This window comes from Cornus florida, unplaced genomic scaffold, assembly GCF_030987335.1.
Source record: "Cornus florida cultivar Cherokee Brave unplaced genomic scaffold, ASM3098733v1 CherokeeBrave_3.0.0_Hap2_Chr01, whole genome shotgun sequence".
NCBI lineage: Eukaryota > Viridiplantae > Streptophyta > Magnoliopsida > Cornales > Cornaceae > Cornus > Cornus florida.
This window is the reverse complement of record NW_026775571.1, coordinates 67,572,055-67,716,233: the sequence shown is the minus strand read 5'-3', so window position 1 is coordinate 67,716,233 and position 144,179 is coordinate 67,572,055. Positions and strand designations below refer to the sequence as shown.

Genomic DNA, 144,179 nt, shown 5'->3' with positions numbered 1-144,179 from the left:
GAACTAAGAGTTGTGAACCTCAATCCTTACACCTTCCTTCCAATTTGTCTAGCTTCAAACGCATATGGACTATTTTTATCCTCTAATTAGTCAACAGTTTCCGAGCAACAACTATTTGTTGCGAACTGTGACCTAAAAAAAAAATTTCCACATTATTTATGCCAATGAAGAAACTTTGCTTCATCCTCAATATGTAACTCCGGTAACGCTTTCTAACAACACGCCCTCATGAACCAAATTCTTGATTAAGGATAAACCGATGAGTAGTTAATCCATCTACTATCCTCAGTAAGTGGTGCTCTAACTAGTACTTAAACCAGTACAAAATCCTCCTACTGACTTGGAAACACCTGTTTAAAATTTCCGAGAAAATATTTAACCAAGTCAGTTAAGCCATCGTGACTTTATAGTTTATCAAATGAATCTATATCATTTGACTCGAACTGCTGGTCTACTTACCTTATCCTGAAAGCGTACTATAACCTCGCATGACTAGGTTCATCAGATTGGCTAAAAGTTGGTATACTTACCAAATCCCATGACCACATGCCCAAAATCCTAGCGTAATTAACGCTATTCCTCCAAAACGGTAGTTGACTGACCACTCACTTGTGTTCCTAACTAAAACGTTTTTTCGATCCTGACCAATTAACGAAAAGGAAACACATAATGCATACACAATAAAAACACAATAAAAATTTACATAAAACATCATTCCTCCTAGCAAAGAAAATTTCTTTTGGAAATCAACTGTACCTGATTGGTTCGCAATCTCCTTTTCCAGTTCCAGAGGTAATCATCCAACCTCGAAACCTAAGCTCAAACCATAGCTAAAAACAACATTCATTTGCCGCAGCAAATTCCAAAGGCTTAACCGTCATCCTCCTTATACATGGAATGCAACCCGTCAATGTATCTATATAAAGCAACTTAGATCGTCAAAACCAAATCCCCCTACTCCCCGGAACGTGCTATATAATCTTTGCTGCATTCCGATAAGAACTCCAACCGATCCTAAATTCCTGAAGAGTTCTCTTTCTCTACCTCGTTTAAAGGTAATACGAAAGGTTAACTATATCTAGGTCGATCCACACCAACACTACTAACATCGTTCACTGTACTATCAGCGAACGAGATCACCTTTGCGCGATCCTTGATTGTCAAGATTCAATACCCTCTTCACTGGGTATCTTGAATACTCCTCCCCCAGAATCCTCTTCGGACTCTTATTCCTCGGTTGTTTCCCTTAGGAGAACAACTAAAATCGTGTTGGTCCCTTTATACAGTGACCTAAAACACACTCCTAAATTCTTCCTTAGCTTATACTTCTAAAAGTAGTGCCAACCAGAACTAAACTTTCGATCCCAAGTTCTGCTTCTGATAGAGAACTCGATAACGTACTCCTTTACTCCATCGGGTCTGATTCGCTGTCGCCGCAGACCCCATCCTTCTTTTAGTGTCAACCATTCCATAATTATGGAATATAATTGACATCAGCTGCTCCTTCTAACGAACCGCAAAAGAGTACAACGAATCATATCATGGCTCTAAGTTTTTAAGGGACGCAACGCGGAAGACTTCTAACGAAAGACACTCCTAAGGACACTAGAACCTGGAGTGCTCTGATACCAACTGTAATACCCCTTGATTCTAGAGCCACGGATGATCAAGTCCGAGCACAGATCCGAGGGATACCAACTGTCAATATGTAAACAAGCAGGAATACAAAACGAAATAAAGAAAATAAATAATAAGCAGAGTAGAAATCTAAATATGAAAAAAACCTCCAAATAAAAGTTTAATAAAATTTAAACCTTTAATTCCGTACAACTCGGGAATCCAACTAGTGGACCCTTAATAGTACCAAATGATAAAACTTTACAGAATTAAAAACCAAAACTATAGTAAGAAAGAAAATCCTATATAGTCGGAAGAGTGAGAATCTGTATCTGCATCAACATGATCAAGCTCTAAGCCTGGTACTGACGAACACCAGAAAAATAAGAGTGGGTCAGGCCCACATACAAGTTCCAATCTACTACAATCCGTACATAAACCCGATACGCAAATATATTCTAAATAGCTCAACAATAACTAAAGTAGTCCATATAGATATAAGTACACACTATAGGACGTTCACTAGTCCAGTAGGTCTGTCTCATCCTGAGTAGAAATACCATACAAATCACATATAATGGGGTCATGCGTACCTAGGCCTACCAGGGAACAACACCTATGTCCAGTTATCTATCCTAGGCGATATACGCACCCTAACCGTGATCAGGAGACTCAAGCTCGTACGACGGTACCATAAATATATATATAAATTCCTTCCTAAGATTGAAAAATAAAGCAACCATCCATTATGTCACTCAACTGTTTTAGTTGACAGGACATGCATCCATGTAGGAGTTAACTGTTTTAGTTAATCCATTCCGTATGTATGATTGGGTTGGAATTAGCGTTTTGATCTAATACGTCCCTCCGTATATCACCGTCCCATACTGGTACATACATGCATATGATCCACAGATGATGCACATTCAAATGAACATCAAATATATCCAGAAACAAACATAATTGCAATCAAATATAGACAAGATCCTATTATGTATCCAGTATATGATTATAATCATAAATCCTCCTTTTAAATTGTTAAAGTACTGATAAACAATTTAAGCCATCCATTTCCATATAATTGACAGAACATAAATTATGACAGTTCAGCAATTATCATCCATAACATAATTTAATGAATAACAGAATTATAAACTGCACATTATACTAGAATTCCCAACCAATACATCCATACTAGTTTATTTACATTATTAAAATGAAGACTAGCATATAAATCCTCCTCAATCCTTGTCGGCATGTATATATTTAATTCTCATAGCGACTATTTAATCTCCAACTATAAGTCCGAAGCATGATCTAATGATACTCAGATATAAAAACTGAACACATTTTATTTCAATGCCAAAACCACCTCCATGCTAGTCCTTTTAATTTTCTAAAGCGAGACTAGCAATTACAACTTCCACTGCTCCTGACAGCATATAATTTAGTATCTAAATTTCATGATGTCTATAACTATAGTAGAAACCAACATTCCTGGGACCCATATATTATATATTTCATTTATATAACCTCACAAAAACAACTTTTATTTTAGTCCGTTTAACTTACTAGTACCACGCTAGAAATTAAACCTTTCCACCCTCCTTGACTGCATGCTTAATAAATAATTAAAAGTCATGACATCCACTCCCATAGCCTCAACCAATAATTCTAGGTCTTTTAATAAATTAAATACATCATTTTAAAACCTCTCCATTAAATTTGCTTAAACATCACGACAAACAATTTAATTTCTTCCAAGCCGTAAACCGCATGTGAATTTAATTTTAAATCCCATGTTGATCAAGTTCCTAACATGAATTAATCATTCCTGGGTATAATCCTATTTAATTACATCATTCAAATCCATCCAACCAAGTTTAAACACACTGGAGCCTTGAAATCACAAAAAATCACGTACTGGGCACTTTATAAAATTGGAGCCGCCTCCAATTTTAGGTTAAGCCGGCTCCACCCATATTGGAGCCACCTCAACATCTTGTGGAGCCAGCTCCACTTCAATGGAGCCGCCTCCACTTCCCCAGCCTCCGTTTTTCACTCTCTGCTTCCTCTGTTCTTCGTCTTCGCTTCCGGCGGAAATTCCAACTGTCTGTTCTAAGTTTCTTAAGGATTTTAAAGGTTCAATTTAAGCCCAAATACTCCTAGAAACTTCTCCAATTCCATTATGAATTACTTGACACAGGCTTAAACTATGAACGCAACAGTTTATGTTTTCTCCATTTGTCTTCTTCGTGTCCGGCGAAGTTCAACTCTCCATTCTAAAATTTTTCTTACATTCCTAGGGTTTAATTCAAGTTCATTCAATCCCAAAAACTCCTCAAATTCTCTTGTGAAAATATTGACAAAAATTTAAACCAAAAACACAACAGTTCATAATTTCAAAAGCGAACAGGGTTTAAAATTGTACAGAGACTCTATCACGCATAAACATCCATTTTAATAATTAAATTAGATTCCTAGAGACTATAGAGAATGCACAGAACACAAGTTTACAGGAAGGAGATAGAATGAAACTTGCCTTTAGATTCTGGTTTGAAATCTTCACCGTCGTCTATGGAGTTTCCAACGAACGGACGACTACCGGCAACCATCCTACTACTCCAGTTCTATTCCACCATCAACTTCTTCCTTCCTCTGTGGCACACCTTCAGTCTATAGCTAAAAGCTCTCTGTATTTTCCCCTCAAACCTCTCTGTTTCTCTCTTCTCTAGTTTTCCTCTGTTTTTCCTCTCAAGATACTATGTCGTGAATAGGGTTTGTAACCTAGCAGACCCTACTGTCTTATATTTATATAGGTTCCTTCTAAACCCTAATCCTAATCCAAGTCCATTAATACGTTGGCTGCCCCATTATACATAATTATAAATACAACACACATAAATACTCTATGCTACCAAAAATACATGTCAATTAAGTCACTAATAATCAAATAATTAAATCATAAATACACCAATTTAAATTAAACCACATAACCCATTACAATTAAATAATTAAAGTAAAACAAATAAATAATTCACAATTAATCAATTACGCAAATAATAAAATAAATAACAATTTCAAATGCACACAAATCAAATAATCAATTAAAATGCATATAAAATAAATAAATAAAATTTAGTTATATCCTTTTGAGAATTAGGGGTATTACATGTAGTCTATATAGAGTTTCATCATAACACTCCAATAAAGTGCCGAGACACAGAACCAGTGGCCTGTGTAGAAGGTATATAAAGCTGCAAGAAAATCTGAGCGCCTCTGAATTTTATGCCCCGCCATAAATACATTTCGGTATAAAACCAAATCAAAGAACCATATGTCATCGGGCAAGTAAGTCCTAGTGGCAAATATCTCGCTAGCACTAGCAGGGCCATTCAGAGTTGCGGCCATGTCTGCGTCAGATGGCCTCCAGAGAATGGGATAATCAACGCCGAGAGGGTAGATGTGTGGGCACTAAGAGGCTGTGGCCAGTGTCTCGACTGTAATGCGGATGGGATGGCCTTCAATGGTGGTCCGCAACTCTGCCAGTTTACTCAGGGCAGGCCGGAGGTTCTGGTAGAACAACCGGATGAGCCTCAGGTAAATCGGATTGGCCACCGGGGCCGGGATAGGAAAAATGTTGCACCGGTAAATCTCATCGTAGGCCGCCTTGGTCGGAATCGACTGAGAGAAAAAAGTATTGGTGGTTTGCCGCACACCAAACCTAAAGGTTTATGCAATGTGGCCAAGTTTTACATTTAGAAATTTCCACCACTACCTTTCACTAAAAATATAGCTAGGGTGAGTAGGGATCGTCCCAAGGGATTGAGGGTCGCACTAGGTTAAGGAATCTAAATTAGGGTTAGTAGGTCGAGTGATCAAAATAGTGGTTGGTTGGTTGAATTAAACTAGATGCAAATTAAATTAAAGTAAACAATAATGCAATAGAGAGAATAAAAGAGTGAGAGAGAGAGAGAGATCTTGGGGTTTAGAGATCACCACTAAGCATAGCTTTTCCACACCTTTAATGAATGATGAATGAGGGGAAGAGCATGTATTGCAACAAGGTGTGTGTGTGTGGTTGTTTTAACAAGCATAGATGACAAATTAAGCATATATTGTCTAAACAACAAGGTGGATAGCACAACATATCAAATTAAGCCATTAATCCTTTCTTTAAGCTCACAATCCAAACACATCACAAGATTAGAGATATATGTTACTTACTTTTCATAAGTATGGAACATCAACAACAAGCATGGATTGTCCTCCCATTTAACAACTACACTACAACTAAGCTAATGACATGAAATTAAACTAATTAAACTAAGGGAGAGGTACAATCCATCAAGAAATGAATATGAACCATCAAATAAACTACAAGAACATGACATTAAGCATTATGTCTTGACAATCTCTAGATCTATAGCATCAACACACATAGACATGCATCAATAACACAAGAAATAGAGATAAACACATGAACATCTATTCTAGCATACATAGACATATGGATAGAATGGAATAATCAATTGGAAGGATTAAACCACATAAATCATTGAAGAAACAAGATATATATATATATATAAAAGTGTCAAGACATGAATCACAATACAAATCCCCTTAAAAATACATAAATCAAGAAGTAGAAAACATGCTTAGGGCTAACTTTAGTCCCAAGAGGATGCCTAGCCACTTATGGATGATGTCCTCCAACCCTCAAAGGCAAGCTCCATAGAAGAAATCTGCTCATTGGTTGATGAAGAGTCTCTAATAGTGTCTCTAGCCTTCTCCTCCTCTTTTGCTTCCTCACTAAGAATTCTCAAAAAATCCCCTCTAGATGAATCTACAAGGTATGATATGATATGATGTAAAAAGTAATCCTTATCCTTATATAGGTAGGTCAAATGACACCCAAAATGAGCTGGGGTCGTACAACAAATATTCCTCAATGATCAGATAAAGGACAACTTTTTGTGAGCTGGAAATTTAACTTTTTCGCACTGGAGGAAGTTCGATCGATTGAACCTTGGACTTGGATGATTGAACATGGCTGAGATCTATCGAACTTAGGCTGGATCAATCCACGATGGCGGCGCCTTTTTGGATAAAAACAAATCTGAGATATTTTGAAGATATTTTTGGGAAAAGGACAAAAGTGGTTGGTAGGGTGGTACAGCTGGATAAGATCAATCATTTAGATAAGGACAAGAATGTTTGATCGATCAGAGAAGGAAGTTGGATCGATCAAACTATTGAGATCTTTGTACAGGGACAAACATGGCTCAGATCCATCTTGAAGTGCTGAAATCGATGAAAGTTGGATCGATCGAAGTTGCTGAAATTCCATATTTTGCTTCCTTTTATTCTACTTTGTTCATTTCTTTGAATCATCCCAGAATTGCTTCAATTATGCTCTTATTTGGCTGAGTTAGCTTATTTTGGGGATAAGTACCTGAAAATGGAAATAACACGAAATCAATACAAAACGGAAAAATAAGATAGATAAAAGTCCTAGAATACCTAAGCTTAAGGGGTTTAAATACGCACTTTTCAGCGCTCATCACACCCCCAAACTTAAATATTGCTAGTCCCTAGCAATGAACTAAAAAGTAAAAGAATGAAATGAACAACTATACAACTATGAACTAGAAAGCAATAAATGGATAACGCCATTTTCGTAGGGAACACGATTGCACTTAGCATATACAATAAGCCTTTTAAACCCATAGGTTACCCTTAGTGGACGAGTAAAGTCTCGTGAGGGTTTCCAAAAATGATACCCATAAACATTAAGCTCATTCTTTCAAAAGAGGTACCAATATTGCAAACAAGCATTGGGAGAAAACTACCTCAAGTATGCAATGTTTCAAACATTTCAAAGCAATCTCCCAAAATTTCAACATCAAGCAAGCAAGTATGGTACTCCACACATCAAGAAAATGATTATACAAATCAAAACAACACTAGAATCCTTTTTGAGTGGACCAACATCAAATGTGTTGCTATCTTAGCCAACTAAAGAATTAATCACATCCTTACCCTCAAACTAGAACACAAATCTAGTACCGATCATCAAGACAAAAAGTGAACCTTTCATTAAAGTTTTATTGTTCTAGGTGCGCTTGTTCTTTTCACTCGATTTTTATTTATTTATTATTATTTTAATTTGTTAGGATCAAATATGAAAGCATGGTGCAATATGTTGATCTATTAAGCTTTCTAGCGATCTATGAGGTCGAGCATTAGGTCAATGACTCCCAAACCAGACGGCTTTAGGGCATTAGGCGTTCAAACACCCCTACAGACTTACAAGCTCAAATCAACTAGGCTACAAATAAAAAACAATCTCCATCTAATCATTTCCCACTTCTCACCTTTTAGGTGAAGTCCTCACTTCTTCTTTTTTTTTTTTTTTTTTTTTTTTTTTTTTTTTTTTTTCAATTATTAACCTAGAGTTTGGGCCCTCCACCTTTCGGCGCGAGAAGTTCAGTGCTTGATGAGGCTAGAATCCTGACTACTTAGTGAAAAGAGGTTGTTATCCACCTTTATCAAGAATGAAAGCTTTCAATGCACTACTAGTCCAATTGGAATATAACCAATTCAATAATCAACAAAGCATATGCCCCACAAATGAATGCTAGTGTGCGCCTGTGCTGGTGTAGAATTCTAGAGTGAATCTCAAAACAATCACAAAATCAAGATGATGTGGACCACAAGTGCAAGCAAGATATCAATTTTTCAAAAAATTTACTCCTGAATGGCATCCACAAGGCATACAAGGAGTATTGAACTCTCAAGTTATGTAATTTTTAATTCTAAGCAATATAGTCCTCAAAAGATCAAAATCATCGCTAGCATGGACCAATAATAGAAAATCTCTCAAATACATAAGACATGCTCAAAATTTTGCATTTAAAAACAAACACTGCAAAGCACCATTACCCTCAAACTTAAATGGCACAGTGTCCTCAATGTGCAAAGAGAACAAAAGGAAAGAGTGTACTAGTGCAATTAAGGCAAAGAATGGCTAGGACTGAAGTATCCAAAGTGGGTGGCATAGCCCCCCCAAACTTAGGATTAACTGTGGTCCTGAAATTTGGCACTCGGATAAACTCATCAGATAACAAAAGGGATAATACAGTGCACAGTGATCATGCAAGTGTAAATGGGATAGCAACTGAAAATTAGAGAGAGGTAAAAGGGTGGTCCTGAAAATTGTGTAGCAATCTCTCTCACTGAAGTCACTGAGATGCGCCTGATGGAGTCAAACAGATAAATATAAGAATATAAGACTATAAGAATATAAGAATATGACATCCATAAAGAAAGCATATATATAAAGCATGATAAAGTGCATAGTACATCATAAAATCAAAGTCGACAGATCGGCTGCAAAAGTAGTATACAGTGACAAAAATGTAGCAAGTATCACAAATATCAAGTATAATAAGGAAGAGGGACTGGGAGTCTCAGGTGGATGATGCAGGACGGGTAGGGCGTGCTCCGCGGATGTCTCAGGATAGATCACGAAATGTGGCCATGACATCTGTGCAGAGGGAAGCAAGGTTAGCTCTGAGAGCGATAGTCTCTGCGCAGATAGATACCACTGTGTCTTCCAGAGTCTGAAGACGTTCTCCAAAGCTGGGTATGTGAGCTGGAGCCTCAAGTGCTGGATCGGGAGAATGATGAGCTTGAGCCTGCTCCGCATCATGGATGGGTGACCCAACTGGAGAGTGCTGCTCTGCATCCTCGGCAGGCTACTCCAAATTGATATCCATATGTATGGCAGCCGGATCGACTACTGCCGGGTCTGCTGCTGCTGCTGCCTCCTCAGCCTCTAGCTCCTCTGCCGTGTCTACTGCGTCATCTTATAATCTCTTGATAATAGCATTGTAGCTCTTATCCTAGTCCTTCTTCTAGAAAGTACAAGATCCTCTCTCAGGGTGCTCCCGTGGATGGAAATGATAGCGCTGGTCTAGTAAGATCTGGGTGATGAGGTGGCCAAATGGGAGAGACTTAGCCTTTTTGGGCCGTTCTTTACTAATGTGATCATTATAGAGCTTCTTCATCACGTTCTAGATGAGCGCAGGGATAGACAGCCAATGCCTTGTATAAAAAGCGTACAGAGCTGTCAAGTAGTTGCCTCTCTATTGAATCTTATGGCCGGCCATGAAGACGTTGCGGAACAAGACTAAGTCAAAGAACCACAAGTCATCTGCTAAATAGGTGCGGGTGGTGAAGGTCTCGCCATCGGCATAATGTCCTGTAAGGAAAATGGCCATATCTGTATATAAAGGCCAGTATAGCCTGGCATATGTCTCCTGTAGCTCTGGAGGGCAGTCATGTGGACAATGGCATGATCTGGATAATGTGTCCACAGTGATAGAAATCAAATGGCCATTAATGGAGGTCCTCAGCTCTGCCGTGTTACGCGGGGCAGGCCGGAGGTTCTGGAAAAACATCCGTACTAGCCTCAGGTAGACTGGGTATGTGACAAGAGCAAGAATGGCTGCAAGGCCCCTCCGTAGTATATCATCATATGCGGATCGGGTAAGTACCGATTGGGAAAAGAAGTCTGTGTCGAAGACTGACTCGTATGCCACTGGAAGGCGTGAGTATCTACGTAATGGCTGGTCTAACTCCTGGTCTGGCTGAGCTGGCTGTGGTGGTGGAGATGGTATGTGTTCAGCCTCAGCGTCACCGTGTGAAGGAAATGCTACGTCTGAAGACTGTAGGCGGCTGTCAACTGGAGACTGAGGTGGAGTGGGCTCCTGAGCATGAGATGGACCCGCCTCGTCATCCAAAGTCTACCTGCCTCGGCGGTGATAGTGTTCGCGGGCTACAGTCTTAACCCTAGCCATGGTTTGCAAAATAAAAGGAAAAACTTACAAGGGAAGTCAGTGCCAGAATAAAGAATTTAAAGCACAAAATAGAATCATGTATGTCAAGTAAGAAAGACAAAATAGATAAATGACATGAATGTATGGAAGTGATAGGATGTGAATATGCTAAGCAGTATAAGTGTAAAATGCATCCAATGTGGAAAATCATAGGCATTGGGCATGAATGAGATAGCATGGACACAAGATAAGATGGATGGAATGTGTATATGAAATCTGTGAAGTTCGATCGATCACAAAAAATGTGAGATCGATCTGAGAAATTAAGAAACTGAGTTCGATCGATCTCACTAGATCGATCTGAGAAATAGGTTTGATCGATCGAACTGTGTGAAGAACATGAGCAGTCACAGATCTATGACGTGGATGGCACAAGGCCTTCACGAACAAGGTCGTGGGCCCATCAACACACAAGCATTAATCCTAATCACTTAATGAGGCCCATACTCCCAAAAATAAATCAAAAATTAAAAATCTAACAAAATCTATATACACATATATACACATATATACATATATATACAAAGTGAGTCAAAGCTTCATCAATGGAGATTTTCATCATCAAAATAACATGGATCTAACATTTAAAGCATGTATGAAGCAAATCAGAGCTTGAAATACAAGATGAGATTCAGATTTTACCTAAATCAAAGGAGTGGATGAGATGAAGATGAAATGAAGATCTGAGAGAAGAGAGAGAGAATCAACATTTGGATCTTGCCGGAGATATTCGCCGGAGATGAGGAAGAGTGGGTGCAACGGCGATGAGAGAGATAGGGTTTGAGAGGGTTAGATCGATCTTAGGAATCGATCTACAAACCCTCGGTTCAATTTTTTAAAAACTTCCCTGAACCAGTTCGATCGATCGAACTGAGACCTCAGATCGATCAAACTAAAATAATCTCTCTTTAAAATTTTTTTGAAATTTTTGAATTTTTTTTTTTAGAAAATAAAATAATAAATAAATGAAACGACAATAAAAATTAATAAAATATTTTTTGGAATTTTTGAAATTAAGAAATTAAAAGAAAGTTAAAACAAAGTCAAAGATATTGAGATGAAGAACATAGATCGATTTGAACAAAATGTTCGATCGATCTGACAGAGGGCTGAAATATGCAGGTTTTTGGGTTCAGAAATTTTTCTAAGTGTTGGAACTCAAGAGAACTTGAAGTTTGGATCGATCTAAATACTTATGATTGATTTGAGAACAAATTCGATCGATGGGACAGAGAGGTGATTTGGATGCAGGTGGATGCAGGTCAAAAATTTTCCAAGTGTTGGATGCAGGTCGAAGTTCGATCGATCGAATATTCTTTGGAGATCAATCGAACTTATGAAAAATGCTCAATTTCAACATAAAAGTGTATGCAGTCCTAATTACAGTTCCTAGCAATGCATATGAACCAAAAACAAGTATCTAGACTTCGCAAGAATTGAAATTAAAGATAGAAATGAGGGAAGAATAGGGTTTTGACACCCTACGAAATGTCTTACTAGTCTTTAATGTCTCTAGCAAGACGTTGGCTCTTTTAGCCCGGATCAAATATCTTGTAGTGCATCCCCTCCTCAATGGGGTGATAAGTGTTTTGAACTCCACCCAACAAATGGTTCTTTAAGGAACTTGTTGGATTAAGCTCAAAAGACATTTTCGGTCCTTGGTCAAGACAATCTTTGGGCTTCCATGCCCTTTCAAAACAAGATTTTGAAACAACTTTCTTTGGTTTCAAGGTTGAAGATGGACTTTTAAAACTTTGGTCTCACACAAAAACTCAATTCCTTCATTTTTAAGGTCGTGACATTTTTCTACAACATTAATTTCTTCATATTTGTCAAATGAATTAAAAATATTCAACTTTACTTTCATGTGGCCAAATGAGATCTTCGTTATCCCCGTCCTACAATTGATGTTGGCATTCGCGGTTGCCAAGAAAGGACAACCAAGGATAATGGGAATTTGGCTCTTAGGATTTGGGACCGGTTCCGTGTCAATGACAACGAAATCAATGGGAAAGAAGAATTTATCAATTTTAATCAATACGTCCTTGATGATACCCCTAGGCTTTTTGATTGATCGGTCGGCAAGTTGCAAAACTACCGACGTCGGTTTCAAGTCTCCTAAGGTTAATTTGACATATACCGAGTATGGAAGAAGATTAACACTTGCTCCTAGGTTAAGAAGAGCCCAATTAATGATATGATCACCAATGATACATGAAGTAGTAGGTGAACCGGGGTCCTTAAACTTGGGGAGAGTGTTATGCTGCAAAATTGAACTTACTTGTTCGGTTAAGACCACTTTTCTAGGTGCTTAGTTTTTGTTCTTCCTCTTTTAGGTGCACAAGTCTTTCAAGAATTTGGCATAAGCTGGAATTTGCTTGATTACATCCAAAAGTGGAAGATTGACTTTCACTTGCCTAATCACGTCCATGATTTCATTGACTTTGGCCTTTTGCTTGTCATTTGAAATGGATCATTTTAAGGCATCCGAAAATGGAGCTTTTGGCTCAAAAGCCTTTTCGGAAATTTTCTTTGAAGTCTCTTCAACACAAGAAGTTTTCAAATCATTTTGTAAATCTTTCTTTTCAAAATCACTTTTCAAATCACTTTTCAACACATTCTCATTTATATGGTCATGCACATGCAATGAAGGAGGAATATGATATGAAACGGGATGGGTGTCAACTTATGGTTGCACCAGTTCACTCTTTTCATTAGACACACCCACTTGGTTGTCCACAATCCTTCCATTTCTTAAGGTAGTCACCGCATTAACATGCTCTATTGTGTGACCTTCCGATGAGGAATGAGTTTCCACAACACATTGTTGCTTTTATGGGGGCATTCAAAGGCATTTTTTTCCTTCTCTCTTGCATTTAAAGTGCTAGCTATTTGCCCTACTTGGGTTTCTAGCTTTGCAATGGATTGAGAGTGAGAATGAAGTAATTGTGTGTTTGCTTCTAAAGTGCCCAAAGCGGTCAAAACTTTCTCTTTAAAAGCGGACTTCTAACATTTCCTTGGGAATATGACGGTTGATTAGGAAAATGAGAATTTGAAAATTGGTTTCCTTGTGATTGATATGATGATCTAAAACCTTGGGAACCTTGGCTTTGCATTGGAGGTGGAATGTATTTTCCTTGAAAACCGCTTTGGGAAGGGTTTGAGCCCTCCTCTTGGTTTTTCTAAAAGAAATTCGGGTGATTCTTCCAACTAAGATTGTAATGATTTCCATAAGGATTGTTCCCTTGATTAGTGAAAACAGCATTTGCTTGTTCATGATGCTCACTTTGCACATGTCCATGGGGACAATTGGAAGTAGAATGTAAAACACTTGAACAAGTCATACATGTCTCATTAGATGCATGATGAGAATGGTTAAGGAAGGAAGATACTTGATTCGCCGAGTTTTGGTTAATCAAAAATTGATCAAACCTTTGAGATAATGATTTCATTTTGGCGGCAATTTCATTGGAGTGGTCGACTTGATGTAAGCCAACACTCTTCCTACCACTAGAATTTCTACCATTCTTCGAAGATCAAGTATGATGCAAAGAATTTTCACTCATGCTCTCATAAAGACGCCATACGTCATCCTCATACCTATCAATGTAAAAGCCACCCATGGAAACATCAACCATGCCTTTGTAATTATCCAATAAGCTCTCAAAGAAATATTGAACTAATTGCCATTTGGGCATGTCATGATGTGGACACTTCCTAAGCAATTCATTAAAGTGTTCCCATGCCTCATGAAATGTTTCTCCATCCTTATGTGAAAATTCTCGAATTGAGGTTCTCATGGCATTGGTCTTAGAAACCAGATAGTACTTCTTCAAGAACTCTTATTGTATTTCCGCCCAAGAAGTTATTGAAAAAGGCCTAAGATTGTTAAACCAATATTTTGCCTTGTCTTTAAGGGTGAATGAAAAAAGTTTAAGCCTTATGACCTCTTCTGGCATGTCCGTGTATTTTACGGTGGAATATACTTCAAGAAACTCATCCAAATGCTTGTAAGGTTCTTCACTTGGCAGTCCATGATAATTAGGAAGCATTTGAATGGTTTATGGCTTGATTTCATAGTGGTGTGCTCTAAATGGTGGCAATTGAATGCATGTGGGTGCATTATATTCATTAGGCACATAGTGATCTCTTAAAGTAAGGGGAGGATTAACAATTGGAGGTGCAACATGGGCACCTTGATTGCCTTGAATGATGGGAGATGGTGGAGCATAGATTGGCTGGAACTTGGCCTTGTTGTTGTGGTAGATGAACAAATGGCCTTGGCATGCCTAATAGAACTTGCATGTTATCATGATGCACATTGGGGTGGAGGATACCTTGTTGGTCTATATGACCAAGGTCCTCCACATGGTCCTCATTGTGTCTTTCCATTGATGAAATGGATTGACTAGAACTTCCTCTTCCCCTAGGGTTTCGAATAATGGATTCAAGATAAAAATTTAGCAAGACAAGAGTGGGTCTCAATGATCTACGACCATGCATGCATAATGCAACACAACAAGCAATAATGACAAGTACTTCACTTTCACAACAAATCAACAATCAACAAACTTCCTCCACATACAATGTTCTCATACTCCCATGCTTAAACAATATGCAAGAAAAGTAAATTGCTTCCACGGGAGCTCACGATTTATCTAAGAATTGAAATATAAGCCTCCACGCGGGCCGACGATTTAACTAAGGGATGAGTACAGAAAAGCTCACAAAGGTCCTTTAGCACTTCAACTCCAAATTTATAGCTTAGCTTAGCAATTTTATTTTTTTATTTTTTTAATTTTTTTTTATTTATGATTTTAGCATTTTTCCTTTGCTTGCTTAGCTCCTTTGCTTGGAAATTCCTTTGCTTGCTTCCTAGCTCAATACTCCTAGTCAATCAAGAACAAACATAATAAGTAACAAAAATTGAAAACAAAGTAAAGACACGATCAAAAGAGTACTAATTCCTAATTGATTCCATAAATACGACATTGCTAATCAATCAATCCCCGGCAACGGTGCCAAAAACTTGGTGGTTCGGAGGTCGCACTCCGAACCCAAAGGTTTATGCAATGTGTCCAAGTTTTACATATAGAAATTGCTACTATTACCTTTCACTAAAAATATAGATAGGGTGAGTAGGGATCGTCCCAATGGATTGAGGGTTGCACTAGGTTGAGGAATCCAAATTAGGGTAGTAGGTCGAGTGATCAAAATAGTGGTTGGTTGGTTGGTTGAATTAAACTAGATGCAAATTAAATTAAAGTAAGCAATAATGCAATAGAGAGAATAAAAGAGGGAGCGATCTTGGAGTTTAGAGATCACCACTAAGCATAGCTTTTCTACACCTTTAATGAATGATTAATGAGGGGAAGAGCATGTATTGCAACAAGGTATGTGTGTGTGTGGTTGTTTCAACAAGCATGGATAACAAATTAAGCATATATTGTCTAAATAACAAGGTGGATAGCACAACATATCAAATTAAGCCATTAATCCTTTCCTTAAGCTCACAATCCAAACACATCACAAGGTTAGAGATATATGTTACTTGCTTTTCATAAGTATGGAACATCAACAACAAGCATGGATTGTCATCCTATTTAACAACTACACTATAACTAAGCTAATGACATGAAATTAAACTAATTAAATTAGGGGAGAGGTACAATCCATCAAGAAATTTGTATGAACCATCAAATAAACCACAAGAACATGATATTAAGCACTATGTCTTGACAATCTCTAGATCTATAGCATGAACACACATAGACATACATCAATAACACAAAAAATAGAGACAAACATATAAACATCTATTCTAGCATACATAGACATATGGATATAATGGAATAATCAATTGGAAGCATTAAACCACATAAATCATTGAAGAAACAAGATAGATATATATATAAAAGTGTTAAGACATGAATTACAATACAAATCCCCTAAAAAAATATATAAATCAAGAAGTAGAAAGCATGCTTAGGGCTAACTCTAGCCCCAAGAGGATGTCTAGCCACTCATGGATGATGTCCTCCAACCCTCAAGGGCAAGCTCCATGGAAGAAATCTGCTCCTTGGTTGATGAAGAGTCTCTAATAGTGTTTCTAGTCTCCTCCTCCTCTTTTGCTTCCTCATTAAGAATTCTCCAAAAAAATCCCCTCTAGATGAATCTACAAGGTATGATATAATATGATGTAAAAAGTAATCCTTATCCTTATATAGGTAGGTCAAATGACACCCAAAATGAGCTGGGGTCGTACAATAAATATTCCTCAATGATTGGATAAAGGACAACTTTTTGTGAGCTGGAAATTTAACTTTTTCGCACTGGAGGAAGTTCGATCGATTGAACCTTGGACTTGGATGATCGAACATGGCTGAGATCTATCGAACTTAGGCTGGATCAATCCATGATGGCGGCGCCTTTTTTGATAAAAACAAATCTGAGATATTTTTGGGAAAAGGACAAAAGCGGTTGGTAGGGTGGTACAACTGGATAAGATCAATCATTTAGATAAGGACAAAAATTTTTGATCGATCAGAGAAGGAAGTTGGATCGATCGAACTGTTGAGATCTTTGTACAGGGACAAACATGGCTCAGATCCATCTTAAAATGCTGAGATCGATAAAAGTTGGATCGATCGAAATTTTCTTGAGATCGATCGAAGTTACAAAAATTCCACCTTTTGCTTCATTTTGTTCTACTTTGCTCATTTCTTTGAATCATCCCAGAATTATTTCAATTATGCTCTTATTTAGCTGAGTTAGCTTATTTTGGGGATAAGTACTTGAAAATGGAAATAACACGAAATCAATACAAAACGGTAAAATAAGATAGATAAAGGTTTTAGAATACCTAAGCTTAAGGGGTTTAACTACGCACTTTTCAGCGCTCATCAAGGATTATTAAATACAAAATCATATGCCACTGTAAGGTACGAAAATTTGCGGTTTACTCTGTCGCAAACCATGTCGGGCTGTGCCGGTGGTGGAATAGGTGATGGGGGGTAGTGCCTGCTCAGCTTCCTCAGCCGATGAAGAAGATGAGAATGCAGATGCAAAAGAGGAGGAGCGTTCGGACTAAGCAGGAGCTGGCTCTTTTACCCGCTGCCACACTCTACGCTCATATGTCCGGTGGGCAGTGGTCTTGACTCGAGCCATGGTTTGCAAAAAAGAAAGAAACACTTGCAAATGTAGTCAATAGTAGGAAATAGTGTATGAGATACATAATTGAAAGCACACAGATAGAAACATGCTTGTCAAGTTAAGATAGACAACTCAAAATAAATTACATAAATCTAAACAGCCAAGTATAGACAGTGACTATTCCAATAAAGTGAAACATGCTAGATATGACAAAGCAGAATGCAACCAATGTGGAAAACACAAACATTAGGCATAAATGAGATAGCATGGAACACAAAAGAGGGTATAGGAGCTCCATATGCAAAGTAGTGAAGTTCGATCGATCATGAAAAAGATGATATCGATCCAAGTTGGATCGATCATGACATGGTTGAGATCGATCGTGGTTTGATCGATCAAAGCATAAGGGTGATCGATTGAACTTGTGGGAAAACATGAACAGTAATGGATCTGTGATGTGAGACAACACGGGGGCATCCGAATATGCTCGTGGCCCCTATACACCTCAATAAAGCAAGATTGGTCACTTAAATCGGCACGTGACCCTCAAAACCAAATTCAAAAACAAAATATATACAAAAATATAGATACAAATATTTACATATATATACATGTTTCGAAGCTTCAAAAATGGCAACAAATCAACATGGAAGCTCTAGATGTAAACATGGCAACATCCAAAACACTAGATTAAACTTGAAAATTGGAAATGAAATTTAAAAACTTACCACAAAGAGAGTGAAAGAAGTGGACTGAGAGAGATGAGATGAGAGGAGATCGAAGATGGAGTTTTGGGGGTTTTGAGATGTCGCCAGAAGGTCACCAGAAGTGGGGAAGATGAAGAAGACACCAGGAGAAAAGAAAGGGACTTTGGATCGATGTTGAAATTGATCTAAGTGACCCTTGAGTCATTTTTAAAAAACTGTTCCTGACCTATTCGATCGAACACTTGGGTGGTTAGATCGATCATGAAGGTGCTCAGATCAATCGAACCCACAAAATGACAAAATATTTTAGAAAATTTTGAATTTTTGAAAATTAAAAATCTTTTTGGATTTTTGAAATATTTGAGAAATTGATCGGTTGATCAACTATACATCAACCTTCGCAATAGCACGAATCATTGTAAAATAGGGCTATTAGTCGGGTAAGTCGAACCATTGGGACTGCGCTAATCTATGGCAACCTAAGTGTCTAGAGTCATTTTAGAGTGATAAGGGGTGTTCATAGAGGGTTTGTTTTGTTTGTCACTAAACTACAAATTCAGAATGCATAAAACAATAAATTGAAGGAGATTAAAAGAGAAGATTTAGAGAAGGAAGTCTAGGGAAGTAAGTCCACTCCAAACCTCTACACAAGCTAATTATATGATTAATTTGGGGAGTTAATGTAGAAATGACCTTGATATATAATAATACATGACTACTATAATATCTTCAAGAAATTCAATTAATTCAAGAGTAAGAACAACCTATCAAAGCTTCACATGGTTGAGTTACCTAAACTAAGATGCAACCCTAGACATGCTCACTAAGCTAGAGATTGTCAAACAATTAATCAATTGGTGGAAGCACATGATATCAAGTCACAAGATTAACTCATCAAAAGAAATTCTTAAGCTGTGGATTAACAAGCTACTCAAAACCATGCCATTAAAACCGTTCCATAATCTTAGTTCCATTGTCACTATGAAACTATAAGCCATACAACTATGAGATTAAATAATCTAAGACAAGAGTATGTAAATCAACATAGTCATTTAAACATTCAAAATCTTCATTACAATTTGTAACATGCTCTAGACCATGGAACTAGCCAATTATACATTTCATTCCCCAAAATAAATTAAAAACTAGACATGCTTACAAGGTAGAGCTTCATCACCTCCCTAGATGGAGGTTTAGTTACCCATTGATGCACTAGAGGAAGGAGGAAGCAAAGCCTTGACCTCCATTTTTGAGCTCCCCTCTTCTAGCTCCAAGAACACACCTTTCTTGCTCTCTTCTCTCTCCTCTATCTTGCCAAAATTCAAGGATATGAAATGTGTGGCCTTTGGTTGCCTTTTGTCCTCCAACAAAACCCTCTCTCTCCTCCAAAGACATTCCCAACCACTCCATAAAGAAGGAGGGTGGAAATGTGGAAACCAATGCACAAGTGGGCTGAAGAGGGGTGCATTTCCGAGCTGCAATCTGGCTGATTTTCGAGCACTCGAAGAGGGGCCTCGAGCACTCTAAATTAGTGTAATGTGCAACATGCTTTTCTTGCTCAGCACTGACCTACTTTGGTAAAAATACTATAACTTTGTGCCCTGAACTCCGAATGATAATATGTTTGAAGATTTGGAGAGCTAATTCAGTGTGTCAAAAACTTCATGTTTTGATGAAGACCCAATTCTCAAGTCTGGTTGGTCGAAAATGGGGAGAAAGGCAGTACTTCAGTGCTGCCAGGCAGTTCTGAGCACCTCTGTTAAGAAGATCATAACTCTCTGTTCCGAACTCCGAATGATGAACCGCTTGAAGATTTGGAAAGCTGATTCAGAGGTCTAAATCTTTCATGTTATGATGGAAGTCCAGTTGTTGAGTTTGTTAGGTCGAAAATGGCGACAAAAGTCAGGTTCTACCGCTGCCAGAAATTCAGAATTTGCACCCTTTTTGTTCATAATTCCACAAGACATCATTTTTGCTTCCTTTTTGCACTTTAACCTGAAAATGCACAAAAACATGCAAATGGAGTTAATCTACATAAAATAATCAATTAATGGACTTTGTTAATGTAATTTAGGGCGCCTGAATATACAGTATTCAGCGCTTATCACACCCCCAAACTTACATTTTGCTAGTCCCTTAGCAAAACCAAAATGCAAAGCTCAATGGAATGAAAACACGGGAATGCTATTACAAAAATATTCACCATGGCAAAAATAAACATAAACATAGCTCAAATACAACTTGAAACAGATAAAGAGCTGGAGACGGGATCATTGGGAAGACTACCTTGCATATATGAAGCATTGATACAAAAATTGGGAAAAACCATTTCAACATGCATGCATCAACATCATAGTCCATATAAATAATTCAATTGTCATCTCTTAAATGGAAATAACTCAAACTCCAGTGAAAGTGAATTGGATTCTCAACATGCGACTTTTACTTTCTTTTCCAATTCCAAAGCACAAGTTTTCAAATCATTGAATTCCCCTTTTAATGAGGTCCCTAAGGCATGATTTTATTTACAAGACAACTTTTGTTGCTTGTTGACAATTTATTGCAACTCATAAGCGAAACATAGAATGGTTGTGCAATGCTGAAGTCCCTTAAGCTTTCTAACCAACCTATGTAGCAAGCGTTAGGCCAACAGCTCCCAAACCAGATGGCTTTAGGGTGTTAAGTGTAGAGACACTCCTAGGGCTTAATAGCTCAAGTTGGAAAGGCTACGAACTCTAACGAACCATGTTTATTACAATTTTTTTTGAATAACCGTGTAATGTTTAAGTCCTTTAAGCTTTCTAACTAGCCCTTGTAGCAAGCGTTAGGCCAAAAACTCCCAAACCAGACGGCTTTAGGGTGCTAAGTGTAGAGACACTCCTAGGGCTTAATAGCTCGAGTTGGAAAGGCTACGAACGTCAACTGGTCATTATTTCAATTTTTTTTTTTTAATACCCTTGCCAAAGGTATCCATCTATCAGGTTCATCAAATCAGATTAACTAGGCCAAGGTCAAGGTCAATCAAGTTGCATGCCTCACAGTTAAGTTTCTAATGTGCATCTGTGCATTGTGAAGCTTATAAGAGTGTAAATCCAGCAAGAATCTAATTGAGGCATTTATACAGACTACATTGTATTTGCATGATTACTTCAAATTCAAATTTCTTTATTTTCAAAAATTTCTCAATTGCTTCTATACACAAGGTATTAAACATATGCTTTGTCTCCGACAAGTTCCAAGTTACACTATCATTGCTTTACAAAAATATGATACCAAAACTATGCCAAGAATGCTTTGATGCACCCCCAAACTTAAACTACACAGTGTCCTCAATGTAGGACATGGATGTAAGTTAGAGACAAAAATGACAAAGAGTATAAAAAGGAACAACAATACCCAGGGGGAGGAAACGGCATGGTGATACAAAAACCCCCAAACTTAAATTGGACTGCGCAACCTGGAGAGCATCATGAAGAACAAAAAGAAACAATCACAAACAGCATTAATAGCACAAGCATAAACACAGAAAAAGAATGTACCAAAAGTTAACAGAACGGAAAGAATTTGCATTGCAAAAAGAGTTTACATGATTACAAAAAGAGCTGTACAGGGATCATGTCTACTAGAGCAACCTATACATAGCAAATTCTTACAGTTCAAAAGGAAAACAAAAGATACAAGAGAAATAGTTACATATGAAACAAAAAGATAAGGTCCAACACTCGCAACAAGCTACGGTCCAGAGGGTAAACGGGCGAGGATGGAATGGAGGAGAGATTGAGTCTTACGCCGTTCAGCGGAAGCCAAACGATGTTCCTTAGCTGCGACACGACGGTCTTCAGTAGCAAGACGACGATCTTCTTCAGCACGTGAAGAAGTCTCACATAGAGTCCAAGTGTATGCGGACAAAGAATTCTCAAAACGATCCAGTCGCTCATGAATACCGGCAATGCTAGCCCGGATGAAAGCCTGGTCCTGGTGAGAGTCGACCGGAGGCTCTACCCTTGCAGCGACTGCTGTAGTGGAAGCATCCTCAGAAGGAGGAGGATGTGGAGCTTGGATGAACAGGGGGGCAGCAGGCGGAGGGGAACTAGAATGGCTAAAAACATTGATCCACCGGCGCTTGGTAAAAATTTTAATCTTTTCGCCTTTTGGTTCTTGGGGAGGAACAACGAAACCCTTGTGCTGAAGGAGCCGAGTAATGAAAAACGGCAAAGGCAATTTTTGATTTTCAACTCGCGGAACCCATGCATTATGAGCGTCATGCCAAAACTTCATAAATGTGGTCCAAATGAGCTCTGGGATGGAGAACCATTGGCCTTGGTCCATGGCATATAAGGCTTGCAAAAGGAGGCCCCGACGCTCGGTGCTATACACCAAAGGGCAGACATTGTGCTTGAAGACAGTGTCAATGAACCAGAGGCATTCCGGAAGATTGGTTTTGCGGATAAAAGACCGGGGCCTGGTAGGATCGTCAATAGTGCAAATGGCAGCGGCAATCTGCTCCACAGTTAATGTATCCGGCTCCTCATATAAAGGGAGATTTTCACGATTGACAATGTCATCGGGGCACTCAATGGGGCAACCAGAAACCTGAATGATGTCAGTCATAGTGAAAGCATAGGTGGTGCCATCAATGGATGTAGTGAGAGAAATGGGTGGCTCTTCAAGGCATTGGAGATTCTGGTAGAAGAGGCGCACTACACGGGGGTAGGCAACCCTGGCAAGGGGCGCGCAAATGTACTGCAGACGCCGGTTAGTCAATTCGGCAACAGCCCACGAAGTAGTGGGTAGAATGTCAAAGGCATCCGTGAGCGGAAATGAGAGTTCGTAGTTGAGTTGTTTGCGATCCCAAGGATCACGTGGTCGCTCACGATTGACAGCATGGGCACCCGAAGAGGGTCTAGAAGGGCGAGAAGGACCGGCACGAGACATTTAGAGAGGTGGACTTGGTTGAGGAATTTCAACGAACACCTGGCGTGCACCACAAAAAGGAGAGGGTGAAAATGAGTGGGATGGATGAAGCAAACCCAAAAATTTTGACAAGCAAACCAAGCTCTAGCATAGAGCTAGTATCAACAAATCATCAACACAACAAAACACCAACATTGCAAGCCCATCCTCCTTGTAAAATCATCATGAATGAATAAAGGCAGGAAAAACAAATGTAGAAGAGACTGACCTGAATTGCACTCTATCCTAGAGTAAGAAGAATGGTAGGAAGAGGGAGGTGAGATGATGGGGTGGTGGTTGTTGATGAGGGTAGGTGGGTGAGTATGGTGACTTGCGTGGGGTGAGAGAAAGGTGGTGGTTGTGGGTGGAGGTGATCAGAGGTTTCAGAGAGGTGGTTGATGCCGAGAGGATTGATGAGAGAGGAAAGGTGGTGGAAAGGCTTGATGGAGGTGGTGATGGTTGAGAGAGAGAGAGAGGTGAGGTTTGGGTGAGTTATTTTGGGTGAAGGGAGAGAGAGAGTTATGAGCTGAGAGGGGGAGTGAAGGTTGGTGATTGTTGGGGGTGGAGTGAGTTATAGGATGGCTGGGGGTTAAAAGGTGTGAGGGATTGGTTAGGTTCGAGTGCTCGAAGAGGCCCTTCGAGCACTCGAAATAAGGACAGAGGGCTCGGGCGAAGGGCATGAAGAGGTCGAGCACTCGAAGCTTGGGCTTCGAGTGCTCGAAATTTGAGCAGTGGGTGAGGTTGAAAGAAGTTGGTTTGGAGATTGGGTGTGTTGGGTTGGTTGAAGGTTGGTGGAGAGGATTGGGTGAAGGAAGGTGTTGTGAGGTTTGTGGGGTGTGGGTTGGGAGCCGAGAGAAGGTTGCATGGGGAGGTTCGTTGGTGTTGTATGTTGGTTGCATGTAAGGGGTTCGGTTGGGTTTGGTTGTTATGAGCCGAGAGAGAGAGTGAGGATGATGGGTTGTGTATAGAAGAGAAATGAGGGAGGTGGAATGAAGAGGAGGTTGGTTGGAGTGTGGGTTGAGGAGAGAGAAGTGGTTTGTATGGTGGTGAGGTGAGGGGTTGGGAGTGGTTCTAGCATGGGTTTGGATATGTGGTGGCATGCAGGGTGGTGAGGTTGATGGTTGAGTGTGGATGAGGTTTGTTTGGTTTGAGTTGCCGAGAGTGAGGGTGGTGGATGGTGGGTTGGTGAGGATGATGTGGTGTGTGAGGAGTGGGTTTGAGAGGTAGTTAGAGGTTGGGATGGGTTTGCATGCAAGATGGGCATGCAGGAGGGGCTGCATGGGAAGGGAAGTTGATGGTTTGGTTGGTGCCGAAGCGGGGTAAAGGTTGAGATGTTGTGCAAAGTTGTGGAGATTGTGAGTTGGTGTGGTGGTTGCATGGTGCTTTAGAGAGAGAAAGAGATGGTGGGTTTGGATGTTGGGATTGGCAGGCAATCCAAATGGGTGCTAGAGCTGCTCGAAAATTGGGCAGTGAGATTGAGAGAGGTTAGTATGGGATGGAGCAAAATTCGAGCACTCCAAAGAGGAAGCTGGAGTGCTCGAGCTTGGGGCAGAGAGAATGGCCAAGCTGTGGAGGGATGTCGAGCACTCGAAATGCCAATTCGAGTGCTCGAAATTGGATCAGTAACCTCGGGAAAATGAAGAGGCTTATGAGATGAAATGCTGAGCACTCGGAATGGGTGCTAGAGCCCTCGAACTGGAGGCAGTGAGCATGCTAGGCTGATGAAATCACTAGGAAGGATTTTTGAACAATTGCAACATTATGCCAATGGAAAATTTTCCAAGCTTGATACATTGCAACATGATGCAAAATGGATGAATTTCTTAAAAATGAAATTTTCAAGCTTGGCATGCATGGGAAGAAATGGAGACTTTGTATTGGAAAATCATTGAAAACTTTGCATGCTAGTCCAATCCAATGCATGGATAGATTTTTAGGAAAATTTTGAAAACTTTGCATGCCATTCCATGCATCAAAAATTTTTCATGTCATTCCCATGCATTGAAAAATCATTGCAAGCAGCAGCTTCAATTCAAGCCATGCATGGAAAATTTTAAAACTTTGCACATTATTCCAATCTAATGCATGGATGGATTTTTGAAGCTTTTTATGCATGGAAAGAAATTGATATTTTGCATGGGACAATGCATAGGGAATTTTGAAAAATTTTCAAACATTGCAAATGCATGGAAAAATTTTAAACAGTGCAAGAATTTCAATGCATGGATGATTTTGCGAAAATTTTCAAGAATGTATTACAAATGAGACATTATGCACATGAGTAGCATTCCCAAGATCCGGTGAAATTGTTAGGAAGCGATGGAAATTTCCAGGAATGAAAATTAGAGTTGAGAAGGTCTAAGAAGCCAATCTAAAAATGTGGAACACAACTTAAGATAGTTCCAGAGAAAGTTAAATTTTGGCATTTCTTAACCATTTCCCAGAAAATTTCATGGCTCAGACAATTGAACATTAGGGAGGCATTGAAGTAGAAGGAATTGCTCCCCATGGGTGCTAAATTTAATGTCGATAGCTAGACAAAGCTAGAGTAGGCACTAATCCTCATAAATTGAATCCGTTAAGAGGACTTCCTCAACTTTTCGGGTTAGGATTGTGCCGTCAATGCAAGGCTTAAGCCGTTGGCCATTTACCTTGAAGAGTGATCCACTTGCAGGATCATGAAGTTCGATTGCTCCATGAGGAAAGACGGTAGTGACAATGTATGGACCATCCTATCTTGACCGGAGTTTACCGGGAAAGAGTTTCAAGCGGGAATTGAAAAGCCAAACCTTTTGTCCAGGGGCAAAAGACTTCTTGACGATGTGTTTGTCACGAAAAGCTTTAGTCTTTGCCTTGAAGATTTTTGCACTTTCGTACGCGTCATTACGCAATTCCTCAAGTTCATTTAATTGCAACGCACGATTAGAGCCGGCTTGTTTGAGATCAAAATTGAACCTTTTTATGGCCCAATAAGCACGGTGATCTAATTCTACCGGGAGATGACATGCTTTGCCAAAGACAAGTCGATATGGTGACACGCCAATGGGTGTCTTATAAGCTGTTCGGTAAGCCCAAAACGCATCATTTAGCCTTAATGACCAATCTTTGCGGTCCGGTCTAACCGTTTTTTCCAAAATGTACTTAATCTCCCGGTTAGAAATCTCTACTTGACCACTCGTTTGAGGGTGGTAAGGTGTAGCAACCTTATGAATGACTGAATACTTAGCAAGGACGGATTTGAGATAACGATTTCGGAAATGAGATCCGCCATCACTAATGATTGCTCGGGGCGTACCAAAACGACTAAAGATGTGAGACTGAATGAAATGGATCACGACTTTATGATCATCGGTTTTGGTAGCCTCGGCTTCGACCCATTTAGACACATAATCCACCGCTACAAGGATGTACTCATAGCCATAAGAAGATGGAAATGGTCCCATGAAGTCAATCCCCCACACATCAAAAATTTCAACAATTAAAATGTTGGTGAGGGGCATCATGTCTCTTCGGGACATGGATCCAAGTTTTTGACATCGTTCACACGATTTGCAAAAATTGTATGCATCCCGAAACAAGGTAGGCCAAAAGAATCCACTTTGAAGGACTTTGTTAGCGGTCTTTTTGGCACTGAAATGGCCTCCACAAGCAAGAGTATGGCAAAAATTTAGAATGCTTGTGGCCTCGGTTTCAGGAATACATTGCCGGATGATTTGGTCTGGGCAATACTTGAATAGTTCCGGATCTTCCCAAAAGAAATGCTTGACTTGGGAGAAAAATCGGTCCCTCTCTTGTTTGGACCAATGGGCTGGAATTTTGCCAACCGCAAGATAATTGACAATATCCGCAAACCATGGAAGAGTAGAATGTGAAACTTGAAGAAGTTGCTCATCCGGAAAGGAATCACGGATGGCTGCGAATTCTGAAGATTTCTCAATAAGTAAGCGAGAGAGATGGTCGGCGACAACATTGTCGGTCCCTTTTTTTGTCCCGGATGTCAATGTCAAACTCTTGAAGTAAGAGGATCCATCGAATTAAACGGGGTTTTGTCTCTTTTTTCGCTAACAAATGCCTAAGAGCGGCATGATCTGAAAAGACGATGACCTTGGAGCTAAGAAGATAAGAGCAAAATTTATCCAAGGCGTACACCACAGCTAGCAATTCTTTTTCAGTGGTGGTGTAGTTCAATTGGGCATCGCAGAGAGTTTTGCTAGCATAATAAATGACATGCGGAAGTTTATCCACACGTTGGCCCAAAACCGCCCCTAATGCATAGTCGGATGCATCACATATGATCTCAAAGGGAAAAGACCAATTAGGGGGTTTCATGATTGGGGCGGATGAGAGGAGAGTGTGAAGTTTGATGAAAGCTTCCATGCAAGCGTCATCAAAATTGAACGGAACATCCTTGGCCAAGAGATTACACAAGGGCCGTGAGATTTTGCTAAAATCTTTGATGAAGCGACGATAGAATCCGGCATGGCCAAGAAAAGAACGGATTTGACGGACGGAATTCGGAGGAGGAAGATTAGAGATTAACTCAACTTTTGCCTTGTCTACCTCGATTCCCCGCTTAGAAATGACATGTCCTAAAATAATGCCTTCTTGGACCATGAAGTGGCTTTTCTCCTAACTTAGAATGAGATTCGTCTCTTTGCATCTTTGGAGCACAAGAGATAAATTTTTGAGACACAAGTCAAAGGAGGAGCCAAATACTGAAAAATCGTCAATGAAAACTTCCAAGAACTTTTCAACCATATCGGAGAATATGGACATCATGCACCTTTGGAACGTTGCCGATGCATTGCATAGACCAAAAGGCATGCGTCGATAGGCAAAAGTACCAAAGGGACATGTGAATGTTGTTTTCTCTTGATCTTGGGGGGCGATTGCCACTTGGTTATAGCCGGAATAACCATCAAGAAAACAATAGAAGCATTGGCCGGCTAACCTTTCTAGGATTTGATCAATAAATGGGAGTGGGAAATGATCCTTCCTAGTTGATGAATTGAGTTTCAGATAGTCAATGCACACACGCCACCCGGTGGTGGTTCGTTGTGGCACGAGCTCACCCGCTGAATTTTCAACAACGGTGAGACCGGATTTCTTGGGGACAACTTGTGTGGGGCTCACCCACTTGCTATCAGAGATAGGATAGATGATTCCCGCATCTAGCAATTTGATCACCTCTTTCATGACCACTTCCTTCATATTTGGATTTAACCGGCGCTGGACCTCTCTAGTAGGCTTTGCGTCATCCTCCATATGAATGCGGTGCATACAAATGGATGGGTCAATTTCTTTCAAATCTGCCACTGTCCAACCAATAGCTTCTTTATGCTCTTGGAGCACCACTAAAAGGTTGGTCTCTTAGTCTTTTTGAAGGTCCGAGGCAATGATGACCAGAAGGGTTTGCTTTGGACCAAGGAACAAATACTTGAGATGGGCCGGGAGCGGCTTAAGCTCAAGTTGTGGCGGAGATAGCAATGATGGGACCGGAGGAGTGGTGGAAAGTTGGGGAAGTGGTTCTTTTGGAATTTTCCAAGGAGGTACATCCATGACAGCATTAATATCAAGCAAGGAATTGACTTCTTGAATGGCCTGATCAACATCAAAGTTTGAGAAGTCAAAATGGGACATGCAAGTTTCAAGAGGATCTTTGCTTAGAATGAAGGGGAGAGATTCTTCGACCACTTCATCAATGACATCCACAAGAAAACAATCATCCTCATTGGAGGGATGTTGAGTTGCATGAAAGATGTGGAGTTTGACTTGCATGTTTCCAAAAGTAATGTCCATCACCCCGGTTCGGCAATTAATTGATGCATTAACCGTGGCTAAAAATGGCCTACCAAGGATCACGGGAATGTGCTTTTTTGGGTCATGGACCGGTTCCGTATCAAGAACCACAAAATCTACCGGGAAGTAGAATTTGTCCACTTTGATGATAACGTCCTCGAGAATACCTCGTGGATGATTGACCGATCTATCGGCAAGTTGCAAAACCACGGAAGTTGGCTTAAGATCTCCCAAACCAAGTTGTAGGTAGACTGAGTATGGAATTAAATTCACACTAGCTCCTAAGTCAAGGAGGGCCCTCTCGATTTTGCTGTCACCAATGACGCAAGAGATTGTGGGGGCGCCCGGATCCTTATACTTCGGAGGGGTGCTGTGCTGAATGATAGCACTAACATTTTCAGTCAACCTCATCTTTTTGGGCAAATGATTTTTAGAAGTGCGCTTTTGAGTGCACAAATCTTTGAGAAATTTTGCATAGGGAGGGATTTGCTTGATAGCATCCAAGAGGGGCAAGTTAATCTTCACTTGCTTGAAAACTTCCCACATGTCTTGAATTTTACAATTCTTGTTTCCAAAATGTGTCGACTCTTGAAGACGTTGAGGAAACAGAGCTTTTGGCTCATAAGTAGTTTCCACATTTGGGGTGACATGTGTGGGATTTCCGTGAATGGTATTTGGACAAGAGTTTGGATTAGAAGAGCTTGAATTTGGATTAGAAGAGCTTGGATTCGGATTTTTCAATGGAGAAACTTCTTCACTTTTGTCTCCATTGACCTTGTTGTCAACCACTCTACCACTCCGAAGGGTGGTGATAGCTTGAACTTGTTCATGAGTCGGCCCACTCGGAGGAGGGTTTCGTCAATCACATGCATTCCTCTAGGATTTTCAAAAGGTTGAGAGGGAAGCCTGCCCTTGTCCTTTTGAAGCAATTGATTCACCGAGTTAGCTATTTGGCCCACTTGATTTTCGAGATTAGCTATGGATTGAGTATGAGAGTGAACCATTTGGAGAGTAGGCTGCAAGGATGTCAAGAGTTGCTTGTTGGCATCCATTATTTGCCTATTTAATGATTCCATCATTTGTTTGTTTGCAGCTACTATCTCGTCAGTTGGGCACACAGGAGGTTGATTGGAGACATTTGGATTGAAAGGAGGACGATAGCTTGAAGAGGCTTGGAAAGGTCTACCCTGATATTGAGAAGAGGGTTGATTTTGCCGCCCTTGGTTTTGGAATTGGGAATTTTGTGGGGCTTGTTGCCGCCACGAGAAATTCGGATGATCTCGCCAACCCGGATTGTAGGTGTTGGAATATGGATTGTTCCCGGGCCACGAGAACATGGCATTAGCTTACTCTTGGTTGGGATTGGGAAATTGCTCCGGTGTGGGGCAATCTTCCGAGAGATGGAATGGACTAGTACATGAAGCACAAACTGAACTTGCCGAATTTTGAGACAATGAAGGAGGAAGATGTGGTGCCATCAATTGGTAGAATTTATGAGCGATGGCATCCACTTGAGATGATTCCTCCCTTATTGACTTTGGTTGACAAGGGTTGGTGTTGTTTGGAGTGGTTGCGGTCGGAGCCCTACGAGAATTGTGTTGAAGTGAATTTTCACTCAAATTCTCAAGTAAGGTCCAAGCCTCATCCGCATTCTTGGACATGAACATCCCACCACAAGAAGAATCAACCATAAATCTATGGGTTTCGATCAAGCCAGCATAGAAAGCTTGCACTAATTTCCATTTTGGGATCAAATGATGAGGACATTTTCGAAGAAGATCTTGTAGCCTTTCCCAAGTCTCGTGGAGTTGTTCTCCATCAACTTGAGAAAAGCTTAGAATGGAATGCCTCATTTGGTTGGTTTTACTCACCGGATAATACTTCTTAAGAAATTCTTGTTGCAATTGAGCCCAAGAAGTAATAGAGTTGGGAGCGAGAGAGTTCAACCAATATTTTGCCCTATCCTTTAGGGAGAATGGGAAAAGATGGAGATGAAGTGCATTGTCCGGAAAACCTCTCAACCGGATGGTCGATCAGATTTCAAGGAACTCATCAAGATGATTATATGGATCTTCATTATCAAAGCCATGAAAAGATGGAAGCATTTGAATGGTACTAGACTTGATCTCATATTGAGCTGCATCGATGTTTGCCATCACTATACAAGATGGAGAAGCATAGGTGGTAGGAATGAAATGATCTCTAAAAGTCATTGGTTCTACATTAGGAATTTCAGCCCTTTCAATTCCCCGGATTTCCTACGTTATGCCCCATTGTATTGAATTCAGTTTCAAGATCCCTTGTAAGAGTGGGTTCCCTAAGGTTCCGTCTAAGAGTTCTTTCAAGTGAATTTATATCAATAGGCGAGTCAAGTGTGGGTAGAGAGAGTGACCTACGGCCAAACATCAACAATTCACAACAACATCATCACAACAAATCTTTATCATCAACTCCACATACGATGTTCCCTTTCTCCTCAATTATCAAGACCGAAAATAAATGGCCACGACAAGGACCGATGCTTGTACACGAAATTAAACAATATAATAGCCTCTACAAGGGCTTCACAACTAAATTAGCTACTTCTAAAATTAACATATGTACTGTATCCACAATTCGAAACTAGAAGTCACGAGACTTACCTGGGGTCTTCTAGACTTATATTTGCTAGCAATTCCACGGCGAGCTTCGAGTCCCTAGAATCTTACAACACGAAGATGATCAAAACACACAAGGAATATTCACAAGACATAATATTAACAATCAAACTAAAATTAACTCTAAACTTTGGTCGCTAAACCGTTTGCAGTCCCCAGCAACGGCGCCAAAAATTGATCGGTTGATCAACTATACATCAACCTTCACAATAGCACGAATCATTGTAAAATAGGGCTATTGGTCGGGTAAGTCGAACCACTGGGACTGCGCTAATCTATGGCAACCTAAGTGTCTAGAGTCATTTTAGAGTGATAAGGGGTGTTCATAGAGGGTTTGTTTTGTTTGTCACTAAACTACAAATTCAGAATGCATAAAACAATAAATTGAAGGAGATTAAAAGAGAAGATTTAGAGAAGGAAGTCTAAGGAAGTGAGTCCACTCCAAACCTCTACACAAGCTAATTATATGATTAATTTGGGGAGTTAATGTAGAAATGACCTTGATATATAATAATACATGACTACTATAATATCTTCAAGAAATTCAATTAATTCAAGAGTAAGAACAACCTATCAAAGCTTCACATGGTTGAGTTACCTAAACTAAGATGCAACCCTAGACATGCTCACTAAGCTAGAGATTGTCAAACAATTAATCAATTGGTGGAAGCACATGATATCAAGTCACAAGATTAACTCATCAAAAGAAATTCTTAAGCTATGGATTAACAAGCTACTCAAAACCATGCCATTAAAACTGTTCCATAATCTTAGTTCCATTATCACTATGAAACTATAAGCCATACAACTATGAGATTAAATAATCTAAGACAAGAGTATGTAAATCAACATAGTTATTCAAACATTCAAAATCTTCATTACAATTTGTAACATGCTCTAGACCATGGAACTAGCCAAATATACATTTCATTCCCCAAAATAAATCAAAAACTAGACATGCTTACAAGGTAGAGCTTCATCACCTCCCTAGATGGAGGTTTAGTTACCTATTGATGCACTAGAGGAAGGAGGAAGCAAAGCCTTTACCTCCACTTTTGAGCTCCCCTCTTCTAGCTCCAAGAACACACCTTTCTTGCTCTCTTCTCTCTCCTCTATCTTGCCAAAATTCAAGGATATGAAATGTGTGGCCTTTGGTTGCCTTTTGTCCTCCAACAAAACCATCTCTCCTCCAAAGACATTCCCAACCACTCCATAGAGAAGGAGGGTGGAAATGTGGAAACCAATGCACAAATGGGCTGAAGAGGGGTGCATTTCCGAGCTGCAATCTGGCTGATTTTCGAGCACTCGAAGAGGGGTCTCAAGCACTCTAAATTAGTGTAATGTGCAACATGCTTTTCTTGCTCAGCACTGACCTACTTTGGTAAAACTACTATAACTTTGTGCCCCAAACTCTGAATGATGATCTGTTTGAAGATTTGGAGAGCTGATTCAGTGCTTCAAAAACTTCATGTTTTGATGAAGACCAAATTCTCAAGTCTGGTTGGTCAAAAATGGGGAGAAAGACAGTACTTCAGTGCTGCCAGGCAGTTCTGCGCACCTCTGTTAAGAAGATCATAACTCTCTGTTCCGAACTCCGAATGATAAACCGCTTGAAGATTTGGAAAGCTGATTCAGAGCTCTAAATCTTTCATGTTATGATGGAAGTCCAGTTCTTGAGTTTGCTAGGTCAAAAATGGCGACAAAAGTCAGGTTCTACCGCTGCCAGAAATTCAGAATTGGCACCCTTTTTGTTAATAATTCCACAAGGCATCATTTTTGCTTCCTTTTTGCACTTTAACCTGAAAATGCACAAAAACATGCAAATGGAGTTAATCTACATAAAATAATCAATTAATGGACTTTGTTAATGTAATTTAGGGCGCCTGAATATACAGTATTCAGCGCTTATCAGAAATTGAAAAATATTTTTGAAACTTTTGAAATATTTTAGAAACTGAAAAATATTTTTATAAATTATTTATTTTTTTAGTAAAATCTGAAATTTAAAAAGTCAAATTCAAATGGGGCACAGAGATCGATCGAACGTTGATCAATTGGATTTCGATTGATCGAACAGGTAAAAACCTATAAAGATCTTCAAACGATACACAGAGAGATGATTTATGCAGAGTTTTAAAAATTTTCTAAGTATGGAAAACAGATTGATCTAAAGGAAAGCTAGATCGATCTGGGAATACTCAGATCGGTTAGGGAGAAAGTTCGCACGATACATAGAGACCTGAAATATGTAGAGATTTTTGCACGATGGGACAGGAAGATGGGAATATGCAGGGATGGTTGTTCGATCGATCGGACTTCTTCTCAGATCGATCGAATAGACATTAAATGTCTAATTCGAAAATGAAAACACATGCATTCCGTATCAAAGACTCAAATAATGTGTATAATCCCAGAATATATCTAGACGATGCAAGAAAAAAAAGGTAAAATAGAAATGAGGGAGGAATAGGGTTAAAAACTCTACGAATCACTAGTGTTTAACATCTCTAGCAAGACGTTGGGCTCTTTTAGCCAGGATCAAAAATTTTGTTCTGCATCCCCTCATTGACGGGGTGAATGGCATTTTGAATCCCACCCAAAAAATTGTTCCCTAAAGAACTCATTGGATTTGATTGAAAGGAGATTAGTGGTCCTTGATGAAAGCAATTTTTGGGCCTCCATACCTTTTCAACACTTGGTTTGAAAGCATTTTTCTTTGTAGTCTTTTTGGAAAACAAACCATGGGGATGTTTAACATCAATCAAAGATTCAAAATTTTCACATTCATTTTCAATGCATTTTTCAACAACACAAACCTCTTTATGTTTGTCCAAAGAATTAGGGGTTGGATTGAAAATGTTCAACTTCACTTTCATATGCCCAAATAAAATTTTCATTATCCCTGTCCTACAGTTTATGTTGTCATTAGCGGTTGCCAAGAAGGGACGGCCAAGGATAACCTGAATTTGGCTCTTGGGATTTGTAACCGGTTCCGTATCTATGACTACGAAATCAACCAGGAAGAAGAATTTATCAATTTTAATCAACACATCCTCAATAATACCTGGGGGCTTTTTGATGGATCGGTCGGCTAGTTGCAAAACCACCGACATCGATTTTAAATCTCCTAAGCCCAATTGAACATACACCGAGTATGGAAGAAGGTTCACACTTGCTCCTAAATCAAGAAGAGCACGGTTAATGACATGATCACCAATGATGCAAAAAGTAGTAGGTGAGCCAGGGTCTTTGAATTTTAGGAGAGTGTAATGTTACAATATTAAGCTTACTTGCTCAGTCAAGATAACTTTCTTTAGTGCTTAGCTTTTGTTCTTTCTCTTTTGGGTACAAAGATCTTTTAAGAATTTGGCATATGTTGGAATTTATCTAATTACATCAAAGAGAGGGAGATTAATCTTCACTTGCCTAAACATTTCAATGATTTCATTCACTTTGCCTTGTTCCTTTTCAAGAGAATTGGATCCTTTTAAGGCATATGGGAATGGAGCCTTTGGCTCAAAAACCTTTTCAAAATCCTTTTTCAAAACATTTTCAACATGAAATTTTTTCAAATCATTTCTCAAATCTTTCTCAATAAAAGGATCATGCACATGCAATAAAGGAGGAATAAGATGTGAGATGGGACGAGTGTCAACTTTCGGTTGCACCAATTCACTCTCTTCATTTGATTCACTAACTTGGTTGTTAACAATTTTTCCACTCCTAAAGGTTCTCACCGTATTGACATGCTCAATTATGTGACCTTCCGATGAGGAATTGATCTCCACAACAAATTATTGCTTGGGAGGTGGATTCAAAGGCATCTTCCCCTTTTCCTAAGCATTTAAGGTACTAGCTATTTGTCCAACTTGGGTTTCTAGCTTTGCAATGGATTAAGAATGGGAATGAAGTAATTGGGTGTTTGCCTCCAACGTACCCAAAGCAATGAACATTTTTTTCTCAAAAATGGGACTCCTAGAATTTCCTTGAGAATAAAATAATTGATTAGGAAAATGAGAGTTAGAAAATTGATTTCTATGTGATGATTGAAAAGATGATCTATAACCTTGGGAACCTGGGCTTTGCATTAGGGGCGGAACATACTTGCCTTAAAAACCACCTTGGGGAGGGTTTGAGCCTTCCCCTTGGCTTTTCCAAGAGAAGTTTGGATGATTCTTCCACCCGGGATTGTAGTGTATGCCATAGGGATTATTCCTTGGTTGAAAAATGCGGCATTAACTTGTTCACGGTTCTCACTTTGCACATGTCCATGGGGACAATTGGAAGTTAAATGTAAGACACTAGAACAAGTCATGCAAGATTCATTAGAATTGTGATGAGAATGATTAGGGGGAGAAGACACTTAATTCACCGAACTTTGGTTGATAAAAAATTAATCAAACCTTTGAGATAAAGACTTGACTTCGGCGGCTATGTCATTGGAATTGTCAACTTGATATAAGCTGACATTCTTCCTTCCACCTAGATTTCTACCATTTTTGGAAGACAAGGATCGATGCATTGAATTCTCACTCATGCTCTCTTAAAGACGCCATACATCATCCTCATGCCTATCAAGATATGAACCACCCATGGAAGCATCTACCATTCCTTTAAAATTATCCAATAAACTTTCAAAGAAAAACTGCACTAATTGCCATTTAGGAATATCGTGATGTGGACACTTCCTATACAAGTCATTAAGGCGCTCCTATGCCTCATGAAACAATTCCCCATCTCCTTGAGAAAATTCTCGAATTGAGATTTTCTTTGCATTGGTCTTTGAAACCGGATAGTACTTTTTCAAGAACTCTTGTTGCATTTTCGCCCAAGAAGTTATCGAAAAAGGCTTAAGATTATTGACCTAATATTTTGCCTTATCTTTAAGAGTGAAAGGAAAAAGTTTCAATCTCAAAACTTCTTCCGGCATGTCTATGTATTTCACGGTGGAACACACTTCAAGAAACTCATCCAAATGCTTGTAAGGTTTTTCACTTGGAAGTCCATGATAGTTAAGAAGCATTTGAATAGTTTGCAGTTTAATTTCATAGTAATGTGCTCTAAATGGGGGCAATTGAATACATGTGAGTGCATTATATTCATTTGGCACATAATGATCATGCAAAGCAAGAGGAGGATTCATAACCGGTGGTGCTACATTAGCACCATGATTAACTTGAGCAACGGGAGGTTGTGGAGCAAAAATTGGCCGAGGCATTCCCAATGGAACATAACCTTGTTGTTGTGGTGGAATGAATGGTCTTGGCATACCTAATGGTACTTGAATGTTGTCATGATGTACACTAGGGTGGAGGATACCTTATTGGTCTATGTGACCAAGGTCCTCCACATGGTCCTCATTGATGTCTTCCATTGATGAAATGGAATCACTAGACTTGCCCCTTCCCTTAGGATTGCGAGCAACTGATTCAAGATGAAAATTAAGTGGGACAAGAGTAGGATTTAACGACCTACGACCATGCATGCACAAACAAAACAAAAACAAGTAATTAGCAAACATTTTGCCTTCGCAACAATTCAATCAACAAACCTCCACATACAATGATCCCATACTCCCATGCTTTGTACAATTTGCAAGAAAAATAAATTGCCTCCACGCGGGCTCACGATTTAACTAAGGAGAGAGTTAGAAAAGCTCACAAAGGGTCCTTAAACAACTTCAATTTGTTCTGCAATTTTTTTTTTCTTTTTGTTTTGCTTTGCTTCGCTTTGCAATTTTTTTAAAAATTTTTGAGCTTTTTATGCTCTTCCTTAGCTTTGCTTGGGTTCTTTTGCTTCTCAAATTCCCTTTGCTTCACCCTCTTGACGCAATTCACCTAGCCAATCAAGAACAAACATAATAAGTAACCAAAATAAAAACAAGATCAAAAGAGTACTAATTCCTAATTAATTTCTAAATATGACGGTGCTAATCCTCGGCAACGGCGCCAAAACTTGGCGTGTCGTCGACCCAGTGCACCAAATTGTATGCAAAAGTGGAGTGTAGTGTGGCCAAATTTAAATTTATAGAATGCCACTACCACTTCTAACTATAAATATAGCTAGGGTGAGTAGGGATCGTCCCAAGGGAAAGGAGGTATATTTGTGTTGGAAATTAATGTCGGATTCGTAGGTCGAATGATCAAAGATGGTTGGTGATTGGTCAATTAAACTATAATGCAATAAAAATTAATACAAGTAAATAGCAATCTAAAAAATAGGGAAAAGATATAAGAAAGAGGTCTTGGGACTTAGAGTTCACCACTAAACATTACCTTCCTAGACACTCAATGTGTAATGAATGAGGGGGGTTACATGTTGCAATACTAGTGTGTGTTATTGATTGAATCAACAAGCATGGATGACTAAATAGGTATACATTGTCTAGCCAAACTAGTGAATAGCACAACATATCAAGTTAAGCCATTATTCCTTCCTTTAAGTCTACAATCAATACACATCATCAAATTAGAGAAATATACTACTTGTATTCATAAGCATGAAATGTCAAACAATAACCATGGATTGTCATCCTATTTAAGAAAGTAAGGCAACTACATTACAACTAAGCTAGTGACATGAAAATTAAACTAATTAAGCTAAAGAAGAGGCACAATCCATCAAAAAATAAGTATGAACCATCAAACAAACCACAAGAGTTTTCTATTAAAGCACCATGCCTTAACCATCACTATATTCTTAGCATCAACACACATAGACGTGCATCAATATCACAAAACCTAGAGATAAACACATAAACATCTATTCTAGCATAGATAGACATATGAATAGAATGAAATGATCAATTAGAAGTATTAAACCACACAAATCATTGTAGAAACAAGATTCATATATAAATCAAATGTCAAGACAAGAATTACAACACAAATCCCCTCAAAATACAAAGCATCAAAGTCTAGGAGGTATGCTTAGGGCTATCTCTAGCCCCAAGAGAATGGTTTAGCCACTTATTGATGTAGTCATCCAACCCTCAAAGGCCATCTCCATGGTAGGAATGATCTTCTTCTCCTTAATGGAATCCCTAGATGAGTGGATGAACTCCCAAATGGTGTGTGTCTCTCTAATCTCTAGACTCCTCTAACCTCTCTTGTGCATATGGTTCCTTTCTATAAGATTGTATACGTTTAAAATGACCCAAAATCCTTATATAGGTAGCTCAAATGTCATATCCATTAGTCAGACCTCGTGCACTAGGACCTCCAAATGATTGCACCACGAGCACACCTTTTAATTGGCTGGAACTTTGTTTTTCTTGAACTTGAGGAGGTTCGATCGATCACAAGGGTGTCCAAATCGATCGAATTATGGTGGCGCCTTTTTGGAATAATGATAAATCTAAGATATTTTTGGGATATTTTGGGAAAAGGACAAAAGTGGTAGGTGGGGATAAGATCAAAGAATTCCGATCGATCGAAGTAATGTTGGATCGATCGAAGATGGAAATTTCCTGAGTATAAGGACAAGAGGCTCGATCCATCTTGGTATGGCTGGACCGATCACTGTAAGATTGATCTGGCCTTGGTCTGATCGATCAAAGATTGTTGTTTTCCACCTCTTTGCTTCCACTTTACTCCTTTCTTCCACTAAGCTTGAGATTGTATCTTTTATGCTCTAATTCAGCTGAATTGACTTATTTTGGGGTTAAGTTCCTTAAAAGGGATATAACTTGAAATTAGACTAAAACGAAAAAATAAGATAGGAAAAGATCCTAGAATGATCAAACTTAAGGGGTTTAAATGCGCACTTTTCAGTGCTTATCAAAGGACAAAGAAGAGGATCTCACCAGGGAAGAGACCCTCCCCAGATCTCTCGAAGGGAAATATCGTTGGGGATATTATTCCTCAGCGAAGAGCATCTAAATCGGGAGAAAGATGGGAGAATTTCTTAGTTTTAAGTTTTCTTTAAGGAAAATAGCAAAGGAATGGAACTAACCTTAGAAAAGAGATTTACAGAATGTGCCACAGCAAAGTGGAAAATAAAAATCATGGAGGAGGAGCTCACCGGAGAAGACAAGGAAACCTTGCCGGAGATGACTGGTTGTTGACGGAAGTGGTTGAAGGAGACGATGCTTGAGGAAGAAGATGATAAAAGGTAGGGTAAAGACAAGTTCTTAGAGTTTGGGGTTTTAAGGAGGAGGTGGCTCAATATCCAACGAATCGTGGCAATGATACTGCTTCAAGTCTCAATACGTGGGTCTCTAAGCCAACCGTTCGCTTCTCCACGCCACCACCTCGAGTCATCTTATCAAGATTAGGTCCTTTTGATAATTCCATCCTAATTAATTAGGGAAGGATTATAGGGGCAGATAAGGATACCAAAAACTGGCTTGACCAAGCGTGACCCAGATCACTAGAAATGGGTCGGAAAGAACACGTGGTTCAGCCAAATCATCATTGATCAGGCCCAAGATCGGAGGATGAATATGAAAGCCCAATCTCAGAGTAAAAGAAATGGGCCCATATCCTAGATGAGCCAAAAAGATCAGCCCAGCATAAAGAGTTAGTTAGGAAGCTTCTAAAATGATTGTAACGTCTATAAATAGAGGGAAAAGAGAGGGGAAAACGGTTTGTTGAGAGTTGAGAGATATTTTGAAGTGTACTAACAAACTTTTCAAGAGAGTTTTTTATTGCATCTTCAAACATATATATATAATCTTTTAAAAAATATATTAAAAGGAGTTTTAAAATTTCTAGGTTTCCAATTACCACATTGAACTTCGGTAAATTTAATTTCATAATGGCATGTGTAAGTTTGTTTTTTTATTTTTATTTTTTATTGGCAAGAAACATAAACCACTTACACACTCGCTTTGCCTCTTTGAGATTCAAATTCTCACCATTTTAAAAAATAGAGAAAATACCACAAAGCCATAACACCATTTGGTAATAACATATATAAAGTAAAACAAATAGATTCACAATTAAATGTATTTGAGCTTTTATATTTGGTTTATAAATGATGATATGATGAAAAATGCATAAATTCGTTACCAAATTGTTCAACAACATTTGTATGAGACTGTTAGTATTTAGGTTGATCCATACTTATCCAACAACAACAATAAAAAAATAAAAATAAAAAGGAAAAGAAAAAATAAAAATAAAAATCTTACAAAATCATATCTAGAAATTTTGATGATTGGACAATAAATGCAAAAATTCTGGTCGAGTAAGATATACTTCTCCAGTAATTATGGGATGCGGAAGTTGTGATTAAAGTGAAAACAAATTAATTAACAGTCACATATTGTGAACCTCTCGAATCCGAGATATGGGTTGATCAGGCCCAAGCCCAAACCCGAGGGAATATCAAACAATTAATATATAAACGAACACAGAATATAAAAGATTTAAGAAATAAAATAAAAAGTTGGAAAGAAATTTTGATTATAAAAATCCTCAAATGATAAAGATTAAATAATCCAACTCCAAATCCTCCAAGAGTACAACTCGGGAATCCATCTAGTGGACCCCTAAATAAAATCTTAGATGATAAGTAAACAACTGAAGATAAAAATCTAAAACAAGGAATGAAATCCTACGTCGTCGGTAGGATGAATGACCGTCACTACCCAGCCCGATCACACCCTAAGACTGGAACCGTCCGGTACCTGAAAAATATAATAGTGGGTCAGGCCATGAATAAGTTCCAATCTAACTACAATCCATACAGTGACCCGATACGCAGATACATCCTAGATATCTCACAATATCTATTTAGTCCATAAATACATATATATCCATATTAAGGGACATTCACTGAACTACAAATGGGGTCTCTACCTGAATAGAAGGCAACATGCAAAAACGCACCCAAAGGTGGGCATAAATACCTAGGCCTAATAGGGTACACCTCAACCTACCATAGCCAGCTACGTATCCACTGCATATCCGCACCCTAACCAACGACTCTGAGATTCAAGCTCATATCATGGTACCATAATCATATATTTAAAGTCCGTCCAAAACCAGAGTATGTCATTCAATTCTTTATTGATTTGACATAAGCTTTATAATCCAGTTTGTCACTCAACTTATGTAATTGATTTGACTTAACCACAAATAACAACTAATCCATATAGTCATTCAACTTACTCAATTGATCTAACTTAAACATAATCAAAATTCAATATTTTACAATCCATTCCTTTAGTCCAATAGGTTAGGTCTTAGCATTTTGAGCTAAGCCATCCCTAGTATGTTACCATCCCATACCCGTGCATACAATCCACAACATCCAGACAATTGACAGAGTTTAATAAAATAATTTAGCAATTGTAATCCAACACACAAATCCAAATAATTGACAAAATATAAGTAAATAATTCCTTAATTAAAATCCAAGTTAATTTCCATGTAAATTATAAAACCTAAGTATTAGTTCAGCAATTTAAGTCCAAAACCATGTAAACCATAAACATAAATAGCAGTTTAGCAACAAAAGTCCAAAACCATAATCCAGATAATTGCAGAATGATATATAATATCTCAGCAATTAAATCCAATCCCTAATTTAGTTATTTGCAGAAAAGGGACAAATTTTTCCACAATTAAAATCCAGAGTATGGATAGGTGAAATCTAATAAATAATTGACCCTACTGTGCATCTAAAACAAGATTTAAAATCATGTTATAATCCGTTAAATCACTGAATTAAAACTAAGCAATTAACTTCCGTCCAACTATTAACAGCATGCGAAGTGGTTTTATTTCATACTGTTCATTCAATTGATATAACAGATAACTTATGTAATTTGAGGTCTTATTAACATCTAAAGTTAAATATTTAAACCCTCTGTAAAGTCCCAGAACTGATCGTAAAGAACCAAACACTCACACAGTACCCGTTAAAACTCCAAAACGCACAAAAATGAGAGAGCCTGCTCTCAGAACTTGGGAGTAGGCTCCCTAAAGCATGGAGCCGGCTCCATGCCTCTTGGAGTTGGCTCAGAAGGGATGGGAACCGGCTCTAGACTCCCCAAAGCTGGCTCTGAAGTTGAGGGAGCCGGCTTCCTCTTCCATGGAGCCGACTCTCTCCCTCTCTGAGAGCCCCTGTTCGTTTTCCGACCATCTGCTTCGACTCCGGCCACTTCCAACCATTCTGTTTATTTTTAAAAATGATCCTAAGAGTCCTAAGTGTGTCCAGTATCATCCCAGACCAATATTTAAACCAGTTTCCATTATTAAGAACCCTAGAACACTTACCGATTTAACATGCTTAAGAAAACAAACACTGTACCCAAACTTGCAAGAAATGTAATAGAATTAATTTAATGCATACAGATGATCAATTTAACATATAAAAAACATGAAAGATTCAGTTAATGATTAATTAAAATCCTAGAGACTATCTAGGTATGCACAGAACACAGGCCAACAGGAGAGAGAAAGAAAAGAACTTGCCTGTGTGGTTTTGGAATCAAAATCCTGTCACCATCTTCATAAGTTTTCTGACAATGTCCATTTACTGTCCCTCCTATTGCTCTGGTTTAAATCCACAATCACAACCTCTCCTTCCTTCTTGGTAGCTCTAACTAATGCCTCTGTTCGCTCAACCTTCTCTTACGTGAACATAACTTATGTTTATGCTTTCAAAACCCTAAGTCATCGTAAGGATATATTTATAGGCTTAGAAATAAAAATAACCCTAATTCTAATTATCATCCCAGAAGAAAAAGAAAAACAATAAAATGTGTAAGTTAAGTCGGCTGATACGTGACCCCTAACTGACTAAAACCCTAATTAATTAACAATACTAACTTAATCCAATTAATTCCATTTATTCCATTTAAATTAACTATTAAACCATTAACACAATTAAGACAAATAACTTAATAAAATAAAGAAAATAAAACAATTAAACAAACAACAATTCAGCCAAATAAAATAAATAAAATAATTAACAAACAACAATTCAATGAAATAAAATAAATAAAATAACTAATCAATTAATTACAATAATCAGACAAATAAACAACCAAAAATGCAGTAAAAACAATTACAAAAATGCCGAGACTGTCCTTTTAAAATTAGGGGTATTACATTCTTCCCCCCTAACAAAAGGAATTCCGTCCTCGGAATTCGCTCTTACCTTCTTCCAATATTTCAGGAAACTGCGAGCGAATGACATCCTCCCGTTCCCGAGTAGACTCAGCCTTATTGTGGTGACTCCACTGAACACAAACTAAAGGAATAACCTTATTACGAAGAATTTGATCCCTACGGTCGACAATACGACATGGTGGCTCCAAATAGGTTGAATCCGGCTGCAACTCAATCTCCCTAACATCGATATGCTGATACCGATCCTTATCTTGTAGAAATTTCTGTAACATAGAAACATGGAACACATTGTATACGCGATCCAAATTATCCGGAAGTGCTAACCGATAAGCTACAGCTCCAACTCGATCCGTAATCATGAATGAACCGACAAACCGCGGTGACAACTTCCCTTTCTTCCCAAAGCGCATCACTCCTTTCATATGAGACACTTTGAGCAGAACCTGATCCCCAACCTGAAACTCCAAAGCACGAGTGCGACAATCAGTATAACTCTTTTGCCGACTCTGAGCAGTGCGCATGTGATCCCTAATAAGAGCAATCTTCTCAGAAGTATCCTTGATGAACTCTGGACCCAAAAATCTGCTCTCGCTAACCTCCATCCAATAAACAGACGATCGACACGGTCAGCCGTATAATGCCTCAGATGGTGCCATCCCAATAGTCTTTTAGAAACTATTGTTATATGTAAACTCCACCAATGGCCTATAATCCTCCCAGTGGCCCTTGAAGTCAAGAACACATGACCGAAGCATATCCTGTATGATCTGATTAACTCTCTTAGTCTATCCATCAATTTGAGGATGATAAGCAGTGCTAAAATGCAACTCTGTACCCAAAGCCTGCTGGAAACTCTTCCAAAATCCTGATACAAAGCTCGAATCCCTGTTCGATATAATAGACAACGGAATGCCATGTAACTTCACAATCTCTACAATGTAAAGTCTCGCCAACTGCTCTAAAGTGAAGTCAGTGCGAATAGGCAAGAAATAAGCTGATTTAGTCAATCTATCAACGATGGCCCAAATAGAATTGTGATCCTTAAAGGAATTAGGCAATCGCTCCATAAAATCCATAGAAATGCTCTCCCATTTCCACTCCGGTATCGGTAATGGCTGTAGAGCTCCTGACGGAAGCTGATGATCAATCTTGACCATCTGACAAATAATACATCGAAAGATAAAAAGAGTAATGTCCCTTTTCATACCTGCCTACCAAAACTGCCGCTCCATATCCTGGTACATCTTATCTCCTTTTGGATGAACGGAAAACTCAGAATGATAAGTCTCCGTCATCACATCCTTCCTCAAATCGTCAGTAGAAGGTACCACAAAACATCCCTTATACCTCAAACCTCCATCAGCCCCAACATAGTAAAATGGGACCTCCCTAAAAGGCCTAAATGAAATTGTGATCCTTAAAGGAATTAGGCAATCCATCCACAAAATCCATAGAAATGCTCTCCCATTTTCACTCTGGTATCGGTAATGGCTGTAGAGCTCCTGGCGGTCGCTGATGATCAATCTTGACCATCTGACAAGTACTACATCAAAAGACAAAAAGAGCAATGTCCCTTTTCATACCTGCCCACCAAAACTGCCGCTTCATATCCTGATACATCTTGTTTCCTCTTGGATAAACGAAAAACTCAGAATGATAAGTCTCCGTCATCACATCCTTCCTTAAATCGTCAGCAGAAGGTACCACTAACCGTCCCTTGTACCTTAAACCTCCATTAGCCCTAACATAGTAAAATGGGACCTCCCCAGAAATTATCTCTGCAATTTTTTCAATGCACTGTTGATCCGTGACTTGTGCTTGCAAAATCTTATGAATAATAGAAGGTGTAACTACCATGTAAGCCAAGAAAGCATCCGATAACTCATCCACCACCTTCAAAGCATTCCACTCAGTGGTGAATAGAGCAGAAAGACTAGCAACAGGTTGACGACTGAGTGCATCCATCACCACATCCGTTTTCCCTGGATGGTACTGTATAGAGAATTGATAGTCTTTCACAAACTCTAACTATCGACGTTGTCTCATATTCAGCACCCGCTGAATGAACAAATACTGCAGACTCTTGTGATCACTAAATAATCTGAAGAATTCTCCCAACAAATAATGCCTCTAAATGCGTAAGGCAAAAACCACGGCTGCCAACTCCAAATCATGTGCTGGATAATTAAGCTCATGAGTCTTAAGCTTCCGAGGTCCATATGAAATCGGTCGCTCCTCTTGCATCAAAACACATCCCAGACCTTGCAAAGAAGCATCTGTATAGACAAGATACTCTATCCTGCTCTGTGGAGTAGACAGAACCGGTGCAAAAGTCAACTTGCGCTTTAGCTCGTTAAAAGCTTTCTAACAGTGTTCATCCCACAAGAACCGTACACCCTTTTTAGTTAAGAGAGTGAGTGGTCCCGCTGTCTTGGAGAACCCCTAGATGAATGTACGATAATATCCGGCCAATCTGAGAAAACTCTGAATCTTGGTAGGTGAGGTAGGCTATCCCCACTCAACCACTATTGAAACTTTGGCTGGATCTACCGCTATCCCCCTTTTTGACACCATGTGACCTAGAAACTTCACTTATAACTGCCAAAATTTAAACTTCTCGAACTTGGCATACAACTGGTGCTCACGAAGCATCTACAAGACTATGCGAAGATATCTAGCATGATCGTCCTCTAACTTTGAATAAATCAAAATGTCATCTATGAAAATAATGACAAATTGATCTAAATAAGCCCTGAAAATTCTGTTCATTAAATCCATGAAAACCCCAGGTGCATTAGTCTATCCGAAAGGCATGAAACGAAACTCATTAGAACCATATCTAGTGAGAAACACCATCCTTGGAGCATCCTACTCCCTAACCCAAAGTTGATGATATCCAGAATGCAGATTAATCTTAGCGAAATATGTAGCTCCCTTCAATTGATCAAAAAGATCATCAATCCTGGGCAAAGGGTACTTGTTACAAATAGTAACCTTGTTCAACTCCCTGTAATCTATACATAGGCGAAGCGAACCATCCTTCTTCTTCACAAATAACATTGGTGCTCCCTAAGGTGAAGTACTCCTATGAATAAAGCCCTGGCTGAGTAATTGCTAAATCTGATCCCTCAACTCTAACATCTGCACTGGTGCCATCCTGTATAGTGCCCTAGCAATAGGCGTAGTGCCTGAAGCTAAGTCCATCACAAAATCGATCTCTCGACTAGAAAGCAACCTTAGAATCTCCTGAAATACATTCAGAAAATCCTATACAATTGGTATGCTATCCAAAGATACAATAATCCCTTCCTCTATTTCCTTCTCCATATGGAATAAATTAAATGCTAGTGACTCCGTTAGAATGTGGCATAGCAACGACGTACATATTCTGACCGGTTATGGTAAAAACAACAGACCTATCATAACAATTAACTTAGGTATGGTAATGAGATAACCAATCCATCCCAAGTATCACATCATAAGTGTGTATGTCCAGGACCAAAACATTGGCTAAAAATCTGAGTCTACCAATATCTAGTGTCACAGGCCCATCACTCTCATGTAAAATGGCAGTATTTCCTAACGGTGCAAAAATACCCTGAGGTCTATTGCATACCCACGTCACCATCCCAGATAAAGTAACAAAAGATCTAGATACAAATGAGTGTGTAGCACCCGTATCAAACAAAACATGCCCCAATGAACCATGAATAAGAAACATACCCTCAATAGCCTGAGGTGCTTGAATATCTTGTGGCATAGGGTTGAAAACCCTGCCATAATGTAACTACTACGGTGCCTGTCCCTGAGGCTGCGGCGGTACCGATAATGCAGGATATGTTGTCCCTTAATCCGTGGAACCTGTGGAGCGGGTAAAGGTATCGGTGCCCTCTGTCCCTACTGCACATGTTGTCCCCGTCCCTGTCCTGCTTTAGGACACTGCCTTACTCTCCATAAGTGTAGCAACTACCCTAGAAAGTACCAAATGGCCTCCTCTATCGGTTAGCCTGTGGCTGACCCTATCCTGCCTATGGTTCCTCATTCTGCTGCCTCTAAATAGGTGCTCCATCCCGGTGAGCATCTAAACCACCCTTGTGCTTTTTCCAAGACTGTTATCCCTGGAATTTGCCTTCGTTATTCTGTCGATATCCATTGCCATTTCCTTTCTTAGCTAACTAATTAGAAGAGTCTTTGTTACCCCGTTTCTCACTCTTAGCCTGTCTGAAGTCCACGATCAGCTGATACTGCTGTAGAGCGGTGTCTACCACTTGAGCATATGTAGTATAGGCTGGATAACTGGTAATAGATCGCTTAATAGACCACATGAGTCCCTTAACGAAACTATTACACTTCTTTTCCTCTGTATCAACCTCCTTCGGAGCAAAAAGAGATAAGCGTGTGAACTGCTGCTCATACTCTGCCACTGTCATGTTCCCCTGCTGCAAATTAAGAAACTCAGTCTTCATAGATGTCCAAACTATATACGAAAAATACTTCTCATTAAAGCGAGCACTGAACTGATCATAGGTCAATAAAATCCTCTCCTTCATGGGGGTAACTGACTCCCACCACTGTAGTGCATCCTCGACCAGCTTGAAGGTAGCAAGCATCTACTTTTGAACCTCCGTGCACCGAACCAATCGAAGATATCGCTCGATATCCTTCTTCCACTGATGAGTTACTTTCGCATCGGTGGAGCCTAAAATTCAGGTGTCTTCCCCTTTGTGAAAACACTCCTGGCCTTTTCCCAAGGGTCAGTCAGAACAACCGGTGCTAGTATAGGTGCCTATTAAACCTGTAGTTAATTCCGAAATGCAGTTGTTACTCCTGCTTCTATAGCCTAAGCAATAAGGTCATTGATATGAGGAGGATACTCTGAATCTCCTCCCCGATCCCGAGCCTGCTGAATTTCTTCCCATTCCTTCTGAAACTGACCATCATCATCCTAAAACCTAGGTTTGCTGCTCTTCTTCTATTTGCTGATGCCGCAGGCATTCTTGCTGCCTACGCGCCACCCTCCTCTGTCGACTATTCATGTTCTGTCCACTTCTAGCGTTAACCATGCTGTTAACATAAAAAGACAGACATCAGTACGAGTTTAAACGGACCGTAAAGGAATACAATAAAGCCTAAACTTAAGCTCTAATCAAGAGAAAAAGCTACGCGAAAGTCTTAATACGAAACATCCTAGAGATACTTGAACCTGGAGTGCTCTGATACCAACTGTGATACCCCTCAAATCCGAGACATGGGTTGATCAGGCCCAAGCCCAAACCCATGGGAATATCAAACAATTAATATATAAACGAACACATAACATAAAAGATTTAAGAAATAAAATAAAAAGTTATAAAGAAATTCTGATTATAAAAATCCTCAAATGATAAAGATTAAATAATCCAACTCTAAATCCTCCAAGAGTACAACTCGGGAATCCATCTAGTGGACCCCGAAATAAAATCTCAGATGATAAGCAAACAACTAAAGATAAAAATCTAAAACAAGGAATGAAATCCTACGTTGTCGGTAGGATGAATGACCATCACTGCTCAGCCCGATCACACCCTAAGATTGGAAACGTTCGGTACCTGAAAAATATAATAGTGGGTCAGGCCCACGAATAAGTTCTAATCTAACTGCAATCCATGCAGTGACCCGATAAGCAGATACATCCTAGATATCTCACAATATCTATCTAGTCCATAAATACATATATATCCACACTAACGGACATTAATTGAACTACAAAAAGGGTCTCAACCTGAATAGAAGGCAACATGCAAAAATGCACCCAAAGGTGGGCATGAATACCGAGACCTAACAGGGTACACCTCAATCTACCATAGCCAGCTACGCATCCACTGCATATACGCACCCTAACCAACGACTCTGAGATTCAAGCTCATATCGTGGTACCATAATCATATAATTAAAGTCCGTTCAAAACTAGAGTATGTCACTCAATTCTTTGTTGATTTGACATAAGCTTTATAGTCCAATTTGTGTAATATCCCTAGTTTTCAAAAGGATAAATTGGGAATTTAAGTTTGATTTTATGTGCATTTTTATTTAATTATGTGGCTTGATTAATTGTGTATTTGTTTTATGGGTAAATGCTTAATTGATTATTTTATTATTTGTGTGTATTTAAATGCTTAATTAATTGATTTATTATTTATGTATATTTAATTTAATTGTTAATTAGAGATTGTTTTATTTTAATTGATTAATTGACATTGTTTTGATTTAATTGTTGGTTAGTTTAATTATTTGATTTATTGGTGTTAGTTCACGTGTGTTATATTAGGTTTGTATGATTTAAATAGGTTAGGGTTTTATGTTGTGTATTAGGATTAGCCGACTTATGGTGTTAGGTTAGAATTAGGATTAGGGTTTTATAGAGCCCATATATATATAAGTGGTATGTCTGCAAGGGGTTTGAAAACAAAAACCCTTTTTCCCGTAACTAGAAGAAGAGAGAAATAGAGAGGTTGAGGGGAAAAACACAAAAGGAACTGAGAAAGGCTTTTATCTATGGACTGAAGGTTGTGTCAAGGAGGAATGGAGGGATGGCTTGTGAGATAGAACTGGAGAAGTAGGAAGGATGTCGGTAGTCTTCAGTTCGTCGGAGAAATTAGAGACGATGTTGAAAGGTTTCGAACCGAAACCTAAAGGCAAGTTTCATTCTATCTCTTTCCTGTAAACTTGTGTTCTGTGCCTTCTATATAGTCTCCAGGAAGTTAATTAAATTTAAAATGGGATTAATCATATGTATGTTTTGAATTAGTTCTGTGATGGTTTCTGTAAGTTCTCTTCTTCCTCCTTCCCTTTAGCTTGTGTTCTGTGCACCTAGGTAGTCTCTAGGAGATTAATTGGCCATTAACTAAATCATGCATGATTTTTATATTTGACTTTGACCATCTGTTATTTGTGAAAACGTATTTGCAATAGCTCTCTCATGTATGTTTTTCTCGTCTCTGTTTTGGCATAAAACGTCTCACTGTTTTAATTTTGTTTTGAAACTCACTGAAACAAACCAAGGTCTGAACTAATACTAGATGTAATTTAAGACCTTTAAGTTTAATTTAGAGGAAGAATAGTAAGGTCGGATGTAACGGCCATGGTTTTTCAAGCCAGTGCGTCCTGTGATGAACCGAAGATTGACCCGATAACGGATCAGAATTGCGGAAGCGAAAATAGAAAATAAGACTCTAAGAAGTCAAAGTGACCTTCCATGAGGTCGTGGAACTCAATAAGAACTGATGCGGAAGCAAAAGCTCAAAAATATGACAAATAAGCCTTCAGGGGAAAATAGTCATTCCTGAAAATTGTGGACTCGGGTGCCACCGAACACACCGCTGGAAGGACAACAAAAAAATAATCAAGATGGACTCAAGAATCGCATGATTCAGAGTCCGGGCGAAGGAAAAACGGCATGACGAAGAAAAAAGAGCACTTATGGCTAAAAGGGTAAACTGGTAATTATACAGAAAGATTCAGGTACAACCGAACACACTGTTGGAAAGACAGTGAAAAATTAATCAAGTTCAAAAAAAAGTTCACTCAAATTGGAGTCCAGACGAGGGAGAAACGAGTGTTTGAAGTTTTGACGTCGCGGCGGCCCGACGAAGGCAATGACATGCCCCTTGTGTTCCCGGCGCCCATGCCGGCGAGCGCGCCGGCGCCCAATTGCATGCCCATGATGACAACAAGGGTCCAAAGTAGGTTTTCCAGAACTGAGGCTTGAAACGGAGGTCAAGCCGAGTTTTTTTGGAAAAACACAAAGAAGAAACCCCCCCTAAAATCGAGTTTTCTACGTGACTCTCAAAAGAATTCAAAAAAAACTCATTGTAAAATGCCCAAAATGCCCCTCCATGAAATCTAGTCATGAAGGCCAAAAAGCTGCTAAAATGCAAACTGGAAGCTGAACCTTCACGAGGGATTTTTGGTACCAAGACGACATTTTCTGGAAAAACACAAAGAAGAAACCCCCCCCCCCCCCTAAAATTACATTTTCTATTCAACCATGTCAAAAGAAAGAATAAAAACTGATGTGAAAGGTCTAGAATGCCCCTAGATCATATTATACAACAAAATTTCAAAATGAGTCCATAGGAGGCTCATTTCACCAAAGAAGAAGTTTTGCCTGGAAACGACTATGCACGCAAACGGAACTTACCTATATGGACGCGCTACAATGGTCCACAGCTTAAAAATACCACCGATACAAAATCCGACCCCCCAACGGGTAAAAAGGCAAAAATGAACAAGAAAAGGGAAATTTGAAAACCAAAATTATCAAATGATTTCAAATTACCGTTTGGCCCTTGGCCACACTTCAAACATGATTTATAAGACCCTATGAAAAGAATAAGAATGGAATTCCCACACCCGATGCAAAAGTTATGAAGCAATGACGTAGCGTTTTTCAATATTTTCATAATATTTCATAAAGTTAAAGTTGCATAGAATACAAGATACATTTCATTGGCCTCCGGCCTCATCTCATACATGTAAAATACATTACATAAAGTGTACTTATGTACACATTACATAATTGGAATCAAATATACATATTTTGACATATAAGGCTACAAGTGGCATTTTAAGCCAACTTTTACAAGAATTGAAACCTTCAAGGCTACAAATCATCCAAGCAGTATGAGAATCTCGAATCTTGATTCTTGTACTTAAAAAATGTCCCCACTACGTGGGTGAGTAACATAAAGCTACTCGTAGGAGATGAGCATGCATCGATCTAGCATTTTACAATAAGATCACCTTATGGTGAAACATGTTAAAAGGGCTCATGCCACCTAACGTCTATATCAAAATGAGACTTAGGGAGTATCCTAAGCTACTCATGCAATTGAAATGAACTACGGCATACAAGTATACATGCCAAAGTACACTAAACCGTATTAAAACATGATACACGACATTCAAGTACACAAACTCACAAGTATACTAAATCATGTTAAACGGGATAAGCAATATCTAGCATGCATACACAAGTATAAGATATATGTATAGAGTACTCATAAATCAAGTATACAAACACAAGTATACTAAGCTAAACACATACGCACAAGACAAGTATACATGGCACAAGTATACAAAAATGAAATCCGCACACACAAGACAAGCATACTAAGCGTAAATACATTAGATAGAGTTTAGATATACCAACAAGGATACAAGTTCAAGTATATAGTTTCAAGTATACTAAATGAGATCAAAATACATAGGCAAGCACCAATTCTCAAGTTACAAGTAATCCATGATTAACAACTTGAAATTGAATGCGAAATCAAAGTAGAAAGACTAGGACATGTGGTCACTAGACCAAGCAAGTGTTTCCGGGTAATTACGACCCACAAGGCACTACCTAGTGCGCACATGCATAAGTTATTCCGGGCAATTACGACCCACAAGGTACTACCTAGTGCGCACTTATGACTTAGAAGACTCTTGTCTCCATACTAGAGCCAAACCCTAGCCATCACGTGAAATATGTCCTTACAAGCTTTACAAAATCAATAAGTCCAAAACTTATACAAAAATAATAAGTTAGACCAAACTTATACCAAATCCACTAATGCATAAAACCATCTTCCATGCACAAATAAGGTTAAATCCACACAAACCATGTCCTATAATTCAAGTCTAGATAGCATATGACATATCAAGCCTCCAATATGCAATTTATACACCAAAACAAGAATATTTTACAATAATTGAACCACATTATCACACTAAGCCACAAGTACTAAATAAGTTCCAATTTAGTAACTAGCTTCCAAGTTAAATAATTGTAATATTCTAACAAGCTATACACCTACACAAGATATATCTAAACAAGCTATGCAAGTCAATGATATTCTATATCATGCTAAGTCCAATTACCATTTCAAGAGGTCTCAAGTACTAATTCTACATCAAATTAGTAACATGCTCACAAGGTCATTAAATAGACTACATTTCAAGGGATTATCAACCTATTACCTCCAATATCAATTTAAGTGACCAACACACTTAAAATAAAATTAATTAAGCTCATTAATTAATTTTTCTTTAGATTTTCAAACATATCCAAATGTCCTCAATTTAATATATGTTAATGAACTCACCAAGGCCTGCTTTAATATCACATTACAAGTTGGTTTCATACCTGATACAACTATGTGAATTAATCTTTCACAAAAGATAAATATTAAATAAGTTTTGCAATTCTTACTCAAATGCTCCAAATTTAATATATGCTACACAACTCACCAAGGCCTAATTTACTAGTATGCCACAATTTAATTCTAAACTATATATCATCATTAGAATTAAATCCTAAACAAGGAAAATAAATAAATTAAATTCTAAAAACTTGAACAAGGCATGCTCACAAGTTGTATATGCTTATAAAACAATCAATACAACAATAATATAAACCTAAGACATCCCCTACCTCAATTTGAGATGAAAATCTCAAAAGCCCACCGAAAAATAAGTGCTCCGAATCCGACGAAACTTCTAGGTTTTGTCGGGGACAACACGATCTACATGAATCCACAAGAAGCCCCATCAAAATCACAACTTGAATTCAAACCCGAACTCAAAAATTGGCCAAAAGCGGGTTCTAATAAGGGAGAAAGATGCGCGTGATCAAGACAAACACAAAACACGAAGGTACTTCGACTTTTTAACAAAGGGAAAAAGGTTCAAATGAAAGAAGAAGGGTGGCAGCCCCTTTGGGCTGCCATAGTAGGTTCTGGTCGTGTATGGAGAGGGGAGAAGATGACTTTTTAATTTTAAGTCCCCCTATTTATAGAAAATCTAAAAAAGTTCCCCGAACGGGTCCCGCCGGGTCCGGAAAAGTGAAATTTGAGCAGACGCGCTCAAACGGAAAAACTCCATGGGAAAAAGATTCAAAATGAGAAAATATGAACAATGGAAGAAAAGGCATCAAAACTGAGTTCCAAGCAGAGAGATATGAGCCAAACAAGTTCGGCGGCAACTAGGGCCAGAAACTCTAAAACTGAAGAAAAACGATCAGAAGGAAATTCCAAGAATTTACGAGTCGACAAAAAGTGAAAATGAATCCCGTACGAGGATCTAGGCTCTAGACAAAGTATTTTACAATAACTTTCATTAATTGCAAAATGGCCCCTCCAAAAAGGGTTAATTGCACTAATGCCCCAGAATGAAAATATTTTCCAAAATATTTTCTTAAAAACCCCTAAAATAAAATATCTTCAAAAGATATTTACAAAAAACACCCCAAGAAAAGAAAAAGATTCTAAAAAACTTTGCATCCATGCCCCTATGGACACCGGGAGCAACCAGAGTACTTTCTTGCAAAAGTAAAGATATGTATTTTGTGGAAACCACTTAGAATGAAGATACGTGAAGTCAAAAACTAACTCCGAACACAAAGAGCGAGGTTACGCCAACAAAGTGACAAACGGGGAAAAGACAAAATAGGGAAAAGGACGAAATAGGGAAAAGGACGAAAAGTGAATAGTGTCGAAAAATGAAAAATGTGAAAATGACTTAGTCCTCAAAGAAAATTGTCAATCCAAAGGAAAGAGTCTCAGAAACCATTTCTGAGCACTCGAGATGACACTAAACGACGAGAAACTGAATTCAGAAAAGAAATTTCAACGAAAAAAATTCATCCGTAAAATTCTGAGGAAAAATGAAAGGAAGGAAATGACCGGGTCATTAGATCGGATGTTGCCGGAGATGAAGTAGAGATGCGTAGTAGGGAAAAGAGAAGGCTCTGGATTTAGAAAGAGAAGGCTCTTTAGAAATAAGAAGGCTCTGGATTTAGAAAAAGAAGGATCCATGCCAAAAGAGAGGGCTCTTTGTTTTAAAAGAGAAGGCTCTAGGCTAAAAGAGCCTGCTCCTAAGAATTAGAGCAGGCTCTCTTCAATATTTCACATTCTGATATTTTTTTTTTACGAACTGTTTGTTACTATTGGAGCATGGAAACTATTCTGATTATTCTGGGACTGTATAGAGTGATTAGGAAGATGGTTTTAGGTATCATTAAGACCTTAAATTAATTAAAATTCAGTTCTAAGTACTTGGAACAAATAGTATCAAATTAGCGTAATTGTGTTAGACTTTACCGGATGGAAGAGATTAATTGCTTAAACTAAACTTTAGCAATTTAATGGGAAACAACATGATTATAAAACTTGTTCTAAATGCATTATAGGGTCATGATGTATTGAATTTGATCTATGCATGCTTTGGAGGCTAATTGTTGAAATCTTAATATTTTTTTGCAATTACATGGATTATTGTTTGTGTTTCAATTGCTAGAGTATTAAATATCTTCCTGCAATTATTTGAATTATGGTTTAGACTTAAATTGCTAAACTAACACTTAGGTTCAGTCAACCATAGGGATGTTGTCCTGGATTTAATTGAAGAAATAATTATATATATTTTCTGTCAATTACGTGGAAGTTGGTCTGGATTTTAAATTGATAAATGATCAAGCATTGTTTCGTCAATTCCACGGATGTTATTGTGGATTGTTAGCTGATGAATTATTTAAATTATGTATTTATCAACTATATGGATTATGTGAACTTAATTTGATGTACTGTTTAAAATGTTGCATCATTCACGGATCATTTGCATGGAATGCACTGGTATGGGACGGTGGCATATGAAAGGACAAATTAGATCAAAGCGCTAATTCTTACCTATTCATATATACGGAATGGATCAACTAAAACAGTTAAATCCTACATAGATGCATATCCTGTCAACTAAAATAGTTGAACGACATAACGGATGTTTGGTTTATTTTCTGTATTAGAAAGGATTTTATATATATATTTATGGTACCATGATACGAGCTTGAGTCTCCTGATCATGGTTAGGGTGCGTATATCGCCTGGATGGATAACTGGACCTAATGACATTCCCTGGCAGGTTTAGATGTGCATGACTATGCTATGGCGTTTTGCATGTTACCTTCTACTCAGGTGTGATGACTATAGGTTAGTGAGTATCCTGTAGTGTGTATCTATATCTATATGGACTATTTTAGATATTGCCGAGCTATCTAGGATGTATCTGCGTATCAGGTTTATGTACAGATTGTAGTAGGATGGAACTTGCATGTGTGCCTGACCCACTCTTATTTTTCAGGTGTTCGTCAGTACTAGGCTTAGAACTTGATCATGTTGATGCAGATACAGACACTCACTCTTCCGACTACATAGGATTTTATTTCTTAATTTAATTTTGGATTTTAATTCTGTAAATTTATTGATCGTTTGGGATAAGGGGTCCACTAGATGGATTCCCCGAGTTGTACAGATTTGAAGGCTTTAAATTATATTAATTTATTATTTAAAGTTTGAGGATTTTCATTTCAGATTTCTTTCAACGCATTATTATTTTATCCTTAATTCAGTTTTTATTCCTGCTTGTTTACATATTAATTGTTTGGTATCCCTCAGATCTGTGCTCGGACTTGATCACCCGTGGCTCTAGAATCGAGGGATATCACAGTTGGTATCAGAAAACTCCAGGTTCTAGTGTCCTTAGGAGTGTCTTTCATTGTAGGGCTTCCGCATTACGTCTCTTAAAACTTAAAACCATGTTAGGATTCGTTGTACTCTTTTACGATTCGTTAGGAGGAGTAGCTGATGTCTATTATATTTCATAATTATGGAGTGGTTGACACTAGGAGCATGATGGGGTCCAAGGCAACTGCGATACAGACCCAAAGGATTAAAGGAGTACGTTATCGAGTTCTTTATCAAAAGCAGAACTTAGGATCAAAGGTTTAGTTCCGGTTGGCGTTACATTTAGAAGTATAAGCCAAGGAAAGATTTAGGAGTGTATTTTAGGTCACCGCATAACGAGACCGACACGATTTCAGTTGTTCTCATAAAGGAGACAACCAAGGAATAGGAGTCTAAAGAGGATTCTAGTGCAGAAGATCTCAACATACCCAAGAAAGAAGGTATTGAATCTTGACAATTAAGGATCGTGCGAGGGTGATCTCGTTCACTAATAGTATAGTGAGCGATACTAGTAGAGTTGGTGGGGATCGACTAACATAAAGTTAAATTCGTATATACCTTAAAAGAGGTAGATAAAGGGAACTCTTTAGGAGTTTAGGATTGGATGGAGTTGTCGTCGGAACGCAGTAATGATTTTGAAATCACGTACCGGGGAGTATGGTAATTAGGTTGTGACGGTCTAAGTGGCTTTATAAAGCTACATTAAACAGTTTGCATTCCGTGTATAAGGAGGATGAAGGTTAAGCCTTTGGAATTTGCTGAGGTAAATAGATTTTTATTTTGAGCTATGCTTAAAGCATATGTTTCGAAGTTGTTTGACTACCTCCGAAACTGTAAAAAGGATATTGTGAACCAATCAGGTAAAAGGTTAATTTTCAATAAGCGACTTTAGTTTCTGGGAGGAACAATGTTTTACATAGGATTATATTGTGTTTTTATTATATGTACCTTATGTGTTTCATTTTCGTTAATTATTCAGGATCGGGAATACGGTTTAGTTGGGGATATAAGCGTGTGATAAACCAACTACCGTTTTGGAGGAATAGCGTTAATTACGTTAGGATTTTGGGCATGTGGTCGTAGGATTTGGTAAGTATACCTACCTTTAGCCAATCTAAGGAACCTAGACATACGTGGTTATAGTATGTGTTCAGGATGGGATAGTTAAAACCGCAGTATGAGTCAAATAATCTAGATTCGTTTGATATACTTTAGAGCCATGATGGTGTACCGGAGGAACTGGCTTGGCTGAATATCTTCTCGGAGATTTTAAATCAGGTGTTCCCAAGTCAGCAGGAGGATTTTGTATTGGTTTAAGTGCTTATTAGAATGACACCGACTGAGGATAGTAGATGGACTAACTAGTCATCAGTCAATTCTTAATCAAGAATTTTATTTCGTAAGGGGGTGTCATTAGGAGGAGTTGCTGGAGTTGCATATCGAGGAGGAAGCAAGTCTCTTTATTTGCACAACAAATATGGAATTTTTTTTTTTTTTAGGTCACAATTCGTAACAAATAGTTGTTGCTGGGAATTGTTGACTATTTGGAGGATGGAAAGATTCCATATTCTTTTGAAGTTTAACATAAAGTCTAATGGACACTTACTTGAGTTAGAGAAATAGGATGTCAAGGACTTGAAGGTGAGACTGAACATCTAAGGATGGGAGTTTGTACTACCAGACTAACGATACTTTTGTTAGATAAATTGGAAGGAGGATGTGAGGATGGAGGTTCACAACTCTTAGTTCTTTATTGATCCTGGAGGAAACATAATACTCCACAAGGGATGCAGATGTTTGGAAGGCAGGCAGGAAGAGGGTCATAGTGATTTTGTCTCAAAGTTTGATAGTTGGTAGATAATCTAGATGGACCATCAGAGATCATTCGATCCTTGCAGCCACTTCTCATGCTAGAGCGGGACTGACAGAGTAGTTTCCACAGATCTAGATGATAGATTTCTGATTTTACACAAGGGTCAGGATTCTAATTGGGATATCGTTTGACTGATAAAATTAAATCAGCTTTACTTTGTCTATTTTGGGAACTAGTAAGATATCAGTTCCTATGAATAACACGGATTACGAGATGGCTTAGATGGATAGATATGGTGATTCACACTTTACATTAAGTTTCGTCCAGTAGAAGTAATAGGGAGGAGGATGATCTTATCAGCTGATAAGGTAATTGAGTTTAGCATGTGGAAATAATAACACTTGCTATTACCAGGGAAATGAAGGCGGTCAACTTAGAATATTTGAGCTGACCCCACAGGAGGTAACACTTTACTCAGATGAGTTTAAGGTACTGAAGGAGGATTGGTAGATGTCTTATTGATTGCAAGACGGTCGGAGTGACTGAGATGTACAATTTATAAATTTTATAGTGTAGTCAAATGGTGAGGAGTTATAGCATGACTTACCAGGTTCGTTTTGGTGAGTCGGTATGGATAGAGACATGTACATTACTATCTCCAAGTGTATCACCTGTTAGTAAGGTGGAAAATTGATACTTAGATATCACTAGAGGTTGTAGCCACTTCCTATATTAAAATGGGAGTAGGATTAATCAGGAGGGGATGGTTGGTAGAACTTACTGACATTGGTTGGAATTTTAATTCCGTATGGTTTAAGAGTAGTGGATAGAGCAAGTTCGCTTGGGACGTCACTTCAGCGGTGTTTACTTGGCGTTTCATGCCAGTGCTACATTGCACTGATAACAGAGTTACAGCATGTGCTTATTTCGTAAAGTCAATTAACAGTGCTGTGTCAAAGGAATTTTCTGAGGGTGTTGGAGCAACAACTAGGCTTCGCATCTCAAGATGGGAAATTTGATCGAGATATTATATTTGATCATGGAGGATATGCTTAGAACAAACATCCTAGGTTGGCAGGGGTAATTGAAAGCATTACTTAGTTTTTCAGTTATAATTAGTGCTACGATTGGCAAGGAGGTTAGTACGACAATGTTTAGAATGTTGGATAGTATGTTGTACAGATCTCTTACTGGTTGGTCAGGTATGGAAGCGAGGTTATATAATAAGACATTGCCTTTATTTAAAGATCCATCAGAGACAAATACTCTCTTTTGGGTAATGATTGCGTGCGGTTTGGAGGCGGCAGTCTGTTTTTGGTAATAGTTAGCATTACCAATTAGCTAGCGCTGGATGCATTAGAATTTTATACATCTGTTCTATGGACCTTGGAGGAATAGGGATCGTTACCCTTCGCTCAATATTGGGTAAAATTAGAGTGTTGATAGATACAACCTAGGCGTTGTACAGTTATGCTATTTCTTATACATAAACACTTAGTATATTGTTGGATATGTTGGAATTTGGTGGAGCTCATATACAGAGGCTGTGCCACACGAAAACGGAAATGAATTTTGCAAAATCATTAATTCAAAGTTTCGTGAATTCTGAGGACGGAATTCCTTTTGTTAGGGGGGAATAATGTAATACCCCTAGTTTTCAATGGGATAAAATGGGAATTTAAGTTTGATTTTATGTGCATTTTTATTTAATTATGTGACTTGATTAATTGTGTATTTGTTTTATGTGTAAATGCTTAATTGATTATTTTATTATTTGTGTGTATTTAAATGCTTAATTAATTGATTTATTATTTGTGTGTATTTAATTTAATTGTTAATTAGAGATTATTTTATTTTAATTGATTAATTGAAATTGTTTTAATTTAATTGTTGGTTAGTTTAATTATTTGATTTATTGGTGTTAGTTGATGTGTGTTACATTAGGTTTGTTTGATTTAAATAGGTTAGGGTTTTATGTTGTGTATTAGGATTAGCCGACTTATGGTGTTAGGTTAGAATTAGGATTAGGGTTTTATAGAGCCTATATATATATAAGTGGTATGTCTGCAAGGGGTTTGAAAACAAAAATCCTTTTTCCCGTAACTAGAAGAGGAGAGAAACAGAGACGTTGAGGGGAAAAACACAAAGGGAACTGAGAAAGGCTTTCAGCTATGGACTAAAGGTTGTGTAAAGGAGGAATCAAGGGATGGCTTGTGAGATAGAACTGGAGAAGTAGGAAGGATGCCGGTAGTCGTCAATTTGTCGGAAAAATTAGAGACGATATTGAAAGGTTTCGAACCGAAACCTAAAGACAAGTTTCATTCTATCTCTTTCCTGTAAACTTGTGTTCTGTACATTCTATATAGTCTCCAGGAAGTTAATTAAATTTAAAACGGGATTAATCATATGTATGTTTTGAATTAGTTCTGTGATAGTTTCTATAAGTTCTTTTCTTCCTCCTTCCCTTTGGCTTGTGTTCTGTGCATCTAGGTAGTCTCTAGGAGACTAATTGGCCATTAACTAAACAATGCATGATTTTTATATTTGACTTTGATCATCTGTTATTTGTGAAAACGTATTTGCAATAGCTCTCTCATGTATGTTTTTCTCGTCTCTGTTTTGGCATAAAATGTCTCACTATTTTAATTTTGTTTTGAAACTCACTGAAATAAACCAAGGTCTGAATTAATACTAGATGTAATTTAAGACCTTTAAGTTCAATTTAGAGGAAGAATAGTAAGGTTGGATGTTGCCGGAGATGAAGTAGAGACGCGTAGTAGGGAAAAGAGAAGGCTCTGGATTTAGAAAGAGAAGGCTCTTTGGAAAGGAGAAGGCTCTGGATTTAGAAAGAGAAGGATCCATGCCAAAAGAGAGCGCTCTTTGTTTTAAAAGAGAAGGCTCCAGGCTAAAAGAGCCTGCTCCTAAGAATTAGAGAAGGCTCTTTTCAATATTTCATATTCTGATTTTTTTTTTTTTTTTTACGAACTGTTTGTTACTATTGGAGCATGGAAACTATTCTGATTGTTCTGGGACTGTATAAAGTGATTAGGAAGATGGTTTTGGGTATCATTAAGACCTTAAATTAATTAAAATTCAGTTCTAATTACTTGGAACAAATAGTATCAAATTAGCGTAATTGTGTTAGACTTTACCGGATGGAAGAGATTAATTGCTTAAACTAAACTTTAGCAATTTAATGGGAAACAGCATGATTATAAAACTTGTTCTAAATGCATTATAGGGTCATTGATGTATTGAATTTGATCTATGCATGCTTTGGAGGCTAATTGTTGAAATCTTAATATTTTTTTGCAATTACATAGATTATTGTTTGGGTTTCAATTACTGGAGTAATAAATATCTTCCTGCAATTATTTGAATTATGGTTTGGACTTAACTTGCTGAACTAACACTTAGGTTCAGTCAACCATAGGGATGTTGGCCTAGATTTAATTGAAGAATTAATTATATATATTTTCTGTCAATTACGTGGAAGTTGGTCTGGATTTTAAATTGACGAACGATCAAGCATTGTTTCGTCAATTCCATGGATGTTATTGTGGATTGTTAGTTGATGAATTGGTTAAATTATGTATTTATCAACTATATGGATTATGTGGACTTAATTTGATGTACTGCTTAAAATGTTGCATCATTCGCAGATCATTTGTATGGTATGCACTGGTATGGGACGGTGGCATATGGAGGGACGAATTAGATCAAAACCTTAATTCTTACCCATTCATACATACGGAATGGATTAACTAAAACAGCTAAATCCTACATGGATGCATGTCCTGTGAACTAAAACAGTTGAACGACATAACGGATTGATGGTTTATTTTCTGTATTAGAAAGGATTTTATATATATGTTTGTGGTACCGTGATACGAGCTTGAGTCTCCTGATCACAGTTAAGGTCCGTATATCCCCTGGATGGATAACTGGACCTAATGACGTTCCCTGGTAGGTTTAGGTGTGCATGGCTACACTACGGCGTTTTGCGTGTTACCTTCTACTCAGGTGTGATGACTATAGGTTAGTGAGTATCCTATAGTGTGTATCTATATCTATATGGACTATTTTAGATATTGCCAAGCTATCTAGGATGTATCTGCGTATCGGGTTTATGTACGGATTGTAGTAGGATGGAACTTGCATGTGGGCCTGACTCACTCTTATTTTTCAAGTGTTCGTCAGTACCAAGCTTAGAACTTGATCGTGTTGATGCAGATACAGACATTCACTCTTCCGACTAGATAGGATTTTATTTCTTAATTTAGTTTTGGATTTTAATTCTGTAAATTTATTTATCGTTTGGGACGAGGGGTCCACTAGATGGATTCCCGAGTTGTACGGATTTGAAGGTTTTAATTTATATTAATTTATTATTTAAAGTTTGAAGATTTTTATTTTAGATTTCTTTAAGCGCATTATTATTTTATCCTTAATTCAGTTTTTATTCCTACTTGTTTACATATTAATTGTTTGGTATCTCTCGGATCTATGCTCGGACTTGATCACCCGTGGCTACAGAATTGAGGGGTATCACAGTTTGTCACTCAACTTATGTAGTTGATCTGACTTAACCACAAATAACAACTAATCCAAATAGTCATTTAACTTACTCAGTTGATCTGACTTAAACATAATTAGGATTCAATATTTTACAATCCTTTCCTTTAGTCCAATAGGTTAGGTCTTAGCATTTTGAGCTAAACCATCCTAGTATGCTACCGTCCTATACCCGTGCATACAATCCACAACATCCAAACAATTGAAAGAGTTTAATAAAATAATTCAACAATTGTAATCTAACACACAAATCCAGATAATTGACAAAATATAAGTAAATAATTCCTCAATTAAAATCCAGGTTAACTTCCATGTAAATTACAGAACCTAAGTATTAGTTCAGCAATTTAAGTCCAAAACCATGTAAACCATAAGCATAAATAGTAGTTCAGCAACAAAAGTCCAAAACCATAATCCAGATAATTGCAGAATGATGTATAATATCTCAACAATTAAATCCAATTCCTAATTTAGTTATTTACAGAAAAAGGACAAATATTTCCACAATTAAAATCCAGAGTATGCATAGGTCAAATCTGATAAATAATTGACCCTACTACGCATCTAAAACAAGATTTAAAATCATGTTATAACTCGTTAAATCGCTAAATTAAAACTAAGCAATTAACTTCCCTCCAACCGTTAACAGCATGCGAAGTGGTTTTATTTCATACTGTTCATTCAATTGATATAACAGATAACTTATGTAATTTGAGGTCTTATTAACATGTGAAGTTAAATATTTAAACCCTCTGTAAAGTCCCAGAACTGATCGTAAAGAACCAAACACTTAAACAGTACCCGTTAAAACTCCAGAACGCACAAAAATGAGAGAGCCTGCTCTCAAAACTTGGGAGCAGGCTCCCTAAAGCATGGAGCCGGCTCCATGCCTCTTGGAGTTGGCTCAAAAGGGATGGGAGCTGACTCTGGACTCCCCAGAGCAGGCTCTGAAGTTGAGGGAGCCGGCTCCCTCTTCCATGGAGCCGACTTTCTCCATCTCTGAGAGCCCCTGTTCGTTTTTCGACCATCTGCTTCGACTCCGGCCTCTTCCAACCATTTTGTTTGTTTTTAAACCAATCTTAAGAGTCCTAAGTGTGTCCAGTATCATCCCAGATTATTATTTAAACCAGTTTGCATTATTAAGAACCCTAGAACACTTACCGATTTAACATGTTTAATAAAACAAACACTGTACCTAAACTTGCAAGAACTGTAACAGAATTAATTCAACGCATACGGATGATCAATTTAACATATAATAAACATGCAAGATTCAGTTAATGTTCAATTAAAACCCTAGAGACTATCTAGGTATGCACAGAACACAGGCCAACGGGAGAGAGAAAGAAAAGAACTTGCCTGTGTGGTTTTGGAATCAAAACCCTATCACCGTCTTCCTAAGTTTTCCGATGACGTCCGTTTACTGTCACTCCTATTGCTCTGGTTTAAATCCACAACCACAACCTCTCCTTGCTCCTGGGTAGCCCTAACTAATGCCTCTGTTCGCTCAACCCTCTCTTACATGAACAGAACTTATGTTTATGCTTTCAAAACCCTAAGCCACTATAAGGATATATTTATAGGCTTAGAAATAAAAATAACCCAAATTCTAATTATGATCTGAGAAGAAAAAGAAAAACAATAAAATGTGTAAGCTAAGTCGGCTGATACGTGACCCCTAAGTGACTAAAACCCTAATTAATTAACAATACTAACTTAATCCAATTAATTCCATTTATTCCATTTAAATTAACTATTAAACCATTAACATAATTAAAACAAATAACTTAATTAAATAAAGAAAATAAAACAATTAAACAAACAACAATTCAGCCAAATAAAATAAATAAAACAATTAACAAACAACAATTCAATGAAATAAAATAAATAAAACAATTAATAAATTAATTACAATAATCAGACAAATGAACAACCAAAAATGCAGTAAAAACAATTATAAAAATGCCGAAACTATCCTTTTAAAATTAGGGGCATTACACCTATATTATTGAATGTCTTAATACAATAATAAAGATGCTCAAATAATTATGCATGTAAGACAATTTTATTTTTTAGTCTAACAAATCTTTACCAAACAGGCTATACCAAGTTACCAACCTGTAATATTACAAAGAGAATATGTTATTTTAATGAATGGAATAAGAGTCCAACATGTCCTTCTTACTTGATCCGGCTTTTTCGTTACCTCACACGTGGGAACAGGCTGGAGTTATCATGTTTTCTCATCCTAAAATACATTATATGTTTTATAAATCTAAGAGAAAATATAGAGTAATATTGAGGAGTTACAACACACTTAATATAAGAATATAATGTAAGAGAATATATAGAAAAGGAAGATAGAACTCTCGTTTGGTTCTATTGGCGTGTGTCCCATTTACAAAACACTACACTTCTTTATATAGAGCCTTCACCACCTAATGCACTGCACTTCACTCATTATATTATCTTATACAAGGCAAGCAATACATAACCCACTTCAATACATAATCTACTGATATACACAATCCTCTGAACATACCATCTTCTGCAGTAACACTCATGAATGGGGTAAATGATGAAGTGGACCCCACTATATTACAACATTCCCCCTTGGGATCCACTGCATTATACTAAAAATATGCCTTATTAAAACTTTGTTAGGAAAAACCCAGTGGGATGAAAACCCAACGAAGGAAAAAGAGTATAATATCCTTATGTCATTGAAAATGGTATTGCACAGATTAAAACTGCCTTATTAAAACCTTGCTAGGAAAATCCAGTGGGAAAAACCATAGCGAAGGAAAAAGAGTACAGTATGCCAATACATTTTCAATTCATTTGCTCCCCCTCATTCAGCATTAAATATCATTAAGTCGACGCATTCCAATATTACCACCAACTTCTTGAATGTTGTAGTTGGAAGCGCTTTAGTGAATAAATCTGTTGGATTATCACTCGAGCGTATTTGTTGAATATCAATATCACGGCTTTTCTGAAGATCGTGTGTGGAAAAGAATTTGGGTGAAATGTGCTTGGTTTTGTCACTTTTTATGTATCCTCCTCTTACCTGTGCAATACATGCTGTATTATCTTCATATAATATTGTTGAACTGTCTTTGATTGAGGAGAGTCCACATGATTCTCGAATATTTTGTATCACAGATCTCAACCAAACACACTTTTGACCTGCTTCATGAATTGCGAGTATCTCAAAGTGATTTGAGGAAGTTGCAGTCATGGTCTGTTTCATAGATCACCATGATATAGCAATATCACCACAAGTAAACAAGTACCCTGTTTGTGATCGAGTTATATGTGGGGTTAGAAAGATAACCTACATCTGCATATCCAATCAACTGGGCTTTGATTTTCTTAAATAAAACAACCCCATATCAGTCGTTCCTCGAAGGTAACGCATAATGTGTTTGACCCCATTCTAATGTCTTTGAGTTGGTGCAGAACTATACCGTGCTAGTAAGTTAACTGCAATTGCTATATCAGGTCTGGCACAATTCGCAAGGTACATAAGAACACCGATTGCACTAAGATATGGTACTTTAGGACCAATAACGTCTTCACCTTCTTCTTGAGGACGAAAATGATCTTTTTTAACATCAAGTGATCGGACAATCATTGGAGAACTCAAGGGGTGAGCTTTATCCATGTAAAAGCACTTCAGGACTTTTTCAATGTATGTTGACTGATGGATAAGAATTACATTTAGTAAATGCTCGATCTGCAGGTCAAGACAAAATTTTGTTTTACCAAGATCTTTCATTTCGAACTCTTTCTTTAAATAATAAGCAGTCGTGGTAAGCTCTTGAAGAGTTCCCATAAGATTTAGATCGTCAACATATACAACTATAATGGCAAATCCAGATTTTGATTTCTTGATGAAAATGCATGGACAAACTTAATTATTCACATATCCTTCTTTTAGTAAATACTTACTGAGATGATTGTACCACATGTGTCCGATTGCTTCAATCCGTATAAGGATTGTTATAGCTTGATCGAATACATGGTATGTGGTTTCAAGCTATTTGCTTCAGGCATTTTAAATCCTTCAGGGATTTTCATATATATGTCACTATATAGTGATCCATATAAATAAGTTGTAACCATGTCCATCAGACGCATATCTAGTTCTTTTGAGACTGTCAAACTGATCAAGAAGCGAAATATGATTGCATCCATCACAGGAGAGTATGTTTCCTCATAATCAATACCAGGTCTCTGCGAGAAACCTTGGGCTACAAGTCGAGCTTTGTATCTTATAATTTTATCTTTCTCATTATGTTTCCTTACAAATACCTATTTATACCCTACAGGTATGACATCTTCAGGTGTTTGGACTATAGGTCCAAATACTTCACGTTTTGCTAATGAGTTTAAATCTGCCTGTATTGCTTCTTTCCATTTTGGCCAATCATTTCTACGTCAACACTCTTCGATGTTTTGAGGTTCGGGATCCTCATTATCATTTGCAATATCAAGAGCAACTGCAAAGGAGAATATATCATTAATTATAACTGTATTTCTATCCCACAATTCTCCAAAGTTTATTGAGGTCTCATTATTTTCAGCTATCAGTGCCTCTTTCGGGGCATGTGCCACTTCTGAGGCATATATCTCTTTTGGGGCTACTTGCTTATAAAATTTAGATTGATCAATCATTTTCGTTGTTCCTTTTGCAAGTGTGGCCTCTTCAGAAGTACCAATTTTTTTATTTGATTTCTCTTGTATTTTCTTCTTTCAGGGAACAGTATCTTTTACACCAATAGGCTTACCACGCTTCTAGCGTGTTTTAGATACATTAGCTACAGTACTGATGGGTTGTCCTTCAGGGACATCAATTCAGGCAGGAATATTTGCAGCCAGTATATGAGACTTTACCATTTTCTTTGTGTCAATGAATGCATCGGGTAATTGATTTGCAATACGTGGTAAATGAATGATCCTTTGAACTTCTAGTTCACATTGATTTGTACAAGGATCAAAATAAGATAAAGTTGAGACATTCTAATTAATAACTCATTACTCTTCTGGCTTTTTCTTTTCTCCCCTTAATGGAGGGAAGACAGCCTCATCGAAATGACAGTCAACAAACTGTGCCTTAAAAACATCATATGTCATAGGTTCAAGATATCTAAAAATGGATGGAGAATCAGGACCTAGATAAATACCAAGTCGTCATTGAGGACCCATTTTGGTACGTTGTGGAGGTGCAATGGAAACGTATATAGCACAAACAAAAACTCGTAAGTGAGAGATACTTGGTTGTTGACCAATTACAAATTGTAGTGGTGAAAAACTATGATATGTAGTTGGTCTAATGTGAACTAGTGATGCTGCATGAAATATCGCATGTCCCCAAGTAGAAACAGGTAGTTTAGTTCTCATAAGTAATAGTTTAGCTATTAACTGAAGATGTTTGATAAAAGATTCTGCAATACCATTTTGGGTATGAGTATGTGCAATAGGATGTTCAATATAAATGCCAATTGACTTGCAAAAGTCGTCAAATGATTGAGATGTGAATTCCCCGGCATTATCAAGACGGATAGTCTTGATTGAATAATCCGGGAATTGTGCTCGTAATCGAATTATTTGAGCAAGAAGTCGAGCAAATACGACATTACGAGTAGAAAGTAAACTTACATGTGACTACCATGTTAATGCATCAATTAAGACCATAAAATACCGAAATGGTCCACACGCTAGATGAATTGGTCCACATATATCCCCTTGAATTCGTTGTAAAAATGTTGGGCATTCAACAACAACCTTGGAAGGTGATGGTCTGACTATTAACTTACCTTGTGAGTAAGCAGTATATGGATGATCATTTGCTAAAAGAATCTTCTGGTTTTTTAGTGGATGACCATGTGAATTTTTAATGATTCGGCGCATCATTGTTGACCTAGGATAACGAAAGAGATCATGTCAAAGTATAAAAATATTTGGGTCAGAGCACTTCTAGTGCATCACTGCATGTGACTCAATTGCTCTTATATTTGTATAATATAATCTAGAAGACAAAGCAAGGAGTTTTTCTGATACATGCTTCTGGCATGTAATACAGAGATATTCAACACTTCCTTCATTTATAGTCTTAATATGATAATTGTTGAGATGTATATCTTTAAAACTTAATAAATTTCTTTTAGATTTGGTAGAGTATAGAGTATCATCACTATTCAATTTTGTTCCGCATGGTAACACAATGATAGCTCTTCCGGAGCCTTCAATTAGGTCTGCTGGACCTGATATTGTATTGACACTAGCTTCAACTAATGTTATACGTGAAAAATATTTTCTATCTCAGAGTATAAGTGTGTGTTATTGCACTGTCTTCCAGATATATATCTTCACCATTTATCTTGGGTATAGTCAATGCCTTAGCCAAATCAGTGCTTCTTCATATACACAAATATATATTTTATTACTTCGAACATGAAATACAAACTAGATAAAAACATATAAAACAATCAAAATAAAAACATACTGGTACAACCAAGATAGGGACATACTGATACAATGAAAATTTAAACATACTGATACAGACAAAATAAAATACACGAGGGATAACATGCTAGAGAAGGACACGTTAATTGGTATGGACATTTCCATCACCAATCAAATGATCAATTCTACCACTAGGATTAGCAAAAAAGTCAGAAACATCAAGGTGAGTAATATCAACTGGCATATCATCATCAACAAAATTCATTTCGATTTCCTTTCCTTTTCCCTTATCATTCATTAAGCCCTCGTGCAGAGGCAAAGTGAAGAAAGAAAAAAAACTCTCTGCAAATGATACAAACCATACTTCTGGTATGGTCACCTATTTTGGAGGTCATATATATGGTAAAGTAAATATAGTATATATATATTTTCATGTTTCAACAAAATTTATATACTCTGTAGAAATTAAAATCTCTTTATCTTCTTACCCTTTGAACGTAAAAAAGAAAAATGAAATTTTCCTCACTTAGCTAGAGCCCTCGTGCTTGTTAACATTTTATAAATCTAAGAGAAAATATAAAGTACTATTGAGGAGTTGCAACACACTTGATATAAGAATAAAATGTAAGAGAATATATAGAGAAGGAAGATAGAACTCTCATTTGGTTCAGTTGGCGTGTGTCCCATTTACAAAACACTAAACTTCTTTATATAGAGCCTTCACCACCTAATGCACTGCACTTCACTCATTACATTATCTTATACAAGTCAAGCAATACATAACCCACTTCAATACATAATCTAATGATATACACAATCCTTTGAACATAACATCTTCTGTAGTAACACTCATGAATGGGGTAAATGATGAAGTGGACCCCACTATATTACAACAATATGTCATTATTTATTAACAACATTGTTCAATTATTCACAAGCTTGAATTATCATTTTTTTTTTCCCTAAATAAATTATCCTCATACTAAACCACTAAAAGCACACCAATCCATGCTCTTATATTCCACATGCACGTGACACTTAATATTATTTTTTTAATCTCTTGTTGGATCTCAAAAGTGAGCAATTTTTTTTGGTTAGTCCATTTACATGTGAACTAATGTAAGATAACCCTCGTAATACCTTTCAAAAAATAATTATTAAATAAAAATAATAATAAATAAACCTTGTAATTGTAAAAAATGGAGATGAGATTCATTGTTTCCTGTCCCGTTGTGCATTATGTCTTTCAATGTCCTAGTGAAAAATGTGATTCTGACTGTCACCGTTACGAGTGCAACTTGGGTTGGAAAACCCAAACCCAACTCAACTTTAGTCCAATTTTTTGCGCTTTTTGATAATCATTTTTATAATTAGGATTGAATTTGGGTTGAAAAATCTCAACCCGAATTGAATTAAGGTTGGGCTTGAATTGAAGTGTTAGCAACCCGAACTCGAATCATAATAGTATTTTCGTATATATTTTTACTTTAAAATACATTATATATAAAATTTAAACTATATATAAATACATTTTTTCTTTTCAACTTCCTTGGTTAAATCTTAACTTATTGTATATTAACATTTAGGAGACTTAATTTTCTAAGAATTTGTTCGTAATTTATTAAAAATCTACAAAAAAAATCTTTGAACTTTTTCTTGTTTAGGAGTAATTTAATCTAAAACTAATTCAAGATCATATTAAATTTTCGGTGTGAAGATTAGCCATATGAATAATCCGAATTAACCCAAAGTTTTAATACGAAATCTAAGCCCGAGTTGTAAGCCCGAATTTAAAAGTAGAATGATGGGTTGGGCTTGAGTTAAGTAGTTAGGGTTACGGATAGGGTTTGGGTTTAGCATTTCATATGGTGAGTTAGGCTCAAGTTATATTTCAAACCCGCCCAACCCACCTGAGTTGTAGCCCTAGTCACAATACACTAGACGTCAAATTTTTATTGCTGGATTTGTCTTTTAAGTGATATTAAAACTTTTATAAAATAAATAATAACAATAAAATAAAACAAACAAACATGACAATGCAATATTATGTTATTCCAACTAATTAGTATTATGTGATATCCTAGGTCAAATAAAATCTAGTGTCTCTTTTTTTTTTTTTTATTCTTTAGAATAATAATGCAATAAACTTTCATAATTAGTGTTAATATTGTGAGATATATATTTTGCAATTGCCTAATTTTGGTATCAAAACAAATCCAATCGAGTTGTATTTTCAAGTTTCAAAATCAAGATCGAGATCAGCTACGGAATTAAAAAGTTATTCTATTTGATAAACTGAGATTTATGAAAAAAGTATGAACAACACTTTAGGAAGTTCAGTTAAGCTATCAAAGGTTAGGACACTTTACACACATGGTACGTTTTTTAGATTTTCCAAAACAAGATTTTTCAAAGTGTTTTGGTCTTCCCATTCGAATCTATCATTTGGGAACCAGTACCAACTTCTCCTACCTGTTCAAGAACCATAGTTTCGAATCCTTGTTAACTCTGGACACTCTGAACCGGTTCCAGAAGTGGCTACCGGTTCAGCTTTTGGAACCGGTTCAGAAGGATTCTGCAGATTAGGTATCAATTTCTTGTTTTGTCTAAACTTTCTATTTGGTATGGATTTCTTTTCAAAAGATCTATACACGAAATTTACTTATTTCCTATTTCATATCTAGGCCTTTGAAAGTATATATAAACCTTATTTTAAATCTAGCTTGATACGGCTTTTGCATTAAAACTTCTACATAAATACAAAAGTGATTTTAGGGTGGTGTTCAATTCCTGGTCGTGTTCAAATTCTTCTGAATATTGCATCTACAACAAACAGAAGGGCAAATTTATTCCTTCTACATCAAATTCAGATATTGAAGAAAAAGGGTGAAGCAATCACACTTTGGAAGGATCAAAGCATTCGAGGAGCGTTGTTTGATCTAGCAGCAATCCTTTTACAAAGATCAAGAGTAAGCCTAGAGTCAAAAGCTATTGGACGGGACGTCACAAAGCCAGAGGATTGTCAGCAATTGGTTTTTGATAGAACGATAGGGTGTGAGTCTGGGTCAAAGTCCATTGTACTTTTTTTTAAACATAGTGGATCGTTTGCTCTGGACTGCAGAGTCCATGAGGTTTTCCCATAACAATTGTTCTATTCTAACAATTAGGGTTTTCTCGCTAAAAATTCTGGTGTCATATCTCAAACTCTATTTACTTTACTTGCTTTTATTTTATATGTGATTGTTTAATTATTTGCTAAATTAAGTAAAGGTAATTAAAATAGAAAGACACTTAATCTTTTCTATAAGAAAAACTTAAACTTTCCATAATATCTTCCGCTACAGAAACTCACAAACACAACACTAATCAAATAAATGTTGCATCATTCAATGACTTAATTGATAATGTGCACAACTTCCCAAAATGTGTTCGTGTTTGACTCACCCTCCTCCTAATTTATTAGGAAAAGTAAAAAAAAAAAAAAAAAAAAAAATTAAACCTTATATTGAAGGATTATAAAACTTTAAAAGTCCAATACCCATATTAAACTCCTTACAGTTACATTTATGCAGTTGCTTAAAGTTCCCAAAAAAAAAGTAAATAAATAAAATAAAATAAAAATATTAGTGCAATTTAAGATTTGAGAAACTTAGTTGGGTGAGTCCTATAGCTCTTAAAATTTTGAGTATTTCATAATATTTCTATTGTGTTTAGGTCTAATTTTAGATTTTATTAACTTGTATATTGACAACTTTTTACTTTAAAATTTGGATGTTTCGAGTGAGTTCACGTCAACAACTTGAGCATTTAAATGGCAGGTTATAATAACAGTAAATTACACTAGCCTTGTAAATGTAGTCTTAGGTTTGGGCAAGTTAGACTTTTTAACGTTTATTATTTTAACTTTTTCTAAACTTGTTCACCGGCGGTCAAAAAGTATCTTTGAGTATGGAAAATGTTTTATATTATAATAATATTTTGTATTGCATATTATTCAAGAGAAGAGCAAAATTATCATTTTATAAAATGTGAAGGTCAAAATATATGATAAATATTGAACGATATACCCATGTGTAATTTGCCCTCACTCATTCATGGTGCTCATCACAATTCATGGTCAAACAATGAATAACAATGTTCTTGTTCTCTTGCTTTTTAATTTTATTCTTTGTTAAAATATTGAATGTCATTGTAGTCTAGTATATAAGGCGTTTAAGGTTTAGAGCGCGGTATGAGAGTACATTGAACTCACAGTTAGAGTTTAGAGAGTGAGAAAGAGAATGTTTGGGGGTTGAAACTTGAAACTTGTAATCTCTTATTTTTAAGTATGGTAAAATATTTTATTAGATTTTCACCATTTACGTACGTTTTACGTCAAACTATGTAAATATTTCTTGTTCTTTTCTAATGTTTGTTTACTTTTTGTGTCGATTTTCTTGATTTGTTCTTACTTCACAATTTTTGTTATAATTAATGGGGATAATTACGCTGACCTCCCTTGAGGTTTCATCATTACACTGACCTCCCTCAAAGTTTGTATACTGATAACACGGACCTTCCCTGCCGTTAAACAACTAACGGTTCGTGCTACTGTCAGTAGAAAAAAAATACAATTTCACCCTTCTAATACCTAAAATAACATGTTTAACCTCAATAATCACTTTAAATTTACAAAACTATCATTTACTTATAAACTCAAAATGACAATGGTGCCCTCATATCAATAAACCAGAACAGCCAATGGATATAAACTGCAGCCACAAAAATTTGGTCCGTTGGTGGCTCACTAGAACAAACTAAAAAATGTTATGAAGATGTCTTAAAAAAAAAAAAAAAAAAAAAAAAAAAAAAAAACCCACATGAGCTAAGTGATCCAAAACCACTATGCTCGGATTGAGAAAATGGCCCCACAAGTGTGCATTAATAAATTACAAAGTTTCATGATCCGAAGGTTTTCATTGAATTAGTCTACTAAGTGTCAAATAGATCAGAACCATCTACTAATTTCTCCGGAGCTAGAGCCTCGAAATTTTTTCCAAATTTGTGTCTCCAATAAAAAACGTGCATGTTATACTTTAATCATCTATGACAAATATATGTGACTTTAATCATTTTAATTAGTTTCACTGACAAGAGTAATTTCAAGAAATTAATTTAAAATTTATTTAATTGTGACTTTTAAACTATTTCAATCTGACACCATTTTATGATTGCAGCAAAATATGAAAATAAAAATATATACATGTATATATTTGCATATTTTCTTGATGAATATAATATATATATATATATACACAAACACACACACACACACACACACATATGCACACAGGCCTATATTTATATACAGCTCATGATAGAGTGAGTGCATGTTTGATCGATCAATGCTGATTGATTAAGTAAGCAACAAATTTTAACTTAAACAACTTTCAACAACCTTTGTATTAATAAACAAAGCATCAATTATTTGCACTGTGTTTCGGAGGAGGATCTTATTTTTTTAGTCTAGCAAATCTTACCAATACCAACCAGTAATATTAGAAAGAGAATACCTTCAGGGAAAAAATATATATATTAGAAAGAGAATTCCCTCTTATATGAGAGTTAAAAAGGATGGATACTTCTATTAAGTTGTTGTTGCGATATTGAATATTCGACACTTTTAAGATACGTAAATACGGCTAGAAGTATCCGATTAATATTTTAACCAACGAGCGTGAATCATGGTTATTCAATAACTATGCTGAGAATATTTTCAACCACGAGCTTGAATCATGTACAAAATGGTACAAAATGATTCTTATTTTAAACTTCGAGCTTGAATGTTTTAGTGATGAATGCTTGGTTTATATAATACTCCATAACCAATGCTTGGCGCTTCATGCAAATGTCGATGACTATACTACAAAATCTCAATACTGATTCTTAATGTTTATTAACATAATTGTTAGGTGTAGCATCTTCATGCAAATGATATTTTCACAAAATCTGAACAGGTTCTTATATTTTTATAAACTTATATATTGGAGTTTATAAATATATTAGTGTCCACTTAAAACTTATAGAATTTTCAATTTGAACATTTCAGCTTTTGTGTAAAGTTCAAATCTTGTTAAATAAAAATATAAATTCATTGTTATATTAGTTCTTATTGCAAATTTGCAATATATCATTGTTTCATTTATATTTATATATACACACATATAATATTCATTATATGAATTCAAGAGAGAAATAAAAAAATTACACTATTTTGTTCTCATATTTTATAAAAATACATGAACTTTCCTTGTTTAGTTGTATCGAAAAATTAAGAAAACTAAAATATTGTGAGACCAAGAAATGACAAGAATGACAACCACGATAAAATTTTATATTAATACTTTTACTTTTCACTTGTTAGATAATTGACAAATTCAAAAAAATATATATTTTGTTGAGTTAATAAGTTATATTTTTTCTCTTAGTCTTTCATCAAGGTAAGAGTGCCATATAATTCTCAAAGTGGAATTAAAGTAATTAATGTTTTTTTAAAAAATTGAATTCTTTAAAAATTGAAACAATTGTTGAATAAATTTTAATTATTGAACAATGTTTTTCTTTACAACTTCTTTTTTTTACCTGTAACTTATCACTTCCTCTTCTTTATTTTTATTTTTCTTTTTATTTTTCATATTAGTTTTACACTACTAATAAGAATAATATTATTATAAAAAATTATATAAAGTTGATATATATATAAATGTTTCAAATTTTATTTACATAGTAGTACAGACCCCCCAAATCCAAATTTCTAGCCCAGCCCCCGACTACTCTTCATCTATTTGTAGTTAATTTTGACATAGGTTGCTAAGGTATTTCTTAAAATTCTTAAGAATAATTTTGTATATGCATTAATTCTTAATTTTTGTTTGACTTAAAGACCGAATCTGTTGGTTGATAATTGTAGGGGTTCTTCAGTAGAAGGATGATAAATTTTAGTGCTTAAAATTCAACTCTCACAATTTTAAGTACTTATTTTTCAGTTTTATCAAACATAAGTCATTGGTTCAAGTGTTTTATTTAAATAAATCGCATTAAATTATATAATATGGAATTATTTACAAATTAAAATATATGATATTATATATTTTGAATATTAATTTGAACATACATAATTAATTTATATAAAAAAAAAAATCACAAAATTATATAATACTATATTATTTTATATAGAAATAATAATGGCACTGTATATTTTAAATATTAATAAGTATATATAATAGATATACTTTTATCATAAATTATCTATAATAAATTAATTGTTATTGACAGAGAATATTCAATCTGTTAGGAACTCCAAACGACATGGGAGTCCAAGAGGTTGAATAGACTATAAGTGACAAGAATAAATTCACCCTTCCACAATAAATTCATAAGAGAGTCCTTTCACCTTCCTTCCATCTTCCTGATCTAGCACTGCAAGCAGCCGTGCCCAATATATTAATATTAGTTAAATGGTTATTTTGTATATTAATAAAGTTATTTAAGTCATTCTACTTCACTTAAGGGTAATTTTGATATTGAAAAATTATCATGAGACGAGCAGGTAATCAAAATAATTGAACCAAATTATAAAGTAAGCTGAGCCTAATTTTGACAAAACCTCATAAAAGGTTCGAGTAATATATCCTTCGAAAAATCAAAGGGATTTTAGCCAAAAGGTATAACTTCCCAATTCTAAAAGGACAAAAGGGGTGTGGACAAAAAAATGTACGAGAGTATTTACCCGATGTATGAGAGTATATATATATATAATCTTTTAAAAAATATATTAAAAGGGATTTTAAAATCTCTAGGCTTCCAATTACTACATCTAACTTTGGTAAATTTAATTTCACAATGGCAGATGTAAGTTTTGTTTCTTCGTTGACAAGAAACACAGGCTATTTACATACTCACTTTGTCTCGACTCAGATTTTCTTCATCCACCTTAAAAAGTAGAGGACTTTAAAAAATAGAGGAGATAATAACACATATAAGATGGAACAATTAGGTAGACAATTAGACAATTTGATGAAAAATGCATAAATTCATTACCAAATTATTCAGCAACATTTGTGTGAGACTGTTGGTATTTAGGTGATCGACACTTTATCCAACAACAATAACAATAAAAAAAATAAAAATTGAAAACAGAAGTGGTTGAGTAAAATTCATTAGAGGTGGCTGAGTAAAATTTACTTATCGAATTATGGGATGCTGAAATCGTGATTCATGTTAAAACAGATTAATTATGCATGTAAGACAAATTAATTAATAGTACAACCATGCATATTATTGAAAGTCTTAATAGAATAACAGAGATGCTCAAATAATTATGCATGTAAGATTGGGAGCAGGATTTTATTTTTTAGTCTAACAAATCTTACCAACCTGTAATATTAAAACGAGATCTATTCCGTCCATCAAATAGTGTTATTTTAATGAATATGATAGAGTCCTACATGTTCCACTTGTATTTTTGCTATGCATCAAAATGGCATGTTAACAAAATTTTTTAAAAATTAATACATGGGTCTCAACACCATGCAATAATTTCTCAAGATTAGAACATCTTACGTTTAAATTATCACATTTGCTCACACTAAAAGACAAACCGATTCATGCACTCATATTCCACACTTAATATTATTTTCTTAATCTCTGGCCCTCTGGGTGGATCTCAAAAGTGACACAGCAAATTTTTTGGTAAGTCCACTCACATGTGAACTAATGTAAGAAGATAAACCTCGTAAGACCCATTTAAAATAATTATTAAATAAAAATAATAATAAATAAACCTTGTAATTGTAAAAAATGAAGAGTGAAGAGGTGAACTTAAAAATATTATTAAGATTAAGTAAATTATATTAATTTGTAATGTTACAAATTAATAGCTAATTAACTTATATAGATATAAAGCAGGGGTGCTTTTGTCCAATATATTAAAATCAATAGACTTCTACCCAAATGGTATAACCTTTGAATCCTCAAAGAGGAGGCCGGGAAGGGATGAGTCTAACTTGGGTGTGAACAAAAATTGTGTATTAGTACATTAATATAAATATAAATATATATAAAATATTTATATACACTTGCACAAAAGCCTATATATACAGCTCATAGAGTGAATTGCATGTTTGATCGATCAATGCTGATTGATTAAGAAAGCAACAACTTTTAACGTATCAACAAAGAAAGACTAATGGTAAGAATCATTTTGTACATGAATAACACTTAATATGAGAAATTCATAATGATAATTTAGAAGAGAAGAAGAAGAAGAAATAGACAGATAAAAGGATCTGATGGTGAAGACAGGAGTGTGACAAAGAGTAAATAAGTTCTTTTAGAGTAATTTCAGCAAATATATTTACAATTATTCTCAATAAATTTTTGCCTTTGAATTTATGCATGATAACTCGGTATTTGAAGAAATAGAAATCAGGTTCTTGTGTACTGGTTGAAAGTTGACTACTGTTCACTTCCTCCTCCTCTAAAAGAGACATAAAGTTATCTGTTTGATTGCTCCATTTAGCGCTTAATTATCTAAACATATTAAACATTTATATTAAACGTTTATCCAATTAAATAAGTTTGATAACATAATTTGAACATCATTGAAAACGGTAAGTTGCAACTACTTTATTACTTACCACTGAATGCTGAATGTTAAAAATTTTAAAAAATGTTTATTTTTTAATTACCACTTAAAAACAGTAGCTTTTAAATTTCAACTCTCAAAATTTTCACGACTTATTTTTCAATTTTATCAAACATAAGTCATTGGTTCAAGTGTTTTATTTAAATAAATTGTATTAAATTATATAATATGGAATTATTTACAAATTAGAATATATGATATTGTATATTTTGAATTTTATGTTGAACATACATAATTAATTTATATAAAAACAAAACAAAAATTTTATAATACTGTATTATTTTATATAGAAATAATAATGGCACATTATATTTTAAGTATTAATATAATTTATAGTATATATAATAGATATACTTATCATAAATTTCCTATAATAAATTAATTATTATTGATAGGGAATATTCAACTGGTTAGGAACTCCAAACATCATGGGAGTCTAAGAGGTTGGATAAACTACAAGTGACAAGAATAAATTCATCCTTCGACAACGTGATGAAAAAGTTAAGGGAACTAGTTCCTGAGGTGAACACTACTATTAACTCCCCTATAAAAGCAGAGGTCAGACAACTCAAAAAGTATGACACAAATTCCTAATAGAGTCATTTCACCTTCCATCCTCCTGATCTAGCACGGACTTAATCGTCGGAGGCTCTTACGCCAGTACCACACTGATGTCCTCCCGATCACCTTTCTTTTTCTGTTTCAGGTACGTTTCGGGTTGTGGTTCGCCACATCTTGAATCAACTATACTTTAATAATTTTAGTTTCATTGACAAGGGTAATTTGAAGAAAATAATTAAAAACTTATTTAATTCTAACTTTTAAACTATTTCAATTTTACATCATTTTATGATTGCAGAAAAATATGACAATAAAAATCTATGCATATATGCCCATATTTTCTTGATGTGGTTTTGTGTTTTGTTTAGCTGATTTGAATTTAGAGGCTATAGATGAGAAGGTGGTGATGGAGAGAGAGTGAAGAGGTGAACTTAAAAATATTTTTAAGATTAAGTAAATTATATTAATGTTACAAATTAATTGTTAATTAACTTATTATAAAGATACGAAGCAAGGGTGCTTTTGTCTAATATATTAAAATTAGTCAAATGGTTACTTTGTATATTAATAAGGTTATTTAAGTAATTTTATTTCACTTAAGGGTAATTTTAATATTGAAAAATTATCCCATAATGAAAGTAATTGTGTAATTTAGACAATACCCTTCAAAAAATCAAAGGGCTTTAGCAGAATGATATAACTTCCCAATTCTAAAAATGAAAAAGGAGCGTGGACAAAAAGTGTGTGTGAGTATTCATCCCATATATATATATATATATGTATATATATATAACCTTTTAAAAAATATATTAAAAGGAATTTTAAAATTTCTAGACTTCCAATTAGTACATCTAACTTTAGTAAATTTAATTTCACAATGGCAGAAGTAAGTTTTGTTTTTTCATTGACAAGAAATAAGTTTTGTTTTTTTCATTGACAAAGAAACACATACCACTCACACACTCACTTTGCCTTTTTGGAACTCAAACTCTCACTATCCACTTTAAAGGGTAGAGAAAATACCACTAAATCACAATAATGACATATATAAGATGAAAGAAATAGGTAGACAATTAGATGATTTAATGAAAAATGCATAAATTCATTACCAAATTATTCCAACATTTGTGTGAGACTTAGGTGATCGACACTTATCCAACAACAGCAACAATAAAAAAATAAAAAATTAAAAATAAAAAATAAAAATTGAAAATTGAAAACAGAAGTGGTTGATATAATCTTACAGAATCATATCTAGAAATTTTGATGATTCGAGGATAAATGCATAAATTCATTAGAGGTGGTTGAGTAAAATTTACTTATCCAATTTTGGGATGCTGAAGTCGTGATTCAAGTGAAAACAAATTAATTATGCATGTAAGACAAATTAGTTATGCATGTGAGACAAATTATTGAATGTCTTAATACAATAATAAAGATGCCCAAATAATTATGCATGTAAGACACTGTGATTGGGAGCAGGATTTTATTTTTTAGTCTAACAAATCTTAGCAACATGCTATACCAAAATAGCACGTGCTATTTTAATGAATAGGATAGTCCCCCTCTTACGTGACGAAGATTTATTTCGTACATGGAATTGTGTTATTTTAATGAATAGGATAGAGTCCAACATGTTGGTCTTGGATTTTTGCTATGAATCAAAATAGCACATGCGCAAAATTTTCAAAAAATTATTACATGCTCTCAAGCCCATGCAGTAATTTTTCAAAATTACAACATCTTACCTGTCAACAGGCACGAATTTACTAGCGACATTGTTCAATAATTCAAATTTTCACATTTTTTCATACTAAAACACTAAAAGTCACACACCACACTCAGATTCCACACGACACTTGATAGTATGCTTTTTTTTTTATCTCTGGGTGGATTTCAAAAATGACAACAAATTTTTTAGTCACTCCATTCATATGTGAATTAATGTAAGAAGATTAAACTCGTAACACCTTTCCGAAAATAATTATTAAATAATAATAATAATAAATAAACCTTGTAAAAAATGGAGATTAGATTCATTGTTTTCTGGACGTCAAATTTTTATTGCTGAAATTTTGTCTTTTAAGTGATACTAAACCTTTAAAAAATAAATAATAACAATAAAATAAAAAAATAAACAAACAAACAAGACAATGCAGTATTATTTCATTCCAACTAATTAGTATTATGTGATATCCTAGGTCATATAAAATCTTTTTTTTTTTTTTTAGAACAATAATGCAAAATAAACTTCCATAGTTAGTACACAACACTGATCAAATAAACGTGGCATTATTCGATGACTTAATTGATAGAGAGCACAACATTTCGAGATGTGTTCGTGTTTAAGTCCCTCTCCTCCTAATATGTTAGGAAAAATAAAAATAATAAATAAATAATAAATAAATTAAACCTCATATTGAATGATTATAAAACTTTAAATGTCCAATACCCATATTGAACTCTTTCAAAGTTATATTGAACTATTTACAATTACATTTATGCAGTTGCTTAAAATTCCCAAAAAAAATAAAAATAAAATAAAATAAAATTAGTGCAATTTAAGATTCGATAACTTAGTTAGGTGAGACCTATAGCTCTTAAATTTTGAATAGTTCAGAATATATCTATTGTGCTCCTTATACATTTTTACTTTTTAGGTCCAATTTTAGATTTTATTAACTTGTATAGTTACAAATTTCTTTTTGAAAATCAGATTTCATTCCTTCTACATCAAATTCAGATTTGAAGAAGAAAAGTGTTTAGATCACACTTTGAAGAGGTCAAGGCATTTGCAAAATGTTATTGACGTACCAGCAATCCTTATACAAGGTTCAAGGCATAAGTCTGTAATCAAAAGTTATTGGACTGAAGGTCGCAAAGCCAGAAGCATTCAACAAATTGCGTCTTGATAGAGTGAAGGGGTGTGACTGTGAGTCAAAGTTTTACTTTGCTTCATACATAGTGGATTGTTTTATGCTTGGGATAGTGCAAAAATCTCGAGGTTTTCCAATTGGTTTCCTCGCTAAAATCCAATATCACTCTAATGTTACTTGCTTATTATTTTGCTGTGTGATTGTTAATTAACCGATAAGTTTATTTCAAAATTTGGGTAAAAAAGGACTTGATTAAATCCCTCTAAAACATTTTTCAAACTCAGCTTTCCACATCTTATTTCTGCTGCACTACTCACATTAACTTATTATCCTCAATTACAATAGGTGAACCAACGTAATTTTGCTCATGATCAATCTCAATAAGATAATTCGTCACTTCTACAAAATTATTTTGATATTCCTTTATGTCATTATTTTTATATAATATTCCTTTGTATAATAGTTGGCATACCAATTCCCTTTTATGCGTGTTACAACTGGATCTCCTCATTGTCTAGTGGAAAAAACCTTGCTTTCAAAAGTCGTTTCATCTTTAATCAAGATCGTACTGGTGCCTTCCTCTGTCGTGCACGAGTAACCCACAACTATTCCCACTAATAAGAAGTTATTTCCTTCAGTTTGAATGCGGCCAGGTTCACCTTTTTTTCCCTCTTCAATCCTATGTAATCAAAGAACCTCTCAAAATCTTCCATCCACTCCATAAATTCTTCAATACGAAAGAGACCATCAAAATTAGGAAGATTAATCTTTATACAAAAATTTCTAAAATGATAATCCCCATGATCATGATATCTGTGTGCGTCTCTGTGACTCCTAAGTCAGGACGTACAGCGGATTGAGTCTTGGTAAAGCGAAGAGGTTTGAGGGATGTTCAGTGGATTGAGTCTTGGGAAAGCAAAGGGGTTTGAGTCTGAGTCAAAGTTTAGTGTATTTTGCTTCATACATAGTGGATTTTTTATGCTTGGGATAGATTTTGAGGTTTTCCAATTAGTTTTCTCGCTAAAATCCGGTGTCACTCTAAACTTTAGTTGCTTTTATTTTGCGTGTGATTGTTTAATTAATCGGTAATTCTAGTAGAGTAGATTGGATAAAGAAACACATGATTATTCCTCTCTCAAAATAGTTTTAGAAATTCAAACTTTCCACAACCTTTTCCGCTGCACAACTCACAGAAAAGTTAACAGGAAACTTTATTTCATGAAATGGATAAGGTCACCAAACCTAAAAATGAAGGTGGTTTTGGATTGAGAAGAGTCGCTGATATTGATAAAGCCTCTGAATGTTGTTTATTTTGGGACTTGTTGCAAGGGAAAAATAGTTTATGAATTAGTTGGTGTAAAGCTATGTATGTTCGTTCAGCCTTGGAATATTTGGTCTTTTGACTCTATGGCCCCACACTCTATATTTGGAAAGCAATTACTGGATATCAAAGAAATTATGGCTACAAATTTACAATTTCAGAGGGAATTTCTATAAAGTTGTTCCTTGATCCTTGGTGGAAGGGTTACTCTAGTTAATGCTTTTGTTTATAGGATATGAAGACCGATCCTATGGATGCTAATATGAGTATTAGTATTCATAATGGTACTTGGAAGAAACCTGAGTTCTTAGCTAAGGAAGAAGATAGCTCTTGTAACAAATTTCAAGTATTCATATTGGTTAGTGTCATTATACTATCACTTGGAAGAAAGGGACCCCTAATTTTAAATCCTTTTGGCAAGCATGCGAGATTAATTTCCTGAAGAAGGACTGGGCTTTCTATAGTTTTGAATAGAGGTAGACTCGTGGCTGGTTTTTACCACATGCATGGTGTTCCAGAATAAGATTCCTTCCTTTTCAAATTTTCAATGAAGAGGTCTGTATTAATTTGCCATATATTTGCCATAATTGTATGCTGAGAGATTACTTTGTTGATCACTTGTTCTTTGGTTTTGCTTTTGATGTAGGACATAATTCTAAACAATTCGAGAAGTCCGTTTTTGACAAACCAATAGTGGTTTTTGGGTTGAATGACACATTGAGAAAAACCACTAGCAATAGCTTGTGGGCAATGTTAGTTTTCCACTGAATACTTTTGTCTAGGGCTCCGAAATCGTGTTTTATTAAATTATATGAGATGTGTTGATTATTTCCGGATTTTTATTCGAGGCGTAAACAAAATCTGATTTCTCTCGAATTTTAGATTTAGTAATTTTTATTTATTAGATTTTGTATTTCATTTTTTCAGAATTTTTAAAGAAACTTTATTTTTAGACTTATTTTTAGTGTTATTTTCCTTTTGCTATTAGGTTTCTTTATATTTTAGTTTTCTTCTAGAGTTAAGTTTTATAATATTATAAATATTTGTACTGCAAAGTGCATAATCAACTTTTAATTTATTCAATTATCAATACAAATATCAAATTTCTTTGAAATTATCATTCGTTTTGTGGATTCAAAACACTCTACTTTATGGATTCAAAGTAACTCGCTCTTTGTGAACAAATTTATTGCTTCCACTTATGTCAATTGGTATTAGAGCCTTGCCTTTTCCTTGTTTGATGGAAGATGATAATTTTTGTGGCAACCTCGATGGTGACGAAGATCAGCAGAGAGTGGCTCCTTTTAGGGCCGAATTCAAGGCTATCAACGTAAAACCCAGCGAACGTTACAAGATATTCAAGCAATGATTGTTAGGTTTGAGTTGGAGCAAAATCGCGAGAGTAAGAAGGTGCGTAATGTTAACGAAGATCGCATTCTTCCTGTTTAGAGTCGCAACCCCATCCCGCCACATAGGCAGCTAGCTTACGAGGAAGAATTCAGTGATGATGATGATGAAATTACGCTAAAGATGTGTTTGGGGGTCATAAAGACACACAAATATATATATTCTAATCATGGGGATTATGATCCTAGAAATTTTTCTCATAGTTTTGATAGTCTCTTTCATGTTGTTGATTTTCTATAAGATTTTGAGATCTTTGATTACATGGAAATTAAAAAGGAAAATAAGATGGCGCTGGTTTCATACAAATTGGAAGGAATAGTTTTTAATTAGTTGGAACAATTATGAGTTTCTTGTGCCCGACAAAGAAAAACACTGGTACAATCTTAGTTGAAGATGAAACGTTTTTTGCAAACTAAGTTTCTTCCACCTTACTATTGTGAGATATTATTTTATTTTTGGCAATTATCGTAAACAAAACAAGTCTAAGTCGAGTTGTAATTCAAGTTACTTGGTTTGCAAGTTATCAAGATCGACAGTGACTACAGAACTGGGAAGTTATTCAAACTTACCATGATTGAAAATCTTTTGAAGAAAAATGTAAAAACAACACATTAGGAAGGATTCTAAACAGGTTATGACACATTCTACACTTTCCATATTTTTCAAAACTACTCGTAGAATATTTTTATAATGAAAATAACCAGATCAAGTTTTGGCCAACTTGAACCGGTTTAGCCCCTCTGAACCGGTTCAAGATGTCCTGATCAGAATACAACTTTTAGTTTTCTTATCCTGATTTGTTTCCCAGTTGGTCTAGAATTGTACCAAATCCTATGCATGAATTTTTCCTTATTTTCAAAGGGATTAGGTCATTTTATACTCTATATAAACCTTGTCATATACATTGGTTTATTGACGGCTTTTGCATTATCAACTTGTTATTCTTTAAAAAGGCTCAGAAAAGATTTTTTGTCTCAGAAATTCTTATAGAATTTTCTGTTTGTCTTTCTGGAACATATACACATAAACATTTAGTGAGTTTAGAGTTGTGTTGTTCAAATCCTGATCGTGGTCATATAGTTGCATCTATATCGATCAGACAAAAGCAGATCTATTTTTACATCGAATTCAGACGATTGAAGAGTAGAAGTAAAAGTGATCACACTTTGAAAGGTTAGAGCATTCGAGGAGTACTTGTTGTCTGATCTACCTGCTACTCTTCTACAAAGATCAAGCATAAGCCTGAGGTTAAGTTGTTGTTGGATGTGGAGTCACAAAGCCAAAGGATTATCAGCAGTTGGTGTTTGGTAGAACAATAGGGTGTGAGTTAGTGTCAAAGTTCAGTGGATCGGTTTACTTTGGACTGCACAGTCCACGAGTTTTTCCCACGTAAACAGTTGACGTATTTTATCTACCAAGGTTTCCTCGCTAAAATCTTGGTGTCATCTCTAACTTTACTTTGCTTTATTTTAGATTACATGACATTAATTTATTAATTACTAAAAAAAAGTAAGTTAGAAAAACACAAGATCTGTTTTTAAAATAATCAAAACTTTCTTAAGTATTTTCCGCTGCATACAACTCACAACTATGAGATTAATCATGAGAAGAATTTTGTTGCTTGACCTCTTGTTAAAGTCGATGCAAATAAAGAATTTGACGCGGCAGAAGAAGAAAATGGTTTTGATGAATTCTGGTTACAGATTGGTGAAGGATAATTATTTTGGCAAATTGCAAGTGAATAAATTTCTATTCAGGAAGAAGCCACTGATGAAGATCTTTTTGTGTTGTGCTTTAGAGATTCTCATGCTAGTGAACAATATGATTTTTTGATACGTGAGATTTCATGTTATTTGTAGCCAAACTCGACGACGAGTTTTTTTGAAGTAGAGGGAACTGATGTAGGACATAATTCCGAACAGTTCGATAAGTCCATTTTAGACAAACCAATAGTTTTTTTTTTTTTTTTGGGTAATGTTAACTGTTTGGGAGCTATTCCAATGGATGAAACAGTTATATGGATCTTCTAGGATTATGAAATCTTTGTTTGTTGTTGCTTTATGGCATCTTTGGAAGGACGAGTTTTTTTGAAGTAAAGGGAACTGATGTAGGACATAATTCCGAACAGTTTGATAAGTCCGTTTTAGACAAACCGATAACTTTTTTTTTTTTTTTTTTTTTTTTTTTTTGGTAATGTTAACTGTTTGGGAGCTATTCTAAAGGATGAAACAGTTATATGGATCTTCTAGGATTCTGAAATCTTTGTTTGTTGCTGTTTTATGGCATCTTTGGAGGGAGAGAAATGCTAGACTTCATCGTAATTATGCATTTCCACCAAATGCAGTTGCTAGACATACACTTACGGAATAGCTAGATGTTCAAAATGCATTTCTTCAGGACCTAATTTCAATTTAGGCTGAATTTGTTTTCTTATTCTAGATTAGAGCTTTATTCTTTCTATTAGTAGCTCTAGTTTTGTTTTTCTTGATTGAGGGTATGCCCTCTGTGCACCTGTAATTACACTCTTATTTTTTGTATATATTTACCACCATTTAAGAAAAAAAAAAAAAAAATTCTCTTTTTTGTTGTGAAAACGACGCATTGAGAAAAATCCAATAGTGGAGTGCTCTAGAAATATTTCATGGTTTGTAATGCTTAAGTTTTGTAGCTAATAGTATATCATCTTCTTTCTTGCCATAAAACAAAAAAAAAAAAAAACAAACCAAAAAACAAAACAAAACAAAACAAAACAGAGACCATATTTTTTTTCACGGCCAACAAGATTCTTTTTGTTTTGCAAGTACAACCACCAATTTATTAAAAAGAACACCAAAAATAACATAGAACATCTTATCACTCCATAGACATAGTTTAACAAAATACAAAACCAACCCAAACTTTGAACCTTAGCACACAAAATAACATGAAAAAGACTTGAAATCACACCCATAAACACTATTTTGTGTTTCCTTAACCACTTTCCCCAAGCTTTAAGGACTACACAGTGTGTTCATTATTATAATTGCATCAAATGTGAATACAATTAAATTATTAATGATTAAAAGACTTGTAAAAGGTGGCTTATGATAATTTCATATATTTTATCTTCACTTGTCGAGATATGCTTCAATTGAAGTAAGATACTTGTTAGACCTTCCATAGAATCCGATGGTCTTGCCACAAGTGTATGGGAATCGAAATTTCTCTCCATCCTCGACGCCAAACGGTCCAATCATTCTTTTGTTCTTTTAAATCCAAGTGACCGGATAACAATCATATTATCGACTTGTCCATAGTACCCCCAAAATGAAAGCAAATATTCATCTAATGAATTAAATGGCAAATTGTAACTAATCGTGGATCACTAGCACTGCCTTTTTTTCTTTTTCTTTTTTATAGATGTTATATTGTCTAGCTAGCTAACATTCAGAAAACACGAGAGGCATGACAAATATAAAATCAAACAAATTTATGCATGATTCAAAACTTTGAAAATAAAATCGCATATGTAATATAATATCAGGTTTTGTTGTCTGCGGTCACTACCATGTTTTTCTCCTAATAATTGTTATTCCTAACTATCATAGAGAATTTGGACGGAATCAATTACCGCTCCAGAGTGTATAATTAATTCTCTTACCATGCTATACGTTCCATCATCCCATTGTTGTCCACTAGTAGTTCCAAATGGACCAACATTAGGACTTGTAATTGGTAAGGGCTTAATGTATACTCCAATTGAATCCAAATAAGTACCCACCCTTCCAAATAATCCAACAATCTTGCCACCAAAAATATTGCCATCACCTAATGGAGTTATAAAATGAGTTCCGTCTTCCTTACCATATGGTCCATATGGCGTTACATTGCTATGCAATGTAAGTGATTTCACAACAACATATGATCCAAGGGATCCATAGTATCCTGATATTGAAATGAGATACTCGGTAGGATAGTTTAATTTTACCTGTAAGATTTCAATAAACAAGGATAAACTTAGGTATTATGACAAACAATTGCAAACCACAAACACAAACACAAAGAAAAAACGATAGAGCTCACAGTGAAGATCGACAAAAAGATTTCACTATGCAAAAAAAAAAAAAAAAAAAAAAAAAAAAAAAAAAACTGAAGTTTACAAGTTCCAAACCCACAATCTTTTGTCTCTCTCAAACTCTTTATTTTATCTTTTAGTGTTTTCTCATACCACACTACAAATCTTGGTTAAAATAGTCTTAAAATCCGGGTCCACAATTTGCACAACAAAAATGGGTCAAAAGTTTTTTGTGACAGTCCAATAATCGGATCAAAATCTGGTCACAACATGACCCGGGTTGAAACAAGATTCGAGTTACAAATTTACAAGTTTGTATATTAAGATATGTACATATAGTTGTATGCTTCATAATGTAGATTATGGAATTCTAAGATACGTACATATCATTTATATGGACGGTTGGATCCAAGATTTCAGTTTAGGGGGTGCAGTGTACTTGATTAAAAAAAAAAAAAAAAAAAAAAAAAAAAAACTAACATGACAAATATAGATATCGTTCAAACCAAAATAAATAAATAAATAACAATAACAAAATAAAAATTATTGCAAAATAATATATTAATACAGAAGTAGTATAAGAAAAATAGATACTCAACAAATATAAGAATCAAAGTATTGATTTGTAATATTTTCATTCACTATAATTACAATGGTCCTCCATAGGTCTTCATATTTTGAAAGCGGTGCATGACAGCCACATTATCTATGCCACATTTGGCATCTGTCCTATTTTTTGCATTAATTTAATTAGCCTCAATCCATTTCAACTAACAGTGCGTTAGTAAATACTTAAATAGTATGTCATATTCGCAAAAAGTATAGTGAAAAAATTCAAATGTATAAAATGCACACATTGAGTTCATAAAATTGCAGGTAACAAATTTAAATAAGAAGAAGAGAATTAAAAGCAGAAGAAAAATAAAATAAGAGAACTTTGAAAAATGAAGAGTAAAACGAAAAGAAAGTTAAAAAATTAAAAGATATTTTTAGCAATTGAAAATTTAGAGGAGACATTAGGTATAATTTTTCATATATATATAATGTTGCATATTCTGTAATGATTTTTTTTTTTTTTTTTTTTTGGAGATGTAATATTTCCTGGCTACCTCTCACAAAACATGAGATTAATTCATGACAAATATAGAATAAAATAACTTTGTGCATGAGTCACAAATCAAATTCCATATATATATATATATATATATATTACCGTGTTTAGTGTTCCGCTGGTACCACCATGCTTTGCTTTTGGTACTGCCATTCCTTCATTATCATAGACAACTTCGATAGAATTAATTTTATTGTCGGCTTACCTGGTACTTTAAAACCATATGGCCCAAAAGTAGCTATCTTCTCATTTGCCATGGATCGAGTCCTTAAAGCTCTGAATAAGTTTAGTACATCAAGTTTGCATGAGAAAGTTATTAGATCAAAAAGCGATATAAATATATACATCTAAGTGTGTGTTATATGTGTTCAAGTATGCAATTCAAGAAAAAGTAGAAAGGCATAATAATTGTTTGATGAGGAATATGGATCTTTATTTAATGAACCAATTACGAATCGGAGTGAAGAACTTATGGATGTGCATGGCTAGAACTGTAAGAAATTTTCTTATATTTGTGGCCTACATGATTTGGACACGTGATTTATTTCTATTATTTGGTGGTTAAATAAAATAGATATAAGATTAATATTATATTATTTGGTCAACTTATAAATTACCTTTTTAGTAATTAATTATTGGAGAAGTATTTTTTTTTATTTATTCCTTACTTCGATGAAAAGTGAAATTAAGGTTACTAAAAAGGAAAACTGGTTCTCTCTTTGCCTTTATAAAGTGCATATTCCCCGTTAATTATGTACGCTAATGAAAACAACACGTATAATATTTATGTTTGCAAAAGGTCAAGAGAAAGAAATCAGTTTATACGCTTTGACTATTGCAGTTTGTCATGTTGTTCATTCCGCAGATAGGATCTCGACGTTCGCCATGATCTCTTCGAGTTTTATAGATCGAGATATTTATATCTAACTATTTATTTATGCATTATAGGTATGTGAGAATAATAAAGTTCTAAGATTTGGGATTCATGTTTATTTGTGATTAATGGTTTACACAAATAATTATAGTTTGAAGATTGGTATGAGAGCTTACGGTTTAAGAACTCATTGTTTTCCTTTAACGTTGCATAAATAATATGTTTAAATAAAAAATAAAATTAAATGATTGCATAATCTATTCATTTGGAATCCGTGCTGTATGTGTTTTTGATTAATTTGTGGTTCTTATGTTTTGATCAGTTTGGTCATTTATTTGGTTTACATACATTGAATTTCGAGCCTGAATGAATTACCAGAAAGTTAATTAAGGCTTACGCCTTATACTTGTATACATATTTATAATAAGATAAACAAGATGAATCTATTAATGTGTTTGCCTTCTGTTTCCATGCATGATTGGAATAAAAAAATGGGATTGAAAAGTAAATATCATTTGTTTGCTATTGCTTTAAAGAAACTCCGTGCATGTCCACCAATTACAAATTATAAAGACTCATTACTATTATTATTTGAAATTTAATAAATACGTAAAGTTTGTGTATTTATTTATTTTATTAAAGAAATTTAAATTATTGTTATAAGTATTTGTCCAATGATTTGAAGATTCTGATTTTGATTTAAAATAAATTAAAATTAAAGTTATTAAAAACATAAAATATATGTATTGATTTATTTATTTTAGGAATCTGAAATTGTAGAATAATTTGTGACTTTAGAAATTTAATTTAATTTTTGTTAGATATAATAAATAATTATTTTGTACCCATACATACATACATTATATTTTTATTATATATATATAATAATATTTTTATTATATATATAAAATAAAAAGATATTTTTATTGAATTTTTGGACTTTTAAGTTTTTGGGATCGAACCTACTAAATTTGGATTGATTAGTATGAGTTTGTGTGTATAATTTTAAATGAGTAACTTAATAATGAATTAATCACTGTCTAATTTAATATTCATATTATGTGAAGATTGGTAGCTACCAAAGTGGCCTCATCATAATGATTGATGAATATTAATTTTTGTAGTAGACATAATTAGTAATGAATTACTTACTAGCGAATTTAATATTCATATTATGTAAAGGTTGGTAACTATCAAAGTGGCCCAACCATAATGGTTAATGAATATTAATTTTAGTGGTACACATAATTGTAATATTTCATAAATTATGACACTTATGATTTTTTGTGATATTTATGAATATTGAGTTTATTTAATTATGAGAATTAATTCTCCAAAGGGAATTGATTTTTAAGTGATTAAATGAAAATTAAGGGATTGCATATATTTTTTAATTAGGTAGATATAGGATATTGGTGGTGTCTAGACCAAAGCGGGCAAAAAGAGGTGTTTTGGACTAAGATTAGTGTGGCCAAGTTTTACATTTATAATTTGCCACTACTATCTTTTACTAAAAATATAGTTAGGGCGAGTAGAGATCATCCCAAGGGATTGGTGGGTCGTAATAGGTTGTGGAATCAAGATTAGGGTCAGTAGGTCGAGTGATCAAAAGATTGGTTGGTGATTGAATTATATTAAGATGCAATTTAAACTAAAATAAACAATTTAATGTAATGGAGAGAAAATAAGATAGAGAGATCTTGGGATTTAGAGATCACCACTAAGTATAGCTTTTCTACACCCTTAATGAATGATTAATGAGGGGGAAAACATGTATTGCAATAATAGTGTGTGTATGTGATTGTTTCAACAAGCATGGATGACCAATTAAATATATATTGTCTAAGCAACATGGTGGATAGCACAATATATCAAATTAAGCCATTAATCATTTCTTTAAACTCACAATCCAAACACATCACAAGGTTAGAGACATATGCTACTTGTTTTCATAAGTATGAAATATCAAACAACAAGCATGGATTGTCCTACCATTTAACATCTAAACTACAACTACACTACAATTAAGCTAATAACATGAATTTAAACTAATTAAACTAAGGGAGAGGCACAATCCATCAAGAAATGAGAATGAACCATCAAATAAACCACAAGATCATTCTATTAACCACTATGTCTTGACAATCTCTAGATTCATAGCATCAATACATATAGATATGCGTCAATAACACAAAATCTAGAGACAAACACATGAACATCTATTCTAGCATACATAGACATATGGATAGAATGAAATGATTAATTGGAAGCATTAAACCACATAAATCATTGAATAAACAAGATCTATGTATATAAATATGTCAAAACATGTATTACAATACAAATCCTCTCAAAAATACATAAATCAAGATGTAGAAAGCATGCTTAGGGCTAACTCTAGCCCCAAGAGGATGTCTAGCCACTCATAGATGGTGTCCTCCAACCCTCAAGGGCTAACTTCATGGTAAAGATTGTTCCTCTTCTTGGTTAATGGAAGAACTCTAAGCTTGTGTCTCTAGCCTCCTCTCTTCTTTTCTTCCTTACTAAGAATATGATATGGAAATTGTGTCTCTAGTATATATATGTCTCATCTCTCAAGAATGGCTCATATTTCTTATATAGGTAGGTTAAATGTCACCCCCAATGAGCTGGGCTCATACACCAATATTCCTTCCAATAATTGGATATGAGACAACTTTTAATGAGCTGGAAATTGAATTTTCTCAGGCTTGGGGAAGTTCGATCGATCGAACTTGTGGTGATTTCGATCGAACATGGCTGAAATCTATCGAACTTAAGCTGGATCGATCCTCTATGGTGGCACCTTTTTGGATAAAGACAAATCTGAGATATTTTGGGGAACGAGACAAAAGTGGTAGGTAGGGTGGTACAACTAGATAAGATGGAATCTTTTCAATCGATCGGAAGAAAGTTGGATCGATTGAACTTTGTGGGATCTTTGGATAAGGACAAAAAAGCTTGGATCCATCTTGAAATGTCTAGATCGATGAACTTTCTATGGATCGAATATTAACTGAGATCGATCGAACTTGATGAATTTCCACCACTTGCTTCCTTTTGCTCCCACTTTGCTCCTTTCCTTGATTCATCTCAAGATTGCTTCAATTATGCTCTTATTTAGCTGAGTTAGCTTATTTTAGGGATAAGTACCTGAAAATGGAAATAATACAAAATCAATCTAAAGCGAGAAAAGAAGATAGATAAAGGTCCTAGAATACCTAAGCTTAAGGGGTTTAAATGCGCACTTTTCGGCGCTCATCACACCCCCAAACTTAAATATTGCTAGTTCCTAATAATGAACTACAAAGTAAAGGAATGAAATGAACAACTATACAACTATGAACTAGAAAACAATAAATGGATAACGCCACTTTCGTAGGGAACACGATTACGTTTAGCATATGCAACAAGCCTTTTAAACCCCTAGGTTACCCCTCGTGGACGAGTGAAGTCTCGTGAGGGTTTCCAGAAATAATACCCATAAACATTAAGCCCATTCTCACAAAAGAGGTACCAATATTGCAAATAAACATTGAGAGAAAACTATCTTAAGTATTTAATTTTTCAACCCTTTCCAAGTAATCTCCCAAAATTTCAATATCAAGTAAGCAAGTATGGTCCTCCACACATCAAGAAAATGATCATGAAGATCAAAACAACTCTAGAATCCTTTTTGAGTGGACCGGCATCAAATATGTTGTTGTCTTAGCCAACTAAAGAAATTATCACATCCTTACCCTCAAAGTAGCACACAAATCTAATACCGATCATCAAGACAAAAAGTGGACCTTTTATTAAAGCTTTATTCATCTAGGTGCGCTTATTCTTTTCACTCGAATATTTATTTATTTATTTTTTTAAATCCTAAGGATCAAAGATGGAAGCACAGTGTAATGTGTTGATCTATTAAGCTTTCTAGCGATCCATGAGGTCGAGCATTAGGTCAATGACTCCCAAATCGAACGGCTTTAGGGCACTAGGTGTTCAAGCACCCCTAAGGACTTACAAGCTCAAATCAACTAGGGTACAAATCAAGACAACCTCCATCTAATCATTTTCCACTTCTCACCTTTTGGGAGAAGTCCTCACTTTTTTATTACTTTTGCAACTTTTTCTCTTCTTTTCTTTTTATTTTATTTATTTATTTATTTTTTTTTTGTCAAGTTATTAACCTAGAGTTTGGGCCCTCCACCTTTTAGCGCGAGAAGTTCAGTGCTTGATGAGGCTAGAATCCCGGCTACTTAGTGAAAAGGGGTTGTTATCCACCTTTATCAAGAATGAAAACTTTCAATGCACTACTAGCCCAATTGGGACATAACCAATTCAATAATTGTAATATCCCTAATTTTAAAAGGATAGTCTCGGTATTTATTTATTTGTTTTCATTGTATTTTTAATTATTTAATTGATTATTTGACTAATTGCTTATGTGTTTAATTGAATTAGGTATTACTTGATTATTTGATTATGTGTCTATGTATTATTTGTATTTGTCTATGTGTTAATTGTTTAACTAGATTATGTGCTTAAATGATATTTTGATTAATTGTAAATTAAATATTTTCTTTTCTTTTATTATTTTATTTTATTTTTCTTTTATGATTATAATTAGTAGTAATGGGCCAACCAATTGGGTCCCACGGGCTACTTGGATAGGAGGTTGGATGTGTATGGATTATTACCCATGGATAGTTGTGCATGTATATATATAGATATATATTATATACATATATAAAAGAGAAAGTAATTTATTAATTACTTTTATGGTAATTTGGGTAGTAATATTTAATCTGATGTATATGTTTTATATTTAAATAATAAAAATATACATATATTTGATACGTGTTATGTAAGTTACTTTATAATATTATGGTAACTTAAGTATTATTGGATAATCCATTAATAAATAATGGAATGTGTCTAATTTATTTATTTAATAAATATATACATAAATTACATGCGTAACATATTTTACTTACCTTTTTAATATATATAAAAGGGAAAGTAATTTATTAATTACTTTTATGGTAACTTGGGTAGTAATATTTAATCTGATGTATATGTTTTATATTTAAATAATAAAAATATACATAGATTTAATACGTGTTATGGTTTGAGTTACTTTATAATATTATGGTAACTTAAGTATTATTAGATAATCCATTAATAAATAATGGGATGTGTATAATTTATTTATTTAATAAAGATATACATAAATTACATACGTAAAATATTTTACTTACCTTTTTAATATATATAAAAGGGAAAGTAATTTATTAATTACTTTTATGGTAACTTGGGTAGTAATATTCAATCTGATATATATGTTTTATTAAAAATATACATAACTTTGATACGTGTTATGTTTTAAGTTACTTTATAATATTATGGTAACTTAAGTATTATTGGATAATCCATTAATAAATAAAGGGATGTATATAATTTATTTATTTAATAAAGATATACATAAATTATATACTTAACATATTTTACTTACCTTTTTAATATTTTTACTTTTATTTTTTTAAGTTGACTTGGATTGGGAAAAGGGTTAGGGTTATTTTATTTAGCCTATAATTATATAGCTATAGGTTGTAAAAGGGGGTTAGAAATATTCACGTGATATATTCTAGAGAGAGAGAGTGAGAGAGGGAAGGAGGAAAAGAAAGGAAGAAGGAGAAAAACCCTGTAGAGAGAAGATCAAGGAAGAAGAAGTTTAACTTCCAATCCGAAAATTTAAGGCAAGTTCTTTTTTTATCTCTTTCCCTTTGATTCGTTTTTCTGTACATGCCTAGGAAATTTCAGGATTTATTAAATACATAAAATTAAATAATTATGCATGTTTAATTGGATTAGAACATAGATTTTATGAAATTGGTTCACATCTGTTCTTGTGTTATGAATTGATAAATGCATGATTTTGATTTGATTTCCGGTGTGAATTTTTATATGTTTAAATTATGTATTTTTCATATCTATGGAATGATGGAATGCAGAAACATGCCTAGGATTCCTGAATATTAAATAGGAACTGGTTTGGGTTTAAATAAATTAAAATAGACTCAATCATAATGACGCTTGCTATTTGAATATTTTAAACAAACGGATAGATTTAATCTTTTTAAATATTTTAGCAATTTAGATTAAATGTGTAGGATGAATTGGATACGGAAATGCTTATTTGACGGTATAATAAAATATTATCATGTATAAGATTCAGTTTGTGTAGGACATATGATATAGGAAGTTTAAATAAATAATAAGTCATTCCTATTTTGTGATAACTAGATATCATATTATCATAGTTATTTATGAATTATTTGATGTATTTCCTTAATCGTTACATCAATTGTTGGATTGTGTGGTTTAATGTACCGGTATGGGACGGTGGTATTCTAGGGACGGATTAACTTATCAGTTAAGTCCTACCTATTTTATATAAAGGAATGGATTAACTAAAATGTTAAACCCTACTTATATTCAAGTCAGGTCAGTTGAACAATTTGAATGACTTATGGAGGATTAATTTATTATATAAGGGAATGGATTAACTAAAATGTTAAGTCCTACTTATATTTAAGTCAGGTCAGCTGAACAAGTTGAATGACTTATGGAGAATTAATTTATACTAGATAGGATGGTTACTAAATTATATATATATAAGTATGGTGCCATGATATGAGCTTGAGTCTCAAGATCAGTGGTTAGGGCGCGTATATCGCCAGGGATGTGTAGCTAGATATAGTGTAGTTGTGTACCCTGGTAGGTCTAGGTACTCATGCCTACTATATGTGCGTTTTGTATGTTGCCTACTATTCAGGTTGAAACTACCCTATAGTCTAGTGAGGTTCCTTTAGTGTGTATATATATATATACGAATTACTAGTTACTGTTGGATTGACTAGGATGTATACGTGTTTCGGATCTCTGCTTGGACTGTTGTTGAGTAGAACTTGTTTGTGGGCCTGACCCACCATTATTTTTCAGGTATTCGTCAGGAGTAGAGGTTGTTCGTGCTTAGCGGGGATCAGTCTACTTCATTCTTCCGATGCTACATAAGAGTTCCCTTATGATTCAGTTTCCTGATTTAGATAGTTATTGCTATCATTTTTAGTTTGAATTTTCTAGGGGTCCACATAGTATGGATTCCCGAATTGTATGTTGGAGGATTAGTTGTATCGGAAGAGTTTATTAATTAATAAAAATATATTCTGAGGTTTATTATGAGATTATCATTTTAGTTTCTTGTCAGCATTTTATTTTTTCTTTTTTATTCTTTTGTACTCTGTATTCGTTTATTACCGATTTGTTTTTGATATCCTTGGGTATTCAGGCTTGGGCCTGGCCAACCCGCATTCAGAAATCTGGGGGTATCACAGTTAGTATCAGAGCACTCCAGGTTCAAGTGTCCTTAGGAGTATCTTTCGTTATGTGACTTACCTGTTGCGTCTCTTAAAACTTTAAGCCCGTATTAGGATTCGTTGTACTCTATTTACGGTTTGTTAGGAGGAGCTGATGTCAATTATATTTTTTAGTCATAGAATAGTTTGCACTAGAAAAAGAATGGGTTCAAGGCGAAAGCGATAAAGACCCAAAAGAGTAAAGGAGTACGTTATCGATTTCGTTGCCAGAAGGCAGAGTTAGGGATTGATGGTTTAGGTTCACTTGGTGTTACTTTAAAAGTATAAGCCAAGGAAGGATTTAGGTGTACGTGATAGGTCACCGCATATCGGGGCCAACAGGACTTCAGTTGATCTTAAAAAGGAGACAAGGGAGGAGTATGAGCTGAAGAAGATCCTAATGGAGAAGATTTATGTGTATCCAATAGAGAGGGTACTAAATCTTGAAGATGGATGATCGCGCGAGGTGCTTTGAATTGCTAGTAGTGTAGCGAATGTTAGTAGTAGAATTGGGGTTGATCAATTTACAAATAATTAAGCTTTCTTATCATCTCTAAAAGAGGTATATAAGAAGTATTTTTCAGGAGTTTGGGGATCGGATGTGTTATTATCAAAATGAAATATATAATTTTTAAATCACATACAAGAGGACATTGGTATTATATTGTGACGTTATAATTTGCTTTATAAAGTCAAGTTAAACAGTTTACATTCCGCATATAAGAAGGATGAGGGTTAAGCCCTTGGTATTTGCTTAGGCAAACATTTGTATTTTTAAGCTATGTTTTAAAGGATATGTTTCGAGGTTGGATGATTATTTACGAAACTATAAAAGGAAATTTTGAAACAATTTATTAAGGTTGATTTCAAAGGAGACTTTCTTTTCAAGAAAGAACGATGTCCTAAGTAGGAGTATATTTTGTTTTATTGTGTTTATCATACGTGTTTTATTTATTTATTTTGTTAATTACTTTGGATTTGGTATGTGATTTAGTTGGAGACACAAGTGTGTGATTAGCCAACTATTGTTTTAATAACATGGAGTAATAGCGCTATTTACGCTAGATTTGTGAGCGTATGGTCGTAGGATTTGGTAGATACATATAAATCTAACCAATCTATTGGACCTGGACATGTGTCATTATGGTGTGTTTTGGGATGGGATAATTAAACCATCACTAGGAGTCAAACAATTTAGAACGATTAGTTTGATATACTTTCCGTTAGGTATGGATTCGTATCAGATTACAACGCCATGATATTGGTGGTTGTTAATGTTTTGGTATGCGTGAGGTAGTGGTAAATAAAGATCACTGTAATGCCATGATGATTTATCAAAGGTGCTGGATTTGCTGAACATCTTCTTGAAAATTTCAGAAGTTGTTATCAAGTCAGAAGGAGGATTTAGTACTGGATTAAGTACTTACTGGAATGACACCAAGTGAGGATAGGAGACTTAATAAATATTCATCAGAAAATTCTTAATCAAGAATTTATTCACGAGGGTGTGTCATTAGGAGGAATTTTCCGGTGTTGCATATGGAGGAGAAAACTAAGTCCCTTCATTTCCATAAATAATATGGAAATATTTTTTTTGTCACAATTTGCAACAATTAGCTGTTGCTAGGAAATTGATAACTTATGTAGAGGATGGAAAAATTTCATATTCTTTTGAAGTTCGACAAAGAAGTCAGATTGTCATTAACTTATCTTAAAGAAACAGTGTGTGTCAAAGACAAGATGGTGAGACCAACACCTATATAAAGATGAGATGCATTGTATGTATGGAAATGTCGTAGTTTGTTGACTTTTGTTGAGCTAAAGTCATAATTGACTATTGATAAACAGAATTACCGATTGATTTTCAATATCGGCAAATTTATCACGGATCAGTGGTGGATAGATTTAGTTACAGAATTCGCTTTTGAAGATGCTCCAATTTAAACGTTGGGTACAGACGAAAACTGGTGGTACCGGACTAACGGTACTTTCTATAGACAAATTGGATGGAGAATGTATGGACTGAGTTTCACAACTTTTAGTTCTTCATTCTGGTGGAAACATGATGCTTCACGATAGGCAGGAGAAGGGACATAGTGATTTCTCTCCAAGATTAATATTTATTAGATAGTAGAGATGGACCATCAAAGATCACTAGATCCTTTGCAGCCATTTCTTATACTAAAGTGGAAATGAGAGAGCATTTTACAGATTTAGTTGTGGGATTTCTGATTTTACACAAGGGTCAGGATTCTAGATGGGATATTGGTTGACTGATACATTAGGTCAGCTTGATTCTTGTCTATTTCAAACTGGTAGAACTTCAGTTCATACGAATAGAATGGATCACGAGATGGTTTAGATGGATTTGAGTGGTGATTCACACTTTATATCAAGTTCTGTCTGGTGGAAGTAATGATGTAAATAGATGCTCTCAACAAACGATAGAATATTTAAATCTTTCGGTTAGTTGTTAAGTTATCAGATGCATTTATAGCAGGTGTAATAATAACACTTGTTATTACTACGGTAGTTGAGAAGGTCAACTTTGAATATTAGAGCTGACCTTGGAGACGGTGTTACCTTACTCAGATGGAGTTTAAGGTACTCGAGGAGGATTTAGTAGTTTCTGTATATAGTGATATGACGGTCGGGCGACTGAGCTAGAAAGTTTATAATTTTTCTCGGTGTGCTCAGATGGTTAGAAGGTACATCATGACATCAAATGTCAGTTTTGGTGAACAGATACGGATAAAGATGCATATATAATTGCCCTAAGTGTAAAACCTGCTACAAAGGTGGAAAGTTGATCATCGGATATCATAGGAATCTTTAGCCACTTCCTATAACAAATATGGAAGTTGAATTAAATAGGAGTGACGGTCGGTGGGAAGGATCGACATTGATTTGGAATTTCAATTTTCCATATGGAATCCGAGTGGTGGATTGAGAAAGATCGCTTGAGGACATAAATTTAAGTGATGCTTATTTTAGAACTTCATAGTAGTTCTATAGTTCAATGATAGTGGTGTTATAGCATGTGGATGTCCATATTAGTGGATGCAAAGTGCTATTTCGAAGGAGCTTTATGAAGATTTTGGAGCAGCAGCTCTACTTCATATATATAGACGAAGGAATTAATCGAGAGATTAAATTAGACCACAAATGATATGTTTGAGGCGTATATCCTAGATTTTCATGGACAGTTGGAAGTGTTTACTTCACTTGTCAGAATTTTGTATGTGATATTGTTGGCACAAGGAGGTTAGTGTGACAACTTTGGAGGTTTTGTATCTTTCACAATGCATACCTCTCATTTGTTAGTTGGCAATGGAAGTAAGGGTTGTACAATCAGACCTCGACTTCATTTAACAATATGTCGGAAAGATATACTTCCCTTTGTCTTGAACTACGTGCGGTTGGAAGGCGACAGTGAGATGTTGTAAATAGTTGAACTCGTATACTAGAGTTTTTCTATCAGGGAGTAGTTTGCTCGTTCTGTTTTCCATGTAGGAAAAAAGACGATTTTTAGAGAAAAGGTTAATTTTACTTATTACATTGACTTTTAAAGGATTGTGTTTCGTAATTGAGGCAGCCGCCTCTGAATTAGCGTTACCAAATTATTAGCGCTGGGTACATAGGAGTTTGTGCGTATATTCCATGGCACTTGGAGGTATGTAGATCATTCCCTGGTCGACATGGGAGGATTACGTTATTGTTTGATACAACCTATGCATTGTAGGATTATTGTGTTTCTTAAAATATAGGAACCCTGTATACCACTTGGTATATTGGAGTTAAGTGGAGCCCTCATAGTGAGGTTGCGTCTACTTGAGAATAGGAGGATGTTTTTCGCTCACAGTTTCCAAGCATAATGGAAGAAAGTAAGGGCGAATTCCGAGGACGGAATTCCTTTTATTAGGGGGGAAAAACTGTAATACCCCTAATTTTAAAATGATAGTCTCGGTATTTATTTAATTGTTTTTATCGTATTTTTAATTATTTAATTGATTATTTGACTAATTGTTTATGTGTTTAATTGAATTAGGTATTACTTAATTATTTGATTATGTGTCTATGTATTATTTGTATTTGTCTATGGGTTAATTGTTTAATTAGATTATGTGCTTAAATGATATTTTGATTAATTGTAAATTAAATGTTTTCTTTTATTTTATTATTTTATTTTATTTTTCTTTTACGGTTATAGTTAGTAGTAATGGGCCAATCAATTGGGTCCTATGGACTACTTGGATAGGAGGTTGGATGTGTATGGATTATTACCTATGGATAGTTGTGCATATATATATATATAGATATATATTATATACATATATAAAAGAGAAAGTAATTTATTAATTACTTTTATGGTAACTTGGGTAGTAATATTTAATCTGATGTATATGTTTTATATTTAAATAATAAAAATATACATATATTTGATACGTGTTATGTTGTAAGTTACTTTATAATATTATGTTAACTTAAGTATAATTGGATAATCCATTAATAAATAATGGAATGTGTCTAATTTATTTATTTAATAAAGATATACATAAATTACATACGTAACATATTTTACTTACCTTTTTAATATATATAAAAGGGAAAATAATTTATTAATTACTTTTATGGTAACTTGGGTAGTAATATTTAATCTGATGTATATGTTTTATATTTAAATAATAAAAATATATATAGATTTGATACGTGTTATGTTTTGAGTTACTTTATAATATTATAGTAACTTGAGTATTATTGGATAATCCATTAATAAATAATGGGATGTGTATAATTTATTTATTTAATAAAGATATACATAAATTATATACGTAACATATTTTACTTACCTTTTTAATATATATAAAAGGGAAAGTAATTTATTAATTACTTTTATGGTAACTTGGGTAGTAATATTCAATCTGATGTATATGTTTTATTAAAAATATACATAGCTTTGATACGTGTTATGTTTTAAGTTACTTTATAATATTATGGTAACTTAAGTATTATTGGATAATCCATTAAAAGATAATGGGATGTGTATAATTTATTTAGTTAATAAAGATATACATAAATTATATACTGAACATATTTTACTTACTTTTTTAATATTTTTATTTTTATTTTTTTAAGTTAACTTGGATTAGGAAAAGGGTTAGGGTTATTTTATTTAGCCTATAATTATATAACTATAGGTTGTAAAAGGGGGTTAGAAATATTCACTTGATATATTCTAAAGAGAGAGAGTTAGAGAGGGAAGGAGGAAAAGAAAGGAAGGAGGAGAAAAACCCTGTAGAGAGAAGATCAAGGAAGAAGAAGTTTAACTTCTGATCCGAAAGTTTAAGGCAAGTTCTTCTTCTATCTCTTTCCCTTTGATTCATGTTTCTGTACATGCCTAGGAAATTTCAGGATTTATTAAACACATAAAATTAAATAATTATGCATGTTTAATTGGATTAGAACATAGGTTTTATAAAATTGGTTCACATCTGTTCTTGTGTTATGAATTGATAAATGCATGATTTTGATTTGATTTTCTCAAATGAATTTTTATATGTTTAAATTATGTATTTTTCATATTTGTGGAATGATGGAACGTAGAAACATGCCTAGGATTCCTGAACATTAAATAAGAACTAGTTTGGGTTTAAATAAATTAAAATAGACTCAATCATAATGACGCTTGCTATTTGAATGTTTTAAACAAATGGATGGATTTAATCTTTTTAAATGTTTTAGCAATTGAGATTAAATGTGTAGGATGAATTGGATATGGAAATGCTTATTTGACGGTATAATAAAATATCATCATGTATAAGATTCAGTTTGTGTAGGACATATGATGTAGGAAATTTAAATAAATAATAAGTCATTCCTATTTTGTGATAACTTGATATCATATTATTATAGTTATTTCTGAATTGTTTGATGTATTTCCTTAATTGTTACATTAATTGTTGGATTGTGTGGTTTAATGCACCGGTATGGGACGGTGGCATTCTAGGGACGGATTAAGTTATCAGTTAAGTCCTACCTATTTTATATAAGGGAATGGATTAACTAAAATGTTAAGCCCTACTTATATTCAAGTCAGGTCGGCTGAACCAATTGAATGACTTATGGAGGATTAATTTATTATATAAAGGAATAGATTAACTAAAATGTTAAGTCCTACTTATATTCAAGTCAGGTTAGCTGAACAAGTTGAACGACTTATGGATGATTAATTTATACTGGATAGGATGGTTACTAAATTATATATATATAAGTATGGTGCCATGATAAGTCTCAGGATTAGTGGTTAGGGCGCGTATATCGCCAGGGATGTGTAGCTAGATATAGTGTAGTTATGTACCCTGGTAAGTCTGGTTACTCATGCCCACTATATGTGCATTTTGCATGTTACCTATTATTCAGGTTGAGACAACCCTATAGTCTAGTGAGGTTCCTTTATCGTGTATATATATATATATACGGACTACTAGTTACTATTGGATTGACTAGGATGTATACGTGTATTGGATCTCTGCTTGGACTGTAGTAGAGTAGAACTTGTTTGTGGGCCTGACCCACCATTATTTTTCAGGTATTCGTCAGGAGTAGAGGTTGTTCGTGCCGAGCAGGGATCAGCCTACTTCATTTTTCCGATGCTACATAGGAGTTCCTTTATGATTCATTTTCCTGATTTAGATAGTTATTGCTGTCATTTTTAGCTTGAATTTTCTAGGGGTCCACACAGTATGGATTTCCGAATTGTATTTTGGAGGATTAGTTGTATCAGAAGAGTTTATTAATTAATGAAAATATATTCTGAGGTTTATTATTAGATTATCATTTTAGTTTCTTGTCAGCATTTTATTTTTTCTTCTTTATTCTTTTGTACTCTGTGTTCGTTTATTGCCAATTTGTTTTTAATATCCTCGAGTATTCGGGCGTGGGCCTGGCCAACCCGCATTCAAAAATTCGGGGGTATCATAATAATCAACAAAGCATGTACCCCACAAATGAATGCTAATATGCGCCTGTACTAGTGTAGAATAGTAGAGTGAATCTCAAAACAATCACAAAATCAGGATGATGTGGACCACAAGTGCAAGTATGATATCAATCTTTCGAAAAATTTACTCCTAAATGGCATCCACAAGGCATACAAGGATTATTGGACTCTCAAGTTAAGCAATTTTTAAATTTTAAGCAATATAGTCCTCAAAAGATCAAAATCATTGCTAGTTATGGACTAATCATAGAAAATTCCTCAAATACAGCAGTCATGCTCAAAATTTTGAAATTAAAGCAAATATTGTAATTAACGCCATTACCCCCCAAACTTAAATGGCACAATATCCTTAATGTGCAAAGAGAACAAAGGAAAGAGTATACCAGTGCAGCTAAGTAAAAAATGGCCGGGACACTAGTATCCAAAGTAGGTGGCATAGCCCCCCTAAACTTAGGATTAACTGTGGTCCTGAAAAGATGGCACTGGATAAAAGTTCATTAGACAACAAATGGGATAATAACAGGTGCACAGTGGACATGCAAGTGTAAATGGGATAAGAAATTGAAGTAAGGAGATAGGAAAAAGGGGTGGTCCTGAAAAATTCGAGCAGTACCCTCTCTCACTGAAGTCACTGGGATGCACCTGATGGAGTCAATCATAGACAGATATATTAATTCGCATATATGACATCCAAAAACAAAGTATGCATAAAAGAGAAATAAAGTATAGTATAGTACATCCAGTGTCTAGGCCAACAGACTGGCCGCAAGTATATAACGGTAGCAAAAATATGGCAGATATCACAGATATATAATAGGAGAAGAATATATGGAAATATCAAGTGGAGGAGGAAGGACGGGCAGAGCATACTCCGCGGATGTCTCTGGATAGATCTCGCAATGCGGCTATGACATCCGTATGGAGTGAAATAATATCAGCCCGGATGGAAACCATGCCATCCTCTAGAGTCTTAAGACGCTTTCCGAATCTGGGTATCTGAACTAGACCCTCAGGTGCTGCTGGATCGGGAGAATGATGATCCTGAGCTTGCTCCTCATCATGAATGGGCGACCCAACTGGAGAGTGATGCTCTGGGTCCTACTCCAAATCAATATCCATATGCATGGCAGCCGGATCGACTGGTACATTGTCCATTGCCTGTTCCATCTCCTCTCTCTCAAGCTCCTCAGCTGCCTCTACAACATCGTTCTGTAGACTCTTGAAAAGAGCCTTGTAGCTCTTATCCCAATCCTTCTTCTGGAACAAGCAAGCCCCAGACTCAGTACGCTCCCGTGGCTGGAAGGGATAGCGCTGGTCTCTCAAAATTTGTGTAATGAGATGGCCGGAAGGGAGATACTTAGCCCTTTTGGGCTTGGCCTTGCTAATGTGATCAACATACAACTTCATCATAACGCTCCAGATGAGCACAGGAATGGATAGCCAACGCCCTGTATAGAAGATGTACAGAGCTGTCAGGTAGTCGCCGTGCCTCTATATCTTGTGGCCGACCATGAAAACATTTCGGAATAGCACCGAATCAAAGAACTAAAGGTCGTCTCGCAGATAAGTCTGAGTAGCAAAAGTCTCGCCACCTGCATAGTAACCTGTGAGTGCCACTACCATGTCTGCATAAGAAGGCCTCCACAGAGTAGGATATGTAGTCTGGAGATCGGGAGGGCAGATATGTCGACATCGGCATGATCTGGATAGAGTGCCCACAGTGATACTGATACGGTGGCCATCAATGGTAGTTCGCAGCTCTGCCAGGTTACTCGGGGCAGGTCAGAGGTTCTGGAAGAACATCCAGACCAACCTCGGGTACACTGGATAAGTAACAGGGGCTAATATGGCTAAAATGCCCCTCTGGTCTATGTCGTCATATGCTGCTCTGGTAAGAATAGACCGGGAGAAGAAGTCTATATCGAAGACCGACTCATGCGTCACCTGAAGGCGTGAATATCTCGACAATGGCAGGTCTAAGTTCTGGGCTGGCTGAGCTGGTGGTGGGGATAGAGATGGTATATGCTCAGCCTCAGCATCAGTATGTGAATAAGATGCCTCAGCCGAAGACTGTAGTCTACTGTTAGCGGATAGAGACTAAGGTGTAGTAGGCTCTGCTGGCTCCTCCTAAATATGATAGGGCTCTGGCTCTGGCTCGTGAATGGAGTCCTGAACGTGAGATGGACCTACCTGATCGTCTAATCTCCGCCTAGCTCTATGGTGATAATGTTCTCGGGCAACAGTCTTGACCCAAGCCATGGCCTGCAAAATAAAAGGAAAACTCAAAAAGGGAAGTCAGTGTCAGTATAAAGAATTTAAACACAGTTTATAGAATCATGTATGTCAAATAAGATAGAAAAAATAGATAAGGAACATGAATCTATGCAAGTGACAAAGAATGAGTGACATGATGTGAAGCATGCTAAACAGTATAAGTATGGAATGGATCCAATGTGGAAAACACAGGCATTGGGCATGTATGAGATAGCATGAAACACAAGAGATGGTGTATGAAGTGTATATACAAATCTGTAAAGTTTGATCGATCACAAAAATGTGAGATCGATGCAAGTTTGATCGATCTTGAATAAGTAAGATCGATCTGTAATAGATCGATCTGAGAAAAAGTTCGATCGATCGAACTATGAGGTGAAATTATTAAAGTCACAAATTTATGACTTGGATGGCACAGGGGCCTCACGAGCAAGCTTGTGGGACACACAACACAACAAATCGACAAATTTGGTCACTTTCTTTGGCCCGTGACCCCTAAAATCAAGAATTAAAATCAAAAATATAAAACGATATATATACATATATACACAAAGGTTCAAAGCTTCATATATGGCAATAATCATCATCAAAACACCTTAGATCTAACATATAAAGCATGGATTCATGAAGATAAAGCTTGAATCAAAAAAGGGATCTCAAACTTACCCAAAACCGAGAGATGAGATAAGAGGGAGATGAAATCTGAGATCCGAGATGAGGGAGAGAGATTCGAGATGAGATAGAGTCGCGGGAGGGTTTGCCAGAGGTTGGGAAGTGAGTTACAGTGGCGAGGGACGAAGATAAGGGTGTTAGATCGATCTGTGGTATCGATCTAATAACCCTAGGTTTGATTTTTAAAAACATTCCTTTACCAGTTAGATCGATCGAACTGAATTCTCAGATCAATCGAACTTCAATCGATCTCTCCTCACTAAAAGACAAAATTGTTGTTGTTGTTGTTGTTTTTTATTTTTATTTTTATTTTTTTAAATTTAAAATTCAAAACAAAAATCAAACTTAAATCAAAACAGTAAATCAAAGAACAAAGATCGATCTCTCCAAGATCGATCTCAGATGAACTCCGATCGATCGAACATGCAAAAACCTGCAGACATGTTCGATCGATGGGACAGAGAGGCTTTTTGATGCAGGTTAGATACAGGTTTAAAATTTTTCTAAGTGTTGAGACTGTAGATCGATCCAAGATGAAGTTGGATCGATCGAAGAACTAAAGATCGATCTAGGAACAAGTTTGAACGATGGGACAGCGAGCTGAAATATGCAGGTTTTCTTCGAACGATTGGACAGAGAGGTGATTGGATGCAGGTTGGATGCAAGTATAGAGTTTGATCGATCAAACATCCTTGGAGATCGATCAAACTAATGCAAAATGTCCATTTTTAACATGAAAGTGCATGCAATCCTAATCACAGTTCCTAGCAATGCATATGAACCTAAAGCAAATATCTAGACTTCATAAGAAATGAAATTTAAAATAGAAATAAGGGAGGAATAAGGTTATGACACCCTACGAAATGTACTAGTCTTTAACGTCTCTAACAAGGCGTTGGGCTCTTTTAGCCCGGATTAAACATCTTGTAGTGCATCCCCTCCTTGATGGGGTGATAAGTGCTTTGAACTCCACCCAACAAATGGTTCCCTAGAGAACTTGTTGGATTAGGCTCAAAAGAAATTTTTGGTCCTTGGTCAAAGTGATCTTTGGGCTTCCATGCCCTTTCAAAACAAGATTTTGAAACTACTTTCTTGGAATTCAGGGTTGAAGATAAACTTTTTGAAATTTTGGTTTCACACAAAGGCTCTATTCCTTCACATTCATGGTCATGATATTTCTCTACAACATTCACTTCTTCATGCTTGTCAAATGAATTGGGGGTCGGATTGAAGATATTCAACTTCACCTTCATGTGGCCAAATGAGATCTTCATTATCCCCGTCCTACAATTAACGTTGGCATTCGTGGTTGCCAAGAAAGGATGGCCAAGGATAACGGGAATTTGGCTTTTAGGATTCGGGATCGGTTCCATGTCAATGACAACGAAATCAACGGGGAAGAAAAATTTATCAATCTTAATCAATACGTCCTCAATGATACCCCTAGGCTTTTTGATGGATTGGTCGGCAAGTTGCAAAACCACCGACGTCGGTTTCAAGTCTCCTAAGCCTAATTTGATATATACCAAGTATGGAAGAAGGTTAACACTTATTTCTAAGTCTAAGAGAGCCCAATTATTGACATGGTCACCAATGATGCATGAAGTGGTAGGTGAACCGGGGTCCTTGAACTTTGGAAGAGTGTTATGCTGCAAAATTGAGCTTACTTGCTCGGTTAAGACCACTTTCCTAGGTGCTTGGCTTTTGTTCTTCCTCTTTTGGGTGCATAAGTCTTTTAAAAACTTGGCATAAGCCAAAATTTGCTTGATTACATCCAAAAGTGGAAGATTGACTTTCACTTGCCTAAACACATCCATAATTTTATTTGTTTTGGTATTTTGCTTATCAATTGAAATGGATCCTTTTAAGACATCCGGAAATGGAGCTCTTGGCTCAAAAAAATTTTCAGAAATTTTCTTTGAAGTCTCTTCAACACAAGAAGTTTTGAAATCATTTTGCAAATCACTTTTCATCAAATCAGTTTTCAAATTGCTTTTCAACACATTCTCATTTGAAAGATCATGCATATGCAATGAAGGAGGAATAGAATGTCAAATGGGACGGGTGTCAACTTTGGGTTGCGCCGGTTCACTCTCTTCATTGGACATGCCTACTTGGTTGTCCATAATCGTCCCACTTCTCAAGGTAGTTACCACATTGACATGCTCAATTATGTGACCTTTTGATGAGGAATGAGTCTCCACAACACATTATTGCTTGGGTGGGGCATTCAAAGGCATTTTCCCTTTCTCTCTAGCATTTAAAGAACTAGCTATTTGCCCTACTTGGTTTTCTAGCTTAGCAATAGATTGAGAATGAGAATGAAGCAATTGAGTATTCGCCTCTAGAGTGCCTAGAGCGGTCAAAACTTTCTCTTCAAAAGCAGGACTCCTAGAATTTCCTTGAGAATATGATGGTTGATTAGGAAAATGAGAATTAGAAAATTGATTTCTTTGTGATTGAAATGATGATCTAAAACCTTGGGAACCTTGGCTTTGCATCGGAGGTGAAACATACTTCTCTTGAAAACCACCTTGGGGAGGGTTTGAGCCTTCCCCTTGGTTTCTCCAAGAGAAGTTCGGGTGATTCATCCAACTAGAATTTAGTGATTACCATAAGGATTGTTCCCTTGATTAACAAAAGCTGCATTGACTTGTTCATAATGCTCACTTTGGACATGTCCATGGGGAAAATTGGAAGTAGAATGTAAAACACTTGAACAAGTCATACATAATTCATTGGATATATGATGGAAATGGTTAGGGACGGAAGATACTTGATTTGCCGAGTTTTGGTTGATTAAGAATTGATCAAACCTTTGAGATAAGGATTTAATCTCGGCAGCTATTTCATTGGAATGGTCAACTTAATGTAAGACAACACTCTTCCTTCCACTTGAATTCCTACCATTCTTAGAAAATAAAATTCGATTCAAAGAATTTTTACTCATGCTCTCATAAAGACGCCACACGTCATCCTCATACCTATCAATGTAAAAGCCACCCATGGAAGCATCAACCATGCCCTTGTAATTATCGGATAAACTTTCAAAGAAATATTAAACTAATTACCATTTGGGCATGACATGATGTGGACACTTCCTAAGTAATTCATTGAATCTTTCCCATGCCTCATGGAACGTTTCCCTATCCCCATGTGAAAACTCTCGAGTTGAGGTTCTCATAGCATTGGTCTTAGAAACCGGATAGTACTTCTTCAAGAACACTTGTTGCATTTCAGCCCAAGAAGTTATTGAAAAAGGCCTAAGATTGTTAAACCAGTATTTTGCCTTGTCTTTAAGGGTGAATGGAAAAGTTTATGCCTTAAGACCTCTTCCGGCATATCCGTGTATCTCACGGTGGAACATACTTCAAGAAACTCATCTAAATGTTTGTAAGGTTCTTCACTAGGAAGTCCATGATAGTTAGGAACCATTTGAATGGTCTGTGGTTTAATCTCCTAGTGGTGTGCTCTAAATGGTGGCAATTGAATGCATGTGGGTGCATTCTATTCATTAGGCACATAGTGATCTCTTAAAGCAATGGGAGGATTGGCAATTGGAGGTGCAACATGGGCACCTTGATTGCCTTGAATTATGGGAGGTTGTGGAGCATACATTGGCCTTGGCATTCCCAATGGAACTTGGCCTTGTTGTTGTGGTGGGTGAATGAATGGCCTTGGCATGCCTAATGGTACTTGTATGTTATCATGATACACATTGGGGTAGAGGATACTTTGTTGGTCTATGTAACCATAGTCCTCCACATGGTCCTCATTATGTACTTCCATTGATGAAATGGATTGACTAGAACTTCCTCTTCCCTTAGGGTTTCAAACAATGGATTCAAGATGGTAATTAAGAGGGACAAGAGTAGGTTTCAATGATCTAAGACCATGTATGCACAACAAAACACAACAAGTAACAAGCAATGAACAATCACTTCACCTTCACAACAAATCAATTATCAAACTTCCTCCACATACAATAATCCCATACTCCCATGATATCAATAATATGCAAAGAATAATAAAATTACCTCCACGTGGGCTCACGATTTATATAAGAATTGAAATACAAGCCTCCACGTTAGCCGACGATTTAACTAGAGATTGAGTTAAGAAAGAGCTCACAAAGGGTCCTTTAGCACTTCAATTCAATTTTCAATTTTAGCCTTGCAAATTTTTTAGATTTTAGCTTTTTCCTTGTTTTTGCTTAGCTCCTTAAAATGCTCCTTTGTTCACCTTCTAGCTCAATGTACCTAGTCAAACAAGAACCAACACAATAAGTAACCAAAATGAAAATAAAAATAAAGTAAAGACACGATCAAAAGAGTACTAATTCCTAGTTGATTCCATAAATACAACGTTGCCTTCAATCAATCCCAAACAACGGCACCAAAAACTTGGTGGTGTTTGGACCAAAGCTTGTAAAAAGAGATGTTTTGGACTAAGATGAGTGTGGCCAAGTTTTACATTTATAATTTGCCACTCCTACCTTTCACTAAAAATATAGTTAGGGCGAGTAGGAATCGTCCCAGGGGATTGGTGGGTCGTATTAGGTTGTGGAATCAAGATTAGGGTTAGTAGGTCGAGTGATCAAAAGATTGGTTGGTGATTGAATTATACTAAGATGCAATTTAAACTAAAGTAAACAATTTAATGTAACAGAGAGAAAATAAGAGAAAGAGATCTTGGGATTTAGAGATCACCACTAAGCATAACTTTTCTACACCCTTAATGAATGATTAATGAGGGGAAAACATGTATGGCAACAATAGTGTGTGTGTGTGGTTGTTTCAACAAACATGGATGACCAATTAAGTATATATTGTCTAAGCAACATGGTGGATAGCATAATATATCAAACTAAGCCATTAATCCTTTCTTTAAGCTCACAATCCAAACACATCACAAGGTTAGAGACATATGCTACTTGTTTTCATAAGTATGGAACATCAAACAATAAGTATAGATTGTCCTCCCATTTAACATCTAAACTACAACTACACTACAATTAAGCTAATGACATGAATTTAAACTAATTAAACTAAGGGAGAGGCACAATCCAACAAGAAATGAGAATGAACCATCAAATAAACTACAAGAGTATTCTATTAAACACTATATCTTGACAATCTCTAGATCCATAGCATCAATACACATAAACATGTATCAATAACACAAAATCTAGAGACAAACACATGAACATCTATTCTAGCATACATAGACATATGGATAGAATGAAATGATCAATTGGAAGCATTAAACCACATAAATCATTGAATAAACAAGATCTATGTATATAAATATGTCAAAACATGTATCACAATACAAATCCCCTCAAAAACACATAAATCAAGATGTAGAAAGCATGCTTAAGGCTAACTCTAGCCCCAAGAGGATGTCTAGCCACTCATGGATGGTGTCCTCTAACCCTCAAGGGCTAACTCCATGGTAGAGATTGCTCCTCTTGTAGGTTGATGGAAGAACTCCAAGCTTGTGTCTCTAGCCTCCTCTCTTCCTTTCTTCCTCACTAAGAATATGATATGGAAATTGTGTCTCTAGTGTATATATGTCTCCTCTCTCAAGAATGGCTCATATTCCTTATATAGGAAGGTTAAATGTCATCCTCAATGAGTTGGGCTTGTACACCAATATTCCTTCCAATGATTGGATATGAGAGAACTTTTAATGAGCTGGAAATTAAATTTTCTCAGGCTTGGGGAAGTTCGATCGATCGAACTTGTGGTGAGATCGATCGAACATGGCAGAGATCTATCGAACTTAAGCTGGATCGATCCTCTATGGAGATGCCTTTTTGGATAAAGACAAATCTGAGGTATTTTAGGGAATGAGACAAAAGTGGTAGGTAGGGTGGTACAACTAGATAAGATAGAATCTTTTCGATCGATCGAAAGAAAGTTGGATCGATCAAACTTTGTGGGATCTTTGGATAAGGACAAAAGAGCTTGGATCCATCTTGAAATGTCTAGATCGATGAACTTTTGATCGATCGAATATTTCCTAAGGTCGATCAAACTTGCTGAATTTCCACCACTTGCTTCCTTTTGCTCCCACTTTACTCTTTTCTTTGATTCATCTCAAGATTGTTTCAATTATGCTCTTATTTAGCTGAGTTAGCTAATTTCAGGGATAAATATCTAAAAATGGAAATAATACAAAATCAATCTAAAGCGGAAAAATAAGACAGATAAAGGTCCTAGAATACCTAAGCTTAAGGGGTTTAAATACGCACTTTTCAGCGCTTATCAGATATCCAAAGGTAACTTATCTATTTAATTAAATAATGCATCACCAATGAAGGTATACATTTTGATGAGTGCTGAAAAGTGCGTATTTAAACCCCTTAATCTTAGGTAATCTAGAACCTTTATCTATCTTATTTTCCCACTTTAGATTGATTTTGTATTATTTCCATTTTCAGGTACTTATCTCCAAAATAAACTAACTCAGCTAAATAAGAATATAATTGAAGCAATCTTGAGATGAATCAAAGAAAGGAGTAAAGTGGGAGCAAAAGGAAGCAAGTGGTAGAAATTCAGCAAGTTCGATCGATCTCAGAAAATATTCGATCGATCGAAAGTTCATCGATCTCAACATTTCAAGATGGATCCAAGCTCTTTTGTCCTTATCCAAAGATCCCACAAAGTTTAATCGATCCAACTTTCTTCCAATTGATCGAAAAGATTCCATCTTATCCAGTTGTACCACCCTACCTACCACATTTGTCTCTTTCCCAAAAATATCTTCAAAATATCTCAGATTTGTTTTTGTCCAAAAAGGCATCGCCATAGAGGATCGATCCAGCTTAAATTTGATAGATCTCAACCATGTTCGATCGATCTCACCACAAGTTCGATCGATCGAACTTCCCAAAGCCCGAGAAAATCCAATTTCCAGCTCATTAAAAATTGTCTCATATCCAATCAGTGGAAGGAATATTAATGTACGAGCCTATCTCATTGGGGGTGACATTTAACCTACATATATAAGGAATATGAGCCATTTTTGAGAGCATATACTTGATAGTAGATATGTACACTAGAGACACAATCTCCATATTCTTAGTGAGGAAGAAAAGAAAGGAGGAGGCTAGAGACACAAGCTTAGAGTTCTTCCATCAACCAAGAAGAAGAGCAATCTCTACTATGGAATTAGCCCTTGAGGTTTGGAGGACACATTCCATGAGTGGCTAGACATCCTCTTGACTTTAGCCCTAAGCATGCTTTATACATCTTGATTTATGTATTTTTTAGGGGATTTGTATTGTGATAGATGTTTTGACATATTTATATATATAGATCTTGTTTATTCAATGATCTGTGTGGTTTAATGCTTCCAATTGATCATTTCATTATATCTATATGTCTATGTATGCTAGAATAGATGTTCATGTGTTTGTCTCTATTTCTTGTGTTATTGATGCATGTCTATGTGTATTAATGCTATAGATCTAGAGATTGTCAAGACATAGTGCTTAATAGAATGCTCTTGTGGTTTATTTGATGGTTCATACTTATTTCTTGATGGATTGTGCCTCTCCCTTAGTTTAATTAGTTTAATTTCATATTATTAGCTTAATTGTAGTGTAGTTGTAGTTTAGGTGTTAAATGGGAGGACAGTCCATGCTTATTGTTTGATGTTCCATACTTATGAAAGCAAGTAGCATATATCTCTAACCTTGTGATGTGTTTGGATTGTGAGCTTAAAGAAAGGATTAATGGCTTAGTTTGATATATTATGCTATCCACCATGTTGCTTAGACAATATATACTTAATTGGTCATCCATGTTTGTTGAAACAGCCACACACACACACTATTGTTGCCATACATGTTTTCCCCTCATTAATCATTCATTAAAGGTGTTGCTTAGTGGTGATCTCTAAATCCCAAGATCTCACTCTTATTTTCTCTCAATTACATTTAATTGCCTACTTTAGTTTAAATTGCATCTTAGTGTAATTTAACCACCAACCAATCTTTTGATCACTCGACCTACTAACCCTAATCTCGATTTCACAACCTAATACGGCCCACCAATACCTTGGGACGATCCCTACTCGCCTTAACTTTATTTTTAGTGAAAGGTAGTAGTGGCAATTTCTAAATGTAAAACTTGGCCACATTCATCATAGCCCTATACCACTATCTTTTAGTGCACAAACTTTGGATTGGGGACAGCACAACACCAAGTTTTTGGTGCCGTTGCCGGGGATTAAGTGAAGGCAACATCGTATTTGTGGAATTAATTAGGAATTAGTACTCTTTTGATCATATCTTTACTTTGTTTTCATTTTCATTTTGGTTACTTATTGTGTTAGTTCTTGTTTGACTAGGTGTATTGAGTTAGAAGGTGAGCAAATGAGCATTTCAAGCAAGGGGCTAAGCAAAAGCAAGGAAAAAGTTAAAATCTAAAAAAAAATTACAAGGCTAAAATTGAAAATTGAATTGAAGTGCTAAAGGACCCTTTGTGAGCTCTTTCTTATTTCAATTCTTAGATAAATCATGAGCCCACGTGGAGGAAATTTTATTATTCTTTGCATATTGTTGATAACATGGTAGTATGGGATCATTGTATGTGGAGATTTGTTGATTGATTTGTTGCGGGGGTGAAGTGTTTGCTTAGTTGATTTCATTGTTGTTGTTTCTTGAATTTCATGCAGTCTTAACCAACCCCATCATAACTAATGGAAAATCTAGAGGGTCATCTTGGTTACTTAGACCCGAACTTCATGGAGCATCCTCCTTTCAATCAATTTCCTCCCAGAGTTCAAGCTCCAATTCCTCCAATGATCCTTCGTGATCATTATAATCTTCATGAATACCATACACTAACTTGCATCATGCTTCCTAATTTTGAGGCCAATCAATAGGAAATTAAGACTGAGACCATTCAAATGTGTCCACTATTTTATGGCTTAGATGGTGAGGAGCCATATAAACATCTCAATGAATTTCTAGAAATATGCTCCACTGTGAAGTACATGAATGTCTCGGAAGAAGTTCTTAGACTACTTCTCTTCCCTTTCATACTCAAAAACAAAGCAAAGCATTGGTTCAACACTTTGGGGGCAAATTCAATAACATCCTGGATGCAAATGCAAAATGAGTTTTTAAAAAAAATTTACCCCGTAAGCTTGACCAATGTAATGCGAGCTTCGATTAGAGAATTTTCTCAAAGGGAAGGGGAGTTGTTGCATGAGGCTTGGGAGAGATTGAATGACTTGCTAAGAAAATGTCCACATCATGGTATTCCAAAATGGCAAGTTATCCAATATTTCTATGAAAGCCTATCTGACATACACAAGGACATAGTTGATACATCATGTGAAGGTTCATTTTTTGGAAAACATGAAGATGATATTTGGCACCTTTTTGAGAAAATGAGTGAAAACTCTTTGCACAAATATCACACCTCTTGTTTTGATCATGACTCTAATAAAAAGGAGAAAAATGCAAAAGTGTGTCAAATTGAAGAATCAAAGGAAATTGTAGCCGAGGTTAAGACTTTTTCTTAAAAACTTGATCAATTCTTGTTGAGTCAAAGACCGGCTATCAAATCATTTCCTTTTCATCATGTTTCTCATCCTTGTGAGCCTTGCATGACATGCTCAAGTGTTCTACATACTACTTCTAATTGTCCCCATGGACATGTGTATAATAAACATTTTGAACAAGTCAATGCCACATTTGCTCATCCTTATTCAAGTGCATATGTTCCAATGTGAATGACAACTCAAGTCTTTATCAATCTAAAAATTTTCGAAGCAAATACATTCTACCTCATAAAAGGAATGGAAGTTCTCAAGAATTTGTTTCTTCTTCTCATCACCAAAGAATGAATCACTTCTCACATCCTCAAATGTATGATTCCCAAGTTTATTCTCATTATCCTTATAAACCTCCTAGCAATCCTACATTAGAAGATAAGGTTTTGGTGGCTTTGGGTAGTTTAGAAATGAACACCAATTTGTTGCATTCTAATTCTCAATCCATATAAAAACTTGAATCCTAAATTGGGACCATAGTTAATACATTAAATGTAAGAGAAGTGGGTAAATTACCTAGTTTACCCGAGACGAACCCAAAAGCTCAACACTTTGTGGAAGCAAATTCCACATCAGGGTGTTCTTCCCAGGCACAAGTGCAAGCCATCACCACTTTGAGAAGTGGTAGACAAGTTGACAATATGGTTGAACAACCAAAGGAAGATAGTGAACCGGTGCAACCAAAAGTTGTCACCCATCCCGTTTCCAATCCTACTCCTACTTCTTTGCATGAAAATGTCCCTAATCGGAATTCTCCATCTTCTTCATCAATTCCTTTAGTTGCTAGGTCTTATGAGCCAAAAGCTCCCTTCCCTTATGCTTTAAAAGAGACTTCGCCTTTTGGGAGGCAAGAAGGAAAAATTCATGACATGATGGAAATTTTTAAGCAAGTCAACATAAATCTTTCTCTCTTGGATGCAATTAGGCAAATTCCGCCTTATGCAAAATGTTTGAAAGATCTTTGCACACAAAAGAGGAAGTGCAAGGGATAAGGCGCTAAAAAAGTATTTCTCATAAAGAAAGTAAGCTCCATCATTCAACATAACACTCCACCTAAGTTCAAAGATCCCGGTGCTCCGACCATTTATTGTGTGATTGGAAATCATGAAGTTCGTAGAGCTCTTCTTGACTTAGGAGCGAGTGTTAATTTAATTCCTTACTCCGTGTATGTCCAACTAGGTTTGAATGAGTTGAAGCCAACTTCAGTGGTGCTTCAATTGGCCGATAGATCCGTCAAAACACCTAGGGGCATGGTTGAGGATATTCTCATCAAAGTTGATAAGTTCTACTTCCCAGTTGATTTTGTAGTTCTTGAAACTGAACCGGTTGACAATCCTACCAACCACATCCCAATTATCTTGGGAAGGCCATTTCTTGCCACTGCAAATGCAACCATCAATTGTAGATCTGGGGTTATAGACTTTTCTTTTGGTAATATGATGGTTAAGCTTAATATTTTCAATGCAAGTCAACATCTCATAGATGAAGATGAGTGTTGTCTTATAGATGTTTTAGATGAGGTTGTTGAAGAGTCAATTCCAACCATGGTTATGAAATAACCAATCAAGGATAACCTTTCATCTCTCCTATCCGATGATCCTCTTGCTTCTTGTCTTCTTGAAATGTATGGCAATTGTGGGTTTGATGATAAAAATCAATGAATGAAGTAAGCAATCTCATGGAATCTATTGCAAGCTTGGATTTTCCACCTTGAAAAACTCCAATAGAACCTCTCCCTCCACTCTCTAACACTCCACCAGTCCCATCTTTAGTCTCTCCACCAACTATTAAGCTAAAAACTCTACATTCCAATCTCAAGTATGCATTTTTAGGCCCAAAAGACACTCTTCCGGTCATCATCTCTTCAAGTCTTGAAAAGGGCCAAGAAGATGCGCTCTTAAATGTGCTTAAAGAGAACAAGGAAGCCATAGGATGGAGTGTGGCGGATCTTAAGGGAATTGATCCTTCTATTTGCATGCATCGCATACTTATGGAAGAGGATGCAAAACCTTTAGGGATACCCAAAGGAGACTTAATCCAAATATGAAAAAAGTGGTTAAGAAAGAGGTAGTTAAGCTCTTAGATGCCGATATTATTTATCCAATCTCTGATAGCAAATGGATGAGTCCAACTCAAGTAGTTCCCAAGAAATTGGGAATTACAGTGGTTGAAAATGCAAAAGGTGAGGTAGTTTCTAAGCATACCGCCAATTCATGGCGAGTATGCATTGATTGCCGAAAGTTGAACACTGCCACTAGGAAATATCACTTGCCTTTGCCATTTATTGATCAAATCCTAGAGAGATTGGCCGAGCAACAATTCTATTGCTTTCTTGATGGCTATTCGGGTTACAATCAAGTAGCCCTTGACCCCTTAGACCAAGAGAAAATCACATTTACTTATCCTTTTGGCACATTTGCTTATAGACGGATGCCATTTGGTTTGTGCAATGCCCCTGCCACATTTCAAAGGTGTATGATGTCAATTTTCTCGGACATGGTGGAAGAGTATCTAGAGGTCTTTATGGACGATTTTTCTATCTTTGGGTCTTCATTTGATGCATGCCTTAAGAATCTGAATTTGGTACTTAAAAGATGTCGTGAAACAAACTTTGTTCTTAGTTGGGAAAAGAGCTATTTCATGGTTCAAGAAGGTATTGTTTTGGGTCACGTCATCTCAAAAAAGGGAATTGAGGTGGATAAAGCGAAAGTTGAGCTCATTTCTGAATTACCTCCACCTTCTACGGTGAGAGAAATTCGCTCCTTTCTTGGTCATACCGGCTTCTATCGCCGTTTCATCAAAGATTTTAGCAAAATTAGTCGACCCTTGTGCAATCTTCTCGCCAAGGAAACTCCTTTTGTCTTTGATCAAGCATGCCTTGACGCTTTCCATAAATTATGGGACATGTTATCATCCACTCCTATTATGCAGTCTCCCAATTGGTCATTACCGTTTAAAATAATGTGTGATGCTTCAGATTATGCCATGGGAGTAGTTTTAGGACAAAGAGTAGGAAAGCTTCCATGTGCCATTTACTATGCAAGCAAAACTTTCTCGGGAGCTCAATTGAACTACTCTACTATCGAGAAAGAGTTAATTGTCGTAGTATATGCCCTTGATAAATTTCGGTCCTATCTCTTAGGGTCTAAGGTTGTTGTCTATTCTGATCATACTGCCTTGAGACATCTTTTGACAAAGAAGGAAACAAAACCTAGATTGATTAGATGGATTTTGCTTCTTTAGGAATTCGATTTTGAAATTAAGGACAAGAAAGGCACCGAAAATGTGGTTGCCGATCATCTTTCAAGGTTATTGAAAGAACTTTCCCCTAGCCCACCTATTCATGACTCTTTTCCGAATGAACAACTCTTTCAAATCTCTAATGGGCAAATGCCTTAGTTTGCCGACATTGTGAATTATTTGGCAATTAGCAAACTTCCAACTTCTTGGTCAAAGAACGAGAAGAATCATTTCTTTGTTAATATCCGGAATTATTATTGGGAAGACCCTGTCTTGTACCATTACTGTCCGGATCAAATTGTGAGGAGATGTATTCCGGAGAGCGAAATTCCAAGTGTTCGTGTGTTTTGTCATACGCTTGCATGTGGTGGGCATTTTAGTGCAAAGAAGACCACCTTGAAGGTTCTTCAAAGTGGGCACTTTTGGCCCACTATCTATAGAGATGCTTACAACTTTTGTAAGTCGTGTAAGAGATGTCAAAAGATGGGATCAATGTCAATAAGAGATATGATGCCCTTGACCAATATCCTTATTGTAGAAATCTTTGACATATGGGGCATTGATTTTATGGGTCCATTTCCTATATCCTATGGTTTTCAATATATTCTCCTTGCCGTTGATTATGTTTCCAAGTGGGTGGAAGCATGTGCTACCAAAACAAATGACAATTCCGTGGTTATTCAATTCATTAAATCCAATATCTTTGCTCGTTTTGGTATGCCTAGGGCTATGATAAGTGACGGAGGAAAGCATTTTTGTAACCAATTCTTAAGGCATTTATTTCTTAAGTACTCTGTTACTCATAAAGTGGCCACTCCTTACCATCCTCAAACAAGTGGGCAAGTAGAAGTGTCTAACCGGGAAATTAAGCATATTCTTGAGAAAAAGGTTAACACCACCCGGAAAGATTGGTCACGGAAGTTAAATGATGCTTTGTAGGCTTACCGAACGGCATATAAGACTCCCATTGGCATGTCTCCCTATAGACTTGTATATGGAAAGCCTTGCCATCTTCCGGTTGAGTTGGAACATAAAGTCTTGTGGGCGGTTAAAAAGCTCAATCTTGACCTTGATAAAGCCGGAGAGAACTGGTTATTACAATTGAGTGAGTTGGAAGAGTTAAGACATAATGTTTATGATAATGCCAAACTCTACAAAGAAAGAACTAAAGCTTTTCATGATAAGCACATTGTGAAGAAGTCTTTTGAACCTGATCGAAAAGTTTGGCTTTTTAACTCTAGATTGAAACTCTTTCCTGGGAAGTTGAGAACCAAATGAGAAAGTACTTATGAAGTCATCTCTGTTGCACCTCATGGGGTAGTTGAGATTCAAAATTTGAAAAAAGGGAACATTTTTAAGGTTAATGGGCAGAGATTAAAACCCTACATTGAGGGACAGGTCTTCCAAAAACATTTGGAAGCTACACATCTAATAGACCCTGTTTATGAAGACATCTAGGGTTGCAATGCAAAATGAAAGAGTTTTTGCCTGTTCGATCGATCGAACATCATACCTGCATCCAATCACTTCTCTGTCCAATCGTTCAAAGAAAACCTGTATATTTCAGCTCTCTGTCCCATCGTTCGAACTTGTTCCTAGATCGATCTTTAGTTCTTCAATCGATCCAAATTCATCTTGGATCGATCTGCAGTCTCAACACTTAGAAAATTTTGAACCTGCATCTAAAGACCTCTCTGTCTCAACATTCGAACATGTCTGCAGGTTCATGCATGTTCGATCGATCGAACAATTTTTGAGATCAATCTGAACTTGATCAATCTAAGCATCTTTAGTTTAACCTTTTTCTTCCCTTTTTGAATTTCAAGCTTATGTATTCAAAGCAGCATTACGTCTGGCTAGAGACATTAAACTTAGCAATCATTATTCATACTTTCTTGAATTTCATTGTTTATTAAAAATAAAATAAAAAATAAAAAATTGTTTTCACTATTGTGCCCTTCAGTGTAGTCATGCTACTTTTCTATCGAGCTTGATCTCATATCTCTCTTTCATCTTGTGTTGTATTGCTTTAGAATGCATGATTTGATCATTCTTATCCCATTTGAGATTTGATATGAATTTGTTAATGTGATTATTCAAGTAGGTTGTTGATTCCAAGTTTGGAAGAGACGTCTTTCGAATTGGGTTACTGCCGGGCTTCATGTTTTTGCCACCATGGTATACTCTTTCCATCTTTTTCATTGTTCTCATTGCACATTTAGGACAATGTGTGATTTAAGCTTGGGGGTAAGGTGTCTTATTGTATTATACTTAAATGGAGCTTTAATTGAATGATTGAGATTTGAGATTGATGTTAGCGATGATTTTGATCTTTTGAGGACTATATAACTTAAAATTTAAAAATTGTTTGACTTGAGAGTCCAATGCCTTGTGGATGCCATTTAGGAGTAAAATTTTCGAAAGATTGATAGCATGCTTGCACTTGTGGTCTACATCATTCTGATTTTGTGATTGTTTTGAGATTCACTATAGTATTCTACACTAGCACAGACGCACACTAGCATTCATTTGTGGGGTACATGCTTTGTTGATTACTGAATTGGTTATATCCCAATTGAGCTAGTAGTACATTGAAAGCTTTCATTCTTGATAAAGGTGGATAACAACCCATTTTCACTAAGTAGCCGGGATTTTAGTCTCATCAAGCACTGAACTTATCGCGCCGAAAGGTGGAGGGCCCAAACTTTAGGTTAATAATTGAATTCCAAAAAAAAAGAAAAAAGAAAAAAGAAGAAGAAGTTGCAAAAGTAATAAAAAAAGTGAGGACTTCTCCCAAAAGGTGAGAAGTGGGAAATGATTAGATGGATGTTGTTTTGATTTGTAGCCTAGTTAATTTGAGCTTATAAGTCCGTAGGGGTGTTTGAACGACTAATACCCTAAAGCCATCTGGTTTGAGAGTCATTGACCTAACGCTCGACCTCATGGATCGCTAGAAAGCTTAATAGATCAACACATTGCACCATGCTTCCATCTTTAATCCTATAAAAAAAAAAATAATAAATAAAAACTGAGTGAAAAGAATAAGCGCACCTAGAATGATAAAATTTTAATAAAAGGTTCACTTTTTATTTTGATGATCGGTACTAGATTTGTGTGCTAGTTTGAGGGTAAAGATGTGATCATTTTTTTAGTTGGCTAAGATAGCAACATACTTGATACCGGTCCATTCAAAAAGGATTCTAGAGTTGTTTTTATTTTCATGATCATTTTCTTGATGTGTGGAGGACCATACTTACTTGCTTGATGTTGAATTTTGGGACATTGCTTGGAAAGGGTTGAAAAATTGCATACTTGAAGTTATTTTCTCCTAATGCTTGTTTACAATATTGGTGCCTCTTTTGAAAGAATGAGCTTAATGTTTGTGGGTATCATTTCTTAAAACCCTCACGAGACTTCACTCGTCCACTAGGGGTAACCTAGGGGTTCAAAAGGCTTGTTGCATATGCTAAATGTAATCGTGTTCCCTGCGAAAGTGGCGTTATCCATTTATTGCTTTCTACCTCATAGTTGTATAGTTGTTCATTTCATTCCTTTACTTTCTAGTTTATTGCTAGAGACTAGCAGTATTTAAGTTTGGGGGTGTGATGAGCGCTGAAAAGTGCGTATTTAAACCCCTTAAGCTTAGGTGTTCTAGAACCTTTATCTATCTTATTTTCCCACTTTGGATTGATTTTGTATTATTTTCATTTTCAGGTACTTATCCCCAAAGTAAGCTAACTCAGCTAAATAAGAGCATAATTGAAGCATTCTTGAGATGAATCAAAGAAAGGAGCAAAGTGGGAGCACAAGGAAGCAAGTGGTGAAAATTCAGCAAGTTCGATTGATCTTAGAAAATATTCGATAGATTGAAAGTTCATCAATCTCAGCATTTCAAGATGGATCCAAGCTCTTTTGTTCTTATCCAAAGATCCCACAAAGTTTGATCGATCCAACTTTCTTCCGATCGATCGAAAAGATTCCATCTTATACAGTTGTACCACCTTACCTACCACATTTGTCTCTTTCGCAAAAATATCTTCAAAATATCTTAGATTTATTTTTATCCAAAAAGGTGCCGCCATAGAAGATCGATCCAGCTTAAATTCGATAGATTTCAGCCATGTTCGATCTATCTCACCACAAGTTCGATCGATCGAACTTCCCAAAGCCCGAGAAAATCCAATTTCCATCTTATTAAAAGTTGTCTCATATCCAATCATTGGAAGGAATATTGGTGTATGAGCCCAGCTCATTGGGGGTGACATTTAACCTACCTATGTAAGGAATATGATCCATTCTTGAGAGCATATACTTGATAGTAGATACATACACTAGAGACACAATCTCCATATTCTTAGTGAGGAAGAAAAGAAAGGAGGAGGCTAGAGACACAAGTTTGGAGTTCTTCCATCAACCAAAAAGATGAGCAATCTCTACCATGGAGTTAGCCCTTGAGGGTTGGAGGATACCATCTATGAGTGGCTAGGCATCCTCTTGGGGTTAGAGTTAGCCCTAAGCATGCATTCTATATCTTGATTTATGTATTTTTGAGGGGATTTGTATTGTAATAGATGTTTTGACATATTTATATACATAGATTTTGTTTTTCAACGATTTGTGTGGTTTAATACTTCTAATTGATAATTTCATTCTATCCATATGTCTATGTATGCTAGAATAGATGTTCATGTGTTTGTCTCTATTTCTTGTGTTATTGATGCATGTCTATGTGTATTAATTCTATAGATTTAGAGATTGTCAAGACATAGTGCTTAATGGAATGCTCTTGTGATTTATTTGATGGTTCATACTCATTTCTTGATGGATTGTGCCTCTCCCTTAATTTAATTAGTTTAATTTCATGTCATTAGCTTAATTGTAGCGTAGTTGTAGTTTAGGTGTTAAATGGGAGGACAATCCATGCTTGTTGTTTGATATTCCATACTTATGAAAGCAAGTATCATATATCTCAAACCTTGTGATGTATTTGGATTGTGAGCTTAAAGAAAGGATTAATTACTTAGTTTGATGCATTGTGCTATCCACCATGTTGCTTAGACAATATATGCTTAATTTGTCATCCATGCTTGTTGAAACAACCACACACACACACTATGTTGCAATACATATTTTCCCCCTCATTAATCATTCATTAAGGGTGTAGAAAAGCTATGCTTAGTGGTGATCTCTAAATCCTAAGATCTTTCTCTTATTTTCTCTCCATTACATTTAATTTCCTACTTTAGTTTAAATTGCATCTTAGTGTAATTCAACCACCAACCAATCTTTTGATCACTCGACCTACTAACCCTAATCTTGATTCCATAACCTAATACGGCCCACCAATCCCTTAGGACGATCCCTACTCGCCCTAATAATATTTTTAGTGAAAGGTAGTAGTGGTAATTTCTAAATGTAAAACTTGGCCACATTCATCATAACCCTACACCACTATCGTTTGGTGCACAAACTTTGGATTGGGTACGGCATAACACCACATATAAATACAAATAAGCATTATTATTAGTATTTTATAGTTGGCACCCAAAGGGGTATTATAGTTACATATTGTATTTATATTTTAGGTTATATATACGTGTTATGAACTCAAAGCATTATTAGTGTGAGTATTTTATCTTATTATGTTTGTTTTATTATATCCTTTAGTTCGCATACTACATTTGTTCTACTTCTCAATAGGACTAACTTTTCATAATGGAATAAATAAGTTAAGTTAAAAATTTAGGAGAGATCGAACAGATTAAGTACTATGGTTATGTGAATAATTGTTCCCTACAGTGATAGTGCTAAGGAATATTTGACTAAAAGAGTATTTTTGTATTATAGATAAATATCTAAAACGAAAATTATTGATTGATATCACTACTATGCATTATTTTGTTGGTACTCGTACTATGCATGAACATATTTTTGAGATGACTAATATTGTTACAAATTTGAGAACCTTATAGATGATTGTGGATGAGAATTTTCATATTCAATTTATTCTCAATTTTTTTGTCTACTCAATATGGGTCATTTCGAATTAATACTATTAAGACAAGTGGAAAGTGAAAGAATTGATCATTATGTTAATTTAGGAGGAGATAAGGCTTAAGCAGTAGGTAATTAGTATGTTCATCTTATGACTCAAGAATGTAGAAAGAAATTTGGGAATAAGCCCAAAAGGGCATTAAGTGAGCAAACCCCAAAATTAAAATATTTAGGTTAATCTACTAAAAGAAAGAATGTAATAATGTAAAAGTATCATTTATGTACTGAGCACTTTTAGAAAGATTATATGGAATATATAGAATGATTCAGAAAAGAATGGTAAGTTTTTGGCTTTTGTATATTTCGAATTACTTATTAAAATTCTTTCTAATACATGATAGGTTGACTTAAGTACTAATGTTTATATTTTTAATAGATGCAAGAATTTTTTATGGCCTAAACCACAAATTCAAATAAGAATTTCTTATTTATGATAATTGGGAAAAAGTTTTGTTGAAGCCATTTTAAAACCATTGAGACATTCTATTTAGTCTTAGCCAATAGATTTTATTTAAATTATTTTAAACTATTTATATTTTTTCAATTTCTCTCAATTTGATTTTATTTCAAAATTTTATGTTAATGATTTTTCCTTTAAGTTTGATAATGATGTTTATTTAAGAAATTCTAATTTGTCAGTTAAGGTATTATTGTTGATAATTTCTGTAAATTCAAACTTGATAGTTTATTTATTAAAACCCTTTTGACCTTGAATTATAATGTTATAATTAAGTGTAGCTCAATTAATAAAAATTCATTTATCTTGTGACATAAAAGACTAAACAATAGTCAATGAAAGGTTAGGAAAATTAGTAAATGATGTGATTATTCTGAATCTAGACTTTACTGATTTTGTTGTCTGTGTGGATTGTATTAAGGGTAAACAAACCAAACACATAAAGAAATGAGCCACAAAAAGTATAGGACTTCTTGAAATTATTCATACAGACATTTGTAGACTTTATAGTTAATTTTTCACGTTATGGATATAGCTATTTGTTGCATGAAAAATCTCAAGTAGTGGGTACTCTTGAAGTATACATAAATGAGATTGAAAAACAACTATATAGAAAGTGAAAATCATAAGGTTATATAGAGGTGGTGAATATTATGGAAAGTATGATGAAACGGGTTAATACTTTAACCGTTTGCTAAACTTCTCGAAATGTATGGCAATTGTGCTCAATTCACTATGCTAGGCTTGCCACAGCAGAAGCGTATAGCTGAGAGGCGTAAGCGTACTCTTATGGACGTGATTAGGAGTATGTTAAGTAATTTCTTGTTACCCATAATCTAAAGGGTACAAGTTTTACTATCTTAAACATAGTACGAGAATTATTGAAACCGAAAATGTCAAATTCATAGAGAATGGTGAAGTCAGTAGAAGTGATAAAAATAAGAATGTGATATCATTCAAGAAGTTCAGGTACAAATTCATTTGCCTATAACTTTTAAGGAAATATTTGTTTCTTCAGTTGTTGAACCGTATAATAATGAAAAATAATTAACCGATCAATAACTCAAAAATGAAATTGTTACTAATGAATAGATTGTAGATAAATCACAAGAAATAACATTAAGACGATCTCAAAGAGAAAGGAGATCTGCTATTCCGGATGACTATGTGATATATCTGTGAGAATCTGATTTTGATAGTGAGATATATAAGGATCCGGTTACACATTCACAAGCCATTGACAATAATAATTTTGCTAAATGGATTAGTGTCATGAATGAAGAGATTATAAAGAAAACTTCTCTATAGTATTTCAGAAGGATTCTCTTAAAATATCATGGCATTAGTAACTTATTATGATTTAAAGTTACATTAAATGAATGTAAATACAATTTTTATGAATGGGAGTTTAGAAGAGGAAGTCAATATGGAACAACATGAAGGCTTCATACTAGAGGGTAAAGAATATATGGTCTATAAACTTAAGATGTCAATAAATGAACTTAAACAAGTTTCCTGACAATGGTATTTTAAGTTCAATGATATTATTATTTCTTTTGATTTTAAGAAAAACATTGTTGATCAGTGTATATAATAGAAGATTAGTAGGATTAAGTTTATATTTCTGATTGTATATATTGATGATATTTTATTTGCTAATAATGATCTAAGTTTATTATATGAAACTAAAAGTTATCTCTAAGAACTTTAAAATGAAAGATGTGGATGAGGCATCCTACGTGATAGGAATAGAAATATTTCATGATAGATCACGTGGATTTTTAGGATTGTCTCAGAAAGCATATATTGAAAAAGTTTCAGAAAGATTTGGTATGAAACATTATTCAACCAGTATTGTTCCATACATAAAAAGGGATAAATTCAGCCTAACGTAATCCCAAAGAATGAGTTAGCTAAAAGGTAAAGAAACGAAAAATATTCCTTATACATATATTGTGGAGTTTGATTTATATACAAGTTGGTATGGGATAAAAGATTATATGCTCACACTTAGGAAGATATTTTTTAATTGGTTATTTATTTCTTTTAGCTGGAGGAACAATATTATGAAAAAGTATAAAGTAATTTATTGTTACTTTGTCTATTGTGATTTTTTTTTTTTAATTTGTAACATACTTTGAGGCTACAATTTATGATTGTAGAATTTATTTCAGGATATGAAGTCATGGGTACCATTTTTTTTTTTTTTTTTTTTCAGATTATTGAAAATTTATACCGCAATTGTTGATCTTCTTGTATTAAAAATAATAGGTATTATAAAGTTGAAATACTTTATTATTAAAGAAGATGTTTAGAAACAACGAATGTCTATCGACCATATAAGCATATAACTTATGATTGCAATCAATTAACGAATGGACTACCACCCAAGACATTTATAGAACATGTTGAAAGAATGGGTCTTGAATGTAGTCAATATTGATTATTTTTTAATTGTTGGATTGTTTAACAGTGCTTATATATATTTGACATTTTGTGCTCATTAAATGTGTTTATGATATTTCCTATTAATTAATGTACATGTATGTATTGCTTTAAAAAGTGGTAATAGGAATAGTCTTGGAAAAGATATTATTGTTAGATCATTATTGATACTTCTCATTTATAGACTATGTTGAATAGGTTAGTAGTGTTGTGATTCATGGAAGGGACTGTGTCATTTAGTGACATATAACCGACATGACTAGCATTGGTAGTTTATTTACCATGGTATTTATGATGACCAACTTAATGAGTCAATCTGATTTTTGGTACATACTAATGACTATTTTACTAAACCACTACAGAAGTTATCATATGGGCTAAGTGGGAGACTGTAAGAAATTTTCTTATATTTGTGGCCCACATGATTTCGATATGTGATTTACTTCTATTATTTGGTGGTTAAATAAAATAGATATTAGATTAATATTATATTATTTGGTCAACTTATAAATTACTTTTTTGGTAATTAATTATTGGAGAAGTTTTTTCCTACTTATTCCTTACTTTGATGGAAAGTGGAATTAAGGTTACTAAAAAGAAAAATTTGTCCTCTTTCTGCCTTTATAAAGTGCATATTCCCCATCAATTATGTACACTAATGAAAACAACACGTATAATATTTATGTGTGCAAAAGGTCAAGAGAGAGAAATCGGTTTCTATGCTTTGACTATTGCAGTTTAGCATGCTGTTCATTGCGCAAAAAAGATCTCGATGTTCGCCTTGATCTCTTCGAGTTTTACAATTACAGATCGAGGTATTTATATCTAACTATTTATTTATGCATTATAAGTATGTGAGAATAATAAAGTTCTAAGATTTGAGATTCATGTTTATTTGTGATTAATGATTTACAAGACTAATTATAGTTTATAAGAACACCATATGAAATTAGTTTCCCTTTTATATTCGGGTATTGTGTCATTTTGCTATAGGCACATTATAAAATATTTTCAATGGAAAAGATTTTAAATACACACTGAACATTCACAACATGTATCGAACTCTTAATTTTTTTTTTTGGAAGTAGAGATTGTACCATTAAGTTAGAGGTTCTTTTATAACATTAAAAAATAAATAAAAATAATAATTATATATATACATATATATATTTCAAAAGTATAATTTAGAGGAGTATAATTCAGAGGACCGCTATTACTTAAAAACCTCAATGAAGATGAGGATATTTAACTTACGATTATTTCTTAAATAAACAATACTAAAAAACACATCTGACCCCTTTACTTTATTATTCTTTTGTCACATTGAAGGCACATATTTATATATGATACAATTGGAGAACAAAAATACATATATGATATAATTGTGTTAGAAGGTCACTGGTGGGGATGATAATTTGACCCGCCTCCGCAGTTATCCGTCCCCCCTCGTTTCGTTTTTGACGGTTTTGGGGGACTGTTTTACTTATTTGGACGAGGATGGTTTGATGTAATAAAAACCTGCACGGGTTTGGTGCGGGGGCCGGGGGAGGTCGCTCCACACTGCCCTACCCCCTTTAGATAGGTAAATTACATAAGTACCCTTATTTCATTAGTATATATATTTACCACTATATATTAAGTACCCCATATAACAATATTAAAGTAACAAATGAATTTGATTAAAAAGAAAGTTGCAATGGTGAAGAATTGAAGACGAAAAAAAAAAAAAAAAAAAGAACAAATCTATTTCAACAATAAATAAATTATGATCTTAAAAGAGGCGGCACGGGTACCCGCGAGGGTAAAAATGTTAAACGGTTATAGGGATGGGCTGGAAAGTTCCCCCATTTTTGCAGTTTTGGGCAGAGACAAAGAAGGAATTTTTAAATTGTTGCGGAGGTGAGGGAGGATACACTCGTCCAAACCCGTCCCCGTTGCCATCTCTAATTAGTGAACTCACTATGTAATTATTGGAAGTGTACGTGTCTCAATAAGTTTCATTAAATAATAATTTTTGGGAGGTTCTAGCTAACTTTTTAGAGAATAGTATGTTTGCATAAATTATAGATTATAGGATAAAGATTAGGATGATGACGACGACCGCTCAAGAATAAGGTAGATGCCGAGGTTATTTTATTTTTTTATTGAAAGAAACAATTAATTAGTTTTGGAAAATAGAACAAGAATAGAAAAGAAAAAGGTTGCAGAATTAAGAGCCAAAAAGATGGAAAAATACTTGCATAACAAAAAAGAAGAGATGTGAAAGGCTGTCAGATGTTGAAGCAAATTAAAGTGCCAATGAGTGGAACAGTGAAAAACTCCGAGAATGCTAGAACAGAGTTGAAAGGAAAAGAAGTAAGAGTTGTATTGAAATAAAAAGGAGATGGCATGGGTATATATAGCCAATGGAATCATAAACCAATTTCCCTTTTGTAAGAAAAACTAAAATATAGTGGGACCAAGATGTCAAGATTGCAATAGCAATAATATTTTATATATTAATATTTTTAGTTCACATGTTAGATGACAATATATATATAAATATATATATATATATATATATACCTTGATCAGTTAAAAAGTTATACTTTTCTCCCTATATCTTTGGTTATGGTAAAAATGAAATATTTCTTGAAGTGGATGCAAAGTAAAAAAAGAAAAAAAATAACATATCAAAAATTGAATTTTTGAGAAGTTGAAACAATTGTTGAATAAATATTAATTATTGAAGAATGTTTTTCTTTATTAACTTCTTCTTTTAACTATAATTTATCACTTTCTCTTCTCTAATTTTTTTTCTTTTTCACATCAGATTTTATCACTATTGATCTCTCAAAATCAGCTGAGTGAAACTCTATGACACTGATCCGAACATATTAAATGCATTCTCTTTTTTTTTTTTTCCCTGAATGGTGTGTTTTTTATTTAAATAAAGAAAAAGGAGTACAATTACAAAGAGGAGATAAACTCTCCAGCAGAAAGAAGAATAAATGGACTAAGTCCATTTACAAAGCACAGAACCTAAACAGACTAAACAGCCCATTAAAGACCTTGAAACAGACCAAATGCTGCACATGAAAATCTTGTCAAAATACATAAAAACTTATGTCAAGACCTTCCATTCTAGCTGAACTCAAACCAGATATGCAACCAAGCTTCTATCAGCAACAAAGCTTCATTATACCACATTAAAAAGAGCAAGAAAATCAGCAAGTCCAATAGAAAAGAAGTTTAAAACTTCCCAAACTAAATCATTTGCAGTAGCAGCAGAGGATACTCTTGTATCACAATGTAAAGCTGAATTTCTCACCATCCAGATCTTCCAAACAAACACAACAAAGAACCCTTTCAATAACTTGAACTTAAAACCCTTAGGCTGTGTAATCTGAAGCATCCAATCAACAAACAAATTAAGCTCTTGGAACTTGTGATCAAGAATTTTTAACCAAAAAACAATTTGCTGCAAGAATTATTATTATCTTCAGCCTGAAAATAGTTATGACATACTGATGGTCCATGGAAACCCCTTCTTTGTAAATTAACAAAAGAAAGATTTTTGTTATGCATGATAATTGCAAAAACCACAGAAATCCTTGGTCTACAATATTTCCAACACAGACCCTTCCACTGAACCACTTGCCCTCTAGCCCTGCAAGCTATCCAGGCATTCTTCAAACTGAACACACCATGCATCCAATAGATCTCATCATTACCAGTTTTTGGAATGATATTAACAACAAACGCAGCAGTAGGTTCTGGGAAAGAAACAGGTAAAACTTATCCACCATCAACAAGAAGAGTAGCTACTGTAGCTTGTTTATCAAAATTTCTAAACATAGTTACCCCAAATCTCTGAACCAATGACAGACTTGCACACCAAGGATCAAATAACATATTAAAGGATCCACCATTTCCAATCTTGAACACCATATTTGCTTGAATAAAATCTCTTGTATCCAGAATCTGTTTCCAAATACTTGAGTCTTGAGGGTTTGGTAAAACCATCCAGAAATTATGATGCTGTAAGTATCTAGCATGCATCCACTACACCCATAAAGTCTTCTTGTTCCTCAGAAAATCCCAACAAATTGAAACCTTAGATGCAAAATCAATGTCAGAGATTCTGCATAGATTAAAGCCACCTTCTGCATAAGGGAGAGTTACTTGACTCCATTTGAGTTGGGACATCTTTCTTGAGTCTAACTTGCCACTCCATAAAAAGTGTTTAAACTTTTTCTCCAAAGCAGTAATACATCCCCATGGTATTTTGAAACCAAATATCCAATGATATAAGAATCAATATAGAACTGATCTAAGGAGCTCGATTCTACCTACAAGGGAAAGGTTGATAGTATTCCAGTGATCCAACCTTGCATTTACTTTATCAAATAGACCCTTGTAATCAACACTCTTCAAAACTCTGTTCACTAGAGTAATTCCATGATATTTTATAGGAAAAGCTTCTTCTTTCATTTACAGAATCTATAAAATCCTCCTTCTCCCCCTGACAGCCTTAGAAAATATGATGGAACTCTTACTTTGTTCACTTTAAGCCCAAATACCTGATGAAACCTTTTAAGCACCTCATCAACTGTCTTAGTCGTAGAAATATCTGCCTTCACAATAATAAATAAATCATCAGCATAAAATGCATGAGAAACCAGCATTCCAGTTTTCTGAACCACATTGCACATCTTGATCTGTCCTCCCACAATTTTATCATGTATCAGAGTTGAGAAATGATTAGTAATTAAAGTAAACAAAAGAGGAGAAAGAGGACAACCCTGTCTAAGACCTCTCCCAGCTGAGAAATAACCAGTAGGCACCCCATTGCAAAGCACTGAAAACTTAGAAGAAGTAACACACCGGACAACCCACTGAATCCATTTACTACTGAAACCATATAACTGAAGAGTTTTTTGTATGAAATCCCAACTAACAGAATCATAAGCTTTCCTAAGATCCACCTTCAAAGCCATAGCAGGACCTGTTGTCTTCAATCCAAAATTTTTGATCACATCAGCCTCCAACAATATATTATCATGAATTCTTCTTCCCTTGATGAAAGCAGATTGCTCCAACCTAACAATATTAGGAAGAACAACACTTAGCCTATTAGCCAAAATTTTGGAAATAATTTTGTAACTAAGATTACATAAAGCAATTGGTCTGTAATTTTCTACTTTATCCCCATGATTTAGCTTTGGAATCAAGGTAAGGAAAGTAGAGTTAATCCCCATAGGCATCATAGTAGCATTAAAAAAGAAAACAATAGCATTGATCAAATCAGGACCTACAATATGCCAAAATTTCTGAAAGAACTTGGCTAGAAAACCATCTGAACCAGGTACTTTGTCAGGACTAAAAGCCATCACAACCCTTTTAATCTCCTCTGCTGAAACCTTCGTATCAAGCTCCTGCAAATCTGCAACAACTAATTGAATTCTAGGGGAAGCCACTTCTGTCATAATAGTATCCTTGGCAGCATATAAATCTTCATAATAGTGCACAAGCCAATCCTTAATCACTTGAGGATCAGAAGATATGGCTCCATCAGGATGCTTCAAATAGGTAATTGCATTGTAACATCTCCTCTGTTTTACCAAATTATGAAAATAGGCAGAACATTTATCTCCCTCTTTAAGCCACTTAACCCTTGATTTTTGACACCATAAAATTTCTTCTAGGTCTAAAGTTGATTGCAACTTCAAAGTAGCCTCCCTCTCCTTAGTAATTAAATCATGGTTCATAGAATTTTTCAGCAAATCCAGTTGAATTAGATGTAAATCCTCTCTCACAGCTTGAACCTGCTCAGAGACCTTACCCTTCTTCTTATTCCAATCTTTGATAATAGATTTCACAGCTCTAAGTTTCTTCTGTAACTTGTGTAAGGGGTTCCCATCAACTGGTTTAGTCCACGCTTTAAGCACCAATTCATCAATTTCTTGTTGGAAACACCAAACTTTTAAGAACTTAAAAGGTTTAGGACCAACAGCACACTCTAAATGCCAAGTTACTGCCAACCTATAGTGATCTGACAAAGAAGCAGGTGTCAAATGCACTCTAGTATCAGTAAACTTATGCAACCAATCTTCATTAGTAAGGACCCTGTCCAATTTAATATTAATCCTTTTAGTTCTCTCTTGCTTATTACTCCAAGACCAACCACCATTATTTAGAGGAAGCTCCTCCATTTGAATATCTTTGATCACTTGATTAAATTCATCAAGGAGATGTTGAGGCATTCTTAATCCCGCCATTTTTTCACTATGGAACCTAGAAATATTCCAGTCCCCTAAAGCAATCCAAGGAAAATCAACCGCAGCAGCTTGATCTTGCCGATTCAACCATAACTTCCTTCTTTCATGCACTGTATTAGCAGCATAAATAATAGATATAAAGACATTCTCACCTGTTAACATATGCCTAACCTTAAAAAGCATCACCTGAGTATCTTCCTGTATAAGCTAAACTTCAAACACCAGAGGATCCCAAGCAAACGAAATTTTTCCCAAGAAATGAGAATCATAATTAGCCAACCAATTCCATCTAGAATTAATTTTATGCTGAATTTTACTAGCTTTACCTTGCCTAACTCTAGTCTCCACCAGAGCCACCAAAGAAAATTTATTCTCCCCCATCCAGGCCTTGACAACTGCCTGCATATTTGGTCTATTTAGACCCCTAACATTCCAAATCCCAAGCATTAAGAAAGAGACTTTGGTGCTAAAACACCACCAGTTTGTTTACCTCTAGTAACCCTATCAGAGGGTGGAGCTTGATACCTCTTCTTAGGTTTCAATTTTTGTTCTTCAGTTTGTTCAGTAACAGAACTTGAATAACCACCTTTGCCACTACCCTCACTTGCTTTACAAGTCTCAGTAGAAGCAATTCCCGTGACTAAATCTACCTCACTACAAATAGTCTTCTGTGGCTCTAATTGTGCCTTAGTGTTCACTTTCTCAATACCAGAACTTGAAGATCCACCCTTACCACTGTCAACAATTTCAGTACTAGCCTCGGCAGTAAAAACAAGCCCCTTGACTAAGGCTTCCTCAATAACCTGTGGTGACTCTTCCAAAGTTTTTTTAAAATTCTCTTTCTTAGAACCCTCTTCCTCTGGTAAAGTTAAATCATAAACAATCCTAATTGGACTAGCAACCCCTTCAACATTCTGTTGGACAGGCCCCTCCATAGGATTCAACTTCTCTTGATCTATACTAACTATCTCCAGATCCTCAACAACCTTTGCATCTCCATGACTCTCCAATATAGCTTATGTATCATCACCAAGCAAAGAAAAATGATTGGATACCTCCAAAGTAGTAGCGTTACCCGAATGTCCTGGCATGGCAGTTCCTTCTAAACCTCGTTGAGGCATTTCATCAACAACCTGCACGACATCTTCATTGTCCACCAGTTTTCCTTTCTTTTTGATCACCCATTTGTCTGTGATTTCCTTCATCTTGGCTGCTATAACTTTCTTTGGGCATTGATCCGCCACATGATCAATCTTTTTACACAAGGAGCAAACACGAGGCTTCCACTCTATTCAAAAGTGACATCTCAATCTAATCCGTGCATGTCAACAACCATATTTTCCGACAATTCCTCAGAGATACCAACCTCAATCATGACACGAACAAATCCTCCTTTGTCTCTGTATTTGACTGGATCATCCATACAGATTGGATGCGAGAATGAAGAAAAAACCTTTGAGACCGATACAGCATTACGACAGTGCACAGGTAAATCATGTATATGAGTCCATAACTTCTCGTTCTAGAATCACATTCTTGCACCACTGTTTCATATTGATCAATCTCCCTTCAAAAGTATGGATTCTAGATAGAACTTGTTGCACCAAATCTTCATTCTGAAACCGAACCATAAAGAAACCATTTTTGAGATACACCAGTGTAATATTTTTATCCTATCGTTTCTCCACAAACGCCTTGAAGTGGTGATAATATGGACGACGTCCCAACACATAACCCATCACTGATGGCTTCCAGTAATCTATCTCGTCTGCTACATCTTCAATGGTAATAGAGACCTTCGATCCACGGCTAGAACTATGAAATTGCAGGTTAGTAAAAGCGGAAGAAGAGGAGTTTGGAGAAGCGAAACAACTCCTCCAAGAGAGTTTAGGTTGTGAAAGGGTAACATGCTGGCCCGGAGACACATTCGACATGGAAATGAATATCTTTTGAATATAACTGATCCCAGCAAATTACGCTCAAACTTGGAGGAGATAATTCATTATCTGACTATCAAATTGCCAGATAAATCCTCATTTCAAACGGTGATGCTAAATTTTATTGACAATGGTAATTGAAAGAAATTAATTTAACTAAAGACTTATGTAATAGGGCCATTTAAGTTATTTTAATTACTTCACTCTAGGGTAGTTTTGTTATTTAGAAATGATTCAAACTAATCCCCCAACTCACGTTAGGAGTACTCGAAGTGATTATGTCAAACTTCAAAAGATATTCATCACATATTTTCAATCTTACGTATATTCCAATCTTATGTCATTTTATGAATGCTATAAAACAATAGAATAATTTCTTTATACATACATGTTTGTATTTTCTTGATGGATTTGTGTTTGTTGACCTGATTTGAATTTAGAAGCTATAGATGAGAAGGAGATCATGGAAAGGAGAGTGAAGAGATGAGCTTAGAAATTTTTTTCCCAATTTCAATTTTAAGAATTTAATTCCATATAGCGAAACATAACCTAAATAATTTACATTAATATTACAAATTAGTAATATTAATTAAAATATATAGCTAGATAATAAGAAGGGTGCTTTTGTCCAATCGAAATTAGTTGAAATAGTTATTTGATATGTACTAGCGTCATTTAAGTTATTTTACTTCATTTAAAGGTAATTTTAGTATTTAAAAATGATTTCACTGGCCGACCTAATCCCCCAACTCACATTGGGAGTAGTCAAAGTGATTGTGTCATACTACAAGGGAGATTGACCACATATTTTCAAATATTTTCAGAGATAGATAATTTAGACAAAATTTAATGGGAGGTCCGATTAAAATCCTAATTAAGAAAGAAAAACTATACTAAAATGAATTTTAAAGTTTTTTAGGATTCGAATTAGTACATGGAACTTAATTTAATTTCACATTGCTAGATGCAAGGTGGAACAAAGAAAAATCAGTTTTTACATTTTTAAATTCTGAGAAAATTTAAAAAAGTTCAATGTTGAACCCATTTCAGCAATAGTTTTTGTTTTTTTTTTTTTTTTCAATATTTTAATTGAGTTTCTTTTAAAATTTTACTTTCTAAAATAGAATCTTAAGATTAAACACAGAGCATTTTAAATCTATAAATGTTGAACTTTGCTTATCAATTAGTTCTCTGGTTGTAACGAGGCATATAAGCCTCAAAATAGGTTGACAAAGCAATAAGATGTATTTGGACTTATATATATATATTTATGATAGGAATCCTTACAATTATTGGCACTTTGGACTTTGTGGTTATCAGGTAAAACACCAAATATATACAACCACAAATAAGCCACACTTGTCGATTAAATTAGAATTTGTTACTTCAAAGAGAATCAAACACAAGACTTCTTATGTGAAAACTCATGTCCAATTCCTGAACCGTTGGAATTAAGCCGGTGCGGGCGCTTTTATATATACTTCATTTGTTTACAGATAGGACAAAAATGCTTAAATCTTAATTTGTTTATAGGACAAAAATGCATAAATCCATACACTAGAAATTTGAATTTAGAAGTGTGTTGAGTAAATTTTTCTTCACTTAACTATGGGATGCTGAAGTCGTAGTTGATGTGAAATATCCAATATTTTAGTCTAACAAATTGAAAGCCAACAAGACACCCTTATAATTTATATATAACCAAAGCCAATCACAATTCGTAAGGACGAAAGGAATTGGAGTCGGGGCGTGGGCAAAAATGTGTATTAACTTAAACATTCAAATATATATATATATATAATCACAAGGAGGTGCCATAGTTTAAGCACAAAAAGCATACCCAGAAATTAATAATTCCCCCAGTTATTGGATGCTGCTGTTATTGGAGATACTCACAAATGTAATGATTCGATACCATTGAAATATCCAATATTTTAGTCTAACAAATCTTACCATTAGCAACACGTAATGTTAGAAAGAGAATCCTTCCTTGTCAAGGACATTTATTTCGTGCTTCAAATTAAGCCGTGTTATTTTAATGAATAGTATATAGAGTTCAATACGAGCCATGTAATTAAAACTCGACATGATCCAGGTTGACACATGTGCAAGATTATTATTATTATTTTAATTAATACTCCCAAGAGAAAATCTGGATCCCTAATTCTATATATTTACAGGCTCAATTATTATACTATATATTAACAGGCTCGAGTTATCATTTACACCTACCATATCTTTCAATTATTACACCATGTATTAACAGGCTCGAGTTATTATTTACACCTAACATAATATCATTCAATTATTATACTATGTATACAAACAGGTTCGAGTTAATATAAAACGTTTTTTAATTCTAAAACACTTGTTCAATACTATATTGTTTTCTCATTGTTCAATTACTTTCTATTTTATTTTTTTCATCGCCTGGGGCTTTGTGGAGCTCAAAAAATCACAAATCATAGCTTTGGTCCAGTTCACATGTGAAATGATTAAAAAAGACAAACCTCGTAATTATTATAAAAAAGGGAATAATTTCAGAATATATATATATATATATATTTAAGAACACAAGTCCAGTTCACATGTCACGCGTAGCTTGTTCAGTGCAATACGTGATTCAATGGACTCGTAAAAACGTGTAATTCTTACCACCGATCATCACGGGATTCAAACTCCAATGCTACACTGAACATAACTTTTATTCTTGAAATTTTGGTCGTTAAGTGTTACTACTTTTTAAAAAAAAAAAAAAAAAACAAAACAAAATAACAAAGAGTCAAGAAATATATATATATATATTAAGGATTTGTTTCGTATTCATTCTATTTTTACTGTTTTGTTTTATCTCCAAATAAAACAAGTGTTCTGTTATAAAGTGTTTTGAATAGTAATTAAAAACATGTTTTGTAAGGTTTATTTGTTGCAAGATTTTTTGAAGTAAAAACATAAAAACATATTTTGTAAAAAAGTGTTACAAGTTTAAAAAATATAATGATTAGTTTGAAAATATTATTAAAAGTTTTTAATTTTTTTTTTTTAATTTTAAATTTTTATTATTCCCATCATTGCAGTAACCGTTGCTACTATGCTGAAATATATAAAAATAACAATTAGTATTTTGAATTTTGACCACTATTCACGAAACGTTTTAATATAGTGCAAAACAAAACATTAAGCACGTTTTTTTTTTCCAAAAACACTACTACAGTATCTAACCAAAAACAGAAACACTAAAAACAACACTCTTCCAAACATGCCCTAAAAATATTTATTATAATTTTAGACATTAGAAAGACAAAACTGATGATTCTCTCAATATTTTATTACAACATCAATAAATTAAGCACAGACATCAATAAATTAATCCAGCTTACTTGTCAATGTGCCGGGGAATCTACTCCGTATTACAGAAACCCAAACCTCATTTATTTTCCAAATTTTAATTTTTAACCTCTTTCACTTGAGAAGATGAGAAAGTGAATCCAACTAAACTTTACTCATAAGTATATAAGAGATCTCCCAGACTAAATATATATATAACCATTTAAAAAATATATTAAATGGAATTTTAAAATTTCTAAGCTTCCAGTTACTATAGTGACAAGAATTCTACCGACTATTTACACAGTCATTTTGTTCTTTTGAAGACTCGAATTTTCATCAACAACATATGTAAGCGAGACGTTGATCGATACTTATCCAACGGGAGGAGAATCTTACAAAATCATATCTACAAATAATTATGCATGCAACACACTCTAATTGGGAGCAGGATTTTATTTTTTAGTCTAACAAATCCTACCAAACAGGCTAGACCAACCTGTAATATTAGAAAGAGAATCCCGAAGATTTATTTCCTACATTGAATAGTGTTATTTTAATGAATATGATATTGTCCAACATGACTGTCTTGAATTTTTGCTGTGAACCAAAATGGCACGTCCACAAAATTTTTAAAAAATCATTACATGGTCTCAAGCTCATGCAATAATTTTTCAAAATTAACATGTCTTACCTGTCAACAGGCTCTAAGTTATCAAGAGTTATCACATTTTCTCATCGTAAAACATATTATATGTCATTATTTATTAGCGACATTGTTCAATTATTCAGAGATTGGAATTATCACATTTTCTCATACTAAAACACTAAAAACACACCGATCCATGCACTCATATTCCACACATCGACACTTAATATTATTTTTTTAATCTCTGGGTGGATCTCAAAAATGACACAGCAAATTTTTTGATAAGTCCTGTCACATGTGAACTAATGAAGAAGATAAACCTCGTAATACCTTTCAAAAAATAATAATAAATAAACCTTGTAATTGCAAAAAATGGAGATGAGATTCATTGTTTCCTGGACGTCAAAATTTTATTGCTGAAATTTTGTCTTTTAAGTGATACTAAACCTTTAAAAAATAAATAAATAAATAATAACAATAAAACAAAACAAAACAAACAAACAGACAAACAAGACAAGACAATACAGTATTATGTTCTTCCAACTAATTTGTATTCTGAGATATCCTAGGCCATACAAAATCTTGTTTTTTTTTTTTTTTTTTTTTTTTTTTGGAACAATAATGCAAAATAAACTATCATTGTTAGTATTAACATAACACTAATCAAATAAACGTGGCATAATTCAGTAACTTAATTGATAGAATACGCA

At 35.3% G+C, this 144,179-nt stretch overlaps 3 pseudogenes; 2 read left to right on the top strand and 1 right to left on the bottom strand.

The window, feature by feature from the left end:
* Positions 1 to 14,216: 14,216 nt before the first annotated feature.
* LOC132282640 (small nucleolar RNA R71) lies at positions 14,217 to 14,315 on the top strand (annotated as a pseudogene).
* Positions 14,316 to 26,505: 12,190 nt separating this feature from the next.
* Positions 26,506 to 91,546, bottom strand: LOC132273905 (uncharacterized; annotated as a pseudogene).
* A 21,064-nt stretch (positions 91,547 to 112,610) lies between these two features.
* Positions 112,611 to 112,709, top strand: LOC132284358 (small nucleolar RNA R71; annotated as a pseudogene).
* The last annotated feature ends 31,470 nt before the right edge of the window (positions 112,710 to 144,179 follow it).